Source organism: Delphinus delphis, chromosome 7 (assembly GCF_949987515.2).
Source record: "Delphinus delphis chromosome 7, mDelDel1.2, whole genome shotgun sequence".
Classification (NCBI taxonomy): Eukaryota; Metazoa; Chordata; class Mammalia; order Artiodactyla; family Delphinidae; genus Delphinus; species Delphinus delphis.
In genome coordinates, this window is record NC_082689.1 from 20,076,470 (window position 1) to 20,220,648 (window position 144,179).

The 144,179-nt window shown below is 40.6% G+C and overlaps 2 long non-coding RNA genes and 1 other non-coding gene across 3 annotated transcripts; 2 read left to right on the forward strand and 1 right to left on the reverse strand.

Annotated features, from left to right (window-relative positions):
- Window positions 1-11,064: 11,064 nt before the first annotated feature.
- On the forward strand, window positions 11,065-85,948 carry LOC132428014 (uncharacterized). Its single transcript, XR_009520052.1, has 3 exons — window positions 11,065-11,091; window positions 12,577-12,657; window positions 85,907-85,948. It is a non-coding gene; the product is annotated as an uncharacterized lncRNA (long non-coding RNA).
- Window positions 37,910-38,105, reverse strand: LOC132428823 (U2 spliceosomal RNA). Its single transcript, XR_009520216.1, has one exon. It is a non-coding gene; the product is annotated as a U2 spliceosomal RNA (small nuclear RNA).
- Window positions 85,949-88,101: 2,153 nt separating the features above from the next.
- LOC132428015 (uncharacterized) lies at window positions 88,102-119,022 on the forward strand. The gene is made up of 3 exons (XR_009520053.1): window positions 88,102-88,123; window positions 117,841-117,970; window positions 118,905-119,022. It is a non-coding gene; the product is annotated as an uncharacterized lncRNA (long non-coding RNA).
- The last annotated feature ends 25,157 nt before the right edge of the window (window positions 119,023-144,179 follow it).

Here is a 144,179-nt window from a genome sequence, read left to right on the forward strand (position 1 = left end):
AAAATAACAAAAAGTATTCAATCTTTGGCAGTAGTATGGTTAATGTATCTCCTCTAACCTCAGTCAGCTATTCTGAGAGCTTCATGTGGCCTCAAGTGTTTTCCTGCCAATGAAGGATTCTATGCACTAGAATTAAGATCAGATTCATGTTTGAATGTTGTTCTGTTTTCCTTTGCAAAGAGGCTGGCCAGAGAGTGAGATCAGAATAACCTTCTTGACCTCTGGAATGAAGCTGGATTAGTAGAGACGGTAAAATTAGATGAGATATTTGGATGCTCAGGGGGCTGTGTGGGTCTGTTCTTTCTCCCTCTGGTTTTCCAATCCTTTCTCCAAGGATATGTTCCATTTTAACATATTTTCCTCTTTTCTCTGACATTGTACCTAACTACACGGGCACACATGGGTGGGTGGATATCTGCATGTGTGCATGTGTGTATATGAGTGTGTGCACTCATGTGTGTCTGTGTGCGTGTGTGTGTGCTGGCCTGATATTGTTGTCACCATTGCAGCCAGTGTTCTGGATGCAGATGCAGAGAGATAGAAAGCCTACGAGTGACAGTTGGATACAGTTTTGGAATGAATAGGGCTGGATATTGGATGCTGATAAAGGAAGTCTATTTCTGCTTGGCTTCCTGAATGTCAAAGTGGTGGGAACCCGCGAGCAGGTGACTGAGGGGGTAGACGCATCTCCTGACCTTGACAGCTTTAAGAATAGGAGGCTCTCTCTATCCACTTAATACTCATATCTGTTTATAATGGGTGAGGGCCATTTCATAGTGAGGCAAGGGCATTGGCAAGATGACTTCTGGAGGGCACTACTGGGATGAATCATCTGTGATATTATCTCTTCAGCCACTATGAGTGGGGAGTATGTATCATTATTTTAGCCACATGAAAACTGAGAGCACTGCATAAATTCTCATTATTGAGCAAGAGTGGTTATGGTGACCTTGTATGTTTTCACATTTACCCTTGCAATTCCCCTGCTTCTTCCCGATTTTGGTTTATTTAAAATTATGGTCTCCTTTAGGAGTGGAGATATTTCATAGAGTGGGAGTTTGTTTAAGGGCAGGACCCCAAGCCCAGAAGAGCATGGAGAAAAGGGAAGGCACTTGTGGCAGTGGCTTCTCCCTGGTCTTGCTGGGGACTCTGTGTGTTTGAGAGGGAACATCCTGACCTTGTAAAAGAAATGCAACACAGACACGTGGCAGCTCCGAACTGAGCCTTCAGCCCTGGGAGGGCTACAAATTGAATTAACAGAGACCTCAATTCTCTTTAAACCAGCAGGGGAAGCAAGTTAATATTTGCATTTTGCCAAGACTCAGTTAACACTGGGCTAGTTTTCTTTGTGATGCTGACGCCTCTGAGTTGTAAGATGCAAGTTAATTCCATTTGTGTGCGTCATACGGGGAAGGGAGCCAAGACGGTAAGAGGGATGGAGGAGTCTAAAGCTTGTTGAATATCAATGGCAAGACACTTACAGATATTCTTCCACTGAAAGAAAACTGGCATCCAGGGAAGTTAAGTGACTTGTCCAAGGCCACATGGGGTGTTAGTGAGAAAACTGGTCTGGAAGCCAAGGGACCTGACTCTAATAAGGCTTCATTAGTAACCCTAAAACTTAGTTTTCTTATGGTCAAAATAGCTTTAGGAATTCCCTGAGTCAATAAAGACTTCCAGAGTCTCTCTCTCTTTGTCTGTCTGTCTCTCTAATAGGTATGCATATTTATATATTTATAATTATATGTATATGTGTAAATTATATATGTATAAATATATATGTATTATATATATACATATATACACACATACATATAAAATAACTAGGAGAGAGAGAATACTCCCAACTTCAAATTACACTAGTCCAACAGGGTCAACAACAGACCCCCTCATGCTGGAACAAAGAACCAGGTTGAAGACACAGGGAAAAGAGGAGATGGGTCTGGTCACTGATAAAATAACGCTCAGAAAGAGGAGTTCACAAGTGAGTGAAAAATAATGAGAACAGCGCTGAGCCCAGGTAGCTGGAAGTACAGGTTCTCTGGGAATTGAATGGAAGGGCTTGACAGTGCATGAGACAGGGGTTGGTAGTGTGGGAAAGGCATCACTTCTGGAGGAGAGAGGACCACTTGGTAGGGGTGCTTTTGGAAGCTCGTTAGAGAAGGGAAATAAGGAAGTGAGATTGTTCTGCTAAACGAAAGTGAATCTCAAAAATCAGAAGGGATACCAATCCCTCCTCCTTAAAGTGCCATCAGTGAAAGAAACTACACTTTTCTATACCAACAGAAGAGGGTGCTCTTGAACTAAGAAACACTGTCAGGCACCCAACCACCATAATTGTGCCTACATACAACTTTTTATGTAAACACTTAAATATAAACAGAAAATGGCAGACAACATATGTACGAGGCCACTAAGAAAACAAAATACGAGAATCCAAACATTTCAGCAGATGCAAATGTTACTATCTAAATCAAACAAGAAGCTGAAGAAAACTTTAAGATAACACCCAAATTGAATTAAATATCCTAAAACAAGCATTTGAAAGTATGAAAGAAATCTTAAAGAAATCTTTAAGAAATCTTAAATCAGAAGTTCTAAAGTTTAGAACAGAAATAGACAAAAAACCAGGGAAAATGTGAAATAAGAGTTGAATAAACTCAGGAAAGAAATGGAAGGAAAAGACAAAATCATCTAAAAAAATAGAGGCTAAATTATAAGGTATTCACGGGATGACAGATGATGAGACATTGAGGAACATAATAGAAAGAGGATGAAAATTAAATAAGGAATGAAGGAAAAAAGATCAGAGGGAAAATAATTGATAGACAATAGGCTCAGAAAAGTCTGAAAAAGAACAATACTACAATGGAAAATAACTAGTGTTTCAAACTACAAACTAAGACAAATTTTTAAAATTGAAAGAAGACTTGAATCTGCATCTTTAAAGGACCCATTGTGTTCTTGGGAAAATAAACCTGGAATGGTGAAAGACAAGGCATATACCAGGAAAATATTATACTTTAAAGGTAAAGAAAATGTTTGCCACGTCTCCAGGCAAAAAGACTAAATCACTTACATCGAAAAGAAAATCAAGTAAGCATCAGACTTTTCATACAAAAGAAGAGAACAATGGAGTCACACTTTCAGGAAATGAAAGGAAGTGTGACAGGAATATTCTCTTTCTAGATGAGCTCATCGCCTAGGACTAAGACTGTGAGAAGCAGTTTTCTATGTGCAAAAACTCAGAATACTTGCTGTTCCCCTGTAAGGAATCTGCCAGAGGGTGAACATGATTCAATCAAGATAGGACCAGGACAGGGAAACTCTGATGAATGGATTGAGCGTGAGGGTCAAATATATTTCAATGTACATCTGTACCTAAAACAAGGATGGGGACAAGAGTGGAAGCACAGTATGACTGCTATATGTTCTGACAAAAGTGAAATAATACACTGTTGCATAGACAATAGGTAAGAGTGAAGGATTCCATTTAAAGCAGACAGACAAAAATGTAGAAGGGCAAGCAAGAAAAAATGGACTAAAGGCATTACGAAATGGTATTAGTGAAAAGGCAGCCACTACAGTGAACATACTAAACTTCCTAAATACCAAAAGAAATATAAAATGGGCACAGAAAACCAACCACATAGAGAAAAGAATATATACACAGTCAATTTAACACAAAATATGAGTTGAGAACAAGCAGTCATATTAATAAATTATATTTGTTATATTATTACAATTAATTGAAACATTTATTAATAAATTGCATTACTCCCTCATTAAAAATACATTGAAATTGACTCACAGCAAGGCTCAATCCCACGAAATAAATGGAAAGGCACACCTATAACAAAAGAGACCTATAACAAAGTGGTTCAGAAAGGCTAAGAATAAAGAGATTAACAAAGATAGTACAGAAGAATGAAAACAATAAAATAAATAAGGGTATAAAGACCTAATCAACATAATCAATAAAGTAGGTATTATGGATTTATGTCAAATCTCAAACCTTGAAAATATAGAGTATATGCTTTCTTTTTAAAATACAAATAGAATGTTCACAAAAATTGACCACATGTTGGGTCATAAAGAAAGTCCTAGTAAGTGCCATAAAGTAGAAATTAATAAGAAAACTTTAAGAGGTCCTTCCATCTGGAAATTAAGCAACAACAACAATTCTCCATTAAACTACTATTGGGTGAAAGGGGATGTAAAACTGAAATTGCAGAATTTGTAAAAACAATAATTAGAATGAAAAATATGCCCTTCAGAATTTATGAGATACAATTAAAGCAATGATCTGATGAAAATCCATGTCTTAATTACTCAAATCAATAAAAAACTAATTAAACAAATCTAATTCCTAAGTCAAAAATATAGAAAAATCACAAAGCAAACAAAAAGGAAGCACAAGGAAGGAAATAATAAAGATAAAAGAATAAATTAATGTGATAGAAAACAGTAAAAAGAGTAGAACTAATAAATGAATCAAAATGCTGGTTGTTTTGGGAAAAAAAAAAAGTAAAATATACATACCAATAGCTAACCTAATCAAGAAAAAAGGCAAAACACAAACATGCAAACTAAGGAAAGACTAGAGGGAAATAACTATTATAAAGATAAAATCAATCATAAGTAGACTACTTTGCAAAACTCTATGCTAATACATTTGAAAACTATGAAAATGATTATTCTCTATGAAAATGTAATTTACCAAAACAGACCCCATTTTATACAAAAAGCTCAGACAGACCACTCTCCAGGGTGAAAAAAAGATGGAGAAAGTAATCAACAAATTATTCCATATAGAAACACCAGACACAGATGGTTGCACAGGGGAATTCTACAAACCTTCAAAGATCAGATAATCTCAATGTTTCATAAATTGTTCTAGAATATAGAAAATGAAGGAAAACTTCCAAATTCTTTTTAGGAAGTAAGTGTAATGTTGATACCTAAACCTAATAAAGATTATTAATAATAATTATAATAATAATATAGTTTATAGAGAACTACAGACAAGTTTTCTTTATAATTATAGTTGCAAAAACTAAATAAAACTCTAGCAAAAAGAATCCAAAGCTATCTTAATAAAATAAAACATCAAGACCAAATTTCAGGAAGGCAGGAGTTTCAATATGAAGAAATCTACTAATAAAATTCACCTTATCAATAGATTTAAGGAGAAAAATCATATGATTGTCTCCATGGATGCTGAAAGACCTTCAATAATATTTAACACCCATTCCTGAAAAATGTACTCAGTAAAATAGGAATAGATGGTTAATTTCTTTACACAATTTACATATATGTGCATGTATATATATATGATTTAATTATGTGTGTGTGTGCATATATCCTAAATGTAGCATCTTATTTAATTGAGAAGCATGGGAAACACTCCTGCCAAGACTAGAAATAAGGTGAAGATACCCTCTACTTTCATTCTATGTAACGTTGTGTTGCAGCTGTTAATCATTACCATTTGAGAAGAAGAAAAACCATCTCTATATATAGATGAAATTATAATGAAGCTTGAAAACCCAAGAATTAGTGATTAAACTAATGTAAATTAGTAAGGAACTCAGTCAGAGAGTAGGATATAAAATTGACTTACAAAAATCAGTAGACTGGGGCTTCCCTGGTGGCTCAGTGGTTGAGAATCTGTCTGCCAATGCAGGGGACATGGGCTCGATCCCTGATCCGAGAAGATGCCACATGCCACGGGGCAACTAAGCCCGTGCACCACAACTACTGAGTCTGTGCTCTAGAGCCTGTGAGCCACAACTACTGAGCCCGCATGACGTAACTACTGAAGCCTGTGCACCTAGAACCTGTGCTTCACAAGAGAAGCCACCGCAATGAGAAGCCCGTGCACCGCAATGAAGAGTAGCCCCTGCTCGACACAACTAGAGAAAGACTGCGCGCAGCAACGAAGACCCAACATAGCCAAAAATAAATAAAATAAATTAAAAGAAAAAAAATCAGTAGATTTCTGTAGAAAATAACCAATTATAAGATACAACATAAGGGGAAAAACTCATTTGTGATTGCAACAAAAAAGATAAAACTTAAAAAGAAACATGCAAAATCTAAATGAAGAAAATTTAGAAATCTTCCCAAAAAAGGTGAAAGCAGGCTTGAGAAAGTAAAAAGACATCTGTTCTTGGTGAGAACTACTCAACATTATTCAGATGGCAGTTCTTCTCAAGTTAGCATATAAATTTAATCCAGTTGAAAGAAAAATGCCAACAAGCTCCCCTGCCCCCCATGAGATAAATGAGTTGATTCTAAAGTCATGTCAAAAAATAAACATACAAAAATAGCTAGGAAATCTTGGGCAGGAGGAGGGGGAAGCAATGAGGGAGAAGAATCTTACCTGATATGAAAACACACTTTAAGTGCTCAGTGATGAATACAGTGTGGTACTAGCACATGGATGGAGAGACCAGAGAAACTGAATAAAGTCCAGAAATGGATTCAAGTATGCACAAAAGTGTATTGTTAAATAAACATGGCATTTCAAATCACTGGAGAAAGTGCAGGCTTTTTAAATAAATGGTGTTGGGACAGCTGAATAACCATTTGGAAAAAGATAAAACTGACTCCTACCTTACACCATATACCATAAACTATAAAAAGGTGAGAGACTTAAATGTAAAAATACAAAATAAACAAGTCATACAAGTACTAAAAGAAAACATGGATGAATGTTTTTGTAACTTTAGTGTGGGAAAATGTTTACTCAATGTGACTCAAAATGCATATGAACAACAACAAAAGATTGATAAATTCTGCTACATAAAATTAAGAAAGAATTGCATGGCAAAAAAATAAGCAAAATCAAAAGAAAAATGGCTCACTAGGGGAAAATATTTGCAACATGATGTGTCAGAAATAAATGGCTATCTCCTTAATATATAAAGTACTTTTAAAAATTGAGAAAAAAACCCAAATCACCAAGCTCCACAAAAATATAGGGAAATGATCCTTAAACACATGAAAAATGCTCAAAAATGTTGGTGCAGCTGTGGAGAAATTAGCTGTATTAGTTTGCTCAGCCTGCCATAACAAAATTCCACCGACTGGGTGGCTTCAACAACAGAAATTTATTTTTTCACAGTTCTGGAAGCTGGAGGTCCAAGATCAAATTGTTGGTGGGTTGTATTTCTTCTGAGGCCTCTCTCCTTTGCTTGCAGATGGCTGCCTTCTCACTGTACCCTCATGAGGACTTTCCTCTGTGCAGGCACATCCCTGGTATCTCATTGTGTGTCCAAATTTCCTCTTCTTATGACATCAGTCAGATTGGATTAGGATTTACCTTAATGACATTATTTTAACTTAACCACCTCTTTAAAAGCCCTATCTCCAAATATAATCACATTTTCTGGGATACTGTGGGTTAGGGCTTCAATATATAAATTTGGAGTGATAAAATTCAGCCTATAACACAGGCACATATGTTGCCGGTAGATATTTAAATGGTATAATCTATTTGGAGGGAAATACATCTAAGTATCTAAAAATTATCTGTGCAACATTTATCCTTTGACCAAGCAATAGGACCCTGAAGCTAACCCTCAAAAACAAACAAACAAACAAACAAAAACCATATGCACAAGGTTATTCATCATACTATGATTTATAGGAGTAAAGTAACAGAAACAACCTGAATACAATATATAAAATATTGGTTAAATAAGCTATGGTATATCCACACATCAGAGCAACTATTAAACTATAAAAAGAAAGGGGGAGATCTCTATTAATTGTTCAGAGTCACTTCTAGGATCTGTTTCAAGTAAAAAACACAAAGTGAAAAAGTTTACAAATAGTAGGCTACTTTTATGTAAGAAAGGGGAGTAAATAAGAAAGAAGAACACACACACACACACACTTACTGTTGTAAAAAGAAACATGGAGAGAATAAACCAGAAGCTACTGAAATGGTTGCCTGCATAACAGGTATAGGTCAGGAATGAGAAAAGGATAGAGAGGATGAGGAAGCCGTGACAACTTTTAATATAGTTTTGACTTTTAAATCATGAAAAAGTTATGCATATTTAAAAATAAAATTAAATAAACAAGGGCACACCACTAATTTGAACAAAAAGAGAAGCAAATGAACCCTACTGTACAACTAGTTGATAACAGAACCCCACAAAAAGAAAGAATTAACCCAACTAACTGAACACAGAAATCTGCTGTACATGCTCAGTGGGATATAGTCTAAGGGCAAAAATGAATGGGAAAGAAATGTACACTTTACTTGGTAGATTTGTTGTTGGTTGTGGTATTGTTGTACCAATTCCCACACTACTTTGTGCAAATTGTATGACAGAGCAAATGAGGCAATATTTGGTGTTTTTTATTATGAGAGAAAGGAGCTAGAAATAAGGAATGGGAGGAGATGAAAAGCTCTCTGTATTAGATTTGAAGGTATCAGAATGAGCTCATGATTTAAACACATGTTTATTAGCTCTGTTCAATGAGGTATGAGGAAAGAATAATTCAAATTGAATCTGGAGTATTTTAATGTCTCAGAAAGCAAGAAAATGGGAACATGTCAAATGAACACAAGAGACGCTTAAAGATGTTCCCACTGGCCAGATTAGGGAAAACTTAAGCATTGAAAGAATAATGAGGGCTTCCCTGGTGGTGCAGTGGTTAAGAGTCCACCTGCCGATGCAGGGGGCACAGGTTCGTGCCCCGGTCCGGGAAGATCCCACATGCCGCCGAGCGGCTGGGCCCGTGAGCCATGGCTGCTGAGCCTGCACGTCCGGAGCCTGTGCTCCGCAACGGGAGAGGCCACAACAGTGAGAGGCCCGTGTACCGAAAAAAAAAAATAATAATATTCAAAAACAAACAAAACAAAATGAGGTAGGAGGGTAAAGAAGAGGTTTTTTTTACAGAAGGATGCTAGTAGAGTGTGGAAGGAATAGTAGAATTAGAAAATAACCAGTTTGTCTCCATTGACATAATGGTTCATTCAGACAAGTAGCAACAGTAGATACTAAAATAATTTGGGGGAATGTTCTTGAGTAACAAGATATTTGTATAGTTTTAAAGTTTAACCTCACAAATTACTTACTAACTGCAAAAGAGAAAAAGCTATTTCTACTTTGGAAAAAAATCTGTTGGATGTTATCTTAACCAGTAATGGAATATCATTACCCATAATGAAATAATCTGACATTATATGCTTCCTGATGTGATGCACTGAGAAAGACCCAACGCCATTTGTGTTATATTCTTGCCAAATATGTCTAATCAGAATTTAAACATGAGTCATATTTATGATACTGGCTACAGAAGAACTTTCTTAGGTGTTGCAAAAATCTCACTGTCATGAAAGACCAAAAAATAAAGCAAGGAATTGTTAATGAAGAATAAAGGGACATGACAAATAACTGTAATCTATGACACTAGATTTGAACTTTGGTTGGAAAAATTAATCATTAAAGATATTATTAGGATAATTGGGAAAATTGACTATTATTGTATTTAGATAACATTATGGCATCAGTGTTAAGTTTCTTGAGATTGATCATGGTATTTTGGGTACGTTTGAAAATGTCCTACAAAGAAGAAACTGGTAGTAGAAAGGCTATTTAGTAGTAGGAACATAAGATGAGGAAATCAGGGGAATTGAAGACCTCCCCCTCATAAATATTTCTAAAGTATAAGTGGGATTTGAGGTCCGATTGGACAATGAGGAAGAGAGTAGACTTGAAGATAGTGTTGAAGTGTCTAATTTGAATGAGAGGACAGATGGTGGTACCATTCACTAAAACTGCCAAGTGCGCATACTGAGCTATATCTGTAAGACATTCATGGGGAGATTTTCATGTGCCGTTGGAAAGGTTTGTTTAAAACTCAGGAATCTAGTTAGAGACAGAAATCCCTAACTGAGTAGTATATGTAAAGAAGTGATAGCTAAAGCCATTGTGGGCGATGAAATCTCTCAAGGGAGTAGAGAATGGGATGACAATGGGAAAACAGGATATTGGAAAACATCAGTGTTCCTTGAGAATCCTACTGTCCTATCCATTCTCCATGGTAGCCCATTCCAGAGAATCAGAGCTTCAGAGAACATGGCTTCACAGTCAGCTCTCACCAGGAAACAGAAGTCACTGAGATGGTCTGTGCCTTTAATGAAGGGACTACTTCCAGTGGTGTCAGAAAGCTTAAGGAAACAAAGAAGTTGAGGCTCCCAGAGACTAGCAAGAATGGGGCACCATTACCACTTTTAGACCAAGGGGCAAGGAGAAGAAAAAGTGTTCCTGGAGCCTAGTGTGGGGTGGAGCTATGAAGAAGGGACTGTTTGGTGGGAAATATAGATGTAGAAGAACATGTCTGCTTCCAGAAAGGCTTAACTGAAAAGTAAGAAAGGGGAGAAGAAATATGCCAACCTCCCCACCTCCACATTTAAAAAATCTGAGCTATAATTCACATAAAATTTTACATAACATAAAATTCACCATTTTAAAATGTACAATTCAGTGGTTATAATATAGTCACAGGTTGTGCAACATCACCATTATCCAATTCCAGAATGTCTTCATCGCCCCAAAAAGTAATCCCATACCCATAGGCAGTCACTGCCCATTGTCTTCTTCCTCCACCCCCTGGCAAGTACTAGTCTATTTTCTATCTCTGTGGGTTTGTCAATTCTAGACATTTTTTCATAGGAATAGAATCATACAGTATATGGCCTTTTGTGTCTTTTTTCCTTCACTTAGCATAATGTTTCCAAGTTCATCCATATTATAGTATGTATCACTACTTCATTCCTTTTTTTCTTTTTTTTTTCTTTTGCAGTACACGGACCTCTCACTGTTGTGGCCTCTCCCATTGTGGAGCACAGGTTCCGGATGCGCAGGCTCAGAGGCCATGGCTCACGGGTCTAGCTGCTCCATGGCATATGGGATCTTCCCGGACTGGGGCACGAACCTGTGTCCCCTGCATCGGCAGGCGGACTCTCAACCACTGCGCCACCAGGGAAGCCCTACTTCATTCCTTTTTAAGGATGAATAATATTCCAATGTATGGGTATACCACATTTGTTTATCCATTCATCAATTGGTGAGTATTTGGGTTGTTTTCACTGATTTCCTGCTTGTACAGAGCCTCAAGGTCAGCCAGGGCCTTCTCAGGTCTTTTGTAAACATGGGCATAGCCCTGGGCTTAGGCTTGGCCTTCCAGATTTCCAGGACTAAGTTGAAGCCTTTACAAGCCCCTTTAGACAACTCATTGTCTAGCTTTTCTTTTTAATCCTTTTGATTGTCTGTTGCTTTCCCCACATTGCCTTGGACAGTATATTAAAACACTACCAGATACATGATTTAAAAAAAATGTCCCTATCCCCAGGGGCTTTCAGCACTATGCAAGTTCTGAGACAGGTGAAATAAAGACTTTTGAGTGAAAATGAAGCTTTCTGATTGGATCTACTAGAGAACCATGAGATAGGTCAAATGATTGCTCTTTGGGAATGAGTCTTTGAAAGAGCTCCAGCTTCATTCTGCTCTGTCAGGTGCCAGGAATGCAGGATGTTATTTTTCAAGGCTACCTCTAAGCTGGGGGAGTGGGGATGGGACCAGGGTCAAAGTTGCTGCTTTTACAGAGATTCAGCTGTTTTTCTTGAGTGAAAGCTACTGGATTGCTACAAGTCTTTGATTAATTTCTAGAATTCTGAAAAATTGATTCTGACAGTTGCAATTTTGGGGGCGGGTTGCTCTTATGGAGGGGAAATTTTTTGGAAGTCCTTACTCTACCATTTTGCTGCCATCACCTCTTGCCCTTACTTTTAAATAACTTGTCAGTGTCTTCCATTGGCTAAACCCAAAACATCTAAAACCAGCTGCCAAGGGAACATGGATAAAGAAATCTGTGGGGATCAGATGACCAGAGAGCAGGACAGGGCATAGATGGCAGAAAATGGAATGGAGCAGGGGTGAGTGGTCAATAATTGGCCCATCCTAGAAGAATAATCAGGCTTCAGTACAGTACCTTGTATTGAAGTGGTCCATGGGAAACTATCTAGGCCTCAATAGAAGAAATCAAGTTTTCTTTTTTGATACATATAAGTCAAACAGAAATAAAGAAATAATTTTGGCCAAGAAAACTTTGAGACTTTGGGAGAATAATATGGCCCTAGTTTCAGCATCTTCTTATAGCCTTTGGACCCACTGTTTAACCCAATATACTTACTATGCTCTAAGGAAAACTTTTTTCAAAAGAGCATTCTTTTCAGGAAGACTGGGTGAAGAGTTTCCTTCTCTTAGTCTTCCATCTCTCATATCATCAGATCTTGAAAGAAACACGAAAGAAAAACACACAACGAAAGTCTGCGTGATAGGCACATTTTCCTTCTCTTGCAGAGCTTTAAGATGGACATTTAAAATATGTTCATTTTGCAGTCATCTTAGAAAACTCCTTTTATCTTCAGCAGGCCTGAAGAATAGCTTGACACCATCTTATGTAAAGCAATTCCTAACAGAATTGAAGGCCATTATGAAATGTGTGGGTCTCCCATTAAATACTTTTCTCATAAAACCAATGTGCCCATAGGTGGAAAACGTCCCGCTTAGCAGGAGGGGAAACTTTGATGTGGTCTGCGAATTTATCAGTTTCCAGAAAATAATCACTAAGGTACCACTTATCCAAACCCTTTAATCTCCCTGTGCTGCTAGAATTCCATTGCCTCCTCTCTGCTTCCTGAGGCAGGTGCGTGTGACAACGCTCATCATTTAGGTAGTAAGGCTCAAGCAGTTATTTTATATTCTGTGACTTGTCAAAGGTTCCTGAGTGGAGACTATATCGCTCTGTATTTGTCGCAAAAGAGAAATACAAAGACCCTGTTTGATAAGGGCTGGGAATGCTGTCTGTTGATCCACAGGTGTCTAGAACTCCTACTGGAGTCCCTGGATCATCCAACCACATATGTTCTGTTCCTACTATATATGCTGCTGTAAGGGATCTTATGAAGAAACTAGGCTCCAGGCAGAGTTGCACAAGAAGGCAAATGATGACGTGGATGAGGTGGTATACTAGTGATGCAAGCACAGGTTGTGGCAGGATTTGATCCTGGGCTCCTAAGCAAAACTATGAAATTTCTCCTTATGCAGAGTTTCTCATCCTTTCTTCCATTTCCCTTTGCTCTGCCTCCCCACTCTCATTTGGCATCCTGACTTCCTGGAATTTCAACAATAAATGCCCACTTGAATTTGCTTTCATAGTGTTCATTTAAACAAGGAGGCCATTGGACTGAGGTGGCTTTATTGCCTTAGTAGCCTGTGTAAGCAAACTGAAGTCTGTAATGCCTCAAGATTATGAAATTGAAGCTTAAGGACAACCAATCACAAGTAGTCAACTAAGCTTTCCCAAATGATGCAACCACTTATGCTACAGCCAATCAAATAATTTCCTTGCTTTGCCACTGTGTCTTCTCTATGAAAGTCTTTCCCTAGCTCCTGCTTTTGGAGCATTTCTAATCACTTCTGGTTGCCCAAATTGAATCAGTTATTGCTCAAATAAACTCTTAAAAATGCAATGTCCTTCAATTTATCATTTAACACCAGCATAACTATGTTCCAAAATTTTCCCCTTTCCTTCTAGCCATTAAAATCTACCTATCTCATGTCCTTATAGCATCAGAAAGCTTGGCTGGCATACTAATATATGTCAAGGTGGCAATCACTGAAAGAGATTATTATTTCTTCTAGGTAACATATTTGATTTTTAATAATAACTTTCGATTTTTAACTTGAAAAGACAACTAATGAAATCTTCCAGAAAAACAGCAAGGTATGCGAGCTAGATATTTTATAACTACCATTCTACTACCTTCCACTCTGTACCAACTCTACACTAGACACTTTAAATAAATAGACCATTCAGTCTTCATGATAACACCGAGGAAGTTATTATTATTCCTAGTTTGTAGGTGATAAACCTTGTTGCTCATAAAGATGAGTGACATAGGTAGTAAAAGGTAGAGGTGTGATTTGGACCCAGGTCAATCTGGGTCCTTTAGTACCCCTCCTATGACAGCTCTCCTGGCTGAATTCAGACTAATCAACTCATGTGAGGACAATGTGTTGGGAATTTGTGTACTTGGTGTCATTTTATCTCATTTTCATTCTAGTCAAATGGGTAGTCTCTTCCAACTCAGGAACTTCCTTCTTTAATCTAATTTTTATTTATCTTTCTGGAGTTCAAATTATTATTATTTTTTTTTCCATTTTGGTACTGAATTAGCAAGAGAAACCTCAGCCCTTTCTCTTTTGATGGTGTAAGTTACTCAGAGACCAAGGAGGGATGATAAAAACTACTGTCCTTCTGGAAATTGTACTTTCACGAGTCTTGAAATTAGTGAATGTTTAATAACTTGGTAGCTCAGAGTAGGGTTCTGGATGAAATGAAGGGGCATAAATAACACAGTAGTCTCAGTGGAAAGGTGGAAAAACACCTTCAGGACCTTCTTTTCTCCTCCAAATGTTGTGAGTTGTGGGACTCACGGGAAAGACACGGTGTGCCTTGAGGGATGAGGGGGAAATGTGAGCTCCAGGAACGATGTTTATGAGCACTCTGATTTTAATGAAACACCATATTGGGAATGTCATAGGCACAGGTCAGGAAATTCTAAGGCCTGGCTTATAGTACAGGGAGGAAAGCTAACTCCTGACTACTTGTGAACAGGGTATCTGTGAACAGGTCAAGACCACCTGGCTTCTTCTCCTACCATGTATCCAGTTGGGCAAGAAAACAGGGAGAGGTGAGCTAGAAATAAATTGTTCTCTGTCTCTGTCTCTCACATATTAGTGAGATTCAGGCCCAGGCAAAGAAGAGATTACGTGTTTGAATTTACCTGTGATTGTTACAGAGGAATCAAAAGCCAAAGCTGGATAATAATTACTTGCATGTTAGTTACTATTCTTCCTTCATCTACTACCAACTGATGTAGATAATTAAGTTAGTCAAAAGTGATCTTAATTTCCACATTACATTTGAAGTAGTCTAAAGATAAAACTCTGGGTGAGCATATGGATTGTATGAACTTCAGTCATATTTCGCAAATGTCCCCATAATTTGTGTCAGTAGTGTATAGGTTATCATACTCTGTTTACCTTTACAGGATTTTATTTCCTGATATTATTCTCTTTTCCATCATTCTCCACTACTCTTTATAAATGAACAGTATCTCCTATACATTTAGACTATAACAGAGGGGAAGAGAACCACTTAGAGATCCAGAGCAGGGAGAGGCTGGCCACTGGTGAGGATATCAGGACCCAGTGCCAGAGACCCACACAGTGCTCAGCGCATAGCTGGAGTTGGCTCTCAGTCCATATTTGTTGACTTTTCAAAAATGGTGGTCCCTGGATTTCAGGTTATTGGCAAAAACTAAATACAAGGCGTGGCAATGTGTTGACCAAAGTTAGAATTTGTTGGCTGTGGCAAAATCTGAGAGCAAAATCGAAATCCCATCTTGCTCTCCCAACTAAAGCCACTGAAAATAGTTCCTCATTGTGGTTTCTGAGATTCAAAGAACAGACGGCTCCAAGTGGTTTATTACACAAGTTTCAGAAGGTTCATGGGCATCCAATGGTTCCCACTAAGCTGGATTTTGATGGGTTAAATGTAAGTGAATCAGGAGCATAAGGATTAAATTTCTTCTCCAATACACATGGGTTTTAAATGAAGGGAAAAAGGTGCTTGGGGCACAATGCATTTATTTGCCAAGCCCCAAACATTCAAAAAATAGTTCAAGATGTCTCAGTAAATCCAACCAGCTGCCCAATCCCCGTCTCCCTTGAGTGCTTGTCTACATATACATGCTGATAGGTACACAGAGAGCAATGCCCAATCCCCTGGAATGCAAGTTTTAGATCTTCTAGTCTCTGGTACGGATAACTCAAAATTTCCAGATGGCCTAGTGGTAGAGTTTTAGCATTCTTTTCCCCAAAATATGATACAAAACTTCCCCAATCCATTTCCCCTCATCCAATGTCTGCTCAAACACATGTAGTCAGAGGTGAAAAGAGTTTGTATTTACCAAGAACCAATGTCTTAAATATTTAGATCAAATGCATTTACTTTGTCTCCTGTTTACATGTGGTAGTATACTAATGATTATTTATTGGTCTGAGGTGAGACCAACAAATGGTGAAAACATGGCTCAATTTCCCTGGATCTAAACCTAAATCTAAATCAGTTTAATCACAGAGGTTAAAGCAAGAGGGAGACAGATGGATATAAGTTGGAGGCTACTTCAGGCATCTGGTAGTAAAGAAATGGGAGAGAGGATAAGAACTAGAGGGAAGATGAAGTCCAAGAAAACTGCTGACTCTACATGTCCTGTGACAACCAGATGGGAACAAATGGTTCCACCAATCTAATTTATTTTGGCCAGTTTACATGATGAAAAGTAAGGATGGGAATTTATTGTTCCTTTTCACAGATGGATTGGATTGTCTTAGGTTAAAATTGGTGTATTGCAACAACACACTGATCACTGATCACATTTGAATCTACTGTGGTCATGCCCGGTCACCCACTGTGGTGTTGGCACAGTTTAGCTATACAATGGATACGGGGCAGGGGATGAAGGAGTGAGAAGATGTTTCCAAGTTATAAGCCTGCTATTGGGCAGACTGAGGTGTCATTGCTGAAGAGATGGTGCCTTGAAGACAATATCAGCAGTGCATATTTATTTTGGACTTGTATGAACTCTGGTGCTAGTTTAAAAACTGTTGTAATTTAAATCTTATAAATAGATGATGTTGTCCTAAATCTCTATTCCGCTTTCTAAGAAAAGTGCAGCCTCCTTGTTATGGTTATGTTAGTACAGAGAAAACCCTAGCAAGTTAAAATTTTATGGTCACTTCCATTCCTAACTTCTTACTTCCCCTGTATTCTTATTCCTCTCTGTTCCTTGGGATTTCCTATACCTTTATCCATTCATTGAAACATGGAACTACACTTCTTTCTTTAATTTTAATAACAATGACAAAATATTCATATTAGGTCTTCATTGCTCCCCTCCCCCAAATCCAGAGATTTCCATAAAATCTTCTACATATACAGAGTGTTTGAAGATACTTCTGTGTTGTTAATGTTCAGGTCTAAGTTTTCCTTTACAAGTCAAAGACTCAGTCATCACTTTAAAATGACTACTCGAATAAGAAATGATTGACTTCCTTGATGAGATGCCATTTTATTCCTGAGTCTCTCTCCAAATAGGGAAAAAAGAGTGAGGTTACCATTGTTCCAGTTATAGAAATTAAAGCAGAGGGATATGTACTGAACCTGAGCAATGCTGTGGTTAATGGGTGAAGTTAAGAAGAGAAACTGGGGAAATTGAAGGATATCAGAGAAAGGAGAAGAGAAATAGGAAAAAGTAATATGAGAGGTTAGGATGGAATAACTTTCAAGTGAGAAACAGGACAGCAGGCATTTTGACTAAAAAACGGCATAAGAAAAAGAGGACTCAGGTCTTAGGTAGGTGTACAAATGGCTGCACAGCTGACAGCACACCTTGCTTTCCAATGAATAGAGGTGTACTTGGGAGAGGCCAAAGCTGGGGGGTGATAAGTGAGCTTCCAGAAAATTCATAGGTGAAAAGTGATTGTTAAAACATCCCTGCATTCCGGATGGTAAACTTGATAGTGAATTTGTTAGGTCAGAGAATGATACCAAACTAAGAGGTTGGAAAAAAGCAAAGGTAACAGGAATAGTTACCTGTTACCCTAATTTCTCCTCTTGCAATCAAAGTGCAATGACAAAGCATTCATGAGGCTGCAAAGCGTGGTGAACATGTGCTAGGACCAGAGGCTATGCCAGGTGCTTTCAAAAGTGGTATTTTATCTCATGCTCAAAACAAGTCAATGAGAAAGGTGTGATGATTTTTTTCAATTGACAGTTGAGGAAGCTGAGGTTTGAAAGGATGTGACTTGCCCAAGATAACACAGGTCATCGGAGCTGGACTTGGAATGTAGAGTTCCAAGTGTTCATTTCATGTTCCTCTACCATGCAGCACTCCCACTATTTCATGGGAAGGACATTTCTGTGGTGCTACTAGAGAAGAATGATCTTTTAAAGGACAGAGAAAGTCAGAGGACTGGTCGTCTGTCCCTTCCTTTAGCTGTTCAGGGCTGTTGATTCTCTCAGGACCATACTTCTGAGTTTTATTACTGGTTCTGATACTGTCCAGCTGTGCAACCATAGACAATCATGTAGCCATTGAGGTGTGAGTCTCCTGGTTTTTAAACTGAAAGAACTGGGTGGTATATTGAGCCCTGGACACTCTGACATTCATGTCTGCAAGGATCTTGGGATTTGCTGCTCATCCACCAGCTTTGAATCTATGGAGTTTCAGAGGCAACAAAAGAGAATGGGAAGGAAAAGAGCACAGACTTCTTCCTGGAATAACTGGGCCATAAATTGGGTCCTGTCTCTGACCTTATCACCATTCCTTGCTGGCTCTTTGTTTTTTGTCTTTAATTTATTTTATTTTTTAAAGTTTTTTTCTTTTTTTAAAAATGAAGTATAATTGATTTACAATTATATAATTGTAATATATAAATTACAATTATATATTTTGGGTGTATAGCAAAGTGATTCAGAATATATAAAAGAATATATTCTTTTTCAGATTCTTTTCCTTTATAGTTTATTACAAGATATTGAATATAGTTCTTTGTGCTATACAGTAGGTCCTTGTTGTTTCTCTACTTTATATCTAGTAGTGTGTATCTGTTAATCCCAAACTCCTAATTTATCCCTCCTCCTCCTTTCCCCTTTGGTAACCATAAGTTTGTTTTCTATATCTGTGAGTCTATTCCTGTTTTGTAAATAAGTTCATTTGTATCATTTTTTTAGATTCCACATATAAGTGATACCATAAGATGTTTGCCTTTATCTGACTTACTTCACTTAGTATGATAATCTCTAGGTCCATCCATGTTGCTGCAAATGGCCTTATTTCATTATTTTTTATGGCTGAGTAATATTCCATTGTATATATATATACCACATCTTCTTTATCCATTCATCTGTGGATGGACATTTAGGTTGTTTCCATGTCTTGGCTATTGTAAATAGTGCTGCTATGAACATTGGGGTGCATGTGTCTTTTCAAATTAGAGTTTTTGTTTTTTTCTGATATATGCCCAGGAGTGGGATTGCTGAATCATATGGTAACTCTATTTTCATTTTTTTAAAGTAATTCCATGCTGGTCCCCATAGTGGCTGCATCAATTTACATTCCTACCAACAGTATAGGAGGATTCCCTTTTCTCCACACCCTCTCCAGCATTTATTATTAGTAGATTTTCTGACAATGGTCATTCCAACTGGTGTGAGGTGATACTTCATTACAGTTTTGAGTTGCATTTCTCTATTAATTAAACTTACTGCCTCTTTGATTCTCCAAATGCCCACTGTGAGTCTATACCCAGAATTCCTCATTGTCAGTGACCACTCAACCAATTGTTTCAAAAGTTTGTCAACATGGGTTTAAAATGTTACCTTTTCCCTGGAGTGTTTACTGTTTAATAATTGACTCTAGTAAGTAGAAATTAAAGATTAAAAAAAAGCCAATGGATTTAAAAAGTGCTAGTTTAAAATGCTAGTACTTTCATTACTGTGTTTAATAATGGCATAGAAGAGATGGTTGCAAGAGATGTAGTAATTGGAAAGAGACTGCCATGATCACACCCAAGTCTGAATCAGAGGAGGAGAAAGGAGCTCAGGAACATGCCTGGAGAAGCTTCCAATGAGCAGTTGGATGGACTACAGCTTTGGGGCCCATGGACTGTTGCTCGTGCCTATCCTGTCTTGTGCATTTCTCTTCTGCTTCAGCACCGGGCAGGTATTTTGAACCAAAAGGTTCAGATCTTAATTGTATGACTTACTATTTGTATAATCTTTGCAAGTTACTTTGCCTCTTTCAGCTTTAGTGCTCTCAAATGTGTCAAATGGGAATTGTTTTGAGGAGTAAGTCAGATGACTTTTTAAAGCTCCCAGCATAGTGTCTGCCATGTTCAAGGCACGCAGGGGAGTGGTTAAGAGCATGAAACCTGGAACTAGACAGTCTGAGTGAGTCTGGGCTCCTTCATTTACTAGCTAAGTGAATGTGAGCAGGTTACTTAACTTTCCCATGCCTCAGTTTCCTAGTCTGCAAAGTGCTGCTGGTAAAGACATCCACCCCACGAAGCTGTCAAGAGTAAATGAGTTAAAATGTGGTTAGGACAGTGCCTGGTTCCTAGTGAGTGGTGGACAAGTGTTTGCTCTCATTGCTGTCCTTTTGCAGTTTTCATCTGCAATCAGAAAAACCACTGGTCAGTTAGTTCTCACTCGTGTCTAACCTACACTCAACCTCTTATAGGCAAAGCCCATTTCATTTGTTCCATTGGTACAACAGAGATGAACAATGACCGGATGACTTGAGGGCTCACGTCTTCACAGTTCCGAGTCAGGAAAAAGGCTCTAAGCTCTTTGCTGGAGTGACTGTGGGTGACTCACAGTGTGTAAGAGCTCAAGTAGTCCCCATCCCCCAGTGCGCCGCAGAGAGGGAAACTCCAGGGGTTCTGCCACACTCTGGGTTTGCAGTTTGCCTCCTCAGAAAGCCCTGTGGATTTAAATTACAGCTCTGCAGCTGGCACACATCTCCTAGGGCATCCTTCAGATACCCGCTGAGCAGTAGGGGGTCTGAGCTGGGAGAACATGGATAAAATCTGCCGGTTAGCAGCTTTGAGGAGCCAGACAACACCCAGAGGGGGGCCGGTCTGAAGCCCAGAGACCCTCCCCTCCCCCCCGCCCCCAGGACGCCAAATAGCCAAGTAGTGAATTACTCACAAATATGAGTAGGGGGTGGGAGGCAGAATAAACCACAGTTGAACCTGTAAACCTTCCCTGCCAACCTCCCATCATCACAGAGAACCAAGCAGCGCGGCTGGCTCTGTGCAAGGCGAGCGCGGCACGCGTGTGTGCAGGCATGCACACGCATGCCCACGCGTACGCGCGCACAGTCATCTGTGGTGACCTCCACGGAAAACTCCTTCGCCATCCTTCCCATCCACAGTGTCGGAGCAATTAGGTTGGACTCGGGCAGAATGATTCATGCTTCAACAAATTCAATTTCAACAAAACATAATTATGGTGAGTCACCTAATCGCAGCTGTAATCACGGCCGGCCCCTCCAGAAGTCAAAACAGTTGAGGGCATTCAGCAAGGGCGTCTGTTCCCTCATTACAGCTGAAGCCTCCAGCTTTTGCCAAGCAGCCATATTTGGGACTCCGGTTCCTTTATAATTTTTAAAATTACATTATATTTCAGACTTACGAAAAGGTGCAATGCATACCAGAGTGAATACCCTTATGTGCACCAATCAACCTGAAAAGAAAACGTTACAAATATGCTTGATCCCATCCCCCCGTTTCTCAGTAGAGACAACGGTATTTGGTTTTGGTATTTATCATTCCCATCTCCGCCTTTATATATCCACTCTCCATGTATCCTTAAAGTTATGTTGCATTGTTTTCATATATTAAGTGTTAAAAAAATGGCATCATTTGTGTATCCTTCTGCAACTTGGTTTCTTTGTTTAACTTTTTGATATTTATTTGTATTGAACATATATCTCCTGTACTGTCCTATTAACAGCTGTTTAGATTTCCATATATGTATATATCAAAACATGTTTTTTATCCATGCTCCTCTTGATGGACATTTAGCTTGTTTCCAACATTTTCTGTTACAAATGAAACTTGCATGAACATCCTTATACACATTTCCTGTGAACACACGTGAGTTTCTCTAAACAAATACCTACCAGTGGAGTTACTGGATATCTGCTTTGTCAACTTTACTAGATGCTGTCAAATTGCCTCTAAAGTGTTTGTACCAATTTGCAGATCCACTAGAAGTTTATAAGAATTTCTCTTTTTCATGTATTCTCACCAATATTTATTATTGTTAGGCTTTTAATTTTTGCCTCTTTGATAAATTTGGAATGTTTCCTCATGTAATTTTAATTTATATTTCCTAAAGATCAAGCATCCTAATCATAGGATTAGGAATTGTTCAGATTTTCTCTTTTGTGAATTGTCTGTTAGTGTATTTTGCCACTTGTTGATTGTTTTCCTTTTGGGGTGGTTTTGATGGTTCATCAAATCTATTTCAAACCTGGCAATTCATTAGTTCTGTTTCTGTACCAATTTTAATAAGTTATATTTTTCAAGAAATTATTTCTTTCATCTAAGTTGTAAACTATGATGATACAAAGTTGTTCCAAAATTCACTTATTATTCTTTTAATGTCATAGGATTAGTGGTGATAACCCTTGTTTTATTCCCGACATTGTATTCTCTCTCTCTCTCTCTCTCTCTCCCTTTCTGTCTGTTTTTTGGATAAGTTTAACTAGGAGTTTGTAATTCTTTTCCCAAAGAACCAGCTTTGACTTTGTTAATTTTATCTATAAACTATCTGTTTCCAATTTCATTGATTTCTGTTCTCATCTTTATTTCATTCCTTCTACTCACTGTGGGCTTCATTTTTCTTTTTAGAGCTTGTTAAGGTAGATTAGGTGATTGTTTTTGGACCTTCTTTTGCGCTTAAAATTGTGTTTCCCTTCTTTTTTTTAATTTTAAAATTTAGAAAATTTTTGACTGTATTGGGTCTTTGTTGCTGCGTGCGGGCTTTCTCTAGTTGCGGTGAACAGGGGCTACTCTTTGTTGCTGTGTGTAATTTTTTCATTGGGGTGGCTTCCCTTGTTGCGGAGCAGGGCTCTAGGCACGCAGGCTTCAGTACTTGTTCCGCGCAGGCTTAGTTGTGGCTCGCAGGCTCTAGAGTGCAGGCTCAGGAGTTGTGGCACATGAGCTTAGTTGCTCCATTGCATGTGGGATTTTTCCAGATGAGGGATCAAACCCGTGTCCCCTGAATTGGCGGGCGGATTCTTAACCACTGCAGTACCAGGGGAGTCCTAAAGCTGTGTTTCCCTTTAAGCACTACTTTAGTGCAATCTTACAAATTTTCATATTGTATTTTCTTTATCATTCAGTTCAAAAGTATTTTCTAATTTCCTTTGTGGTTTTGTCTTTGACCCATAAATTATTTAGAGTATGTCATTTAATTTCTGAATAATTGGATTTTCCTAGATACATTATTGATAAATTCTCTTGTGATTATAGGACACACTCTACATGATTTCAGTTCTTTTGAACTTATTGACACGTCTTATCGTATGGTATATGTTCTATCTTGGTGAATGTACTATGTGTGCTTAAAAAGAATGTGTATTTGGATAGAATTTTATCAATGTCTGTTAGATCAGAAGGGTTAATAGTAATGTTTAGATCTTCTGGTTGTTCTATCATTGATGACAGAGAGGTGTTAAAACCTACTATAATTGTGAAATTGTCCTTTTTTTCCCTCTATTTCTGTCAAGGATTGATTCACGTGCTTCTCCTATTAGGGGCAAACACATTTATAATTATTGTCTTCCTGGTGAGTTGTCCCTTCTAAAAATTATCTTTGGTTATACTCTTTGTCCTGAAGTCTATTTTTAAAATTTGATACTAATATAGTCACTCCAGTCTTATGCTTACTGTTTGCAGGGTATAACTTTTCCAACCATTTACTTTCAAACTACATGTATCTTTATATTTAAAGTGCATCTCTTGGAGGCAGTACACCTGAGTCTTGCTTTTTTAAGATCTATTCTGGCAATCTCTCCCTTTTAACGCTTAGACCACTAACATTTAATGTAATTAGTGATCGGGTGGAATTTAGGTCTACTATTTCTTTATATTACTGTTTGTTTTTTGCTGCTCTGTTATCATGTCCTGCCTTGTTTTTATTTATTTATTTAACATCTCCATGACATATTTATTTTATAACTGGAAGTTTGTACTTTTTGACTTCCTTTACCCATTTTGCCCATCCCCCACCCCCCACCTTTGGCAGCCACCAATCTGTTCTCTGTACTATGAGCTTGCTTTGTTTTTTTAAAACTTTCAGATATGAGTGAGACCATACAGTATTTGTCTTCCTCTGTCTGACTTATTTCACTTAGCAGAATGCCCTCTGGGTCCATCCGTGTTGTCGCAAATTCCTGCCTTGTTTAAGATTGAGTATTTTTAGTATTCTATTTTAATTTATATGTTGGCATAAAACTATACATTATTGTATTATTTTAGTGGTTGTTTAATATATTTGTAAATTATATAAATCCACAGTCTACTAAGAGTATTACCACTCATTTAAAACATAGATACCCACCATCCTTTATATTACAGTTGTCATATGTTTACAAACATTGAAAATTCCACCAATATAAAAATTTTTAGTTTAAGCAACTATATGTATTTTAAAGAGCTTAAGAGGAAAGAAAGTAATGTTTCCTATTTATCCAGATGTAGTGGCTTTTTGGTGTGTCAACTTGGGTGGGTTGATCTACAGTTCCAGCTATTCAGTCAAACACTGATCTAGGTGCTGCTGTGAAGAGATTTTGTAGATGTAACTAAAGTCCTCAATTATTACCAGTTGACTTTAATCAAAAGGAATATAATCCTAGGTTAGACCTTTAAAACAGGGCTTAGGCTTTCCCTGAGCTCAGAGACTCCAAACCTGTGAGGTTCTAACTTACTCATTATCTTCCCTTCTTGATCACCTGCCCTCACCAGACCCCGTAATTGTATAAGCCAATTCTTTGTAATAACCCTTTCTCTCCCTCTTCTCTCTCTCTTTCTTTTATTCTCTCTCTCCCTGTCTATCTCCATCTCCATCTCATCTCTATCTCTGTCTCTATTCTATCTCTCTATCTATATACGTCTCAGGTTGAACCACGAGTTATATACCAGATATTTACATTTACCATTCTGATACTCCATCCTTTCCTGAAGATGCAGTTTTACTCTAGTACCATGTTCTTGCAGCCTGAGGAACTTCCTTCAGCATTTTTTGTTGTGCAGGACTGTTAGCAGTGATTCTTTTAGATTTTCTTTATTTGAAATGTCTTTATTTTACCTTTACTTCTGAAGAATATTTTGCTGGATATAAAATTCTGGGTTGGTAGCTTTTTTTTTTCTTTCAGCACTTTAAAGAATGTTATTCCACTGTGGTCTCAACCTCCGTGGTTCTTGATGAGAAATCCATTGTCATTTGAATCATTGTTCTCTGGTATGTGATGTGTCATTTTTTTCTAACTGCTTTCAAGATTTGTTCTTTATTCATAGCTTTCAGCAGTTTGATTGCAATGTGTATAGTCAGGGATTTATTTGAGTTTATCAAATTTATGATTGGGGTTTGCTGAGCTGCTTTGTCTTTCACCAAATTTGGGAAGTTTTTGACGACTATTTCTTCGAATATTTATTTTGCCCTACTCTCTGTCTCCTTTCCGTCTGGGACTCTACATGGATGTTAGACATTTTGATGGTCATTTTTCTTTTGCCTAGTAATTTTTGGAGTTCTTTATACACCCTGGATGCTAATCTTCTGTTATATGTTTGCAAATATCTTCTGCCAGTCTATTGTGTATCTTTTTAATATATGTTTTGTATTTGTTTTAATATAGGTGAATTTATCAAGTCTCTTTAAAGTAGTTGCTTAAAATGTTTTTTCGTGTGTATATTATGGATTCAAAAAATTCTTTCCTATTACAGGTTTTAAATGTGCTATACTTTTTTCTAAAAGGTTTCAACTTTTCTTTTTCATATCTTTGTATTTAATCAACATTAAATACAATTTTGTTTAAGGTGAGATGTATGGATTCAATTGAAAGTTTTTTGTATATTAATAGCCAATTATCTCAGCACCTTTTATCCACTGATTTTATACTGTGTTTCTTAATATAGTATTCCTCTTGTTTCATTAGAAAAAACTTCACCATCATCACAGGAAAGAAATTCTCCATTCAAGAAGCATTTCTGGGGCTTCCCTGGTGGCGCAGTGGTTGAGAGTCCACCTGCCGATGCAGGGGATACAGGTTTGTGCCCCAGTCCGGGAAGATCCCACATGCCGCGGAGCGGCTGGGCCCATGAGCCATGGCCGCTGAGCCTGGGCATCTGGAGCCTGTGCTCCGCAACAGTGAGAGGCCCGCGTACTGCAAAAAAAAAGAAGCATTTCTGGCATGAAATTGATACCAAAAGGGAGGACAAATCAACTGTGTATGATTTTGTTAAGACCACCAGGCACTGAATTGGCCTTCCAGGATGCTCTTTTAATTTATTTCCGATTTTCTTAAGGAAGAAGTTAAGGGAAGGAGAGGACCTGGTCAACTGGTAAATACAGTGTCTCTAGTTGGTGAGCTCTGGGAGGGAATGGATATTAATCCGTTTGTTTTGTAACCCACAAAGACCACTAAGCTTATTAATCAGTTGACCTTGAGAAAGAACTCTTGGCTAAGTCTTTTCCCAACTAGCAAAAGCTATTCTCCACATGAATGCCAATTGTGTCTCAGTGGAAAAGGAGGGATTTAAACACCCTCAAACCTCAACTAAACTCAAATATCTCAAGCTCAAGTCATGTCTTTGCTCTTGGGAAGAAGGGCTACTTCTCCATCTCTTCTTGGTTATGATTGAAGAGCTACAAGAAGGAAATCTGAAAGCCTGTTTTGGCCATGTTTCTCTATGTTGAGCCACATTCACAGCCAGAAAGCATTTCAAAGGATTGGTTGATACTTGGTGGCTGTGATGATGCACTTAATCCTTCAGCTGTTTTGGCCACATGATAGCTAACCTATTCAGAGGCTGAACTGACTGCAATGATCAGGTACTTTGGGGCTCTACATGTTGCTTAATATTTAACCTAGTTTTTTCTTTCATGTTGCAAGAGAGGGTTAACACAAAATTCTTACTCTGCCCAGGGGTCACTCCCTCTTCAGAGGCTCAAAAGACCATTTTAGGTTCTATATACTTAGTATGAAAAGACTAGTTTGGGAAATCTCTTAAGCAATATACTATTCAACCTTTACTTTTGCTGAATTGACCTCTAAGTTGAACAGCCTCTTGTAAACATACACTTAGATTGGAATCTTTGTTTTTTATTTTCTTGATAGACAACACCCCCATCTTCATATTCTCTGTAAGTCCTGTCTTTGTCTTCTCCAGACCATACTTGAGTTGGAAATGGGCGTACCACCTTGCTTTTCTTTTTTTTTCCTGGATTAAAAGCACTAAGAACCACCCCTCAAACATACACACACACACACACACACACACACACACACACACCCCACTCCTCAACATAAAAATGAGCCTGGTTTTCTAAGCCTTCCCATTGGACCCTTCCTTTGCTATTCACTGGGTGTCAGCTGGTTATCTTCCTTAGTGATTCATAGGGCACATCTCTATCAGCATACTGCTGAGCTGACCCAAGGACTGTAAAAAGTGACAGGAAATATGAAAATGGTATTTTTTTGTCTTTTATTATGCCAACTCCTCATTTCCTATCATTTTTTTCTTTAGCTGCCCCAGGTCAGCATGGCTACATCCTGAAAGCAGTGCCCTACAGGAGAGGAGAATTGGACCAAGAGGCACGAGTCCTGGGTTCTAGTTCTTGCCACACCTATAGCTGATGACCTCAGTTAACCTGTTTCCGACTCTCAGTTTTCTTGTCAGCAAAAAAGCAGGGATCACAGACTTAAATGCCTATAGGGGCTAGTCATTTAGGGAAAATGAGACAAGCAGGCCTGGTTGGCTTTTTGATGTACTAGAGTTTATTTTCTCCCTATTACCCCAGTGTAAAGAGGAGTGCCCAGTTGTGATTGTTGCCATAGGAATGAGGGCCACAGTGTTTCCAGATCTTCTGATCTTTTTCTAGAGATGCAACTATATGGATTTTTAAAAAGGAAATATCTAAGCATTGGCAACTAATACAAAAATTCAAAAATTAAACTTTCTGTGACCCTAGTAAAATATGTCTCAATCCCTGGGTCACCAGTTGTAACCTCTAGACTAAGTGGTATTTAAAGTAACTTCCAGTTCTGAAATTTTATACTTTAATTATCCAAATGGTCTGAGTTGAAGAAAGAACAAGTGTTTGAATATGAGGAAGATTTTCCTGGCATGCAGTTCTTATATTTTGAAACAGGTGACCAAGGGGAATTGTGAAATGTCCTTCAAGTGATTTTGAAGAACAAGAGACACCTCCTTTAGTCTGGGATTAGTTAGGAGCAGTTGCTGGGAGGGGGATGGACGAGATGTACTCTTGCAATTCTTCTCAGTGGAGATGTTGTGAAAATGGTATTTTATGAGTTTTGTTTCAATGTCCTCAGGTCCTTTTAGGGGGGGAAGGTAGTTTGTTTTCTGATTCCCAGGACCTCTCCCGACTCAGTCCCTCCATCCTAGGGAACTCTGCAAACCGAAATTTAAAGTTATAGCTTGTAGCTTCCCGTCTAAGGTTCAGATTAGGTTTTATAACTTGGAACTGAAATCAGGGCAGTAGTTGGTGTGGGGATGAAAATGTCTGTAGCTCCGTTTGTCAGTATGTTAATTAAAACCAAAGAGTGAAATAAATAAAGGTGGAAATGAGTGATGGCAAAGATGAGCCTTTTAACCTCACTTCATTTTCACTCTACTTCTCTCCTTAAGAAAATTGATTATGATGACCTCGATCCATCTTCTCATGGATTAAAAACACCTAGGAGTCCCACAAACATCTTTTATACACTAAGTGTGCTCAAGCCGAGAGCCAGCAGTTCAACAAGCAGGTAGACTTCAGTGTACATACTGATTGTATCAGCATAAATACTAGGTCTCTTATTGCAAAGTAACCGCAGCAAAATAAACACTCCACCTCCCTTAGAAAGAGACAGAAGATAGAGGCAAGAAAGCAGGAGGAACATACATACATTAGGTTATTAATCAATTCTACTTCAATGGTGGCACAAGACATATTACAAGAGAGGAGGTTGATTGAAACCCAGGGAAGGCAAAAGATCTACTTTCACGTATAAATGAATAACATGGGTCACTGACAGTTCCAAGTGCTCTTGATGCCTAGATAGGAAGACAGGGCTGTCTGAGATGGTAATCTTCTCCATCACCAGTGTCATCATCAAAATTTAAGTGCTAATCTGCATAGTCTGATAAAATGGGTGAGGGGTAGAACGATCCAATTAGATACTGTACACGGTGGCCATGTGTTGTCTTGCTTCTCCCGTATCAATTCTCCTTTCTTATAACAGCAAGGTGAATTTCCTTTGGGGTACCACTCCTCCAGAATTGCACGTAGTCTTGGTGGGCCTGTCAGTTTACTGGCAACATGGTCAATGTTTGGTTCTCAATAGTGGCAACAAGATTTGATTCTGAGGAATTTGAATCTTAAGAGGAGTCACACAAAGGAAGTTCAGAGTTTATCCTGATGGAGCATATCCTGAAGAAACAGTCGATTTGTCCCCTAATGCTACTCTGGGCCCTGTCCTTTTCTGAGTCTTGGTAGTTCATTTTTTCCTGTGACTCACAGAACTAACCTGTAGCTTTAAGGTAAACAAATCCTGCTTTAAGTTGGCCAGAGTCACTTTTTCTACTTGCAGCCCAAAGAAATTTAACAAATATATCAAATATCTTCTCTGTGATCTCAGCAGGTGAGAGCTGACTGAGAATCTATAGGTAAATTGTTAGAATTAATAGATGATTTGGTGAAGTTACTGTGTTCAAATTCAATATACAGAAATCAATTGTATTTTTATATACTAACAACAAATAATTTTAAAATAAAATAACATACCACTTATAATAACATCAAAAATATCAAATCATTGGAGTAAATGGAATGAATCTATATGTATACAACATATATATATATATATATATATATATATATATATATATATAAAAAACATTATTGAAATAAAGAATTCCTACATAAGCAGATTGTTATGTAGCAGATTGCTATGCCCACATTAATTTGGGGGGCAGCAATAGGTTTCTGAAACAGAATCTCTGAGCTATGTAGTTGAAGTTCATCTTTTTGCAGATAAAGAAAATAAGACTAGAAGGGTCAAACAGCCTATTCAAGTTAGCCCAGGAAGACCTCTATTAGACCTCTTCTACCACCAGCTTGCTGGCCTTTGCTGCCAATCTGGGCACCTATACGGTTGGGGCTAGAACAGCACTCCTTTTCTCCCAGGGCCAGTGCTTCGTACTGACCTTTAGCTGGCTCTGTCACTTTTCTCAGAGCATTCTAGCAATGGGGACTCTGCCTTCTTTCTCTCTATCTTTCTTGAATATTCTAGTACCTATGAAAAATCAAGCTGAACTCACTGTCTATGAGATTCTCTGCCTGAACTGGGCATGTAATTCCATGTTGATTTCCAGGGTTGGTAATCTGTAGTTCTTCTGACTCTGAAAGTAGCAGGTCGTTGCTGGGAGACTCACTTGTTACTCATAGCTCAAGGGACCAAGTTCAAGCAAGAGGCATCTTTTCATCGCATTTTTCCAGTGTCTAGTCACAGACATTGTATAAACTCCATTTCTTCTATTCCTCTGGAATAACCAGACTTTAGTAACCAAACTCAGACTAAGAACTGCAGTTTACCCCCGACCCCCACCCTCAATTTTCCCTCTGCTGTTTTTTCCTCTCTTCCATGGGTTATTTTTTCCAACTTGGGAGACAAGGAGAATGTGTATCCCAGGTAAAGTGAGGAGGGAAGGGGAGGAGCTATGGCACAGACACATCAAAAGAGCCCTTTGTGCTCAGGGCACATTATTCCTGGAATCCAATCAAGTGCCCCAAAACCCAACCAAGCTTTTCAGACAGCACAGAAACCAGTCATGCAGGCATCTTGGGCTCTGCTTTTTTAAAGCTTTATAGGGTACACTGAATTATTTGGTTGGGTCTTTTCAACCGTGTGACATTTGGGTTTTCAATGGCCCAAATGGAGTTGATCATTAATTATTTGGACGCTTTAATTAAAAAAAAAAAAACTTCCCTGTGGATTTATGAGGGTCTGCTGGGGGACAAGGACAAGGGGGCCTTTAATGCTTCTCTCATTTGAATGAGAGGGAGGGTTGGGAAGGTCTAGAAGGGGAGGCTGTAGAATCATCTTCCAGGAAGGTCTTAAACCCAAGTTAGGGTTTATTTGAGGGAGGAGGGCCTTACAATGAAGAAAATGGAAAGGAACGCAAGAGAACAGAATTCTGGAATCTGTCAAATGCATTAGGGGACAGGATGTTTAATAAAAATCAATGCTTTAGCAGGGAGCCATCGGGAGTTTCTGAATCAATACCTTTCACATGAAAACTAGTAAGTCCTATGGGTTGGGAAGGGGGAAGGGCTAGTTTCTGGAACATTTGATTAACTGAACCAGAGAAGGTATCCAGGGAGGGGAGGGACTGGATTGATGCCTTCCGGTTTCAAAACAGCGAGGTAGTGAAGGTATAACATCTGCTCTCTTCCTTTCCAGGGCATGTTTTGCAATCTCAGCCTTCTTCTCTAACACGGATGGGTGTCATTCTTAAGTCATATACATTCTCCAGTTCCTGACATCCTGAAAAAGCTCCCATACTCCCAGAGAGTTCTGCTCCTATGTGCCTCTCCACAAAGGTTCATCTCAATGACAAGTGATCTTGGGTAGGGTTGGGGAGCATGGGAAATGAAATAAGCTCTTTTCCAGAGACACCCACAGCTTCTATCTATTCAGCCTCTTGCATCTGGGAGCCTCAGGAAAATAAGACTCAGCACATTTAAAAACTACTGATGAAAAGTGCCTATCTTTGACGTCACAATGCTTAGTGACACCATATGCCAAAAAGAAGGACAGTGATTTGTGTGCACATCTTCACTGATTTCCCCATTTGGATTTTTTAAATCCCCTGCCTCTAGTTGAAGTAATTTAATCTGAAAAAATTCACAAAAAATTGTGGATTCCCTGACATCTTTCCTTATACAATGCACAAAATTGTTTTAGGAATTGTTCCTATGGTACCCGTTGACTGGACTGTATTATTTACCCCATTTTGCAAAGGAGGGAAACTGAGTCTGAAAGAATTCAAGGAACATGCCAAAAGTCATGAAATATTAGTGGACTGGAATTCTGGCCTTCTGGAAAAAGGCATTTTTCACAAAAGACATCACAGTCTTATCCATGGGATTATAGAACTAAGCTCTCCAGATGGTGCTTCAGGAAGAAATCCAGAGCATTTACAAGTCGGTTATTTGTTTTTCCTTACAGCCAATTCCATGCAAAGGTTGGCCTGTATGCATCCTTTTTAGAGAAAAGGAAAAGGAAATTCGACCCAAATTTTGGTAGCAAGTCTATCTGAGATGCAGTGGTGGTGTTTGCTTTGTCTAAAGTTTAGGGCTGGAGGGGTCATGAAAAACTCTGAATATAAACTTAGTTCCAGTTGATATTTGAAAATAATGTAATGGAATTACTGACTAGGAAGCATATGATGGACTCGCTCTACACAAAAGCAAAAATGAGCTTTAATGTCTCCCCCAGCCTCAGAAGATGAAGTTGGGAGGCAAGTGGCTGGGGGGAGAGTCTAAGCTCATGAGAGAGGCAGGCATGACAGTTCTCACCCCCACAATGGAGTGGGGAGTGGTCCATTGTCCAAGGAAGTTGTGGGCTCCCAGGGGTGTGCTATCTACCCCAAGCAGTCAGGAAAGACACAGGGACATCACCAGTGGGTTTTAGCAGGTAAAAATACAAAGACATAGCCTGGACAATGTGTTCGTGTATCTCAATTTTCCTCATAGAGAGAATCAGAGGCTCTACTTTGGTGTGGGATTTGTGGGGTTCAGTGATTGAGAGAGGTTAAATATTCCGGGTGGTACTGCCCAGGCTCAAGGCACCCACCAGTTTTCATTCCAAAGTACATGGGTGAAAGTCACTCGTATATTTGCACCTAAATTCAACACACTACATTATGACAAAGTTTTATCATCTTGCTTGTAACTCAGGGCTTTAGGTTTTGAAACATTTCAGGGCTCTCTGGTGATGAAAGAGAAGACATGCTATATAAGTGGCATTTGTCTGGGGACTCATACCCTGAGCCAGAGTCACTGCATGTTATGTCCCTCTACCTGGAACCCTCTTTTCCCTCATCGTTACCTGATAGACCCCTGTTCTCCACTCCTATTTCAGCTCAGTGTCAGACTTCCTCAAAGATACCTCCCCACATCCCTTTGTCTAAACTGGGTCTTCATGGGAGGTCTGTCAAAAACATCTTATACTTTTCCTTCATGAAAAGATAGTGACAAACTGTGATAAGCTATTTAATCCTTCTGTCTTCCACTGGATAGGAAGGTTCTTGAAGATAAGGACCATGTCTGCAGTGCTTGCAACAGACTTCCACTGCCAAGTGATATTTGTTGAATGATATTTGATATTTGAATGAATGGTCTTGTGAGGAAACCTGAGCTTGAGTCTGGGTGCTACCACTATTCACTCGGGTGGTTGTGACTTTTCTGAGGCTTGGTTTCCTCATCTCTTAAATCATGCTGTTAGAATGGTTGATTCTGAGACCCCCTTCTACAAGGCTACTCTGTGACCTGTTGTAACCCCCCTGTGGCTGAGTCCTTCTTTGTCAGCTCCATCAGCTCTTCAGTTCACTCTCCCATCCCAAATAATCCCAACTCTCCAACACATTAATGAAAAAGAGAGCCTTTACTGTTGATTCCATAGTTTCCTTGGAGGAAACTACAGCTCCCAACTCTTAATACTTCACTCCCCAAATGCCCATTTGATATTTCTTCCTGATTCCCTTTTTGACTCTCTGCTGCTTCCTCTCCCCTCCAGGGCTTCTCTGAATTCTCTGCAGCCCCCAAAAGTTCTCTATTTGATTTAGAGGAATTTCACACTTGCCCAAATACCCTTTCCCTTAAGCTGCCTCAGGGACGTACGGTTGTTGATCCTTAGACTTCCAGCATACTGGCTGCACCAGCTCTACCTTGGCTGCACCAGCTCAACCTTACCGTGCATCTCTTTCCGATTCCATGTTCAGTGACATTGTATTAGTAGCTTAAATCCACCACGGTGGGAGTATTTAAACCAGGGAAATTGGTGAATCCTGTAAATTGGGATTTCTCTTTCAGAGAACCCATTATTACACATTTCCTGGCACATCACTGTCTAAGCTCCTCCAGCCAGGTTATCATCTAGTTTAGGAAGTTGGTTGAACCCAAAGATCCTTCATCATGAACCTATAACATACGTAGTTTTTAATTCCTCATGATTTAGGCTGAGTAGTAGGAGCTGAGAAAGTCTCATATAAAATGGTGGCTGTATTGGTCAAGGTTCAGCCAAGAAAACAGAACCTATCTACGCCAGGTAAGTCAAGGGAGGAAAATGGGAAATGTTAATATGTAAATAGCTACATTTTAAGTTTGATGTAACTAAAAGGGTAAATGGGTGAGCCAAGCGCTAGATGAGCAGGAAGCCATTTCCTGTCTCTAAGGCTGGTGTGAAAAAGAGGAGGTGTTACCAGAATTTAGGAATTAGAATTGCAGAGGGAGCAGCTTCCCAGTGGTTGTGGAGCCCCAGAAGAGACTAAGTTGCTGCTAGAATGCCTCCTACAACATGGAGTGAGGGGAGTACCTGGGCTTTTTCATTCCTCCGGTGTTCTGCTGAGATACTCCCATGGGCTGAACTTAATCAGAATCCCGTTGGAACAGGAGTTTGGGAAAATGTAGCTGGCAGGGGTCAGCTCCTATGATGCAGAACAGGACAGAGAAGGCCTGGCAATGAATCTGATAACAAATAGGCAAATCACCATCCTAGTAACTAATCATATTCCTGATAATAATATTCCTGAAGGGACATCCACTATCTTCAAGGCTATAGCCAGTCCCGTTGATTTCCTAGAGTCCCACAGTTCAGCCTCACTCTACAAACCCAAATAATTCTCTTGAGTTTGGCTCCCCAATCCATTCTACAGTGAAGAGGGATTAAGTTACAAAAACTCATTGTAAGATACTGACAATTCTGATATAGCTTCGTAAAGTTGATTACAAGAACCAGGGACCATCACATTTTGAAGAAAGGAAACTTTCCCATCCATAAATGGTAATGACTAGGGACATTCTTTCTTTGTTTTGTCTTTCATTTATTCATTTGTTTATTATTTTCCAAGACTTCAGGCACTGTGCTAGATGCTGAGGTTACAAAGATGCTTAGAATTTGTCCTCAAAGAGCTGACATTGTGAATGGGAAGTAGAGGGCATGGGCAATGCAGGATTCACAGACTAATCCTAAAGAAATAAGATCGCTGCTTCTTTCACTTGGGCGGGTTGCAGAGGCAGATCAGGACCGCTGGGGTTCTCCCAATCAGCTTCAGTGTCCCCCAACACTTGGACACTTTTGGGGGTTAATCTCTTTCTTACTTATGTAAGGCCCACCTTCCCCTAAGGATATCTCCATATTGACCTTTCAGGAAATACTCACCCTCCTCCCTTGGCTCTCTGCTCATCTTCCATTAAGGGGATAATGTCAGCATCTTGTCTCTTGAAATGCCAGAGACTATACTCTCGTGTCTCATCAGCTCAGCAAATGTTGGGAGATTTCTTCCCTGTCTTGTGAGTCTTCACTTCAGGCCTAGATAGGGCTGGTCCTAGTGATGTGCTGGAGAACTGTGTCCATGCCTTGGTGTGTTCCCGCCAATGACACACTCCCAGAATTGTGGCCCTGTGTTGTGTCTATCATTACTGCTTGTCAAGGGATACTAGAACTACCCCAGTACTTCCCACTCAACTCACACCTCCAGTCTGTGCCCTCCTAGAGAGTCGGATACAGGGAGCAAGAAGTGAAGGGGGGAGATGGTGAGAGAATGTGGATAGAGTGTAGTGAGGTGTCTGCAGAAGGCATGGTGAGGAGTAGGGGAGGGAGAGGGAGATGGGGAGGGGAGGAAGAGGGGGAGGGGAGGGAGAGGGGGAGGGGAGGGAGGGATAGAAGGAGGAGAGGGAGAAGGGGAGGAAGAGGGACAGAGATAGGGAGAGGGAGGGAAATGGAGGGGGAGATGGAGAAAGAGAGAGAGAGAGAGAGAGAGAGAGACTCTTTTTAGTTGCCACAAGTGGCACTGGCAATATGTTAAGAGTTTTCAGAGGAAGGTCTCTGTGTTTCTGGATTTTCTAAGGAAAACACTTGTGCTGTTTCTCTAAAGAAACTTAGAAAACAACCCATGTCATTCAATTCTGTGCTTTGGGGAAGCTTTGACTTGTGGAGGTGGGATTCCAAGACACCCACCTGTATTCAGGTTACAGAAGGCCTGTATTTCAGTAATTTTGTTGAATTGCCTGATGTTCAAATTATGATTAACCTTGAACCCCTACAGGAACAGAATGTATGCAGTGATGGACAGAAGCCTAGGTACAACCGGCAACAGGTGTGTTAGCAGCTTCCTTCCCACATGCACTTGAGCAAGTCACTCATTGACTTCTTGTCACAGTTTTCTCATCTGCACTGGGTGATGATTATCATCTTGCCCAATTTACCCAGAGGTCTGTTGTGAGGTTCACTTGAGCTCAGCCATGTAGAAGCACTTTATAAATTGGAATGTATTACAGTCATGCAAGGAAATATTATTTAAGTGGCCTTTCTTGGTAGGGTTCGGCTGCCTTTCACAAGTGAGGGTCAACTTACTAATGCCACCCTAGTAGATGAAATGGTCCCAACTCACATCTTTTATTTTTCCTTTTACTAAATTGGAAACAAAGCCCTCAGGGCTTATAATTGGAGATTGCTAAAAGGTGTGTCTAACATAGAAATGCCTACCAAAATTCCACTCAACTTGGTTTACATTGTCTACAGTGTGAAGGAGGAAGCCATAAAGATTTCTCCAGAAGGAAGTGTGTGATCCAGGCCTTGTGGAAGGGCTGCAGGCTCTAGCAGCCATGGCGCCCTCCAAAAAGCAATGACAGCCATACCATTTCTCAGGTTTTCAAGGGAGTGCTCTGCAGCCCAGTTGCTGAGCGTTTGTGTGTATGTGTGTCTCTGTGTGTGCTAGTGCATTTATTAAAGGCTGTAGTAGTGTCTTAGAGCAGGTAGGTTTCCAGGCTTCTCAGAAAGAGAAGAGTTTTCCTTGGCTCCACTGCCAGCTGCTTTATCTGTTTTCATTTGAAAGGTGTGTTTCCAAAACACCATTTCCTGAAATCTTTTGGCTGTAGCCAGGTATGAGATTCCCAGCTGCAAGTCCAGGGAAAAGGTGAGCTGCCAGGGAAAAGTTTACAGTAGGGCGGGTTGCCCGGAGCAGTGCCAGTTGACACCTCACCAGGAAATGGAGAGCGAGCCAGCCATAAGGACCTCCATGGGAAAAGTTTTCCCTCCAGATCCGACTGGAAATTTATGTCTAAGAATATTAGTTTGAATAACCAGTCTGAGTTCTTGTAACTGAGGAGGGGATATCGAACTTCAAATCTAACAGAGTAAGACAAGTTTAAGTGAGTCCTTTCGCATGAAGGCGTTTTGTTAACTCCCTTTATAACATCTCCCCGTATTTAGTGTCTACTGTGTCTTATCTTGATCACTTTTTAGTGTGCTACTGCCGCTTGGGAAAATACCTTCCTACCCTGCCAGAATTTGATCTCTGAGCTCATGTCAAATTTATCTATAAATTCTCCCATGTCTAACACAGTACCTAGTACACGGAAGGTGATGAATAAATGTTGGTTGTGTAAATGACTGAAAGATGCAAAACTAGAGCTATTAACAAGGTTTTTATTGAAGATTCATTCATTCCACATATATTTATTGAGCACTTGATAGAGGCCAGGCCCTGTTATAGGCAATGGGAAGGGACTGAGAACAAATCATACATGAAGATAATAGCAGTGACCATATAAGTGACTTTTTTTCCCCTGATTTTTTGTATCCTTAGCTGTTGAGAACTCCTTGGCTATGCTCAGGTCCGGGTCTTGTAATTCCCGTATTCCTGGCTGCTCTGCCCTGTCCAAAGCCTATCCCAGGTTTTGGGACTTATCTTCTTGGTCTCCAATAAGGACTTTAAATAGCCCCAGGCCAGTTAGTAAACTGAGTATATATTTCTCCCAGCACTCCTATCACTCAACACTATCTCCAGGATTTTTACCAAATTTCCTCGCTATTAAACTGGTAAGGACAAATACTACAGTTAATCTTAGCTAAAAGGCTGAGAAGCAATCCCAATTTCCTAGGTATCAAAGCTTAAATGCTTGCATTGTAGCCAAGTTCTGGAGATGAAATCCCCATGTTTCTCTCTGAACCAGATGAAACATAGATAATGGAAAGCTGCTGTAAAGGAGAACAGAAGTTGCTGAGGAACACTAGGGGGATGTATGTGAAGATAGGAGGGACAAAGGTAAAGTTCTTCTGTACAGAAAAGCATTGGAGAGGCTTACAGTACCACCAGCAGGATCCTCTGCTTCTCCCCCAATGACTGAAGTATTCTTCACATTTCACTGGTGGATAGCCCTCAAGAGTATGGGCTCAGCAGATGATGCCAGTTCTTACTTCCTCAGATTTGTAAAGGGTGGGAGGGTCCATGAAGTTCAAACTCCTCCAAGTTCAGAGAGAGGATACATCCTACCCAAGGTCACATGGCCTAGTGACATAGCAAAAATTTTATCTTTTAGAGTCAAAATGGGGAAAAATTATCCTTTGTCTCTGATTGAAATGATACCATCAATTCTCCACAGTCGTAAGAAGTACCATCCCAGGTTAGATTAGAAACCATGCTGGATGGAGAACAGCTGAAGGACCCAGGCATGCCTGGTCTATGGAAGACAGGATGGAGGGAGACATGAGAGATGACACCAAGGTTTAAAAACTGGCACAAGGAAGGGAGTTATGTATTTTTCCTGTGTGGCCTCAGAGGACTGAGCTGGGCTCTGTAGGTACAAGTTAGAGAGGTAACTTTTTCTCAGCTCAAGGAAACCTTTCTAATAGAGCTGTCTAACAGTGAAGCAGTCTCAAAACTAACAAGCTCCCAGCTACTGGAAGTTCTCAGGGAGAAACTAGATGGAAACCTGGTGGGATGTAGAGGTGGCTTCTATCTGGAATGGCAGGAAGAGTACCGCACTGCTCTGACCGCTTAGAATTTGAGATGAACCATGGTTCATGCACTTCTATCTCTGGCAATGGCTCTGGTAAGTAGGCGTCAGGGTAGCTCTTTGTTATCATCCTCAAGATGTCGGAGGAGCTCCACGGCTTCTTTCTAACTTCTGTCTGCCAGGGTCTAAAATTGCCGAGCGTAACCTAATGGATGGCAAGGAGGCTCAACATCCTCCACCAACAGATCAATGATGGCAGCTCCTGGAGGCTGCATTGAGAAGCAATTTGAGGCAGCAGGAACAGCTCTGATCATTTAGCCAAGTCTTCCAGGGCTGGCAGCCTGCTGGATACACACTTGCCATCCCTGATCATCTGAGTTCTTTTTCTCCTTGCATATCCTAAACAGTAGGCTTTTTGGTCTAATCTTTACTTTTGCTGTAATTCCCACCAGTCTTTTTTTTCTCCTTTTTTCTCTTATAACGATTCTAGACCATGACTGTCTCCCTCATCTATGAAATAGGACTTTCTAGGACCATTTGTTAATAAAAATGGCACATTGGGGCTTAAGGGATGAGCTGAAGGTCTCCAAGAAGTCTATACTTCCCTTTTCCCTTCCTTTCTTCAATTGGCTGTATGGATGTTGAAATCCCAGGGGCCTTGTTAAAATGCAAAGACCACCCCACTCCCAACCAGGAGATAGTCACCCAAATAATGGCTGGACTCTGATTTTTTAGTGCAGATTATTTATTCTGCCTCTTTTCCTCTGAGAGTATGGGGGCCTGGGTGGGGAAACCAAGAAGAAGTGCAGAGGACTCAGGGTCTTATCACAGGGTAGAGAAGGAGCTGTGAGGGCTGGGAGTCTGCAGACCTGAGGACTACCCCATTTGGAAGGGGCCTTGGAGGTCTAGTTTGACTTCCTCTCTGTGCATTTGGGGAACCAAGGACCCAGGGTGGGGGAACAGATTTGACCAAAGTCACAGGTGAGAAAAGCACACTCCCACCTTTTCCCAGTTTACCTTTAGGAGTCCTTGAAGCTTTTTGTCTAGGGGTGGTAGTGATTTCCTCAAATTGGAAAATTTGGATAGGTGATGGTCACTGCACTTTTGCAGAAATAAAGAGAACATCATAGAGATGTACCTCAACCACTGAAGCTGAGTCAAAGATAATCAGGACCCCTCTCTGGTTTGTCTGTGTTGGAAAACCAGGAATAGTGATTTCCTCTTTCATAAGAAGCATACAAAAGGATGCTGTTGCGTTTCTATTGCTGAATAGCAGATCTCATATTACACGTCTTCTCTGACCCTTATCTTCAACATTTTTGCCCATGGAATTCCTAGCACAAGGTAGGTACTCTCCAAATATTTGCAAAGTGGGATGAAAATATACCTTTCCCATGTGTGGGAAGTGTGGGGTGGGGAGAAGAGATAAAGAGAGTTAGTTCCAGAAGACATTGCCTAGTATTGTATGAATTCACTATACATCTCATAACAAGACTTATCAGACAAATTACAAACATTGGGACAATTTACTCCCCATTCCGAGGGCTCAGTGGAATAGTATTGAGGTGTCTTTGCTTGTCTAGGGCTCAGATTGTCCTGTATAACCGCATCACTACTGAGCGTTCTCATAATCCCTTTCTCCTTTGGGGGAGGTTGTCAATGTATTTTTTTTCAACACTTTCAAAATCACAGTTGTTTATAGTAACTGGAGATGGCAGAACCTGGCTGAATTGGGAAGGCTGAGATTTATCTAACCTCTAATTTAGTTCTCCTCTTAAGTTAGTCCAAGTTCCTGAGACGCCTTTCCCCTGTAAGTTAAACCATTGTTTGTCAAAGGAAATATAAATTAAGAGCTCTGTTTTCTGAGTTAAATGGAAACTTGGGCTAGGTAAACAGATTCTTGCTGTGCTCCTCAGACCTCCAGTATAATATAGAAATTGGAGTCAGTGTGGGACGTAGATTTGATGAATTCTAGAGGAAGCCCAAACTCAAAGAATGTGGGAGTTACATGGAGCCAGAAACCCAGCCTAAATTTGACTCATCAGAACTCTTAATAATCATGTTGGAAAATCCATGGCATTATGAAAAGAGAAAATCTCGTTTCTCTTTAGACAAAAAGGATTCTGAAACCATCCGTATTCGCTATGGACTCCTGAACGGACGAGCCAAATGCCATGTCCAGATCAAGAACAGTGATGCCATGGTCATCCCCACGTTTATTGTAGAAGGGAAGTTAAACTTCTAGTACTACACGAGTTGTCCAGCTATGGATCTCTAGGTTGTATGATTTGGAAGACACACAATTAAGGGAATAACTCTGGCCAAAACTGAGTTTGTAAAACTGGTATAGAGCCAATGAGAAGTAACACAAACCTCTTGCAATTTCTCTTTGCAGGGCTAGAAATCAAGATCGCAGGCCTTGAGTGTTTACTGTGAAAGACAGACAATTGGAAATCATGATACTTTAATGGAGGACACTCACAAGGCACTAAATTCAATCATTTAGTACCTCCCCGATCTGATGATCAAGCCATCAAGCCAATATTTCCCATGGTTACCTTCATAGACTTCAGAAAACGTGAAGGATAGATGATGAGCAAGCTAATACCAAATTGAACAACAGCTGTTTAGTTAAATTAGGAAGAGCTGATAATTATAAATTATCTGTCTACACAGTAGGTAGACAGATAATTCAAGGGTAAGTCCCCCTGGTATAGTATTTCTCAAGAGTGGTCAGGGAACGACCACCATTTAAAAAGCCCACTGAGCGTTAAAATCAGATTCCACGACTCTACTTCCAAAACCACTGAATTAGAGTTTCTGGGAGTGGGTCCAGGAATCTGCATTTTAAACAAAAAATTGTCATTGACTGAATGGGTGGTAAACTTTGCACGTATGTGTACTATGAGTTTTAATCGAGTAGCTGCATTTGTGATTAACAACGCAACTCATATTCAGAGGAGTGCTGAATTTATATAGCTTTGGGATCTGAGGTATTCTCAACCAATAGATATTAATGGTTTATGAAATTTCTTGGCTTTAAAAAATGATATTCACACTTATAAAAAGTTGGGAGCCACACTTTAGAACAAATAACGTGGTTGAGGTACGAGTTACTGATAACAGACTCTTTCTGAGATCCTGATGGATTCAGATGCACAGACATTTATCAGAGGTCTCGCATGTGCCAAGTACCGAGCTTCCCAGAATCATCCAGCTATTGACAGGGCCTGGGCTCCAGTGGAGGCCTTAAAACTTCAAGTTCAGCTTCTGCTTATCGACAGCTATCTTCTGGAAGTGATGCGAGCAGGAATGTTCTGACCTTGTGAGGAGGAGGGATGCCAAGAAGTGGAGTAGGGCAAGGATAATAGTAGAATAGAGCTGGAGACATTTCGATTTAAGGGGGCTCAGCCCTTTACAAAGGCTTGCTCTGCCTAGAGATATAAATTACGTGGTACCCAGGGCAGCCCTCACCCCACAGCTTTGGCCTGTTGTTCTGCACGTTATAGTAGGAGTCTTGGGTTGTGCTGGGACTAAGGGGGTGGGAGGAGGCCTGGGGCTGGCAGTAGTGGTTAGCTTGAGTGATCTGAGGCCTGGAGGATTATGACTGAGGGATGAGGTGGAAATTGGCACCTTGTGGCTTGGTGAGGCTAGTCTGACTCGTGCCTTTCCCTTTCCAGGTTCCAAGTTGGGAGATTAGCTCTATTGCTCTGGGATGGGACTTGGTGTTTGGAAAACTGGTGACTGCTGAGTGTCACGGTACCACCACACCCTCCTCCCGCTGCTCTTGATGTTGACCACCTGGCCCGTGCACACCACCACCTACTCCTGGGACAGTGATGTGGCCTGGCCTCCAGAGCAGAGGGCTGGGAAGTCCCGTGGGCGGCGCTCCGGAGGTCACTTCAGGACGTGTCTCTTCAATGCCCTCCTGGGGGCTTGCATGAGACAGTCAAGGGTCCTTCCAACGCCAGTTCTACTCCAGTTTACTAAACTCATGGATGAGTCAGAACTCCGCAGGAGCAATTTCAGAGAAATTAAGCATCTATATCACTCAGTTTATCTAATTGTTTTCTAAGAGCTGAAAATGACAATTTTCTACAGTTATTCTATTAATGCTAAGAGTATTGAGAGTTTATCAACTTTTGGGGATACAATTTATAAACATAGTAGGAACGTGTCAGGATATTAACTGACTTTTTCCCTCCAATAGTTTACTCCATCCATCCCCCTGCACCTACGTGCCACATGTGCTCGTGTGAGTGGGAACACACACACACACACACACACACACACCTTTTTCTACCTAGTAGAATGTTCTTGGGGCAAGGTAAGGCCTAGGTAGTGCCAGAGAACAGAAACAAACTATCTGTAGCTCCAGTTTTTTAAAAAAATTTGAGGTATAATTGACATGTAACATTATATCAATCATTATGCACATAATGATTTGATATTTGTATACACTGACAAATGATCACCATGATAAGTCTGGTTGTCCATCACCATACATAGTTATAAAGCTCACTATCTCAGGGAAATAGAGAGGACTCAAAGCACAGTAAAAATGCCTGGGGGAACCATTACTAGAAAATACCCCCCCACCCCAGGCAGAAGTAGAGAAGAAAATGGATGAGATAATGATGAGATTTTACCTTCGGTCGTACAGGAAAGAGAGGCCTTGCTTCCGAGACAGGACCTCAGGTTAGGAATGTCTATATTGTGAGTCTCAGCAGAAGGTGACTTCCTGCTTTTTCCGAGCCTCAGCATGGCACAGAGACAGCAGAATGGGACCTATGTTAGCAAATCTGCTTGGATTGAAAGGGTATGTCTGCAGACACCCATGTGGATAAATGGCCTGAGGTCTGGATGGGCTTTGGTCCTCTGTGAGCCCCTAAACTTTGTCTCTGCTTTGGGGAAGGTGCAGGATTCTTGGAAGGATTGAATGTAAGCACATCAGATAGCACCTCAAACTATACATTTTGTTATTATCCCCTCACGTGGGTCGATTTCCCGTGTACCCTGATGGCAGTTTGCAAGCTGGCACACAATGCATATGAAAGCCTACTAAGACTTGCAGGGCTGGTGGCCACTCAGTCAGTTCTCCTGTCTTTATTAAGCAGCTATGATGCTAAAAGGAGCTCCTTCTAGACTTGGGGCGGGGCTCCACGGTCACGTGACCGTGGAGCCCTAAGTCCTTTTTTATTGGCGCAGACTTCAGAGTTACGGCCAAGGAGAAAGTATATTAATACTCTCCTAGTCACAATATTTTCTCTCGAATCTACATGATTTGGGAAAATGTGAGCCAGGACAGATGAAAAAGACAGAAAGAAATATAACATCTGAATATCTCTAGGTTCACTCATTCTGCAGTAAAATACTCAGATCCACAAAGGAACATTTACTTTAATCCTTTGTCTTTCATTCGGTTCCTCAGATATGTTCTTTCTAAAAAGCAATTTCAAAGGTGGGGAGGGGTAATCAATTTCTGCTATTATAGGGTGGGCATCCTCCCCAGAAGTCTAGGAAATCTCTTGCAGATTTCAAAGGCTTCTTAACCTTTTCTGACATTTAAAAGCAAACAGAAACTCTGCCAGATAAAAGTGAGCTGAAAACAACGGTCAAGTTGACGTCCAACTGGAAGGAGTCTGGTTCCTCCAAATTCCTTCCCTTTTACACACTCTCCATTATGAAATGGGACCAAAGAACACTGATGTTTCTCTCCTAAAGCACACATGCACGTGCGCGCGCACACACACACAGACACACACATTAAAATTGCTTGTCGTGACTAAAGTGAGGCCAGGGCAAGCTGTCAACAGAGCGTGGTCCAGATAATATTTTACCCCTTTTGCTATCATTACGGTTTTAAGGGTGGGATTGAAAACTAGGAGGATTAGAGTTGAGCTGTTGGGAAATTTACAGCTGAGCACAGACGCTCACACTCACTCTCTCTCTCTCCTCCCTCCCCTTCTCTTTAAAAACTTAGCAGCATGTGGCTTGCCCTGGTTCCAGCAGCGATTATTAAAATAAAAAACACCTTTGGCCATAAACAAAAGTGAAAATTGAAACATACTCATGAAAGTTTATTATTTTTCGCTTCAATAACTTCACCCTACATGGAGAACTTTATTTGCCTCAAAGGTCTTTGGGTCGGGTAATGAAAAAGCACAGGGGGTTCGGGGATCCCAAGTCATCAGGGTTGGGAGGCAGCTGAGGGTGGCGTGCATCTTGGCCTCCAGCCTGCAGGGCTGCTCAAGCGTGTGGGCTTTCATGTGCAGGAGCCCCACTCCCTCTCTCTCTCTCTCCTTGGGGCTGCCCTGCCTCCAGGGTCATGTCCAGGATGCTGAGCACTGAGCTGGGTTGAATCCAGTCTGCCCCTCTGCTGGCTTGCTGGTCCCACATTCAAGTCATCTGTCTGATTCTATGGATTTCCTGGAGCTTTGCTTTGACTTAAGGCGCTTTTAGCCTCTGACTGGAATCTTCTACACTCCTAAACTCAAAAATGATATGGGAAGGAGTGGGAAGGCAGATATTGAGGGGACAATGCAGAGACCCAAGGGTGAAAGGAAGCCTACAGTTGAAGAGGAGTGATTGAATTGGGATAATTTACTTCTGAGAAAAGAGGTTTGACTATGTTACCTGTTAATGATCTTTATTTTTAGAGAAAGAAGAAAATGATTTAAAATACAGGAGGTGGACTTTGGTTTATGTGAGAGAGAAATAAACCGTTTACATGACAGTTAGTTTAGGTTTTTTGCCACTTGCAGCCAAAACCTGGTCCTAAATATACAGTCACCCATTTCAGGGTATAGGCTGTCTTGCTTGAAGAATAAACAAAAGGTTTGAAGGTAAGCCTTTTAGGACCAGTGTGATAATTCTGCTCCATAACATTCTTGAGGACTAAGCCTCCACTGGGCTCATCACTTCACTGTCCCTGGGATGTGGCTCTTGCCATCATGGCCAAGATGGTACCCTCTATATTTAGGGCAACACACGGAAAAAGGGAGGATAAAGAAGGGATTGAGGGGGCATGCCTGACTTCTAAGGGAGGTTCCCAGGGGCTGCTACATGACACTTGAGTTTATATCCCACCACCAAGAAGTTAGCCCCTTGGTCACACATTGCAAAAGAGTCTGGAAAATTAATCTTTATTATGAGTAGCATATTGCTAAAAATCTTGCTAAAAATCTTATTAAGAAAGAGAGAGAAGAGATATTGGAGAATAATGAGTAGTCTTTGCCACAGGATTAATAAAAACCCAATCCTTACCTGTCTCACTGGCCGGTGTTGGTTTAGTCATCATGTTCCTTCCATTGTTCCATGAATCTATGTTGTCACAGAGAATTTAAGCTCATCACTTCCTCTTTTATTTTATCTCTGTGACTTTTTGTCAGTGTCGCTCCTCCGTGCTTTCACATGGATTCTTGTTGTTTGTCCCAAGAAAATCTTCCTTGAGTCAACTTTGGATGAAATCTGTGAGCCTCATTCTATAGACACAGAACTCAGAACAAATAACATAAGAGAAAGATATCAACTCTATTGATCTCTTTGGTAGCTTTACCACAATTTTTTTCTAGGATTGGGACACAGGAGTACGTGCCATTTTACATGGCTTATTTTGCACTCATCCATGTGGTATAAACCCAACTAGCTTCTCAAAGCCTTCCTGGAGATGGATTGGGACCAGAATCTCCTTTAGATTCTGTTTGGCTCAAGGATTGCTATTTTGTTTCCTTGGGGTGCTGCCTGGTTTTAGCCCCTCATTCTGAGTAACATGACTCACATCCCATCAAATCTCCTTTTTGCTTGCTTGCTCTCTCCAGGCTGCTTCTCTCTTGCTCCATGTGAGATGTTTCTGGCTGCCTCGCTTTCCAGCATAATCAAATCCAGTAGGCCTTCCAGTTGACCTCATGAGTATGAGCTAAGCCCATTTATGAAATATGAAATGATCCCAAATGCTCATGATCCAGCTTTCCCAGGAGGCTGCGGAGGTGGATCATAAGCTAAGAGCTTCCTGCTGAGATGCTGCAGGAAGGCAGATGTGGCATCCCTAGAGATAAGCAGCGCCTTCCATGGACTGAGTTCTGGTCTCAAGCGGTAGTGATGATTCTCAGTGTTCCCTAAGACACTTCTAAAATCTCCCTGTCCTGCTTCTCTTTCCACTCAAGGGTATTTGCTCTTATTTTGAACAAGTGAGGAAAACCAAGATCATGTCATGTCATACTGGGTTGATGCTTTCTGCTGAACTCTCCATTTTGGTCAGAGGCAATGGAACAATATTGAGTTAAGTGATCTATATGTGCTCAAAGGCATTGCTTTCATGCCTGGGTCATAGGCTTGGGTTTATTCTATGATTCAAAGTTCCCTTGGTCACAGAAGGGAATGGAAGGGAGTATGAATGACTCAAGAAAAATCAGCTCCACTAGGGAAATAGAGTTCAAAGACCCTCTGCACTTGTGGGATAATTAGTACATAGACAGTCCTGCAGTAGATCAGAGACAAGGCCTGGGATTAGTAGACAACACCCATTATTTGACTCTGTGTACTTCTGTAGAGGAGGAGGGACTTCTGTTACATCACCCTAGAGGGAATAGAACTGGAGGAACACTGCTGGCTCCTCCCCCTATAACGCTTACCTACTGCCTGCTCCAGCTTCCAACAAGCAAGGAGGAAGAATGACTCATCTGATTGGTGAGATCATGTCCAAGGTCATTGGTTTTGGTGGCTCTTCTCTCTTAATAACTGGCTCAGAGTTTGCTCTGCCTTCTTTACTTTTTGCAAGATAGATCCTTGTATCTGGATTATGGGGGGTGGGGATGGTGGTGGAAAGGAAGTTTCCTGTAGAACTTTTGGAATCAAAGAAGGTTTGAGTCATGTCCTCCAACATAGTAAACAGAGTAAACTAGAGTAAATCAAGCATAGTAAACCAGAACCCCTCTATCTGGGGGCAGGGAAACAAAGTTATTGCTTACTTTGATCCTCATCTGAGTCCTGTTTTCAATTTTGTAGCACCTGGGGGAGGGGGAAAGAAGGCATGACAATAATTGGCTGTATGCCTGGCCCGCAGGCCCACTCCTAAAAGACCCTCCTGGCATAGGGTTCCTGTTGAGTGTTTCTCCTTCATCCCAGGATAGTGCTGCCATCCTCTGTGGCACCTATAAGCAGGTAGGGAGGGCAGTAAAGGGGGTAGTTGAGACCAAGAGATATTTTATAATTTATAATGATATTGTATGACCAAAAGGAGGGGTGCTAAAATGCATGTGAGAATGTGTTGAGGAAGTTGGTACTTCCTGTCTTCTGCCAGTCCTGAGCTTGAATCCCAGTCCTACCTTCTTCTACCTGTGTGGTCTTGCAAACCTTCCCTGATCTTTCTGTGCCTCAATTCTCCAAGCTGTAAAATGGGCAAATTATAGTGCTGACCTCATGGAATTGTTTTGAGGATTAAATAGATTATTCTACAGGGTCAAATACATAGTAAATATTGTGTAAGTATTAGCTAACATGATTGCTGCCATCATATCATCATCACCATCATTACGGCTATCACAAATGTGGCATACCTAGAGACAGGCTTAGGCCTGACATAGGTGGTGAACAAGATTCAGGTTTTACTCATGCTTTGAAGGAGCTTGCAGGTAGTATCAAGGTTCTGGACTGAGAAGTGATATACTTGCGTTCTAGTCCCAGATGTATGTGGCCTTTGTCAGTGACTTCCCTTTCTGAGTCTCAGTTTCCATGGTTATAATAAGGGATTTGGTGTTCAATGGCCCCCAAGTGCTTGTGTGGAGACTGGGGGCTGGGCTAACCATGTGAGGCTTATTTGGAAGCTTGTTACAAATGCAGATTTCCTGGTCCCACCACTCCCAGAGATTCTGATTAGGTGGGTCTGGGATGACTTGGGAGCCTGGGTTTTTATCAGCTTTATGCTGTGCTCTCCATGTACCTCCCTTGCATCTGGGGTACAGCTATCACTTGGGCATCACAGCCCCAGCTCATCTTTGAGGCTTAAGCTCTAAAATGCTCTAGTTGTGTTGCAAGATGTGTGAGAAGGGATGGAAGTACAGGGAGATCTGAAAACCAAGTGACGAAGTGCAAGTTAGTTGGCGGGAATTTATTGAAGGATTATCCTTTACCATTTTTCTCATTCAAAAGCCAAGGGTTTCAGCCCAGATGCATAACAGACCTCCACTCTGCAGTTTACCAGAGCCAGTCTGACCCATTCTTTTCTGTTCTGAGACACAGAGCCAGGAAGCGCCGTCACTGCCAACGCCAGGTCCCCGGAGAAAGAGAAACTGGCCCTGATAAGCAGGAGGAATCTTCTTCCCAAAGCCAGTTCCCAACATTTCCATTTCCCTTGGGCCAAATGCTCATTTGATTAACCAGGATCTTTGGCCACCAAGAGCAGAAAAGAGAATCCATCTTGTCACTCTAACATGGGGTGAGGCTGTTCTCAAACCATCCCATCTCTGAGACTCTTTCCTTGGCAAACAATATGGCTTTGCTGCAGTCCCACAGTGTTTCTCTCTTTAATCCAAAGAATGAAACAGGAAAACAAAAACAAAACAAAACAAATGGTTCCTTCCACCATATAAATTGGAGCCTCTTTCATCCATTGAATGACATGGTTTCTTTCTTCTTCCCTTCACCATGGGGACAGGGTGGAGCCCACATTCCCTCAAGGAACCCAAGGTCACAATATTCATGGTGAACAAACTGCATCCTCTAGAATGCATTTCCAATTAATACACACAAAACGTTTCCTACTGTCTCTTAAATTATGGTTCTATATTTATCGCTGCCAGCACACCCCTCCCTCCTTTCCCAGCTCCCCCTCCCCCCACCACGATCCCCGCTCTCCCTTTAATCATTTGCAGAAGTGTTTCCATTCTTCTTTTTTCCATTTTCAGAACCAATTTTGTTATAAGAAGAATGTAATTGTTGCTAACATTTTGATTTCCCTGTTCAGTGAGATTTACATGACACTGAGGTTTTGTGATATAATTCCTCATTTGCTTCCAAGTTTTCTGTCGGGCATTTAATCTGTACAGAATTTCATTATTGTCTGATTTACTGTGGCCTCAACATAAGGAAAGGCTTTTCAAGTGTCAACTTTTGTTCTTTTTCCCTTCCTCTTCTCTCTCTTTGTCATCCTTTTACACACACACACACACACACACACACACACACACGCACTCTTTCTCTTCTCTCATCTTTCTCTCTCCCTATCTCTTTTCTCTCCATCTCTCTCTCTCTCCCTGTATGTCATTCACCTACACACACACACACACTCATACATGCGTGTGCAGGCACACATGCACTCTTTCCCTCTCTCTCCTCTCTTTCTTTCTGTGTCCTCTTTCCTACTTCTTCTCCACAGTCTCTCTCTCTCTCTGTCTTGTATTCTCTCCATCTATCCCCGCTTGCCCCCATTTTCAGATTTCAGTGTTCACATCTGATGACTGACATGTCAGCTTTGTCCTCATTCCAATTCATTCCTCTATATTGGAGCCCGATTCCCCTTCCCTTGAAGATGGGCCAGACATTGTGACTGCAGTGACAATGAATATGGCATATGTTATGCTGTGTGACTTCTAGGCCTGGGCTATATAAAGTGATTTGCTTTGTGCCTGGGTCTCTCTCACCCTAGGAACCCAGACTCCATGCTCTGAGTAAGCCACAGGAGGAGGATACATGTAGGGTTCTAACTACAGCCCCATCTGATGTCCCAGCTGACGATCAGCCTCAACCGTTAGTCAAGTGAGTGAACAAGTCTTCAGATAATTCTAACCTTCCAGCTGCCCCACCTGATGTGCAGTGGAGCAGAGATGAGCTGTCCTCACTGAGACCTGTCCACATTTCAGATTCAGAGCAAAATAAGTGTTATTGTTATTATAAGCCACTAAGTTTTGGAGTGGTGTGTTACACATCAGTAGCTGGAACACCTATCCTCTTCATCTCATCCTTCCCAACAGGTAAAATACCTTCATATTTTCTGAAATCCCTGATTCTGTCCTAAGACCCTCCTTCCTGAGTGTTCCAGTGCTAAACTGGCTTGCTTAGGTGAATTGATCCTATGGAACACATCCTCATGTGGAAGGGAATTTACCTGTTCCCACTTGTAATTAGCTTTGCATTACAATGGTAGCCTTGGGAATCAGTTTCCTTAAATGTAAAATGAGGACATTGAGCTAAATAATCCCTAAGGCTTCTTCCAGTTTAGTTTGTCTCTCTTTTCCCATGGATCTGCTCTGGCATCAAGGGTGAGCCTGCTTTATAGAAGTTTAACTGCGAATGACTGATGATGGCTAAGCATCACGTAACCTCCTTTTGTAAGACTCACTGACCATTTAACAGCTGCCTACAGTGCCTTTCTCCAGTGGAAACGGGGGGGGGGGTGGTGGCTTAGACACTACAGTGGGCTCAGGGGATGGCTGCTCTGTACTGGATGTAGGGCTTTAGTCTTGATCTAACTACTTCTAGATACTTGGGCATTGGCTTAGTCACTGGTTTTCCTCTTCCTTAGATATAGCCTAAGATAAGTGAATCAAAGTGTTCCCTGTCTAGCCATGGAAGTTCAATGCTCCTGACTACTTCTGGGCCAGAAATGACCTATGAGGACCTGGAGGATGGATGATGTACCTCCATCTGGAGACAACGTAGATCCCTAAAATACCCCAGTGTTCTGGACCTGTTTCTGGTCCCATTCAAAATGGGGGCCTGAGTAGTGTTTCTCCCTTCCTGTAGAAGCAGGATAGAACTTGTAATCAAGTGAGGAAACCCCATGAGCAGTATTTATGTCCAGAGAGCAATCGATCCTTAGTTTCTCCTGAGAAACAATGAACTGGCTCAAAGAGATGGGGAGAAGGCCAAAGTATGTTGTGAAACCAAAAGCAAAAGGAGAATGAAAAAGAGGCTGGGAAAATAATAAAAAGGATTGGAACTCATAAAAGTCCAAACCAACAGTGGTAATTCTGAAAAGTGTAGGATTTGATTACACTGCCTCCTAAGGGGTTTAGTCCCTAACCACACCCTCTCCCCTTTATCGATTGCCCAGGCAGCGGGTCATGGGTGCTGACCAGGCACTTCTAGTCCTGCCTTGAATCTGGGGTCTTTCCCTCACAGTAATGATGCTGAAGGCTATGATTTGTCTGAATTTACTAGCCCTCAAGTGTCAAGAGTTTTAGTCTGAGCCTAGAGACTTCCCTTAGTGAGCAGCTGATCTCATGTTCTTATTACAGACACTCTTGCCAAATCCAGGCATACTTTGCCTCCTCTGTGGGGCCTTTTCTGATGTTTCAACCTGTGGAGGTGTCTGAAGTCCTCAAGTTCTTACAAGACTCCTTGGTTCTCTCAATGCTTGTTACCCATGGGTCATTTTTAAATGATCTCAATATTAATAGAAATAATAAAGAATAAATAAATAATAAGAAGAATAAATTCATGTCTATGGTTTAAAAAAGGATATAAAAGGATAAACGTGAGTGTGTGTGTGTGTGTGTGTGTGTGTGAATCCTTTCAGGTCTATTCTGTGACAGTATACATATGTACACACAGAGAATATGTCTGGAAGTGAGGTTGGGAGAAGTGAATGAGTATGAGTCTTCTTATACACAAATGGTAGCATACTATATTTACCATTTTGCACTTAGCCTATTTTTTATTTAACCATTTATTTTGGAGATCATTTGTTCTCAGCACACTTATAGCTATCTCAGTCTTACAATGGTTGGTTGCATTTTTCTTACTGCATAGAAATATCATTGTTTAGGATATTAGTCTCCATTGCTGGGCTTTTGGGCTCCAGTGACAGTAAATCATAAAGGTGAACCTTGCTCTAGTCCTAGTCTATGAATTTGTTGGAGGTCAGGCCCATGGTTTATTCTTCCTTTATATGGCTCCCAAGCCTGCAACAAAGGTCAGTAGGCATTATAAGACCACTAGTGTGGGCTCATCACTGAGTATCACTGGTAGTGGTTAAAGAGCTGAACGGTGTTTGCAAATATATACCTGATAAGGGGTTAATAGCCAAAGTGCATAAAGGACTCATGCAACTCAATAGAAAAAACAATCAAACCAGTTAGAAAATGGACAGAGGACCTGAATAGACATTTTCCCAAAGACAAAGAAATGGCCATGAAAAGTACTCACTAATCATCAGCAAAATGCAAATCAAAACCACAATGAGATATCACCTCATACCTGTCAGAATGGCTGTTACCAAAAAGACAACAAATAACAAGTGTTGGCAAGGGAGTGGAGAAAAGGGAACCCTCCTACACTGTTGGTGGGAATGTAAATTGGTGCAGCCACTATGGAAAACAGTATGGAGGTTCCTCAAGAAATTAAAAATAAAGCTACCATATGATCCAGCAATTCCATTTCTGGGTATTTATCTGAAGAAAACGATATCACTGTTTCAAAAAAGTGTCTACACCCCTATGTTTGTTACAGCATTATTTACAATAGCCATGGAAACAATCTAAGTGTCCATCAATGGTTGAATGGATAATGAAAATGTGGTGTATATATATATATACAAAATGGAATACTATTCAGTCATAAAAAGAAGGAAATCCTGCCATTTGTGACAACATGGATGGACCTTGAGGACATCATGCTAAGTGAAATAAGTCAGAGAAAGGCAAATACCATATGATCTCACTTATATGTGGAACCTAAAAAGAACCCCCCAAACAAACAAAAAAACCCTACTCTTAGATATAAGATTTGTGATTGCCAGAGGCAGGGGGTTGGGGTGGGGAAGATGAGTGAAGATGGTCAGAGGGTTAAAAAACCCTGCTCTATCCCTGATGCTGGTTAACCAAAAATCACAATTTGCTGCATATGCAAAATTTACAACACACACTAGGGTTCTCCTACATAATTTGTTGAAATGGAATTTTAAGGGAATTAAAACCTTTGCTAAAAGTAAAATTCCTAGTCTCCAGAGAGGAAAGGAATGGCCGCTCAACCTTTTGGTACTCAATGTGCAAGTGAAAACAAATGCTTTGGACGCATTTGGAAAGAAAGGACATAGCAAACACATATTATTTTACCTCTCTCTGTCTCAGCTCATGGAAATGTTTGCATGTTGAGTCTGGGTAAGTGGCTTGGGGATTTAGGTGAGTTTCTTTGTGTGGTTAGGAGACTTGAGGTGGAGGATAGTAAAAATAATTGAAGTGTAATGTTGTTGGGCAACAACTTTCCAAGAGCGTTTAGAACACTGCAGTGCACACTCCTCAAGACCAATCCTCTGGGTCTGAGGACAGCCTACCTCAGCCCCCATAGCACCCACTTCCTGTCTCCTATGGTTTCAATCTTTGGGACCTGTGTCAATTATTACCTCTCCATTAGGATGTTCTCAGTGGGGAATAAATCATTCAGAGAAATTGAAAAATGAAAAGTAAAACGAATTTTCCCCACAGTCCTACTCCTCAAAGGTAAGCATTTAGAGTGTTTTCTATTTTTAGAGCTTCTGCTGGTTATCTCCATAAATGTAAATTACATGCTTTTACCTCTATTTTTTTTTTATTTTTTAGCCTTAAATAGCATCTTCTGATACTGTCATAGATGAGAAATTTAGCTTATTTCTAGTAACGCCTCCATTAGGTATATTTATTACTTTAAACAATTTATGAAAACCTCTATTTCTTCATTGAAAAAATTAGGATGTATTTTCATATCCCCCAAATGTACAAGGAATTCAGCATGCAGTCACTTCCTTCCACCTTTCTCTGACCACCCTCTCTACTTTCAAGCATTTGTCAAGTACACCATCCTTCTAAAATTTGCAGATTTTTAGCATTTGCATGCCATTTTGTAGTCATACGACTTAAAAAAAACTTTTTTCAATGGTTATATGAATACTGAAAACCAATAAACCAGATTTGCAAAATATTATTTCCTCTAGACTTGATAATGTATTTGGACCTACAGAGAAAGAACAGAAGTTGTCTGTCACCACTTAAAAGAAAATGCTTCAAGGCTCGAGATCCAATAGATACAGTTTTTAGATTGCACTCGTTATTCAACCTTATGCCACAAATGATGATACAAAGGGAGGAACACAAGTAAAGAATCCTGTAAGATTCTAAGATAGGTAACTGGGATTGAAGGAATATATAGAATAGAAAATGACCACTTGTGTTTGCTCTTCAAGGGACTCTGGGAAAAAGAAATGAAGAAAAAGAGAGAAGAGAAGGGAGATGCTGAGCAGGAGATGGGATGGTAGGTGGGGCAAGGACTTAGGCATCCCAAGTATCTAGATATAATAAAGTTTGAAGGCAGCAAAACATCTCCCCTGTCTTTTGGAGAGGCTCACCTGAAAAGCACCAACCCAGGGGTGGCCACAACAAAATCAAACTGTTGATGCCCCTTAGTTTGGGAGAGAGAAAGCCTGGATTTTGTTCTCTCAAGGTGCCCTGGATTCCTGTGTAACATGAGCAGGATGTGAACCATCAGGCTTGCAAGTGGGAATGAGAAATTGGCTAAGAGGCTGAAAAGGAGCTTACTGAGGGAATGGAAGTGGATTTATGCAACAGGGCTAAAGAGACTTGTAGCTATGGAATGCGTCACCTGAGTCAAAACCAGAGGAAGTTCCAGCTAGACCTCAGCAATATATCCATAGAGACAGCAGGAGCCCAGGTAGGGCCAGGCCAACCAGGGAGGGATTGTGGGCTGAAAGATTAAACCATGAGCTCTACCAGCTAATGCCCTGAATAGCCAAAGTCAGCAGATCTCCCAGGATAGAAAATCTTCCTAAAAGGTCCTTTTCTATAGCAATGGTCAACAAGGATTCAGGGGACACCATGTGGATTCAAGAACCTCTTCTCTTCCCACTGATTTTTGGCATAATAAGCCATGCTCATATGCATAAAAACCATACTGGGAAAGGAAAGGACAGGGGAGTAACAAAGTCAAAGTCTGAGATGGACCTAGAGATTATCATACTAAGTGAAATAAGTCAGACAGAGAAAGACAAAGATATCACTTATATGTGAAATCTAAATTATAGTACAAATGAGCTTATTTATAAAACAGAAACAGACTTGCAGACATAGAAAACAAACTTATGGTTACTAAAAAGGAAGGGGGGTGGAGGGATAAATTGGGGGTATGGGATTAACAGATGCACACTACCATATGTAAAATAGATAAATAACAAGGATTTATTGTATAGCACTGGGAGCTATATTCAATATCTTATAATAAACTATAATGGAAAATAATAGAAAAAAGAATACAGATATATACATATATCTGTATAACTGAATCACTGTGCTGTACACCTGAAAATAACACAGTATTGTAAATCAACTACACTTCAATAAAAAAAGTCAAAGTTTGAGAACCTGAGCATTTTACTTAAAAGCATTGTTTAAATTATTGCATTTGACTGAAATGACCCAATTGGATTACATTTACTTTTTTCTTTTCTCAACACACGTGAGCATCTGGGGACGATCATATCAGTTATAGAAACATGAAGAAGCCACACTTTCTCTGCACATCTGGGTGTAGTATGAGCCTTTGACCCCAAGAGGTCTGAGTTGTTATTAGATGTTGATTTTGTAACCACCCAGAGTAGAAATATCTGGCAAACATCCTCTGGCTTAAGAAGGCCTGTATTGTCCTATAACCAATTTGGGATTATACACAGTCATGGGGAACAGGGAGAGGCTGAATCACTGAAGCTTCTAACAATAATTCAAAAATCTCATTTTTGCTGAGTGTTGATCATTGACCAAATTTTCCAGTTTCTCAGAGGTTGCCAAATGGACTGATTTAAACTGTATCTCTTTATTGCCTCTATCAGAGGAGTAAAGAATCTGTGAAATAATTCAACATGATAGTAACTCCCTCTGGTCGCTGGAACTGGGAGTGAGGGTGGGAATTGAGAATGGAGGTTGAGGGCTGGCACTGGGTTGGATATCTGAGTCACTCTAAGATGATACAGGGATTTCTCTCAAGGTACACATGACCTTCCTCAGAGCTCTTCAGTGATTTCTCAGTGCACCTAGAATAAAATCTAAGCTCCTCTCCAGGCTGCCTGCCTTCTGATCTCACTGTGTCACTGTCTACTGCCTCACTCACCAAGAACCAGATGCTCTGTTTTATGTCAACATAATTTTTTATTATACAATTCTTAGAAAACTCCAAACTCTTTTTGTTCCCTTAAAGTTGTTTCTCTGTATGTTTTCTTCTCAAAGTCCTCTTCACTTCTTTCTTTCCAACTATTTCTATCTGCATGTCATCTTCGATATCTCAGCTTAAATGTCTTCTCTACAGAAAAGCCTTATGTGACCTTCTTGGCCTTCCATGACCTCCCTTGACCTTCCGTGACTTTGACCCCATTATTATCTTTCACAAAACTCTAGTTATTGCCTAATTAAGCACTGACCACAGGTTATGATGACATTTATTTATGGGTTTACTCCTTCCCCTGTCCCCTGCACAGGGATATAATCTCCCAAAAGACTACGTCTATTCTGTTTGTCACTGTGTCTCCAGCTAGCACAGTGCTGGACATGTACTTTGCTTCCAGTGGACAACTGTTGAATGAATGAAGTGGGCAGACATTGTTTAATTCTCTGAGCTCAGTTCAGACACACGGTAGCCAAAGAGAGGAGGAGGGACAAGTCATCCCCAGTAGTCTGTAAACAAGGGAACACCCTTCAGGGAGACTACCTTGGTTATCCCCAGGGAGATGGATTAAGTGTGGAGGACACGATAGCTTCTCAATGGTAGAGGGAGGGTTAAAGCTGAGGAGAGAGAGAAAAGACAAATGAAGTCTACTCAAAGCAAAGCAGATGTTTCACCTCATATCCACTTTGTTTCCATGAGGGAAAGGGGGAGTGGGAGTGCTGGGAGGAGATGATGCTTATTTGCCTAGATTTCACTTTCTTCTGGGTTGCCCAGTCACTGGAGACCTGAGACCCTTGGCTCCCTCCTCCCTTGATCCCTTCCTGCCTCATAAAATAAGTCATGACCAAAGTGTTTGTGCAAAGCACAAGTGAGTGGCAGAAGGGAAGAGGCTGGAGAATAACTCAGGAGCTGGCTTCTGGAAGGCTCTGAAACCATTCTGACCTCCAGGGGGCAAGTGTGGCTGTCTTCCAGGCCCCAGAGGGAAGCATTGTGCTTGAATGCTGGATGCTGGGCCCCTGAGAACCTGTGGGGCTCTGGGAGAATCAGGACAACTTCTATAAATGGTAAGGTTCCTGGGACACTGGGGCCATGAAGAGCAAGAGATCTCCCCTTACCCTGAATGGATAGAAACTTCACCTGAGGCAGGAAAGGGTCAAGGTAACTGGCCTTTGGCAGGATGATTGATTATTGACAGGGAGGGATATTATGGGGTGTAACACTGGAGTGACACACAAATATACTCTGACACAGCTGCTCATATTCAACCAACAAGGACCTACTGTATAGCACAAGGGACTCTGCTCAATATTATGTTAACAACCTAAATGGGAAAAGAATTTGAAAAAGAATGGATACATGTATATTTATAACTGAATCACTTTGCTGTACACCTGAAACTAAAACAACATTGTTAATCAACTATACCCCAATATAAAACATTGTTAATCAACTATACCCCAATATAAAAAAAAAACACTCAAGAAATATTAACTAGGCACCTACTATGTGCCAGGCCTTGATCTTATTATTGAGAATCAGCAGTGAGCAAAGAGCAAAATCTGGCCCTTATGATGCTTTTGTTCCAGCGGGCTAATGATTTATGAAGGTTCATGGAATTTATATTCTATGTCCTCGTATTTTAGGGGTACTCTAATGCTGAGAGTAAGCTATCCTATCTGGAGCTCTCTAAAAAATTGTGATATTGGTGGCATTCAATAGTTGGAGTGACAGAGGCAGTGGCGGTTAAGATCTCCGAAGAGAGAAAAGCAGGAGAAATGGCCATTGAAGCCCATCATGGCATGGCAGTCATGACAAGTCATGACAGACGGGCACTGAAGAGCTTCTCATAGCCAGGATGAAACTGGTCCTTGGAGCACAGAGAAGCCCTCGGCAGGAAGGGAGCAGCTGGGTTTGCTTATTCGTTGTCCCTGCATACAGTGAGGTGAATTCTCCCTGATCCTCACTCTTGCTTCCAGACCAGTTATAATTTTGCCACCCTGAGAGGTACCAGCATTCAATTCTGCCAGCCTGCTTTCCTTCTCAGCTTTACATCTGCCAGCTGGGTACCCAACATTCAGGGCAGGCTGTTACTGGTGCCCTTGCTCCTTTATTCTCACCACTTCCCACTTCTTCTTTCTTATTGTTGTAGATGTGATTTGTTGGGTAAGGCAGAAAGAGGGTGTGCTGGGACCAGTCAGGAGGTGGGGTCTCCAGGGGGTGCTGAGAAAGGATCAAGGCCGAGAAGAGTAATCATTAGTGCCCTGTCCCTCTCACTGCACTTCAGCAACCTCTTCTCAAACCACCCTCTGAGTGTTCTTATCTCCCAGAACTCTTCCTCTGATATTGAAACCACTTACTCCCCTTATTGACCACAACTAGTTTTCCTTTGCTCTTGCTCTACTACTTGAGTGGAGTCTTGGATGGCATCACATATCTTTGTTCTCCACTAGTTGATAACCAATCCCCTCTGGCCCAACTTTACTTCTTTCCTACTCAGCATAGACCTTGTGTTAGAACAATTCAGCTCATTGTTATAAGAGAAAAAATAAACCCCTTTTAACTTAAGCTATTGTTGTTACATTATGTTACTTGCAGTCAAATACTTTCCTAACCAATGTATCTGATCTCCCTGCTTCTTTTGGTTTTTGATGTCGCTATGCTGTAGCTGCTAAGAGTTCCCATGTATCTTCTCTAATAATACACCTTCTATATTTTATGAGACTGCCAGAGCTGGAAGAGCCCTTAGAAATCAACTTCCAGTCTCCTAGCTTTACATACAGTAAACTAAAATGCACAGGGGGAGAGAAACATGGAGAGTTGGTGGGACAGCCAGGCCTGGAGCTCAGAAATCTTAGAAATGAGTTGTGTTCAGTGCCAGCCATCTTTCTATTTCCTTTATTTAAAATAATAACAGTGGTTGAGGGTGTGAAGAGAATCCCTGCTCTCTTCCTTATGGCCACAATGCTACATTGTGGACACACACTGAGTGTAGCCATGTGCCTTGAGGCTCTGACCATCTTGTGGAAAAACAGACCTTGAAAGCATGGGCGGTGATCACCACCTTGGAGAGGGGGAGGCCCCAGGCATTCGCTCACTGTGTTTTTCTCTCCGCTCCTCTAAACTGCTTTCCTGGAGACAGATTCAGCTGGTGCTCAGGGTCTTGGAATTCAGTACCCCAGAGCAGCATTCAAGCGTGAGCTCGGTGACCACAATCTTACAGGCCCCATGAGCCCAAGTTAATTAACTAGGAGAGTTACACACACAGGAAACATGCTGCTCACCGGCTGTCCTGTTCTTTTTGTCTCTCTCTCAATCTTGACTACTGTTAAGTCCCATTTAAGCATTCAATCTTACTTTTCTCTCCTCCATTTCCATCTGTATGTGTAACATCTTAGACACAGCCTTCACTCTTTGGACACTGAACACTTAGCAGTGACTATCATCTTATTAATTTGATTTCTATAAATCCCAGCCTCAGGTTAAGGCTTTGAGAAGCCTGCTTCTTCTTCCAGGAAGCCTCTCCTTATGTCTTTTGGCTGTTCAGTTAGTGCTATTCCAGTCTCTGCACAAACAGCACCTACTTGGGCAGGACTTTGCCCATGCCCCCAACCCCCATGCTGCCCGCCATTCCTAGCAAGGCCACTTCTTTCCCTGCTCAGTCTAGATGTTTTATTTCCTTCATAGTAATTGGCACCAGTGGAAAAGATCTTATTTTTGTATGTTTACTTGTTTAGTTTCCACTTTTCTTGTTAGAATGCAAGCATCTCTTCTAGGGCAGATGTATCCATCCTGGTGCTTCCCAGTACCCAAAACTGTGTCTGGCTTGACATAGACATCAAAAAGTTGCTTGTAGAACTAAAGCAGACTGGAGAAAATGGGATTTTGAAATGAGCTTGTTCCATATCATGGGTTGCCTGTGCTGTGGGTATAGGGCAGCCATCAAACACCAAGGACCAGCCCACACACTTGCTCTTAGTCTTAGGTGCCCAGTACAATAAAGGACGTCATGCAGTGACTTTTCTCTAACCCCCTTCCTTCCCAGTGTTCTCTTCCACACACTTGAGTTATCAGATGTAACTTACAGATGTTAAAGCAAGGCTTTTTATATCCATTCCCATCCAAAGAGTGGTGGTTTTTTTTTGGTTCCTTTTCTAGGATTGGGGAGATCTCTTTTAAAATCTTGATTAGAGGTGCATGCTCTCACTTGCTGGCGGCTAATCCCACCTCCGCCTGATTGAGCTCTTTAGAGAAAGCATTTCTCCTTCTCCCCTTGATCTGCCTGCCCTGTAAACCCTCAGACAGAGTCCCCATGATTCTCCTTGAGAAACCATAACTTCTTGCATGCCTCCACAGATGTCTGGGTGGATTTCCAACTTGGCTGCACATGTCTCCTTGTATTAAACCCAATCTCTTCAGTGTGAGCTCTAAGAGCTACCTCTCTCCACACCCTTACTTCCCCAGCCCAATTTCACCATGTACCCACCTCTCACCATTTGCAGCTCTCCTAAAATGCTTCCTGGTCCTTGTCTGCATGCCTCAGCCTCCATGCATTCCACTCACTGCCCATCATAACAACCTGCAGAGAACCATCTTGGCCTCTCCTTATTATGACTTTCCCCCTCATCCACAAATCTGTACTCAAAAATTCATCCTGTGGGAGAGCTTTCTCAATTCTCTCTCTCTGACTCTCCCTGCTTGACTAATTCCAGCGACCTCTCCAACGTATCTGTCTGTCTGCACAGAGCTACCTCAACAGGGTACCAACGTGCCCAGATGTGGGTGGGGACCAGATTTTGGGTCCCCACTTAACCTTCTTATTTGATGACATTTTCTTCTAGGTAAGAGATTTGATTTTCTGAGTCTGGGATGGCAAGATGTCTTTTTTTTTTTTTTAACTAATCCCCTTTCTCTTTAGTGGACATCAGAGTGGAATATAAATAGGAAGACCGTAAATGAGTAATCATCATAATCCCAGGCTTTATTCCTCGTCATCATTTTTGCCACTGCTGATCCGCTCATCCTCTCCATAGTCCTGTGGCTGACAAGCTGCAACTCAGAGAAATGAACTTGGGTCAGACAGTAACTCTTCTTCTTAAGGCAACCCAGCACAGCTTGGTGGGAGGGGGCAGAACGGGGAAAGAGCCTTTGCTCTCAGGGGTCTTACAGTTTATGAGAAGAGGAATCAGCAAGCAGACAAAGGAAAACACATAAGGGGGCTGTAGGGAATGGCTTGAAACCCGGAATCTTGGCTCTTGGATCTTTGTTTCACCAACCATTGACTCTCCTGGCAACTGTCTAGGAATATTTCAGCGTCACTTGGGTAGAGCCCGAGAATGAATCAAACGTCTCTTTTCATAGACCCACCGGGCTGGGCCGCGAGCTGTGAAGGTCATTCTGTCCATTCCCTTGCTCCTAGGCCAGACCACATCAATTCAGCCTGCCTAGTCAGGGGCATCTCCTGTTTCCAAACCTCACTGGAGACAGATCCTACCCAGCTCTCTCTGTCTGCTCTTCCTGCCCGGTGGTTTTGAGCCTTGGTAACGAATGACTGAGACAGTTGCATTCCTTGGACAGCCTCATAGATTTGTCAAGCACTCCCGGGGAGGGAACGCAAGGGGATCTAGAGGCAAAGGCCTGTGTGGGTCTGCTGAGCCATACTGAGCTTTTCCATTGGGCCTCTCAACTGTATTCTCTCTGTGCTCCAAAGTGGGGAGGTGGGTCCCATTTGCAAGGAGATGAATGCTTGTGTTTGACTTATTGCTCTATCAGGGCCTAAAAGCCCTGGCAGAGAATATGTCTCTTTAATTTGGAAAGAAAGAGGACTTTGAATTCCACCTGCTTGCTCAGTCTTCAGCACATCTTCTTCTACCTTACTTCTCTCTTCTCGCATCTCTCAGGTGTCAGAGGAATGAAGGGGCAACACGGGGTTGCAGGACTTACTGATTGCCCTGTCCTTGCTTAGGATGCCGCAGTTTTGATGTCCTACAGGACAGGGTGCTGTCAGCTGATACTGCTTCAGAGGCTCTGAAAGGAAGAAGTGGTCTGGGTGAAGAGGTGACATCAAATGAACAGAGTGTTGATGGAAGGCTAGGATTTATGTATTTTTAAAAACAGACACCTCTGTATAGCACAGGGAACTCTACTCAATACTCTGTAATGACCTATATGGGAAAAGAATCTGAAAAAGAGTGGATATATGTATAACTGATTCACTTTACTGTACACCTGAAAAAAACACAACATTGTAAACCAACGATAGTCTAATACAAAACAAAACAAAACAGATACCTCTGTTGGATACTATATGTCTTTGCTATGGAAAATTACATTCCTTCCAGATCACTTTAGCTTTTCCCATTCCGAAGAGGGACATTGTAGAGCTGGGTGGTCAACTGTATAGCTACTGATGGCAAAAAAGAAGTCATGGCCATCACACATGCTGTTTCTTCTGCTGGGACGTGTTCTTCACCCTCACCCCTCCACCACACCTCTAGCCATGGCTGGCCTCACTGCCTTGGAGCCTTCAGATCTTACAAAGATGCTTTTTCTTCAGCCCAGGTAGCTGCTTCTCCTACGTGCTGCCATTTCAGTCCCATAAAAGAAGGGCTGGGAGAAAGTAGTCACACAGAAACCGAGAGGGGAGGGGACTTTAGGAAAGAAGTGCCTCAATGAAGTCATTAAGAGTTGAGAAGTTTGGATTGAGTTTATAATTCAGCAGGAAATCAGTAATTTCTTTGAGAGAAATTTCAGGGTTTATAAAGTCATAAACTGGACTATAGAAGGTTGAGAGTGAATGTGAATAAATTGTAGACAGTGCATTCAGACAACTCCTTCAAGAAATGACTTGTGAAAGAAAAAGGGCACAAAGGCAGTAGCTAAAGAGGGATACGTGAAAAAGGAAGAAGACTTATTTAGGTATTTTTAAGATGGAGGTGACTTGAGAAACCTGTAGTCTTGGGATAGGCGATATTTTGTATATTCTCTATTTACCACATCCAGATCCACTCTTTACCCTTTTCTACCCTGCTGTGTGCCTTGAGAGGCTGACCTTTTGTGACTATGTTAAGGGGCCTCTTGTGATCTGGCTTCCAGTTGGGTTTGGCCAATGGGAAGCACCAACAAGAGATCAGAGACAGGGAGAAGGAGTTTGGGGTATCTGCTCCCTTGCCCCTGTCCTTGCCTGGCTAAGGTTTGGCAGTGCACCATGATTCTCTATTAAAGGACACAACTCTTGCCAAGTAGCTCTCTCCTGTAGCTACAGCTCTAACTTTCTACTAGTTCTGTTAACAGCTTCCTTTCTCTTTGCTTCTTCAAGCCTAGGGTGGTATTGGGTTCCTGTTCTTGCTAGTCTTGGGAGCTTCACCAAGCCCTTCTGATTTTCCTTAACTCTGACCACACCCATGAAAGTAGTCCCTTTATTAAACTCTCCTGAATTACCCCATTTGAGTATGTCATCTGTTTCTTACTGGGGACTTGACTGGAAAAGGTGGGGAGGTGATTAAAGGCTCTGTTTTCATTATAAGGCTCCAGAGAATGCTGAGAACATGGAGCAAACACACTAGAAAAACTGTAACAATAGAGCTTGAAAAACAATAGAAATGGGGGAATTTTATTCAGAATGGTATTGTTGGTTCACATCTTGAGGCCTTCACTCTGCTTGGATACATCACAGTGATCAATAAAATACCAGACATGTAGATGTGGCTGAATCTCCAGCCTGGTGAAGCCACAGGTCAAAAAACAGGCAGAGACAGCTGCATAGTCAATACGGCTAGTGGAATAATGAGTATAAAGAGCCTTATCTCTGCCTTGGTTATCAAGTCATAAAGAGGCTGGAGAAAATTCAGCAACCTGAGTCTATAGCTTATATAAAACTACATGCCTAGGGAAGCAGGAGAAGACAGAACTGAGTTAAGACCTGGGTCAAGACACCTACTGGATTGAAGATTAAATCTGTAATAACCCTAATTTCACACAAAGATGGAAATTCCAAGCTGCCCATATATAACCTGGTTCTGAAATGGGCTCATACAAGGTGAACCTGTAAACTAAAATTCTGAAATACATGAGGAATATTAAGATAAGTACCTAACAAAATAAAAAATAGAAAAATAACTTAACCTCAGGTTAAATTAAAATAATAGAACAATCTGAAATGCTTTAAAAGTAAGTCTGTTTAGGATTGTCAAAGAGATAAAGGAATAATAAAAACAATAAGAAAAAAACTGAAAGATCAAACAAAGAATGATGAAAGAAGCAAAAATTAGATGCATGTAAGATGATATTTAAACAATCGTAAACTGTGATACTAAAAATATAGCATTTTATAATATTGAAAAAAATTACTCAACAAATGGAATAAACTGTAAGCTAGGTACTGTCCAGAAGAGAGTATGTAAATGGGTGTGATGGTTCATTTTATGTGTCCACTTGACTGGGCCATGAGGTGTCCAGATATTTAGTCGAAAGTATTCTGTATGTTTCTGTGAGAGTGATTTTGAATGAGATTAACATTTTAATCAGTAGAAGAAAGCAAATTGTCCCCTCTAATATGGGTGGGCCTTATCTAGTCACTTGAAGGCTTGCATAGAAGAAAAAGTTCAACCCTCTCCCAAGTAAGAGGGAATTCTCCAGCAGACTGTCCCTTGGACTTCCTCTGCACCACTGGCTCTTCTGGGTCTCAAGCCTGCTGGCTCACACTGCAGGTTTGGATTTACCAGTCTCCATAATTGTGTGAACCAAATCCTTATGATCTCTCTTTATCTATCTATCTATCTACATGCTATTGATTCCGTTTCTCTGGAAAATTGACTAATACAATGGAAAAATAAAACTCAGAGAAAAAAACAAAATATAGATAGAATGAGAAATTATACATACATATACAAACATATGACAGACAGTTAAGAGGCATGGAAAATGGATTGAGAAGCTACAACATATGTCTGATTAGGAGTTCCAGGAAAAGAAAAATACAGAGAATGATACAAATTTTGAGAAATAAAGTCATGAATCCTTAGGTTAAAAGTTCACATAAAGTGCAAACAGAACATATAAAAGTGAAATCACATCTATTTATGCAGTAGTGAAACTGTAGAACATAAGAAATAAATACTAAAAGCTGACCTACAAAGGAATACCAATAAGATTGATGAAAGAATGGTCATCAGCCATGCCACATGAGACCTCTATACAAATGAGTTAATATCTTCAAAGCACTAAGGAAAAAAAGTAAACCTAGAATTCCATACCCACCTAAATAATTATTCAACTGTGAGGGCAAAACAAGGACACATTCAGCTACATAAAGAACAACTCATGGGCCCATGTATGTAGTTCAAAAAGAAGAAAAGTGAAATTAGAGAGAAGAATTGGAAACAAGATAGAAAGAGTTGTAAAGTATTTCAGTAAGTCCATTAATTACTAACAGTGTAAAAATAAAGTTTGCGTTAAAAACGTGGGGATGTAAGTCTAGATAATAAGTACCAAAGAAGGTTGGTGGTGGGAGTGCTGAGCAGTTAGAACACACTGACATCCTTGTCTTGTTTGAGAGGGTGCTAGAGATAATGAGCAAATTTAGATCTTAGAAAAAATGTGTATATTAAGTATGTGTATTAAAAGTGTATGAGTGACCATTAGAACAGAAGAAATACAACCTAACTTCTAAACCAGAAACCAAGTGGAGAAAAGGTGGTGGAGGAGGGAAGAATAGCTACCGCTATATTAATACAACTGAAGGCAGAGAAGGAGAAAAAAATGAGGATTTTAAAAAGAAGCATGAAAAGAGCAAATGCAAAATTAGTGAAAATAAACATTGATTTTGAAAAGAGCAAGCTCCAGAATCTTACATACATTATGACACCATTTACCTTTAAAGTTACCAAACACACAAAATAATAATAAATGTTTTCTACAAAAATGTACTAAAAATATAAAAACCTGTGCAGGTGGGATACGTATATTTAAGAGAGTGGTTACCAAAAAGGAGAAGGTAAGGAGGGAAGGGGGGTTTCAGCTGTACCTTTAATGTTTTATTTATTTTTTAAAAGGCCTGAAATACACAATGATATTAACGTTTAAAAAGTACATGTGATGGTACAAGTGTGTGTATGTTTTATCATTCTTTATGATTTTCTCTATCATGAAATATCTCATGATTTTTTTTTAAGTTGGTTTTTTTTTTTTTTTTTTGCTGCACTGTGTGGCATGTGGGATCTTGGCATGCGGGATATTAGTTCCCTGACCAGGGATAGAACCTGTGCCCCCTGCGGTGGAAGCGCAGAGTCTTAACCATTGGAATGACAGGGAAGTCCCAATATCTCATGATTTTTAAGGAGAAACAAATGAAATGTAGAACTATATGGCTGCAGAAACAGGTTTAAGACCAGTATGGTTTGATGGCAATGGGGGATTTCCTTACACCCGAGAAAAGACTTGCAAAGGATTCCCAAGGTCACAGCCAGGTTGATACGGGCTGAGTCTGTAGATCAAGTAACTTTGTACTCACTGAGGTTTTGCCTCAGTCTGTTAAGAGCTAGGAAAGTATAAGAAGTGAGTTACAGGTAATCTAAGGGTCAGTTTAGAACAAGAAGTAGCACAGGGAGTGGTTTGGTCTAAGGGAAAACCAGTAAGGGGTTATTTAACTCTCTCAACCATACACTTGAGGTGACTGTAGACGTTTTACCTAGTGTTCACTGAGTACTTGTTATGCTCATGTCACTCTGTTAAAGGCTTGACTTGTATTACCTTATTTAATCATGTTCAGTCCATGAACAGGTAAACAGTATTTTTATTGACTGCTTCATTAAGAGGCAGTCAAATGCATAGTTAGGTCATGAACTCTAAAGACTTAGATCACAGCTCTGCTCCTATGAGCTGTGTGGCTGTGGCAGCTCACTTAACTTTCCTGTGCCTTAGTTTCCTCATTTTAAAGTGAGAAAAATAATAGTACCTACCTCACTGCATTGTGTGTAGATTAAGTGTAGAGACATATGTGAAGGCTTAGAAGACTGGTTGGCATATAATCACTATATAGGGGGTTGTTATTAATTATTGCTATTTTGGATGAGAAAATAAAGGTCCAGAGAGACAAAGTCACCTGCAAAAATTCACAGCTAGTTAGACATCGTGGTATCTGGGTAAGACTGCAGTAGAATCCAGTAGCTTAGTTAGCCCAAGGATGAGAGCATACAGTGAGGGCTGTAGACCAGAAAGAAGGTAAGAACCAGAACCTTGTTGATGTCACTGAGCTCTGACTTAGCCAATCTTGGAATTTCTCTGCCCAGGGACTTTTATTATGGGAGATAACATGTTTTTTTTTAATTGTTCAAACCAGTTGAGATGTATTCTTGCAGCTCAAAGCACCCAAATCAATTCAACTACCATATTAAAGTCTTTCTATTTAACATGGGGGAGAGAAAGACATTGTGCCATTGGATCTTTGACCATTGAAGGGCAGCCCCAGATCTATGTTTCTGCCCCTGAGAGTAGGAAGTGGGGTGTGGGAGCACAGGATGACAGTGGAACTTCCTTTCTCACACACTAAACTAGAAAAGGCCATTCCATGAACTGGGTCATGAGCTGCAGGAGAAGCAGAGTCCCCCCAGCTCTTTAAACTGAACAGCTCCTGTAATAACTAAACAAGCAGGAATATGGGGGTTCAGGGGGGATGACAATGCTTCCTACTTAGATTAAGATGCATGAAAGTAATAAAAACCACCCCAAAGGAACTGTGAAAAGAGGCCTTGGGAAGCACATCCAAGAGAGTGAAAAGGAGGGAGAACAGAAGGAACCCGTGGCAAGAAAATCTTCCAGACCAAATGATCGTCCAAAAATAATGAGAGCAAAGTTCAAAGAAGTAACTTAAACCAAATATTGCAGGGGAAGGCTGAGCCAGCAAGGGGCGGGCTCACTCTGCAGGGAGCAGGGAGCAGCAAGGATGGAGCTGAGCAGAGTTCAGCTTAGGACAGCCCATGGGTCAGAACTGAGAAAGGCGCTCATCTGATGGCCTGGAGATCCCACAGCGCAGGTCAGTGAAAGGGGCGGGGGTAGATGGTATGCTAGAACATCCCCTGCAGCCAGGGGATTGGGTCACGGTCTCCACACCCACCACGGGCAAGGCTGCTTGAGTTTGCAAAGCTTGTCCCATCTGGGTGGGCTTGCTGTCCTTGCAAGAGAGCCCCTGAGACCAGGCAAATGATGAAACCTTACCTGCTTAGAGCCAAGCTTCTTTTAGGCCCTATTTTACATTTCATTTCAGCAAAGAATTACAGCGATGCCAGGGATGATGGAAGCTGAACTCATTAACTGCCTGCTTAATTTTGGACTCAGCCTCCTGCTGATGCTAGATTCCAGGTAATTTCCCAGCAGCTTAGTGGCAGAGCATACGTCTGGTCCATTTGTGTATTCTGCATGTGGATATGTGTGTGCATGTACACAGTGGAAAACATATTTCTATTTATATCTATTAACCATAGTCCCTATTCCAAATTTAAACTCCATATCTTCTACCACAGCCTTTTTTTTTTTTTTTTTTTGCGGTACGCGGGGCTATCACTGTTGTGGCCTCTCCCGTTGCAGAGCGCAGGCTCCGGACGCGCAGGCTCAGTGGCCATGGCTCACGGGCCCAGCCGCTCCGCGGCATGTGGGATCTTCCCGGACCGGGGCACGAACCCGTGTTCCCTGTATCAGCAGGCGGACTCTCAACCACTGCGCCACCAGGGAAGCCCTACCACAGCCTTTTGAGCCATAACATTGAGTTAACACAAACAAACAAAATTAATGTTTTCACAATTATTGAGGATTTAAAGAGGTAATGAAACAAACACGGAGAATTTAAATTCCGAAATAGCCCTATAAGGTCTCCTTTCTATGTGCCTCCCTTGATTAAGATCTCTGATATTTATTCTGTGATAGAGGACAAAACTGAACTATGTATCATGGTTACCAATTGATGCACACTGCGCTCACATATACAAAGGAAATGTGGCTCATGTAGTTTTTCAAATTCTTCTGTGACTGATCTTATATGAGTCCCTATGGCACAGGCTAATGGGAACGCAACCTTGCCACCTAGTGATAGCTCGGTCTCCTCCAGTTAAGTAACACTCATCCCAGAGAGACTCAGAGCTGTTTGGAATTCTCCTCCTTCCACTGCGCCTCTCCAGGGTGGCACCTGGTGGTTAAGGGGAAGTTAAGGAGACTTCATGGGAGAAGAAAAGGAGGGCGTTCTGAGCCAAAATGATATCATGGATTCCCACTACTCTCCACTGTGGTGTAGATGGTCTGGACTTGTTCCTGGATTGGTGACCCTTGGTCTCAAGTGGCCTATGGGGCCAATGTGGCACCTTCTCAACCCTCTTAGCCTTCTCAGCACCTCCTTGGCCTCTCTCTGGAGCATTTGTGAATTTCTGGGTACACTGCTCACCACCAGGGTTCTGGGTAGTGGGAGAAAAAGAATGCTATGGGCTTTCCTACCTAGGCACTTCCCTGCTGCACTGCTAAGCTATTGCCCAGGACACACTGACTCTGGTTTTGTGAGCGGCTCTGCCAAGAGGCTCACATGCTCCCCCAGGCTGTGCTTGGACAGTGGTGGTCCTGGTCCCCTACCCCTACAGGTTCCTTCCATACCTACCTAAAAGTTTCCACCGTGTCTCCTCTGGCCTTGGGGTTCATCCCAGGAGTGGAAAATAAGGACATGCGAGTCTGATCTCTTTGCCCTACTTCTGTCTTTCTTTTCTCCCACTTGGGACATGCAGGTAATTTCCCTTCCACTCTGTTCTGCAGGGTACAGTGTGTTTGGAACATTCCTCTACTCTCTTCCCACCTCAGATGTTCTTTGCCCTTTCTTATTTTCTGAGACATAAAGGCAAACACGGTGCAAAGAATGAGAACTTGTTTTCGCGGATAAGTGTACATTACTTTTGAAATATTTAGAAAAATGTAGCAATTACATTAACATATATAGACCCTTGAGGTTGGCTGGATCCCTGTACAGACAAGGAGCTTAATAAAGGCTGCTTTCTGACTGAGAAGGGAAGGGAAGGGGGAGGAGATCAGACTGCATTTAGTAACATCTTTAAGATTTCTTCCAGTTTCTTTTCTCTCTGAAATACAGGACTCTTGACTGCTGGTACTTTCTTTTAATTCCAAAATAGCACACACATCTTCATCTCTTACTCTCCCTCATGGTACTATAGGAGGTTCCCAGGATCAATCACCCCATGGATTAATTTCTAGGCATCACATGTGCAGGGTGGCATGAATGAAGATGCCTGCAGGAAAGACTCTGCTTTTTTTTTTTTTTTAAATTCAGAAAAGTTAAGAGGTAATATAATATACACATACATCTACCCACTCATATTTGAAATGTTTACTTGCTGTCACTTTGCCTTCAGATAGTTTTTAAATATGTGTGTGTATAAATGATCTTACAGTTAAAGTTGAAAACTACTGGACTTTATTCTTCTTTCCCATCCCAGTCCCCTCCCTTTCTCTCCAGAGACAGTCGCTATCAAGAATTTGATGTGTATAAATCAACTATACTCCAATAAAAAAAAGGAATCTGATGTGTATCATTCTGGTCCATGTTTGTATTAGCTTATTACAGGTTTACATATCAGACAATAGACAGCATTGCTTTATATGTTTAAAAATTTTCCCTAAATGATTCAGATCATGTGCATTGTTGTACAACTCATTTTTTTTCAGTTAACAATGTTTTTGAAATTTATTCTTTTTATGCATGTATGCCCAGTTCATTCTTTTTAAACTTGCAAGTATTTAATTTGTGAATCTATCACATATTATTTATTAATTTTCCACTGAAAATATGAGGTTTTATCCATCTTTTCTCCTGGTATTTTATTTAAATAATAGGAACTACTGGCTCATCCTAATGCTTTCATTTCAGGCCAAAATCGGCCAGAAGACTTTGTTATCTAATCGTCCACCGAGCTACTGTCAGCCAGCAGGTATTTGAGCATCCACATGGGCTCCACACAGTTATAGACTGCATATCCCCGGACCTCCCTCTGACTCAGTTCTCTCATCTGGAAAATGGGATAATTGTTTCTATCTACTTGAGCTGTTGTGAATCTTGTGTTAATGATAGAGTATACAGTAATTAATACCTGGTGTAGAACTAGAAGTCAGGCACCTCCTGACACCCTGGCCGATTTTCTTTCAGAGACATTCTCTGCCTGTGTTATCATGGTAGGTAAAACCCTGTCTCAAATAGTTTATGGTCTGTGAGGACACAAGTCCAACCCATGGGAGGCAGGGGCAACAGGCAGAGGCAGTAGGCTGCCGTGGTAAGTGCTGGGCTAACAACGCCAAATGCTATGAGGACTCACAACTGCTGTCAGCCAACCCCTGTACTCTGGATCGCTCTGAAGCACAGCCTCGCAGGGCCTCCTTGGACCTGCTCCAGTTCAGCTGCCTGCAGGAGCGAGGACTCACAGCCCTTGCTCAGGGCCTATTTGCACAGCTCTAGCCAATCAGAGCTCTGTTGCTACGCGGCCCCTGCAGGCAGCGCCTTCTCTCCAGCTCTGCTCACAGGCATCCTACTGGCCACAGACATCCCTTTGCTGTTTTTGTTCGCACTGATTTTTTTAAAAGCACCTGATACATACTTTTCATTGTTTTCCTCTTTTTCTTATTCCATTCAACCCCCACTGAAAGCCCTACTACACACACACACACACACACACACACACACACACAGAGACACACACACACACACACACACACACAGACACACACACACACACACACACAGGAATCAAACTCAGAATCATTAACAAAGAAACCTTGGTCTAACACAGAAAACAATCTCTAAATAGACTCTTACTCCAAGCTTGTCAATGCGGGGAAAATCTACTCTTTCTGTTATTTGGGGACACTAATTAAAAGGTTACCCCATTACCACATATTTAACTTCCCACTCTTTCTGCCCCCAGGAGTAGAGAAGTCAACAAAAGAGAGATGATAAGGTTTCAGACAGCCCACCTCCCACCCTTTATTACCACCTCTCCCAAGAGTCCAGCCACAAAGCTAGTGCGACTAGATACAACTCACCAGCATGGCGGGGTTTAGGACTCTGCCTCTCTCCTCTTGTGAGAGGACATTTAGATGTTGTCTGCTCTTCTCCCCTCCCTTCTCTCTCTGATAAGAGAAAGGGCAAGCACATTCTTGAGAAAGAAGGGGCTGCATGCAGCAGGGGTCATGACAACACCTGAGCCCCCTGGTAAGGGAGAAATGGCGGAGAGAGGATTGAGAGACAAAGATGGTGGGATCAAGTGGTGTGGATGAAAGGGAAAGTTCTCCTGAGGTTGGAAAGCACGAGGGTCAGGGAGTTTGAGATGGTAAAGAACAGGAGAAGATGAGGACTTTAAAAACAATCTTCCTTTATATTCTTAAACCTCCTGAAATATTAAGAGAGAGAGAGATGTGAGTAAAGGTTGGAAGACCTGTGTAGCTGTGGTGTTTTGAACTCAGTACTGCTCTGGCACTGAACGCTTTTTAGCTTACTTACTCTGACACCTACCTACTCCAGTTTTTAGGTAATTTTATACAAACATACATACATAAATAAATGTCAATAAAATAAGGGTTCATATTTTAATATTAACATGCCTATACGTGGTACAGGGCAGGTTTTTTGTGAGGAGACTAATTTTCTAGAAACCTGGCTAAAGCAAGTTATTAGACTGTTATTACTAAAAGAAAAGGGGAATTAGGCAGAAAGCCAGACTACCTTCCTTCCATTGGGTTTTCTCCAGAGATCTAATCCTTCTAGTCTCTTCCTTACACTTTTCTCTTACTGGGTAGCTCTCTGCCAGGGGAGTTTTAGTGCTGCTTACACAGCAAGCACAATGCAAAAGCTTCAAAGCAGAAATGTAAATAATAGTTAAAACACTTGGTGAGTTCTGATTTTATTTTTAAAGAACATAGCTTAAAGACACATGTAAAATACAAGCTGTAGCCTGAAAAGCCACAGTCTAAAATAAATAAAAGTTTTAAAAGATACTAATTCTCATATCATAAAGTTTAGCAACTCCTTTCTCCCACCCCTCTAAACAAAGAGGGTTCTTTTAGGAATTAATGTCTTATGTGGAAAAGAAACATTCTTCTGCTATTCAGCAATTCCTTAAGTTTCATAATAGCCTTTTTCTTCTTCTACATTCAAGCAAAATTAATCCTTTTGATTTTTTAAAAGTAAAAAGTAATAAGATCTCATTTTTAAAAAATTATACTTATCTCCATACACTGAGAGGAATGATTCTTACCTAATATTGATAAGGGCTATTTTAATGATGAAATACTAAGGAGGCTTTTTTTTTTTTACTTCTTTTGTACTTTTCAGTGTTGTGTGATTTTAAAAATAAAGACTGTGTATTCTTTTCTATAATAGTAACATAATTTTCTTAAAAAGGAAGAAGAAATTAGTGTCTTGAGAAGTAATTGAAAGTCAATGACTTTTCCCTGTAGATTTCATAAGGGTTTTTGTGAGTGTGTGTGTGTGTGTGTGTGTGTGTGTGTGTGTGTGTGTGTGTGGTGGGGAGAGCAGTGTTTCAGTGCATTTGTTCCCAGGAGACACTGTGGTGTCAGAGTTCAATGGAATGAGGGCCTGACAAAGGGGGCAGAAGTACTGAAAGTGAGGAAAAATGGGGACCAGGAAGGTTAGCCATGACTAGCAAAGACACACAATGAAATTTTCAGAAAGGTCAAGGCCTCAGAAATTACAAAGTTATCCATCCCCTTGTTTCTGAATTGAATGATCCTGGCCCTGGCAAATTTAGGTGGGCACTCCAGCCTAGGCTGAGCAAGCTTTGAGAGGGGGTGGGAGAGGAGACTGGAGAAGCAGGTGAGTGGGTTCCCTACTGTCAAGGTGCAAACAGGGAACAAACAGCCTTCCTATACCTAGGTTGAACCAGAGGAGGACCAGAGGCCTGGAGGTGCTTCTCAATAGCCAGCATTTCTCAGAAACACAGCGGAAGTCTCCCAGACAGGACAGACAAGCTGGCATCCCTTTCTGAGAATCAGAAGGAGGGGAAAGAGTGAGGCAGGCCTAGCCAACATACCAGGGACAGTGGTGAAATCTTGGGAATCTGGGGGGTCTGCCAGCCATGCTTTCCACAGCCACTTGGACAGCAGCTCTCAATGTCCTCACCTGGAGAACCAACATGAACTTGGCTGCCAGACCATAAAGGGAAGTCTCTGGACTGAAGGACCAACTGCCCCTTGTAAATTCCCTTACTGGTGCCAGCTCCTAATTGTAGGGATCTATGCAGGTCTGGACCCCTCTGCAGGGGTCCTAGGACCCTTAGGAGGGTCCATTCTTTTCCCTGTCATCCTATGTTACCCTCTCTTCTTTGTCTGTTCCTCCTTTCTTGCCAGACACACTCTTCCTCACCCATCAATACCCAAATCACACTTGTATCTGGTGTAACTAAGTGCTCAGACTCATAACTGAAATCCAGTTCCCTCAAGGTCTCTAGATCACCAGTCTTCCTCTTTTACCCCAACTCCTCATAACCTACAAAGAAGAAAACAAACAACACATGCAAACAAAAAATCAACAAAGAACAGAAGGGAGATTTCCTGGCCTTGGGCTGGAGGCACAGCAGGAAGTTGTAGCCACACAAACTATGCTCTGTGGCCAGAGTCATGCGTCATGACCTTTAGGCTGAGCAACCCAAATGTAGCATGGGGGTGTTGAGGTGCTGAAATACACTCTCTTGCCCTCTAGTAGGTCAGTCCTTGGCTATAATATAATTTAGTATAGTTTTATAGATAGAAAATTCCAGAGAGTAGCAATCTTCTCTGTGTTATGCAGCCAGGAGTAAGTAAAACAAGGAGAAGTGACGTATGCCTAGACCCAATTATTTGACATCTCAAGACTTTTCCTTTATGGTTTGTGGTGGCTTAGCTGGGATGAAGGTCCAGCAATGGGAAACTAGACTGAAAGACCCTATTCTCTTCAACTGTCTTATTAAGTTACATTAAATTTTCCTAGCTCATTACCTGAGTTTGGGATGTAAAGTAGAAAAAACACATTTTCTTGGAATTATACCTGAAACAGAAAGTAGAAATCCATGTTATGTTTGTGTTTCCCTGGTCTCAGGGTATCTGACCTGATTTCTTCTGCACCTAGTCTCTAATTCAGGACCATTTCCCTTTTCCTAGGCATGAAGTAACAACCCAGCCTATTTGTGTATCTTACTGGTAATTTAATGGACACTCCAGTTGATTCATTTTGCTCTATCACAAAATGAGCTTCCCACCAAGACAGAAGAGGAGATCATATAAATGTATATAAATTTACAAAAATAAAAAGAATACGTAAGGGTGATATAGTAGCATCTTCGAAGTAGCAGGACTTGCCATGACGTCATGGCAGCTTCTACCCACAGCCCAGACACAGAAAGGCCACTCATAAGGTGTGAAAGCAAAGTAGCACCCAGTCTCTTGGTCACCACCTAAGTGATCCACTAATGGGTGTTCTCTCTTCACTACAGGTGAATGTAGCTCAGGACAAGAAGCTTCAAAGACTTACCCAAATTCCTTATTGGTACTACTACATTTCACTCTGTAGTGTTATATTAAAATATTTAGCCAAACTCTTGCTTCATACATTCCAAGTGCCTAGCCAAGGACTCAAAGTTTGATTAGATGCCATGTACCCCCAAATAAATTTTATTTGATGTGCAGTTATATACTGAAATATGTTGTGTTCTATAGAAGTGAGAAATGTGAGAGAAAGAAGATGCAGAAGGATTGTGCTGTATACCTTGGATCAAATCAGTTAGGAGTCATTTAGATGGATCAGAGTGCCCTAAACTAGATAAACAAATCAACCTATAAAACTCAGTCAAGAGTCTGTTAATAGAGAACTCTATTGATCATGATTTCCACATCAGTGCTGCTTAAACTTTCACTATTCCTCTCCTGGCCTCATCAAACTGGGGTGATATATGTGGGTCTTACTCTAAATTTACCCATGTGGAAGGAAAGACCTTAGAGGCTGGTGTATAAGGAAGTCTCCAATCTGGTGACGAGTGGAAACAGACCAACATCCTACTTTCCCATCCTCTTTTTCCCTTGACCTTGCTGCCCTACAATGAGATATCCCAAGAACCCATTGTCATCTCCTCTTTGTGGGACAAGCGTGAGTCTATCTTGGCCCAGTACTCCCAAGGAAAGCAGAATATAAAAAAAACATTTCCTCTGTCTCGCCAGATGGCTTCAGGATAAAATTCTTCCCCGAACTAAATGTTAGAGTTCAGTTGAATGTTTCAGGGAGGGCAAGAAGAAACAAGGAGAAGTATTTAATCCTCCTCTTCCCCTAACACACCACTGCATCCAAGCTTGATGTGAGCAGGTCCTGCCAGGGCAGGCAAGATTGTTGAGCTGAAATCAAGAGGATGGGTCCTTGACAGAGTAGACCCTTTTAAGGATGAAGATTGGATGTGGGGGAAATACACAGTCCACAGACCTGAGGTTCCAGGCTGGATGTTCTCATTTTCCGTACTTGCTGAGGAGGTGGCAGGGCAAAATATGGAATAAACTGAAGAATACTGAGCCCCATCCAACCCATCTGGGAACCCACAGTGTAAAGTAATGGGGAAAATTACATTGGGACAGTCCAGACTTTTTGAGATCAATGCATACCTCTGCGCTTGCCTGCATACTTTGTACAACTTTTCATTTTGAAATAATGAACAGTTAGCATCAAGAATGGCTACTCATTCTTAAAATGTGTTGGAGAAACCAGAACTTGAAGCAGCCAATGCAGGTGAGGGTGTGGATAATCAAGGAGAATAGCCTCCCAAGAGAAGCATGAAGGAACCGGATGTTTGGTCTCAAACTTTGTTATACCAAACACTTGGGTATTTATGCTTGGTTTTTGTAGTAGAGTTAACATTAAGTCCCTTGAGTTTGTTCATTCATAGGACATGCATTATGCTCCTATTTGACACCAAACACTGGGAAGGTCAAAAACGAATAAGACATGACTTTTGCACTTAAGGAATGTTAAAAATATTAACTTAGTCTCTGATCAAATGAGACTGAATTGCTGAATAATATTGAGAAACATTCAAGTACTTAAAAAGTAACAACACATACACGCAATTAGCGGCAAAATCTCCTTTTAGCACCTTTATCCAATGCAGCACTTACCTCTCCTGAGAATTTCCTGTTAGTTCTTGATTTACCTACATCTAGTTAAGTTTATAAGTAGGATGTTAGAACAGACTGGAGACCTAGGATACTAGGTGCTACAATCCTCCCTTAGGTGATTCATGTAGTTGACAGAAGAGAGGCTCATAGAAAAGTGGATGAAACAGCTTCCTGAATGGCCTTTCAGATTCAGTGTCTCGCACTTCATGGGTTAACAGTATCTCCCACTTCATGGGTTAGCGGTTTCTAGGATAACTTGATTTTCATAAGGCAAAACTTCAATTGTAAAAATCTCACAAGTAACAGAAGACCTTCAATGGATCCCCAGTCCTATCTTGATCAAATGAAAATTGTCTAGTGAAAATGGATCCTTAGGGTTTCCTCACACGTCTTTATGCTTTCTCTGCTCTGTGCTTTCTCTCCTGAAATTGTTGTTGCCTAAAATAGTTATATTAACTACCCACTCTGAAGATCATATTTACTTTTCAAAACCTAATTTTCTTTTCCTGGGATTCAAATCTTTACTCCCTTTTCTTGATTCCCAATAGTATTATGTGCTTGCTTTGACATCAAAGAGCTTCATCTCAATAGGGATGATGTCTTATGTGTCATTGCTTGTTGTGGCATCTGACATAGAGCTTTGATCATCTATTTGCTCAGGAAATATTTCTTGAACAGAGATATCCATAGGCCCACAGCTCATTGGTGGCAGGACCAAATTTAGAACTTAGGTATCTTTACTCTTACCCTTGTGCTTTCTCCTACATCCATTGACTCCTAGTTCATCGATTTGTAGGGCTCATTTGAAGTCCTGACCTATTCATCCCATTGTCTATATTTCTTGATTTGAGAAACCTACTAGTTTAAGATTCTTTGGAAATAAGTATTTCCTGTTTCAAACTGAGTTGAGGGGACATAGTGGAAGCTTACTGCCTATTTGCTAATGACACTTTGCAGAATTCAGAGAGAAACTGAGTCCTTGAAAGCACAGACTTCTATTTAAATGTTGGTTTTAACTGTTGTTTTCTTGCTCTTTTTATCCATTTTCCCTACTCTTTCTCTTCTCCCTTTTTCCTCTCATCTTTTCTGCAAATCTCTTTCTATGTCTGCTAAACAGGAGACAGTCTAGGTGGTTGCGATTTCACAGATATTGATGGAGCATCTACCTGGCCTGAAGATACACATCTGCACACCAGACCCTCCGTGTAGGACACCTAAAGTGGGGTCAGTGGGGCATTCAGGGAAACCTCTGTGTGGAGGCTGAGTCTAGAGGCACCCACCCTGAGTTACATCTAGGAACTGTGGATTGCATCAGGATTCTCACAACTTCATCATACCAGGAAGTCTAGGAGGACAAAACACAGCAAATGGATCGAAGATTTTCCTGCCTCATTCTGACCAGGAAAGGACAGACGGACTAGGAAAGAACAAAAGTTCCCAGAGCCTGGCCATGCACACATGGGCCCAACAATCCTTGGATGCTGGAGTGAGCTGCTTTCAGCTCTCCCACTCCCACTCCAGGTTCTCCCCTACCCCTCTGGCATCTCCTGTTTTCTCATTTCTTTTCTTCTCTCTCTGCCTCCCAAGCACCAGTGCTCTTCAAGTGCTGTGTTCTGCTCCCCCTTTCACAAATTTGTTCTCAAAGAACTCATCCACTCCTGTGACTTCCATTACATGCTATTGTCCCTCAAATCTGAACCTCTCCAGAGCTCTAAGCCTAACTGACTAATGGACATTGCAACTGAATTTCCCTCTCAAATAGGAAACAGAGTCTCATATTCCTGACCTGTTCCCTCTCCTGTGTCTCCCATCTTATTAAGTCACACAGTTGATGCACTCAGTCTCTAAGCCAGCAATCTACCAACATCCTAGATTCCAACCTTACTGTACTCCCCCTTAATAGTTACTAAATACGGTTGCTCACTGTTTGTAGAAACCAGTTGAAGCCAGCACCTTGACTTGGTTCTCACTTGTTTCTTGTATTCTTCAGACCCTTGCAGTCCTGTCTGCAACTCTAACAATAGCTTCCTTACCTGATCTTCCCACTACCATGACTATGAATGAATCCTTTAACCTCTTTGCCATTTCTTCATCTAAAACACGAGGGCATTGGATTACATCTCTGAGAGCTTTCTTAGTGCTGATATTCATTTATTTGTCAGCTTGAAAATATCACAGGCCCCAAAGTAAAAATCTGAATTTTCTGCCCTTTCACTCATTCCCCACCTCCCAATAACCTTTTTCTTCTTCTTCCTCCTCCATCCTGCTAAAGGAGATTTTGATTGCGGTGTGGCAGCCCTAGGACTCAAACCTTTAGCCAGGATGTGATTTCCCAGACATTCCCAAGGGAGATGGTCTCGTGTCCTTTCCTTCTGCTGTCACAGCAGGGAAGGGAGTTGCCTGGAGCCAAGGCTTACAAAGAGTGGCCATTGTTTTTATTTTATCGACACATTGTTTTGGGGTGCCACTCTTCCACTCAGCAGAGGCAGATAACATTGACAGGAGATTTTAAAACACTTTTTTTTTCCTGCTGCAGATTAACTAGATGGTGAATATCAATTTCTTGTTCTCATCCCACGTTCATCACCATCTCTTCAACCAGAATGCCAGGCTCAATGAGGTGACTCCTGAGGCTTGGTATTGCCCCAAGGACCAGGGTTCCTTTTGTCTTAATTTAGAAGCTTCACTAAAGGGACACCAAGGGGAATGGTGTGATGGTACACCTGCTGAATTCACCATCAGTTTTGAAATAACACCCTCCTCTCAACCTGTGAGTAGTTGCATTCTTCTTGCCTCCACTCAGGCTGGGCAGTGATAGGGAATATCTAGGACTTTCATTCTTCAGCGTCCCAATGTTGGCATTTGCCTCATATTGCCTAGTGTCATACAATATGAATGGATGGAGTTTGTCTTCAACATCTCCCATCACCTTTCTCTGTTCTACAAAAATTACGATGAAATGACTTTTTTCCTTTCATAGACTTTGCGTGTTTGTGTGTGTGTGTATGTGTGCATGTGTGTGTGGTCCCATCTTCCTACAGTCTAGAGGCTGCTAGGGAAGGGAGAGAGAAATGCAAGGGCGTCCTGTGCTGATCCTTGTTGAAATTTCTGGTAAGAAGCTGAAAAATACTATTCAAGGGATATTAAGACATCTCTGAACTTTATATGAATTTTAGAACGTGAATAGGAATTTAAACTTATCTATGCTCTCTCCAATTGCACCTGCCATTTTACAGGTATGGAAAATAAGACTTCCAGCAAATTAGCAGTGCAGTACCAATTCTGTGTACTTTCCATTACAATCTGCTTCCTAATTGCATGTGGATTTCCTTATTCCTCAGAGCCAGGCAGCATCAACATTTGGCTTCAGAAATGCTGTTAAATCCTGAATAAACCAAAATGAATATGCAAGGTAGTGTTCAAGATCTCTTACTCCTAAAGCCAGACGCAATGCTTGTGTTCAACCCTAGGCTCTAGGCTTGCTTCAGTGCTTCCCCAACTTTCTCTTTATAAGTAGGGGAGGAAATGTGGGGCTAACAGAGACATTTTCATGGTCCCTGTCCCCCACCAAGCCCCCTCACTGACGCTTAAAAAATGGGAATGTTTTTGTGTGTATGGAGCAGAGAAAGTCTTTCCTCAATTTTGGTCAGCAGGGTTTGTCTTGGATCTAGAAAGAGTGGACGAGGCCTCAGTTGGAGTGAATTCATAGAGGACTGGGAGGGTTTTTCTTTTTCTTCCCACAAACCACAGTTTAAGTTACATTTCATCAGTAGAATTCCTCTAAGATAAAATATTGGGAAACATACCAGGTTAGGAGTCATAACACCTAGTTTCCAAGCCTGATTTTCCTCCTGTAACTTAAAACCTCATCCACACTTTCATTTATTTAGGAAACAAAATAGTCATTGAGCTGCTATACGTCTAGTGCTATTCTAGGTGCTGAGTTTTCAGTGTAGTATAGTGCAAATTTCCTGTTCCCACAGGTCTTACATTGTAGTGGGTAAGTCAGTAATTGCCACATAAACATGTAATCATATCAAATGTTATGAAGAAAACAAAAATGAATAAGGCAATAGAGAGTACCATACAAGAGGGTATATTTGTGTAAGAGTGTGTTAGGGTGCTTTAAGATATGTCCACAAATTCTTTTATACTCTCTTCTATAGGTGAAGCCTAATTTCCCTCCTCTTGAGTAGGGGCTGGACTTAATGACTCACTTCTAAAAGGTAGAATGAAGTTGAAGTGAGAGGGTATGACTTTGAATAATAAAGTCATTGTGTCTTCCACTGGTTTTTCTTGGATTATTTGCTCTGCGGGGAGTTAGTTGTCATGTTGTGAGGACACTCAAGCAGCTTAAGAAGCTCATGTGGCAAAGACCTGAGGCCTCCTGCCAACAGCCATGTAAAGGAGCCATCTTGGAAACCAATTCTCCAGCCTCAGTCAAACCTTTGGATGACTGCCGTCCCTGCCGACATCCTGACTGCCACTGAATGAGAGACCATAAGCCAGACCACCCAGATAAGCTGCTCCTGGAGTCCTGACTGAGAAAAACTGTGAGATACTAAATATTTGTTGCTTGAAGCCAGAGCTTTTGGGGATGATTTGTTAAATAGCAGTAAATAACTAATGTATGTACTCTAGGGAAGCTCTCTCTGGAAGGTAATAATTGAGTAGAGACCAGAAGGAGAAGAGGAAATAAGCCAGGTAATAATATGTATGAAGAGAGATTGAAGCTGAGGGAATAAAACTGGAAAGGCCTTGTGGTAGGAACACGCTTGGAGTTTTCAAGGGCGTGTCAGGAAAAAATTGTCCAAGATTTGGAAATGGGCAAGATAATACTGAGTATCCTTTCAGCGGAGACCTGGGAATTGTCTAAGGTATTTTCTGGAGATTATCTGATTATACTGAGATATTCCCCTCTGACTGAATTCCTATTGCCCAAGTTATTTTATAATTCTGTAGAGGCAGAATTCAATTTGTAGAAAACTGAGAGTGATGCAAGTGATTCTTTCCAAAGTATAACGATTTTTGTCCAGTACAGATACAACTGAATTCTACCCTATAGAAAAGATGGCCCCAAACAAGCAGCTTTATTGAGATACAATGTTTTATACCATACAACTCACTCTTTTAAAGTTTACTATTCAATTTTTTTTTTAGTATATTTACAGGGTTGTACAAATATCACTACAATCTAATTTTTGTCCACCTTCTAAAGAAACCCCATTAATAGATATTCTGTATTCCCTTCCGTCATTCCCTTTCCCCCTAGGAGCCCTAAGCAATGACTCACCTACTTTCTGTCTTTATAGATTTGCCTATTCTGCAAATTTCATATAAATGTAATCATACAACTTATGGTTTTTGCAACTACACGTTAGCATAATGTTTTCAAGGTTTATCCATGTTGTAGCGTGTATTAATACTTCATTGTTTATCGATAAACAATACTCAACTGTATGGATATAACACATTTTGTTGATCTCTTCATTCGTTGATGGGTATTTGGGTTTTTTTCTACTTTTTGGATAGTATAAGTAATATTTCTATAAACATTCACAAATAAGTTTTTGTGTGAGTGTATGTTTTAATTTCTTTTGGGTGTATACTTAGCAGTGGAATTGCTGGGTCATATGGTAGGTCCATGCTTAATATTTTGAGGCACTATCAAACTGTTTTCAGGATGGTTGTATCATTTTATATTTCCTCAGTGTATGAGGATTCTAATATATCCACATTCTTGTCAACACTTATTATCATCCATCATTTTAAATATAGCCATTTTAGCTGCTGTGAGGTGATATGTCATTGTGATTTTAATTTGTATTTCCCTAAGGATTAATGATGTTGAACATCATTCCATGCACTTAGCCATTTTAATATTTTTACTTGGAGCAATGTCTGTTTAAATCTTTTGCCCATTAAAAATTTTGTCTTTTACTATTGAATTTTAAGAATATATATTCTGACGATCAATTAATCTATGACAAAGAAGGCAATAATATACAATGGAGAAAAGACATGCTCTCCAATAAGTGGTGCTGGGATAACTGGACAGCTACATGTAAAATAATGAAATTAAAACATCAGAGAAATGCAAATTAAAACCACAATGAGATATCACCTTACACCTCTCAGAATGGCTATCATCTGTAATCAAATAACAAATGTTGGCCAGGATATGGAGAAAAGGGAACTCTTGTGCTGTTGGTGGGAATGTAAATTTGTGTGGCCACTGTGGAAAACAATATGGAGGTTGCCTAAAAAACTAAAAATAGAACTAACATATGACCCAGAAATTCTACTCCTGGGTATATGCCCCCAAAAAACAAAAACACTAATTAAAAAAGTTACATGCACGCCAATGTTCAGAGCAGCATTATTTATAATTGCCAAGATATGGAAGCCACCTAAGTGTCCAAGATAAAGAAGATGTGGTATATATATATATATATATATATATATATATATATATATATATATATATACACACACACAATGGAATAATACTCAGCCATAGAAAAGAATGAAAATTTTGCCATTTGGAACAACATGGACAATCTACTATGTATAAAATAAATAAGCTACAAAGGTATATTGTACAATGTAGAGACTATAGCCAACATTTTAAATTGAAATATAGCCTTTAAAATTGTGGATCATTATATTGTACACCTGAAACTTATAATATTGTACATCAACTATACTTCAATTTAAAAGAAGAATGTATGTGTATATATTCTGGAAAAAAAGTCCCTTATCAAATATATGAGTTACAACTATGTTCTCCCATTATGAGAATTATCTTTCACTTTCTTGATGGTATTTTTTGCAGAATAAAACTTTTTAATTTTAAGTTTAATTTATCTATTTTTTTTTGTTCTTTGTGTTTTGGGTGTTATTTCAAAGAAACCATTGTCTGACCCAAGACCATGAAGGTTTACTCTTATGGTTTCTTCTAAGAGTTTTAGTATTTTAGCTCTTACCTTTAGATATAAGATCCATTTTGAGTTAATTTTGTGTATGTTGTGTGGTAAAGGTCCAAATTCATTGTTTTGCTTATAGATATTCAGCGGGCCCTCCACCAATTGTTAAAAAGACTGTTCTTTCACCACAGAATTGTTTTTCCATCATTGTTGAGCATCAATTGATCATAAATTTATGGGTTTATTTATGGAACTCAGGCCTATTTCATGGATCAATATGTCTATTCTTGTTCCATTCTCATACTTTCTTGGTTACTATAGCTTTAGAGTATGTTTTGAAATTGGAAAATGAGTTATCTAATTTTGTCATTCTTTTTCAAGATTGTTTTAACTTTTTTGGGTTCCTTGCATTTCTATATGAATTTGAGGATTAGCTTGTCAATTTTTGTAAAAAGGCATCTGGTATCTTGATAGTAATAATTTCAAATATGTAGATCAAACTGGGGAGTAAAGTCATCTTAACAATAGTACATTGTCTGATGGGTGACCAAGGAATATCTTCCCACTTATTTACATGTTCCTCAATCTCTTTCAATGATATTTTGTAATTTTCCATGTATGTCTTTTGTTTTTGTTTTTTGTGGTATGCGGGCCTCTCACTGTTGTGGCCTCTCCGTTTGCAGAGCACAGGCTCCGGACAGGCAGGCTCAGCGGCCATGGCTCACGGGCCCAGCCACTCTGCAGCATGTGGGATCTTCCCAGACCACGGCACAAACCCGTGTCCCCTGCATCGGCAGGCCGACTCTCAACCACTGCGCCACCAGGGAAGCCCGTCTTGTTTTTATTAAATGTATTACTAAGTATTTTTATTATTTTTGATACTATTGTAAATAGAATTGAATTCTTAATTTCATTTTCAAAATTTTCACTGTTACTGTATAGAAATACAAGAGAATTTTGTATATTGATCTTGTACCCTGCAACCTACTGAACTCATTTATCAGTTTTAATAGTTTTTAGTGGATTTCTTAAGAGTTTCTCTACACAATATCATGCTATATGCAAGGAGAGAGACTTTTACATCTTCCTTTCCAATCTGGGTGCCTTCCCCCAGCCCCGCCCTGTTTTTCTTGTCTAATTTCCCTGGCTAGAACTTTCATTATGATGTTGGAGAAGTTGCAGGATTGGATCTTCTTGTCTTGTTCCTGATTTTATGGTGAAAGCATTCAGTCTTTTAATATTAAATATGATAGCTGTGGGTTTTCCATAGGTGGTCATTATCACATTGAGAGAGTTCCTTTCTTTATGGTTTGCTGAGTATTTTTAATCATGTAGAGTGTTAAATTTTCATCAGATATTTTTTTCTGTGTCCACTGAGATGAACATATGGCTTTGTCCTTTATTCTATTAATATGGTATGCATTACAATAAGTGATTTTCAGATGTTAAACTAATCTTGCATTTCTGAGATAAGTCCCTCTTGGTCTTGGTGTATGTTTTTTATGTTACTGTCAGAAATATTGAAGTAAATTTATTAATAGATGCAAAACTGGCTAATATTGTATGAGACAAAAAAGTATAATGTTTGAATCAATAAAGTTGACATGCATTTATGGAGAGTACTCAGATTGCTAAAATCAGGAATGAAAGAAGAGACATCACTACAAATCTTATATAAATAAAAAGATTTATAAGGGAATATTTTTTATGTTACTTGATTTGATTTGCCAGTGTTTTGTTGAGTTGCTGTTGTTGTTATTTTTGGTGTCAATATTCATAAGGGATATTTGGCTGTTGTTTTATTTTCTTATGGTGTCTTCATGTGTGAAGACCTAGTAATAATGGACTCAAATGTTGAATTGAGAAATGTTCTCTATTTTAGTATTTTTTGGAAGGGTTCTGAAGGATTGCTATTAATTCTTTGAATATTTGGTAAGTTTTAAAATTACTATTTCAATTGTTTTTCTTGTTATAGATCTATTCATATTTTCTGTATCTCTTGAGGAAGTTTCTTTAACTTGTGTATTTCTAGGGATTTATCCATTCCCTGTAAGTTATCTAGTTTGTTGGTATACAGTTGTTCATAGTATTTCCTTATAAATCTTTTTATTTCTATAGGATTTGTAGTGATGTCTCTTATTTCATTCCTGATTTTAGCAATCTGAGTACTCTCCTGGATAAATGCATGTCAACTTTATTGATTCAAACATTACACTTTATTGTCTCATACAATATTAGCCAGTTTTGCATCCATTAACAAATTCACTTCAATATTTCTGACAGTATATGTATACATATATCTCTGTTCTTAAAATTCTCTTTTGAACCAATCCTAAGAGCTTACTGATTCTCTCATTAATTAGTGAGTTGAATAAAATATTTGATATCTTGATATTATATATTTATTAGAATGACATTTTTAGACTTTGGAAAATTATGTGTTAACAGAAAGTATAAAAAATCAATGAAGAGTCAGAGAGTGGTGGGAAATGAGGTTGGAGAGAAAGATATAGGACAGATCACATAGGCCCTTGAAGGCCATGCTGAGGACATTGGTTTTTACTCTGAGATGAAAAGCTATTGACATCACCTTAGACAATTCCTTTTTCACCTGGGGCCACAGCTATCTGTAATATGTCTCTATGCTACCTCATAGTATGACTGTGAGAACTGTATGAGATTACAGAGTTGAAAACTGCATTGTTATTCTTAGAACTCTGTCAAGTTATGAGGTTACTTTTCAGGCACTCATGACTAGGTCTAAATTTTTTTTCAAATTCTTACCTATTGACAGATTCCTGAGGAAGAAAAACATAGGGACTTCCGCAGAACTGGACCCTGCATCCTGGGAAAGGAAGTCTTGTCCATGAAGATGCTGGGGATTCATACATTAATATAAGGTAGGTCATTAAATCCCCAAAACAACAGGAGATTAGGGCTGGGGAAATTTGAGGGCTCAGAAAGCAGGCTTGGCTTACCTCATCATCTCTGTTTGGGGCTGGTTCTAGGTGATTGAGGGCTAAGATGGTGGAGAGGCAAGTCTGAGACATGGACAGACAGGTCAAAAGAGAGAAGCTGAGTGTATTAAATAAGGATGACAGAAAGCCTCAGATTTCAAAGGTCAGAAGTTGAGCTTGAAAAGGAAAGCAAATGTTAGAAAGTGACTAATCTACAAAACATGTTTAGGACATGAAGGTAGTTCTTCGGACTGAAAGACAAAATCCAAAAGGAAGGACAGCATAGAGAACCAGAGGGAAAAAACATCCCTTCAGAATATTTGCCTTGCACAAACTCTCTCCTTAGCCTGCATGCCAGGTTATTCATAGATGGGAAAATGAATTAGATGAGTATCTCTGTCATTTGATTTATTTTTATTTTTATTTTATTCTATCCCTGGCTTGACCTGAATCTTAAACTATTCATGGAGATTTAAAACTCTATTCTAGCACTCAAAATCTTCCTTGGCAAACTTTGGCCAATTGTATAACTTAAATTGCTGTTGTCATGCTAATTCCTGTTTTCTCTTGTCTTTTCCTCAATAGTTCTGCAGCCTACCTATTCAGAATCCAGCTAACATCCTGAGAACTAGATGAATTTCAGAGCAGGTCTAGCAGGCTGAAACAAGTGAGCCTTCAGGAGAGGAGAATACTCTCTGGAAATAATCTGACCACACAATCCTGGTTGCTTGAGGTGGTGGATACCTGGGTACAGGGAGCTATAAAATGTGTTCTTCAAAGATTTTCTTTTCTTCCTCTTTCTCTATTTTCAATTAAAAGTAGAAATCCCCAGGAAAAAAAATCATATAAACATAAGGGTAGAATTAAGATAACTGCATTCCTTTTGCCTAGGAAATTTTCCATGACGAATGAAGAGCTCTCTAGGCCTTAGTGAGCAAGGTCAAGAGCTGAGTCTTTAAGGAAGACCTGCTTTTCCAGAGCTGAGATTGGGGTTTAGAGCTAAGAACCTTGAGATAGAAAACCTGTTTCTAGAAAAGGGAAACCACTGGTCAGTGCTGATTTCTCCCAAGAGGTTTGCTGCTCCTTGGAGGTTTCAGAGCTGCTAGTGGATGTTGTATGATTGATTTGGGGCCTCTCTCCCAGTGGCCCTCTAAGGGTGACCTGACCATTCGTAGCTGCAGCTTTGAGGACTGAGAACACTTTGAATAAAGGGTACAATGCTCATCCCAGATGGAAACAAAGCTTGTATTTCTCCATTTGCATTCAAGAGTGAGCAAGCATCTAAGTAATGTAATTTGGAAGTCTTCATGGAAGAAAGGTATCAGAAAGCTTGGGTCCCAGATCTGGCTCTGTCACTCTCACTTAGAGAGTGCAAATGGTGTCCAGGCTTACCTGGCTAGCTCCACAACCAGTGAAACTGGCAGGAGTCAAACCATAATTTCAAGTTCTTTCCAAATTCTAATATTCTGTGTCTGAGGGTCATGGAGATCCCTGGAATGTTCCTGAATATTCACTTGCTTTCTCTAATTTACCTTTTATGTTCCTTCCCCTGTAGCAAGCTCTTTAGAGGGCTTGTTCTAACAAAGTTAGGAAGCCACTGATTAGCAGATAAAATAAACATTACCTGAGGAATCTTACTCCATTTTATTTATGGCATACTCTTAGTTTTGAAATAAAGTAGGGATAGAAAAACCTAAAACACAGGATGTTTGATACCTAGGTATGTCAGGTCCAAAGGGCATACTAGAATGAAATCTTACACAGTAGAAAAACCATGTGTCTGGAGATGAGATAAGTAGAGGAAAAGTGGTGAAGTCCATCTTTATAGCTGTGCTCATTGCATGCTAATGCAGAGATTCTAGTCATCAAGGAAAGAGATACAAATGGAAGCATAGCTGGTTTGTATGGTTTCTGTATGGTTTTTCAGGACCTTTGGCCATCACTCTAAGAGGTGAACCTCCATTTGGGCTACACTGCTGCCAAGAAGCAAATGGAATCCTGAACCCATAGTTGAGATGTTTGACCACTGCAGTCTGGAAAGTTAATGGGAGTGGATTACAGTGCCATATACATTATTAAAATGAAAATAAAAAAGAGAAAGAAGAGGAAAAAGAGAATCATTCTATCAAAATGGGGTAGTTCTTTATCAACCCTTCAGAAACTTTGTTTCATCTTTTAAATAAACAACTTTATACCCCTTGGTATTTTTCTCACCAATTCTTAAATGCTGTTAATCATTCTTGAATATAGCCAAGGTCTTAGTACCATATTTGTTTAAAATATTCCTTTCTACTCACACTGAACCCTTTCTTGAAGTCCAACTTCTTAGAAACTTGTCTGTTTCCCTGAAACTTTTGGCTATATTTCCATAAAAATAATTTCAAAAATATTCAAATATTTGGCAGTGGTAACCCAGAAGGAGTCCAGCGATGGGCAAAGCTGGAGAGTCATGACTAAACTTTTTTAGGACTCTTGGTTTCCAAACAGTCCAGGAAGGCAGAAAAAGAGAAGCTAGCATCCTGCCTTCCCCACTTATTTCTTTGTTTTCTTTTCTTTGCTCCTCTTCACTCACTTCCTTCTTCAATAAGTATGTGGCACTAATACAAATTGCTATGTTGGCATTACTGAAATGTCATAAGACTATCTAGTATTTCTGATTCCTCAGGGGTTAATTGACTCTCTCTGAGATGCCAACAGGATGCATTCAAATCCTTCTCCCATTCACTTAGGCTATGGCTCCTGGCCCAGAAATTCCCACTGTCACTTTCCCTAAGGCAACGATGCCAGTGAGTTGAATTAGATGGAGGTGATAGGGACTGGAGACTGCTAGGAGAGGAGTTTGGAGACAGATGACCTAGCCGATGATAATAACCCTTTTAAGAATATGTACTTTACATGCAGCTGTTTGGACTGGAAGAAGTATAAAGAATTCCTGTGTGTAAGCTGGTTCTAAGAATTCTCCAATCCCTATGGGTGTGCAACTCCTGCAACTCAGGTAGACCTGAGAGAGAGGTTGCAGAGCAGCATGGAAGACTCAGGACCACTGATGGGTGGCTGGATCCCCTCATTAGAATGTGACAGATGGAACAGGAGATGTTGACCGTAAAGGCAGACCACAGAATAGATTCCCCTGGGATGGATTTAATTGGGGGTTTTAACCAGAAAATTAGTCATAAAATTAAGTAGAAGATTAAAAAATATAATTATAAGTCAATCCTTGTTTTAGAAGCTATGAGGAAAACAACCCATAGGCCAAACTGTAGGGGTAAGGCAGAAGCATAATGTAGAGCATAAGGTGAACATGTGTTTCACCTGTCATATACCTACCCCATTTGTCCACACTGGGCAAGAGCAGCTCTCCATGATTCAAATTCTCAGGAAAGAGTAAGGGAGATGAATGAGTCAGGATATAGGACAAGGCTATGTTTCTGGAGAATTTGACCTTCGAGGTTTCTGGCATGAGTACTCTCTTGGGGATCATCTTATATGATTAAGTTTTTCCCACTTCCAGCTAGAAACATCATTGTTGCAACTCAAGGGTAGTATCACAGAATGTCTAATCTTCCCAGAGCATGGGTCTAGCAGCTCCCAAGTTCTGAGTTACAACTCTGGAGATTGCCTTGTGATGGCAGTGGTAGAAGGGGTGGGAGGTGTCCAAAGAAATGTCAGTTACCCAAGTGATGGCAAATAAAAGGATGTGATCTCAAAATGCACACCAGAAAATAAGCTAGTGTCTGCAGGCATAATCAAGTGGTATGGGTTCTGACATCTTCTACGTGTTTCATACAATAGGTATAACTGACAAACAAAAATTATTTCTGAATCCTATTGGCTGGTTGGGGTAGAACACTGGATATTCTTCGACCTTATTGTTGCATCTTTTTTGAGGAGTTTGGTTTCTTTCACTCAGAACAATTATTTTGAGATTCATCTATGTCATGGATTATATTGATAATTAATTCTTTTTTATTACCATTATATGTACAAGACATATCACATTTTGTTTAACCATTAACCCAATGAAGGACATCTGGATCATTTCCAGTTTGGGACAATTATAAAACAAGCTGCCATGTATAGGTTTTTTGTGTAAAGATTGCTGGGTTTTATGATAAGTGTATATTTAACCTTTTAAGAAACTCTTAAATTGTTTTCCAAAGTGGATATACCATTTTGCATTACTACCGACAATATATGAAAGTTACATTGCCTCAGATCCTATCCACTACTTGGTATGAGTCAATGTATTAAATGTTAGTGATTCCAGTAAATGTGCAATAGTATCTCATTGTCACTCAACTTGCATGGCCCTAATAAACAATGATGTAAGCATCTTTTCATGTGCTTATTTGCCAGTCATACATTTTCTGTAGTGAGTGTCTGTTTAAACCTTTTGCCTGTTTTTATTGTTGTTGTTGGGGTTTTTTTTGTTTGTTTTTTTGCTTTCTTATTATTGAATTTTGAGAGTTCATTATAAATTCTGGACACAACTTCTTTATCAGATATATTTTTCGCAAATATTTCCTCCCAGGCTATGTTTGTCTTTTCATTCTCTTAACAGTGATGTTTGAAGAGCAGTTTTTGATGAAGTTCAATGTATTAATATTTTTCTTTTATGTATTGTGATTTAGGTGTAGTAACAGAGACATTTTTGCCTAATCCAAGTTCACAGAAATTTTCTCCTATGTTGTCTTCTAAAGGTTTTATGGTATAAGTTCTACATTCTACAGTCCATTTTAAGTTAATACTTGCATATGGTGTGAGATATGAATTGAAGATCATCCTTTGGCATATCGATATCTTTGGTTATTCCAGCATATTTTTTTGATGCTTACCCTTTCTATATTAAATCAGCTCTGCACCTTGGTAAAGAAAAGAAAATCAAATGTGCATGTCTCTCTGGGTCTATTTTTGAACTCTTTCTTCTTTTCCCTTGATTTGTTTATTGATCTAGATGCCAGTATTATGTTGTCTTTATTACTGTAGTTCTTATAATAAGTTTTAAAGTCTAGTAGTGACAGACACCCAACTTTGCTTTTATTTTTCAAACTTGCTTTTATTGTTCTAGGTTTTTTGAATTTTCATATGAATTTTAGAATCAGCTTGTCATATTGTCAAATAAAAAATCTGCTGAAATTTTGATCAGTATTGCATTGAATCTATAGATCAGTCTGAGGAAAATTGATATCTTAACAATATACGTTCCAATCCATGAACAAAATATATCTCTCCATTTCTTTAGGTCTTCTTTAATTTTTCTCAGCAATGTTTTGTTGTTTTCAGGGCATAGGTATTTCACATCTTTTGTCAGAATTATGCATAACTATTTGATTTTTCAAAATTGTGAGTAATATTGTTTTTAATATCAATTTCCAATTGTTCCTTGCTAGGATATAGAAATACAATGGATTTTTTTGTAGATTTCATCTGATTTTATACCCAGACAATCATGGAATCTGTAAGTGAAGTAAGTTTTACTTCTTTTTAATATAGAAATTTTTTTCTTGTTTTTGCCAAATTTTCCTGACTGGAAGCTGCAGTACAACATTAAATAGAAATGGTGAGAGCAGATACAATTTGCTTGTACCTGATCTTTGGGGGAAAATATTTATTCTTCCACCATTAAGTATGATTGAGGCCGTTCTCTTCTATTCTTAGCTTGCCAAAAGGTGTGTGGGTGTTTTAATTTTAAGTTTTGGGCAGAACCGGATATTGGATTTTGTCAAATGCTTTATTGTATCTATTAGGATGATCATTTTTTTTCTTTTGGCTTTCTAATATAGAGAATTACATTGATTTATTATCAAATGTTTATCAAAACTTGTATTCCTGGAATAAACCCTGTTTGGTCATGTGCCATATTCTTTATATATATTGTTGGACTTGGTTTACTAAAATGTTGTCTAGAAGCTTTGCATCTATGTTCATGATGGCTGTTAGTCTGGCATTTTCTTCTCCTATAATGTCTTTGTATGGTTTTTGTATCAGGGTAATTCCGGCTACATAGAAAGAGTTGGAAAACAGTCTCTCCTGTTTAAGTTTCTGGGATTGTTTGTATAGAATTGGTAACTTTTTTTTTTAGCTGAGGTGCGAGGCATGTGGGATCTTAGTTCCCCAACCAGAGATCTAACCTACTCCCCCTGCAGTGGAAGCGCAGAGTCTTAACCACTGGACCGCCAGGGAAGTCCCTAGAATTGGTATTATTTCTTCCTAAAATTAATTCACCAATGATGGCATCTAAACCTGGAGTTTTCTTTGTGGGAAGATTTTTAACTACAAATTCAATTTCTTTATTAGATATAGGGCTATACCTGTTAATGTGACCTGTTTTCTCTTGAGTGAACATTGATAGTTTGTGTCTTTCAAGAAATTTATCCATGTCATTTAGGTTGTCAAATTATTGGCATAAAGTTGTACATAATATTTCCCTATTATTCTTTTCATTTTTGTAGAATCTGTAATAATGCCATCTCTCATTCCTGATATTGATAATTCATACCTTCTCTCTCTCTTTCTCTCTCTGATTTTTCCTGATCTGGTTAGAGAATGATCAATTCTATTGATGTTTTTAAAGAACTACCTGTTATTTCATCAGTTCATTTATTTTTCTAATAATTTACTCCTTTCCATTTCATTGATTTCTTCTTTGATCTTTATTATTTCCACTCTTTTACTTATTTTGGGTTTAATTTGCTCTTCTTTTTACAATTTCTTATGGTGGAAACTGAAGTAATTTATTTGAGATTTTATTTTATTTCTCTAATGTAGGTGTTTGGCACTATATATTTCCTCCTAAGAACTACTTTAGTGACATAACACAAATTTTGATTTTCATGCAGTTCAAAATACTTTCTAATTTCCCTTTTAAGTTCCTATTTAATGATCTGTTAATTATAAAAATGTGATAATTTGATAATTATTATGATGTAAATAAACAGAGCAATGGGATAGAAAATAATAGGAGATCATCTTTACTTTAGATGAGGCCATAAGGGGAGACTTCCTGGAGAAGGTGACATTCTACCCAAGACCAGAAGGGTAAGAAGGTAACAGCCAAATAAAGTTGAAGCAAGAGCACTGTAGGCATAGAGACAACAAGTACAAAAGCTGTGAAGCAGGAGAGAAGAAAAAAGAATCTGAGAAGAGGCAAGAGATGAAAGAAAAACTGGCCTAAATTTTATCATTGAAGCATGCTATTCCAAATACTACAAAGTCCAGGAACAAGTAATAGCCATAAGGACTGGGGACTTCCATATTTGGCTTGACTATTGCTCTTCTTAGAGTCAGGGTAAAGGGCAAAATAACCTCTGGAGAAAGCTTGCTTTCCCAGTAATTCTATCCCTATTAAGTTGTTGAGATATTGCTCCATCCTTAGAATGTGCTGCTGTACATCCTTAATAAATTAAATTCTTTATTCTTGAAAGTTTGGCATGAGAGATCACCAGATTATTATTCTTTATTTCTTTGAAATGTTGGGTTTTTATTTACTCTAAAGAAACTTTCCAGATTGACCTCAGATAACTGATTCATATCAAATGAAATATTTCTTTGCCTTTTCCTTTGCTCTAGCGTCCCTGAATGGGGCTCTTTGATTCTTGGTGACAAGACTAAAATGATAAATCATGGACAGTCTGGTGCCATCCATTTTCAACTTTATTCTTTTTCACCACAAAGGATCTGTGATGGAAAATGTTCCCTATTCAGCCACAGCTGGCTCCAGGACCACAGTGAGTTAGTAAACATCTGTTAAAGACAGACTGAAGATGTGCTTCCTTTAAATTGTTTTTTCCAAGCTGGCTCACTGAGAAATTGTTCTCTGTATCTCTGGAAATCTTTTCCTGTAAGTTTTTCTCCCCCCTGCATTCTCTGAGCTTTCATCGGTTCTTCCAATGCTGTCCTCAAGTGAATGATTCACATTTTGTATATTTCTCTCATGTCAGTCTTGGGAAAGTCTAGATAACATTCTATCTTTTCCCCTAACGGTGAGGACCCTGCTCTCAGGCTCTATATCACAGGTGCCTTAGACCAACACTTCACCTTCGAGAAGAAGATCAGGGAGAACTCGGCTTTCATAATTTTTGTCCATCTCTCAGGACCAACCAAGAAGACTGTAAGATGGGATCAATCAGAGAAATCTCACCATGAATGCATTTCAAGAGGGGAAATTAGGAATTTTGTTCCACTTGATATGTCTCTGTTCTCAAGTGCAGAATGATATGGTTCTCTCCTAGTCTTTAAATATTCTGAGGAAAGTGCTTTCTAAAGTTTCTTTTTCTGGTTGTTTCTGTTTTCTCCATTCCTTCCGTTAGAAAATCCTTCTGATAGCTGAGAGAAGAAATTATTTTATTCCTCTCCCCACGTTTGCTCTTTGTCTCTTAGAGAAGGAATATAATACTTCTGTCTTATCCCTCCAACTGCCTATTTGCTCTTCCCTAAAGGGGATGGGGGTGGATAGTGAAGTTGACTGGTGAGGGCTTGACCTTTACTGAACCACATTTACTAGTGGGTGGAGTGACTGTGTTAAATGTTGCCCACAGTTTACACATGGTATTGTTTCTGTGTTTTCTCATGGGAATTGAGGGCTCATGGTCTTGGGTCTTCTCCTTGTGGTAAACTCCATGTGGTAAATTCCCCTGAGCAAAGTGCCCCAGTAAGGTGGGGGAAAAGAGGGTCTCCATCCTTTCTCTGTTTTCTAGTTGTGCCAGGGTGTAGAGACAAGCCTGTTGTCCTTGAAACTAGCTGGAAGGTGGATTCAGGTCAGACTCACAGATCAGCTCTTTAAACAGATGGCTCCTAGGACCAAGATTTGGGTAGCTGGAATAAGAAGCCCCACTAAGCTTAAGGTCTAAGTTCTATTCTCCAAACTTGTCTACAAATCCTACTTTCAGAGAGTGATTGGGTACATCCTTCTTCACCAATAAACAGTCTGGTCCTTTGATACTCATTTGGGTCTCATGAACCTTGTATCTTTTCCCTCAATGGGGCGGAAGAGGAAGAGTCTGTAGCCCCTATTCCAGCCTCCATCTAAATGTTTTATGTTAAATGTAGCCTTTTAAAATGAAAATGGTTTTTAAAGTTGTGCCAATTGATTGTCTCTCAGAGCTCCAAATATTCTTGTTGTGTATATATGTGTGTTTTACTACCTTTGGTGCTCGTGACTGAAAAACTCAGAAGCAAAAGGTTCATGCATCCAAAGAAATGGAGACCCAGAGAGGTCAGCTGCCTTGTGTAGAGTCATAGACACATTGTGAAGCCCTTTCTCTTCACATCATTCTTATGGTATCTTAGTTGGCACAATGTATTGATATTTTGTCTCCTTAATGCCAATAAATAAAGATGCCATAATAAAGAGGTCAAAATTGCCTCAATTCCTTCTTTATGCTTATAAACCACGCTCTTGACTTTCCTTAGAGTTCCATGCCCCAAATCTTGGATAATAGTCCCAGGAACAAAATAAGCTCCGCAGGTCCTAGAGAAAATAGATTAAACCACTAGCTACATCATCAGCCAGTGTTGATGATCCAGTGTCTTTTCTCTCTGTGGTTATCACCATTGATGTATACTCTGCAGATGGAATGGTGATTCCAGTCACAGGGGAAAAGACTTGGATGTGCTTAATTTCCTGCCACTCTCTGTGACAAAGAGCTAATTTCATGCCTTGTGATCAAATAACTGTAACTTTGCAAAAGCAAAATGTATTGGAATAGAGATACTCAGGGTCTTTGTGTGGCTTGGAATATTGCCAGGGCAGCTATGGGGTCTGAGTGAGTGTTTTTATTTTATTCCTGTTTTATTGCCCTGCCTAATTCTCCCATTTCAAAATGTTGTGGAGTAGGCTGGTGTCATTTGTTTTCATAAATTAATGTCGATTGCAATTTATAGCCAGATGGGCCCTGAAAAATAAGAGGCTTGTGTGTCTTTTGGAAGGTTTAAAGAAAAGCAGTGGGCATGCTTGGGGTAAACTTTTGCACTTCAATGCTTCATTCTGCAGAGAGAGTAAATACTTGTGAAAAACCCTGTTTTATAACAGCTGGGCACAAAGGACTCCTTATTAGGATTAGCTTTTGTTACTGCTTCTAATTCCTGTAACCACTACAAAAAGTATAAATATTATAATTCTTCTTACTGGGAAGCCATGTGTATGTTGGGGAACAACTACACTTTGCCTGGAAATCAGAGGTCTAGCGTTTGAATCCCCCAGATATTTCCACAGCCATCTGATGTGGGGTGGCAGGAAGTGGGGTACATATTGTATCATAGCACATGAAAGCTCTGACCCAGTATGTGTATCTCTTTTTGCTACTTCTTCATAGGTCAGTGGGAAGAACTGGATCAGTAAGAGGCACAGAGGAAAGAAAAAAAAAAAAACACTAGAGAATTTGATGAGTCTATGATTCTAAGAAATAATGGCTTGTGGGAAGCTGGAATCCAAGGTCGGCTTGGCAGCAGCCAAAGAGGAAGCTGCCTGACTGCTGTAAGCATTCAGAGACCACGTGCAGCTGGATGGTGCTTCCTCTCACAAGGGCACATGTCTGGGGATATGTGAGAGACAGCTCTAGAAGACCCCTTTTCTTAGCCTTGTTGGTATAGAGCTAAGTGACAAGTCATAGATTCTCAGTTAATTTACTTTCCACTAAAACAAAGTATCTAGACAAGACAAGCTCCAGGGTCCCCTTGTTTCATGAAATGATAGTGAGATCAGAGTATTAATTCTCTTACTCAAGTAATTGGCACTTACGTTCCTCTTAATAAACATAACATTATCTAATGATCTTTACCCATCCAGTGTCCTTGCCATATTTTTGTAGACCTTTACAATGTGAAAAATCTTTTCGTACATAAAGCTTTGTGAGGTAGATAATACAGGAACAACAATTTGTCCCAGACCTGATAACTGAACTGGGATCTAAACCCAGTCCCTGGAAATATTGTTGCTCTATCATTCAACAAAATCACCCAAATATATTTTTGAACACATACTAGATGCAAAGTACTTTTTTTAAGCAAAAGAAATGCATCAATGAACAGGGCAGGTACAATCCATATCCTCAGGTTGCTCATATCTTGTAGGGTAAAACAACACTGAATTATAATAAAACGTGATGTGTGTGATGGAAGGGGATGGGGACATCCAGCAGAAAAATTTAGTCCAGAGTGAAGGTCAGTAAAGATCTTTTTGGAGAAGTGAAATTTAATTCTGCTCAAGAATGGAGTTGCTTTAGCCAGGCCAAAAGGAGAGTTAGGGAAAAATGTTCCAGGCAGTGGGAATAATATGTCCTTTGGATTAAGACAGGATTTCTCTAATAACATGTGTATGGGTTGGAAGAAGGAATGTAAGGAGAAGAAAAAGAGAGACCCAAGATAAACAAGGGGCAACTAGAAGATTATTTCCCACTGTGTTTACATATAAAATAACCTTCGAGATTTGTGATCTACCTGAATAATTGCAGCTACCTCACATCAAAATTGGTAAATTTTGAACAATTTAATAAGATATCAAATCAATATGTGTACAGGGCAGTCCATGAAACTCTGAACGCCTGCCATACCCATAGCCCTCATCGATGGAAAGAGTCTGCAATGGATATTCCCTTTCCTAGAGGTCAATAAGGTATATACCAGGTGACCCTCAGAACAATGGAGACATCCGATTGGACCAGGGGTGGATGTCTGAGCCAATGATAGTCAGAGAGGTGGCCCAGGGGCAGAACTCTGCTACACAGAAGTGCACCAGACTGGATAATGACTGAGGGACCCAGTCAGTGTATTTGAAGGTAAAACAGAAAGACAAGGAGGCCGAGAGACACTATTGCTCCTGAAAGCTATAGAAGCCATGAGTAAGAAGAAACCATGCAGAGTGTGCAGGAGATTAGAGAAAGAACAAGAGCAGGTAGCTGCAGTGCAAGGGAGCAGGGTTGGGGCAGGTGGAGGATTAAAGCAGAAGCAGCACCTGAAAGAAGCAGAATTGTGGAAATTGGAGAATGACTGAGAAGCCATTTATTCAAAGTTAGAAAGCTGCAAGATGCCAATGATTTGGAGTGGATTTATGCACTGCTGTTGAGGGTGCTGCCAGAAACAGAGCAAATCTGACAAAACTTAGTCAAATTAAAATGAATGCTACTCATATTTCCCAAGAGTTCACATAGGCCCATAAGGGGATGTGTGCAGAGATATTCATTACAGTGTTGTTTGTAGTGATTGGCAGTTGGCAGCAATCTGGGAATGCACCAGCGGAGATTAGATAGGCAACGTATGGTCGGTATATATCGGAGAGATAAGCAACGTGAGATGAACAGCCCAGAGGAACTTCTAATAATATGGATGAACTTATAAATAGTGAAGGGTGAAAAAAATAAGAAATGGAAAGAGATATATAACAAAGTAGCATTTTTCAAGATGAAAAGTACATGCATTAAAAAAATGCATGTTTTACAAGAACAGGTACAAACCAAAAGATACATGCTAAATGCAAATCAGAGTGGTTGCTTAAGGGGTGGAGGAAAAAAGACAAGGATGCAGGAAAGGGGATAAAGTAAATAAATAATATAGAGAATAACCATGGCCTGATGAACACACTTTATTCAACTGACAAAAAAGGAGGAAAAAATGGAAAGGAGAAAAAGTGAGGAGCATGCAGTAAAGTTGGCGACAAGCAGACAAACAGTGTTTGGTCATATGACCCGTTATGGCTGCAATAGCCTAAAAGGTGAAGACTGATTTCCCAGATCTCTGAGGCCTGATCATGCAGCTGTGGAGTTTCCTGGTCTTAGTTTATGCCACATATCTTTATAATAAACACCAGTTCTCTGAGGTCATCTGAACAGGTCTCCATTCTTTGAAACCTTAAAGTGCCTAACGAAAGTTGTAAAATGGGATATAAATGACACATCAAGTTACTTTTGTAGGACAATTATTATGTACCTAGTCCCTCTCCTAGGCTTTTTTATACGTAAAACAGCATTTAATCCTAACAACAGCTGCACGTGTAGGTACAATTATTATCTTCATCATACAAATGAGGAAACTGAAGCGCAGAGAGGTGAAGTCATTACGCAAGGTCACACAGCCAGTAGGTAGTAAGATGGGATTCAAAACCAGGCAATTTACTTTCAGAGCCTGCACTTGTAACCACAAAGCATTATCACAAGGTGTTCTTGAGTAAACTCCATTTGAGTGGCTAGTTTTGCCCAATGTCAGGCTTGACTAACTTCTCGAAATTCTTAGATTTTTTTTTACTCTATAACCCCAGTAGTGGCAGTTAATAACACAGACTGACTGTGAAGTACTCAGATTTGGAGAAAGGAAGTTATCTCTGGCATGCCATAACCATTTCCAAAACCATGATCTTCCTATTCCGTCCTGAGAGTTAACTCCTAGAACACTGGATTTGGAGTCAATGGTTTGTCTCTCCCGGTCATCTGACCTTGGGTGAGTCATCAGGTTTTCTTAGCCTCAGTTTTCTCATTTGAAAAGCTGGGACTAACAACAGCTCTCACATCTTGTTATGGGCATCAAATGAAGTGATATATAGTAAAGAACTTTGAACATTGCACGGTCCATGTTTGGTGCCTGGGACATAACATTTGAGGTGGTCCTTCAGGATCTTCTCTTCCCACACTGTGCCTTTTGTTGCATCTCAATAGCAGGTAGGATCCTGGGCAACCTGCTGCATGAGCTTCTACCTGAAAGTCAGGTTTGTGGTCACCACTACGTCCATGGTACTGCTGTACTTGGTAATAAACATACGTGGTGATTGAGTTTGGCCTCAGTGTTGCCTGTTTTCCAACCCTGCATGGGATAACTTGGCCTTCCTGGGTCTGTTTTCAACTTGATTGGCAATTGGAGCATCACAGGACTGTATTTCCCACTCTTACTCTCTCGTTTCTGCCATGCTTCTGCTTGTTGAAAACTGTGCCCATCCCAAATGACAAAATTTCTTGATCAGGTCTTCCCCGAGTCTCCTCCCCATGCTGGGATCTGATTTGTCCTTCCTTGGAAGTCCTTTAAAACTAGACTTGTCTCTTTCTTAGGAAGTACCCAATCATAGCCTTTGTTCTAGTGGTGAGTGTTCTTGTCTTTACTGTGCCCTGCTTAGAGTAGGAACTCTAAAGTAATTCTTTGCATGTTTTACCTTTATGTCTTCCCCAGCATGTAGCCTGGTGTCCTCCATGTATGGGACACATAAAAGATGCCCAGTGAATCAAAGAGCACAGATGTGTGCTCCAGCCTGGGCAAGCAAGAGCACTTGTATTGTCTAGGCTACCAACCCAACCTTCAGGTCACCCAGACTGCATTAAGTGGGGAGCCTTTGATGAGTTGCAGGTTCTACTGGTATAAAGAAAGCTTCAGGGGACCAGCAGAAGCATCTGAATCAGCTTTCAAGATTTCCATTGCTTTTTCTAGACTGGTCATGAACTTAGCAATACTTCACTGGTTCTGACACATGGGGCTTTCAGTTACTACTATTCATTGTTATGAATCCATTCAGGAAACATTTACAAAGTACCTATTTGTATCAGACTGAGGACCTGAGACTAAGAAGACTAAAATGTGACTCTTTCCTGTGAGAGGCCATGGTCTGATACAAAACATAAATGGAGGCAAAAAACTAAAATGCAGTAGGAAAAAGAGATGTGACAGTAGGATGTGAGCAGATGGGAGCAAGTGGAGCATAGTGGAGTCAGAATGATTCAAACCCAGGTTCTAACGCTTAATAGGTTGCAGAACATTAGTCTCCAACTCTCAGTTTCCTCATCTGGAATAATATTTACCTTATATGGTTGTTGTAAGGATTAAATTAGGTAATGGATGACAAGCACTTGGCATGGCCCATGGTCCATAGAAAGCATTAAATAAATGTTGGCTGCAGCCATTGTTCTCTATAATTCAGTTCCTCTCATCTGTAAAATGAGTGTGGTAATTGCACCTGCCTCGTATGATTACCAATAGAATCAAATTATGTAATGCACAGAAGGTGCTTGGCACAGTGCCTGACAGAGTAAATACTCAATAATTGTTAACTGTGATTCTTATTTTGCATAAAGTAAAAAGGAGGGGAACACGGAAGTGTTACAGGCGTAATGTGATAATGGTTACAACTTACTTTGAAGTGCACCAAAAAACTAGATAGATCAGGTAGATGAATAAAGGTATGAAGAGATAGATATGATTAAAAAAAACAGCAAAATCTTCATTGTAGAATCTAGATGGTGGGTACATACATGGGTGTATGTACATGGGTGTTTCATGCTTGAAATTTTCCATAATAAAGTGTTGAGAGAGAAAAGGGAGTGATTGAATGTTTGGATGATCTTTGAAGTAGAATTTGAGTAAGGAAAGGCATGGAAGGAACTAGAGATCTGGAATGACCTGTTCTTTGCTCCACTTCTCTGCCTTTTGAGAGAACTGCAAACGCTAAGTCTCAGGAACATGAGAGAGAAGGTATTCTTTGGGAGATGATGAGTACTTCCGTGCGGAGATGAGAGCGCTTGAAAGAGGGGCAGAAGTTGTAGGCTAAGAGCACAAACATCCTAGATTCGAATTCCAGCTCTGCACTCACTAGCTCTGTTACCTGGGAGAAGTTGCTTAAGTTCTTTTTGCTTTGATTCTTTATAAGAATAGAGATAACATTATCTACCTTATAAGACTGCTTTCAATGTTAGATGAGCTAATATCATCATCTTCTTCTTAGGAAAGAGTCTCCTCTCAACTCCTCAAAGCTTAGAGTCTTCTCCATGGTTCCACCTCACCTCTTGTTGAATAAGAAGTTTCTAGAAAGACTCAGCTGGAGGAGGGAGGGAAGGGTGAGACGAAGGATCATAGTGGGTGAAGTTTGGGTAAGAAACTGAATGAGAGTCTGGGGCCCAAGAAACAAAGATGAAAACTCAGGTGCTGGTTAGATAGATGAACACAAGAGGCCCCGGAGGTGTGGCTTTCCTCAGTGTCATGCACGTGGCTTCTCATGATATATTTCAAATGTTGGTGAAATTATAATCCTGTTATAGTTCCTTTGGAGGCTCGTCCATCAACCTGGGCAGTGTGTGTGGCTGGCAGGTAGCCAGCATCATCCCCTGACTCCCGCCCCATATGATTCAGCACAAATCAGACACTTTAATAGCTTCTGATTCCAAGTTTGAACTTGCTCCCAAAGGAAAGCCTGCCTCCCCCATCCACTTTCCTCCCACCTTCACAACCCACACCCCACTTCTAATTTATCAGCTAGTAAATTCTGAGTTGAACTTGGAGCCAGAGTTTCATTTAGTTTTGGCAAAGAATCAACTTCTTCCAAGAAAAGCCAAAAAAAAAAAAAAAAAAAAAAAGAGGAGGAGGAGAGGTGGAAGGGAAGGTTTAAAAAAAGCCCAGCTAAACAAAAAGGGCTCATGGAAACAGCTCCACAACATTAACTCAGTGCAGAGAGAGCAGTGCTTTTTGATGCATTAAGTGTGAATGAATTTGAAACAGTGTTGGAAATGTTCTGAACATGCAGCTGAGGTTACCAACCAAGCACAGATGGGTTCCTGGTTTGGAAAGATTTGGGGGTCACCAGTCATTAGCCGGTGACTTAAAAGCTGGAGAGAGGGTTTGGAGGTGACCATGGCACCCACACTCAGTTTCATTCTGGATTGTGTGGTCATTGGCCATGTGACATTCTTGTAGATAGCAGAAGACCTGTTGATCTAAGACGCTGTCCTGTTAGGTCTGTCAACCCCCTGAGGATCAAAAGACATATCCTGAGTTACAGAAAAAGACAAAGGAATAGCTCAACCCCACTCATCACGGAAAAATGTAACCCCAAGTATCAGACTGGAAACAAATTTAGGTTTAATAATAACCATCAGCTTGGAAAAATTACTCTAAAATTCAATAACATCCACTACTGGAAATGGTATGGAAAAATGGCCACTCTCTTATACTGTGGGTTTTAACATAAACGCTATTACTTTTAGGAAGGGATTTTGACAATATTTTTCTTTACATCCCGCTATGTCCCTACCTTCATTCATTCATTCCTCTCTCTGCCCGCACACCAAATTTCCATAGGCAATCATTTCTCATGTGTTTAATGTGTATTATTTGTATATATTCTTGCAAAATGTGAAACATTGTTTTTTTCACCCTCTACTTTTATTTTATTTTTTTAATTGAAGTATGGTTGATTTACAATATTATATTAGTTTCAAGTATATAGCATAGTGATTCAGTATTTTTACAGATTGTACTCCATTAACATTTATTAGGAGATAATGGCTATGATTTCCTGTGCTATACAGTATATCCCTGTTGCTTATCTGTTTTGTATGCACCAATTTGTATCACTTAATCCCATACCCATAACTTGTCCCTTCCCCCTCCCGTCTCCCCTCTGGTAACCACTAGTTTCTTTTCTGTGAGACTGTTTCTGCTTTGCTATGTACATTCGTGTGTATTATTTTATAGATTCCACATATAGTGATATCATACAGTATTTATCTTTCTTTGCCTGACTTATTTCACTAAGCATAATATTCTCTAGGTCCACCCAGTCCATCCATGTTGCTGCAAATGGAAGAATTTCATTCTTTTTAGGGCTGAGTAATTTTCCATTTTATATATATATATATATATATATATATATATATACACACACACACACATATATAATGTATATATACATATACACACCACATCTATTTTATACATTCATCTCTTGATGGACACAGGAACTTGGGAGGGTTAAATGAGATGAGCAGAGCCTGGCACCTCAGTAATCACTCAATATATGGTAGCAGTTATTTACTGTTAAAAGTGACAGTCCAAGCCAGCTTTTCCTAGTGAAGAATTTTGTTTTATTCCAACCCAGGATTTGTTTTATTCTCTCTAACTTGTCTATCAGGAATTTCCCCTGAATGGGTGGAAGTGGACATATTTAGACGTGCATCCCTATAGAATGCCATGCTCTCTTCTAACTTCAGTCTTTCCATTAGACCAATAAGAAACACAATGTCCATGGAAATTCAGTGACTTGTCCTAGTTCATAAGGCTGGGACTATAAAGCCAGGTTTCTTGACTTCAGCAAGCTACCCTTAAAGTATTTAGAGCCCCATCCATGCATAACCATCTGTGACTATTGGTAAAGGAGGGGCAGAATGGTACCCATGAGAAATTCTCTGGGTGGAAGAGCTATAAAATGTCACCTGATCTGTTGCCCTTCCCCCACGCCTCGTCTCCTTCAGTGGCACTCCCTCAAGGGCCAGTGGCCAGGATCAGGGCCAGCTTTCAGCATGTAGGATGGAGCAGACCTGAGCAGGCCATAGCTATGCCCTGGGTGCCCCCTTACATTCTCCTCACAAATAAGCTAATGTTTCTCCTTATGGCAGAATCCCACTCTTCAACTCAACACACTTTGCAGATTCTTTGAAATTGAAATCACTACTCCTCGTTACTCTTTTTGTCTTGTTTCCCAAAAGACTGGACATTTTTAGTGTCCTCTGTGCTAGCTGGGCACCAAGTCCTACCACCACCCTGAAGGGAGTTCTCCCAATAGAAGGGAGGTGTCATCTGAACCATTGTGACCATTGCAGAGACTTTGGCAGACCAAAAGCCCTGGGCATCAGCTCAAGCTAAGTAACTTAAAAAAAAAAAGTCTCTGCCTTCTTGATCTGGGCATGTTTTTGGTTCACTTTTAAGGAATTTCTCATCATTAGAGCTGTTTGAAATGAAATAGTAAGTTTCTCATCTCTGAAAGTGTTTAATCAGAGATTAGCAAACCACTTGATAAAAATATTGTAGAGGTGTTAGATGACCTCAGAGTCCCTCATTCTAGGGCAAGGCCTTATCTTTTTCCTTAATCACCAAAAAGGGAGTAAATAAAGGGAATCCTATACAGGGTAAGGGAGAACTTAATCAGATTTCCCATACTAAAAAGTATTTCTGTGAAGGAAAACCAATGTGATGTATAGGATGTAACCTTGGACTTGGAGTTAGGACATCGGCCAGGGTCTATCAACCTGCTGAATTGCTTTCTCTTTTTCTGCTCTCTGGGTCCCTGTATCCTTACCTAGAAAATGAAATGGTGGGATTAGAGCATCTCTAAGTTTTCTTGTGCTGGGAGCTTTGTTTGGGAGCTCATAATTGATCAGAAAATAAAGTTCCAACATCTGTATGCAGATAAACATATGACAGATCCATGGTGAAAGAGTAAAACCCACAGAACTTTCCACAGTATACATGTCATTATTCATTTGTGTTCTTGGCTAAGAAAAGTGCATATTGGGGAAGGAAGTAGGAGGAGTCTTAATACCTTCTGCATCAATAGTGCTCAACCTGGTCATGGAAGCCTGTCCACCAGATGTGGCTCTTTTATAGCAGCTTGTGCTTCAGGTCATAATAAAGAGAGGGTCTGTGTTTTAAGTTCCCAGAAACCCTGGTTTCTGTGGGCTAGGAAGATACTCCTGCTTCCTTTCATGCTAGGGCTGCCATAACAGAGTACTACAGATTGAGTTCCTTAAACAACAGAAATTGATTTTCTCACAGTTCTAAAGGCTAGAAATCCAAGATCAAGGTGTCTGCAGGATCGGTTCCTTCTGAGGGCTGTATGGGAAGAATCTGTTCCCAATTTCTCTCCTTGGCTTGTAGATGGCCATCTTTTTTCTGTGTCTCTTCACACTGTCTTCCCTTTATGTGTGTTTCTGTGTCCAAATTTCCCCTTTTTGTAAAGGACACCTGTCATATCGGATTGGGGCCCACCCTAATAACCACATTTTAACTTGATTGCTTTTGTAAAGACCCTATCCTCAAATAAGGTCACATACTGGGGTGTTTCAGCTTCATGCAGTGAAGCTTTATAATTATACATGAGTGAAGCAGAAGCAGGTTGTTTTGAAGAGGCAAGAACTCATGCAGGAAAGGCTTCAGTGACTCAGTAGAGAAAGATGAAGCCTTTAAATTCTGACTCCTAGATCCCAGGTGAGAGCTCATTCCAGCAGAATACCCCATTGTCCAACCTGACCCAATGCTATAAAGCTGCTGGTTGAACATTCCAAAGGCCATCATGAGCAACAGAGCCCAATGTCAACTTCTCAGATCTGTCAGCCATGAAAACACTGGACCTTCCCCAGTTTTCGGACTGGAGAGAAATTTCTTATCCTAATGTGATGCAAGTCTGACTAGAGAATGCTAGTACATAACAACATGAGTTTTACCTTCACCTGGAAACAAGCAAAGAAAATAAGCAAATTGAAGGGCAAGGAGAGGTCAAGAAAACTCAGGATTCTCCATCCTCTGAAGATCCTTGAGAGTGTGATAGAAAATGGACCACATTGCCTACCAATTTCAAAGTGTTAACAGTAATAAAAGGTGAAATTTATCAAGCATGTGTTATACACCAGGCATTATGCTAGGTGCTTATACATTTTCCCATTGAATCCTTATAAAACTCTTCAAGTTTGTTCCTACACAATTTCTAGAGTGGTGAGGATCAAATGAACTAATGCACGTAAAAGTGCTTAGAAATGGTGAAGTGTTATAAAGCCTCAAAGATTCAATGCGTGATAGTATTTTATTAAATGACCCCTGAAATTCCTTTTAGCCTAAGACTTACGTAGTGAAATAATAGATGCCTAAAAGTTATGTGATATAGCCCTCTCATATACCACAAAGCATCACTCAGAGAAGTGACATCAGCTTGTTAGAAAGGGACAGAAATGCTGTGCAACCTGCTTAGGGAACTACAGTCATGTAGAAACTTCCTTCAGTAACCAGGAGGGCACTCAGGGCAAATAGGTTGGCCATCGACCAAGACACACATGTTGTCAACACCCAGACCAGGTGGAAAAGAAGCCAGGTTTTTCATTGCCTTCTGCATCTTGGTTAGTGGCTCTGATCAGGGATATAGAATATACAAGGTTGGATCTTTACTGGACTCAGTTTTCATATCAACAGAATGGGGGTAATATTTTGCATGTCTCTACTAATGTGTTAAATGAGCTTATGTGTTTGAAAACATCCATCGAAATGCTGACACACAGGAAGTAATAAAAATAATAATTAAACACCCACTGTTTCAGCCTGGTTGGGAAATAAAGTCTCAGAATTTGTGGGGCTCATGCAGGGCGACACATTTTATATAATGGGTGGTGTTTGAAAGGAACTGAGTCTGCAGGCCTTGGAACTAGTGGAGTATAAATGCCCTTTGGGCAAGAGCTTTGTTCCTTCTTATTCACACAACGCCACCCACCTTGTCATTGAATCACTCCCTCCTCGTTGGCAGTTGTCTTTTCTGGGAGTGTGGAGGCATGTGAAGGAGTTTGCGTTGGGACACTGTGGAGTTGTTTTTAATCTCATTTAGACATGTTAAACTAGAGAGCCAGAACTAAAGCTGAGGGCATTAGATCGGCTGTCAGGGTGAGCTAACCAGGTACATAGCTTGGGGGATATATAGCTGCACTGGTGAAACAGAGGCTTTGGAATCTGATAGATGTATGTGTTTGTGGGCAAATTTCTGAACTTATCTGAGCCTCAGCTTCAAGAATTAGATATGATAATTCATATAAAGCATTTGATCAGTATGTAATAGATGTTCCATATTTTTATTGTTAAGGCACTTTTATATACACCATCCTAAATGATTTCATTTTTAAGTGAGGTAAACAGGATAGGGACTAGAGACAGAGACTTCCAGATGAATGAGTTTCTTAATACTTCCAGCTCTGTGTTCTAGTTCTTGTTCTGAAAACTGCACAGTCAAGCAGCTGTTGGTCTGCCCTTTGCTCTCTGATGGAATTAGACTAAATCATTTTCAAGTGATGTAGTTTAAAGATGACTGTACACCCACATGTGTTCCAGAAGTGTCACATGAACTCTGTCCATATTTGGAAATTGAGGGTGTGAGGGCAGAGGGAGTGGAGGGGTGAAGGTCAAACCACGTGGTTGCCATTAAGTCATAGGTTCTTTTTAAAGATTGGCTGATGAGTTCTGAAAGGCAGATCATCTCTAGCACTTAGTTCTCAGAGTTGTGGAGGCAGAGCCCCAGATGAAGGAATTTTTGGCTCTTTCCCATAGACTGACCGTCCTGCACAAGGTCTGTGGGAGTGTTGGCAGCAGTGAGATGAAGGGAATAAATGGAGTCATAACTCTGGATAGATCTGGTAACCGCTGGTGACTGAGCTCTTGTTGGCTACAGCTCATCACATCTAAGACCCCAGATTGGATACTCACAGGCTGGTTCTGGTCTGAGACCCCTGGAAGTCTCCTTACAGACAGTTTCCCCCATTTAAACTTGGTGGAAGGTGAGTCTGATCTACAATGCCACTGCGTTCTGAGGGCTTCTGGTGCCAGTCCCAAAGCCTGTCTCAGCAATTTAACTGTATATCAGAGGGTGAGTGGGCAGGTTACACAGTGATGAAGGGTCACATCAGGAGAAGCACCTGGGACGAGCTTGTCTGTTGATCTGATCAAACCTTCTCATTACACTCATTCTCAGAAAATATTGCTTGTCTTGTCCCCTATGTGCTCAGTGGGAAAACACAGAAGATTTAGCTGCAGGTAGCCAAACATAGCCATTGGTGATGGCAGGTCACAGTGAGCCAGGGTGGGAAAGTCAAAGTGGTCTTCTGAAAGCCCAGCGTCTTCTGTCCCAGAGGGGTGGCAATGGAAAGTTGATGCTGCCATCCAGCCATTCTCCACATTCATACCCAATATATGGTCATGGTGAATTATGTAATAGAAGATATTTTTTCACTTTGTGTACTTAACGTGTGTATTCTGTGCGTCTGTTACTTGATTGTTTAAGATAGTGTTATACCTCAAATAAAATTCTTCTAGCAGCAAGGACCCTATCCTTCAGAATTATTCTCCATAACTTGCCATTGTTCCATAGGTAAACAGCCCATCTCAAGGTTATTACTCAAAATATATTCCTTTTTGGCAGGGGGTAGAGGAGGGCGTAGGCAGAGTGACAAATTCTAATTTCAGGGCCTCTGAAAAGCTTTTATTCTTTTCCACAGAATGGTCTGAGATTTTCTCCTAGAAATCTCAACCTCTAGAAATTATTTTCTTAAACTTCAGGCTTTGTCTCCTAGCAACATGCTAGAAAAGTTCTGTAGGAAAGGACACTCGTTAATGCTTATCTCTCAGTTACACTTGATTAGGGACAAGTATGAGATTTTACATAAAACCAATTTTTCCAGGGAAGGGATGAGGGTTGTTTGAATGGGTTAGCAGGGAGAGGAATGAGGAGAATGAGAGGGCTAGGAATCAGGCTCACCTTAAGAGGATAAGGGTGCAGAAAATACTATGTAATGATGCAGAAGCAAAGCTTTTATTTTTTTCAAAAGTTTGAGAAAAATCTGCCTTGATGGTATCTTGTAACACAGATGCATTGTGTCCTGTGCTTTCTCTTTAGCCAAGTCATTGTTAAAGAGTAAAGTTACAATTCCCGGACATTATAAAAGGAACACATATCAAAGATCTTATATCCCTCAATAATTAATGAGGGAACCAGCAAGAAGTTATAACTGGTTTGAAGGAGAATTCAAAGAACCACACAAATACAGGCTATGCGGAATACCAAAATCAATAATAAATGGTGGTATTTCCTGAACTTGCCCAAACTTGAATGAAACACCCTATTGATAAAACCTTTAGTGCCCTCTTTATTAATTGTGGGGTTCGATATTATCTCCATCAGTACAACTTTTAGTTTTTGAAAACAATAACAAAAACTTGATTCTGTTGTAGTTAATTGTAGAGAATTGTTATAAACTGGGTTCCCCGTTGTTGACATGTAAGCTACCATGTTGATTACTGGAGAGGAGAAGGTCCTGCCTTGGGAATGACGGCATAGATGCAAAGATCTTTCTTCCTCTGCACTGATGTCCTGTGTGATCTAAGGGGATCCACATCTGTTTCCTGTTCCCCTAATTATGATACTAGTTTTGACTTATTTTTCCAAAAAGCGGTGCAAGAAAATCAGAAAAAATATTGTCAAGTGAATTAAAATGCCCACCAAGCCCAGCACCCCAATACAGAAGTCGCTTAATTAAGGCACTGGCTAACACAGCAGAAATCCAAGTAAAGAAGGGGGAGATCTTCAGTGGCCCTGCCCAGCCTGGTCGGTGCAAACCTCCTGAACTCACAAACACCCTTGTCATTTCTCCTGGCAGCCTTCCCCATGCTGTTTGTTTGCAGCGACTTGACACGCTGGCGCCCAGAGACAGGGCAGGGCAGGGAAGGCTTTGGAATCTGCACAGCTCATTGCCCTCCCCCACCCCCAAAAGCTCTCTCCTCAAGCTCTGTCTCTGGGGCCCTCGGATCAGATTGCTTGCTTCCAGGTGCCAGAGAGACACTTTTCTGTTTGCTCTCCCACCCAGACTGCCCTCAGTTTGTCTTTCCCCCAGGTGGTGATGGCAAGTGACAGGGGCTGTTTTGAAAAGAATCTTTCTTCTTCCCCCTCTCTCTTTCTTCCTCCTCTCAAACTGCAAGAACATATTGGCTTCTTTCCATCACTTGGGGCTTGTGTTGGAGATTTGAGTCTGCTCTTTTCCCCTGTAGATAGCCCAGAAGTTAAGGTAGGGGTACAGTCTTTGGAGGTGAAGTGTTTTTTGGAGGACAAGCAGGAATGCTCAGAACTGATTACACTGGTGATGGTAACACACTTTTGATCGCAGCCCATGAAGCCTATAGTCCTAGGCTATGTGGTCTTTCACTGGCTTATTTTCTACTACCCCCAGGCATAAGGTATTACCCAATCTGAGTACATTTCATGTCCTAAACAGCTGGCAAAAATTTCTTGTCCTGCTGTTAATCTCTCTGGTCTATGACTCTTTCCTAAGAATATTTTCTTTTTGAAAAGGACACCTATGGGTCTTTAAAATAGCAGAACTTTTACATTAGTGAGGAAAATTTATGTTGCAACCCAGCTCGAACTAATTTAAGCAAAAACAAGAACGTAATGCTTCACATAGCTGAGAAGTTCAGAGGTGTAGAGTAATGGAGAGGTTCAAAATTGGTCACCAAGATCCAGGCTTCCTGCCGCTCGGGTTGTCATATTTAGTAAATAAAAATACAGGACACCTAGTTAGATTTGATTTTAGAGACAGAAAAAAAGCCACAATTTTTTTAATATAAGTTTGTCCCATATTGCTTCCTATATTTTATCTCTACCTGACACCCTATGTCAGCTTTCTTCTGCTTCTCATGTTAGGATTACTCTCTGGCAGGCTCTAGCCATGAGGTGACGGAATGACTATTGGAGGCCCTAGGCTCACATCTCAGAGCCAAAAACCATGGAAGAAGAGCCCTTTTGTCTCAAGAGTTCTAGCAATAGTCCCAGGGCTGCATATCAATGACCTCGCTTGGGTCTTGTGGGCAACTCACAAGTAAACACTCTGCCCAAGGGGATGAAATGCTGGCTAGATCTGGGCCATGTTTCTACCTCTACAACTGAGTTGTGGAGTTAGCACCATCTAAACCACGTGGATTAAGTGTGGGTAGGCATGTTCCCAAAGGCAAACCAGAGTGCTGTTACCAGAAGAAAGATGAATGCTAGCCAGACATCAACTCCGTGGTCTAGTAGTAGACATTCTCTAGGGCAGGGCTCTCTGGAACTCCTCACATCACACAGTGGCTTCTTGGAGTCTGACATGGATCACAGAGAAGTGGACCATTGTTTTGCTCCTAAAGGATAAGTTTGGAGAATGGATGGCAATCTAGGTAGCCCCTAAATCAATAGCAATAACAGTATCAAATGTTTATTTTATTCTCTGTGTGGCCTTTGGTACCTAGATTGAGTCCTACATAAACATAGAAAGGAAGACGTTGTTGATGTTCATGAACTTACATTTTAGTGAGAGATAGCACATTGTACCTTGTTCTAAAGTCTCATCATACTTCCTTTGTTTCTGCATACAAGTAATTATGAGTATACAAAGAAGGGATGAATTAATTCCAGATAAGACCTGCTGGGGGAGATGCATTTGAGCTGGATCTTAAAGGATAGATAGAGTTTAGACAGGCAGATATGGAGGCCAGAAAGAGAAGAGTTCCAAATGGAGGAAGTAGAAGAAGCAAACCTTTGACTTCAGGTTGCTGCCACCTGCATGGGAAGGCCTTGTCTTTCAAGGAGATGGATCTTGATGTGGAACCTTGACTTCATTCAGGATTGAAAAGACATTAAGGAATCCTGGGAAAATGGATAAATTGATTAGGTCCTCTGAGTGAGATAATAATTTGGTACTCCTTCCAATGCTGTTCACAGTTCATTTAAAGAAAAGACTGAGTGCTGTGCGGGTAGGGGGGAGTTGGAGAAGAGGGACCCCAGGTGGGGGCATACAAACCCTTTCTCTTGTCCATGGTAATTCCACTCTAGACCCAGACTTTCATATTCCACTCAACAAATCAAAGACCTGAAGTTAAATGGACTCATCTTCCTTACTTAGCAAGTATCTAGGGTTCCTTAAGCCTAACCCTTGGAGGAAGGAAGATCTCACCTCCTTGCCCCTAAGTGCCTTAATATACCTTCTAAGCACATACAGTATTCTTCCTGAGGTGAGCCCTGATAAATTCTGTTTCCTCACACTGCCAGGATATTTGATTTCACTGATGATGTTTGGTGTGATGGCCTGCCTCTTCCTCCAAATTTGACACTACTCTGAAGGGGTGAAGGTTGGAAACATTTTGCCCCTTTAGTCCATGGCTTCCTGAGCATGTTGTTCAGAGGAGATCTGAGTGTGTGTCACTGGCTCATTTAGGCAAAGACCCTTTGGAGAGTGAGATTTTTTCCTGGAGTGACCATCAAAGACTGTAGTAGAGGTTGAGGGCATGAGTGGTGGTGCTACCAGTTGGGTCAGATTCCTGGATCTTCCATTTAACTGACACTGAGTGACCCAGAAGTTCAGAAGAATAGTTATTAGTTCGTGGTTAACCGATGGCCTTTTCTTGAGGACTGCTGTCTTCAAGGATGGACAGTAGTTTGGTGGTAGGACAGGTGTCCACAGCTCTTCTTATTCACAGGCTGTACTAATCTCCAGCCCAAAGGTCTCCTTCACCTATGTCTTCTATCAACATTGGCCTGATCAGGATTCTCTGACATGAAAAACCCCAAATTAAATTTTGCTTAAGAAAATGTTACTATTATTTCAGGTTTGTGTCTTTAGGATACATTTAAGACAGATCCCTCTGTGTTACAGTGAGCATCCTCTAATGAAATGAGCTACAGTATGTTATTCTAGAAAAAGATATCAATGGACAAAAAAACTGTCTAGAAAAGTAAATAAATCAGTTTGACTCATGGTAGAGCCAAGTTATCCTTCTGAGTCAACGATTGAAAAGTGAATTAAACTAGACAAGAAAAAAACAACATAATAGAGTAATAACTCTAAATGGTATCGTCTCATATTCCTGCCCCCAGGAGAAATTGTACCTAACATCTTGTTGGACAACTGGGTTATATTCTTTGTGGACAAACTCAAGGTTCCCCTGCTCTCCAGCCCTTTTTTCCCATGGTGTGTACTGTGTTTATTTGTGCTCATACCCTTCACCTCATGCCAACGTTACTCCTTTTATCCTAGGATCTCCTCTTCCAGAGTGAGTTTGTCCTGTATGTCTCTCAGATACTGGGAGCCAAAAACAATAGCACAGCCTAAAATTTTCCTTTTATTTATTCTCATGCTCCTCATCTCTCTTGAAAGGTACTATTTTCTTGATCTTTTAAAAAAGAGACCTCCTGGAGGAACCGTTAAGTACTTATGGTTAAGTGAAAGAAGCCAGTCTGAAAAGGCTACAAACTGTACGATTCCAACTATATGACATTTCAGAAAAGGCAAAACTGTAGAGATAGTAAAAAGATCAGTGGTTTTGGAGTAGAGGAAGAGGAGAAGAATGAATAGGTGGCTCACAGGGAATGTTTAAGACAGTGAAACTATTCTGTATCCTATTGTATTAGAGGAAAAGGACATGTGCATTTGTCAAAACACATAGAACTGTACAGCACAGGATGAACCTTAATGTAAGCTATGGACTTTAGTTACAAATAGTGTACTAATATTTTCAAATGTACCACACTAATGCAAAGGTGTTAAAACTAGAGGGAGGGCAGGAATATATGGGAACTCTGTACTTTCTGTTCAACTTTTTATAAACTTAAAACTTTTCTGAAAACTAAAGTTTATTAATTAAAAAAGGAAAGCTCTTTTTACCCCAAGTATTTTTCCCTATTTCCTCTATCTCCTTTCAGGAATGTTTGAGTTAAAATGACTTAGACTTGCTGAGGGTCAAATTTAGATCACCAAATATTCCTGCATCATCAGTATTTCAAATTATTTTAAAAAAAACATATAAATTTATGTTTCTGTGCTAATCGTAAGTAATTGGCACATGTTCACTCAAACCATGAAGCAGAGCCACAGGCCGACTTCAGGTTAACAAGATGTTCTCGTTTCCTCCAATTCTGTCCTTTCAGATCATACGTCTTGTCTTTCTCCTCCTCCTTGTGCCTTCTCACTGACCTGAACACTGTCTGTCAGAAATTTATGCAAGGAACTGGTGGGTAGGAATCTTGCATGTAACTCTACAAGGGTCCCTTTCTCTTGGTCTCGTTGGGAAGAACTTCATTGCATCCCTTGCCGACCCCTCTTGACCATCCTTCAGTGACTCATAAAAGCTGAATTGGGAATCCACTGAGTTTGACTCAAGAGTGTGGTTCATTATCTTAAAAACCCCGGTCACACATATCTGAGATGATCCCTAAAGACTCTCCAGATATTTATTTAATGAGAACAGCAAACCCAAACAGAGAACTGTGTGGTTACAAAAAGAATTTTAAACAAAGTCCCTGAGTAGTGTTCTAGCCCTCTCTTCTATAAACAGGCCCTCTCTGTCATCATGCTGGCTATTCTGCAGGGACCAGAGTTATCTGTCTTGAGACACTGAAATCACAGAGTACTGCACTGCCTCAAGGCAGAGAAAATAGCCCCAGGCCTCGGGGAAGGAGGTTTACAGGCAGATCTTTTAGCAGGACTATTGCTATTTAGAAGCCAGAATATTGTCATTTTCCCACTTTCGGCCCCAAAGGTAGGCTTCTGGGCTGAGAAGTAGGGAAGGAAGACTCTGTGTCCTCCTACAACATGTCAGTCAACACGTTAGGCACTTTATACAAGCCAGTCCACTTAACCCTTGGAAATGGGTATCAGGATTCCTCAGTTTACAGTTAAGGAAAAAGATGGGCGGGGAGAGAAAGCAACACATCCAAGTAAAGTGGCGAGATCATCCCTCTAGCTTGGCACTTTCCACTGGTATTAATACAATGCAAGGCACAAATTTGAGACAATTTTATGATTTCAAAATTTCTAGTAGCAATATTTTTAAAAAAGTAAAATAAGCAGGTAAAATTAATTTTAATCATATATTTTATTTAACCCAATACATCCAAAATATCTTTTCAACACATAGTTAATATTAAAAATGTTGAGATCTTTTTTCCCTTATTTGCTGTATAAAGGCTTCAGAATTTGGTGTGTATTTTATGCTTATGGCCCATTTCAATTCAGACCAGTCACATTTCAAATCACGTATGGATCATAGCCTCTGTATCAGACATTCTAGTTCTTTTGTTTTTATCCTTGGGTTCAGTGGCACCACCCAAGGTCTGTTTTGCCCTAACCCTTCAATGAATTGTGTTTTAACAGGCTGCCCTTGACTTTTGGTGAAGAACACAGCCATACGAAGTGTCACAGCCAGCAGAGGCAAGAGTGAGAAGGTTACTGACTATTGCCGAATCGTTCACTGCTCCTCGCAGCCTCGCACTATTTAAAGGAGGTATTTACTGTCGTTCCAAAATGATATGCCTCCTTCTTTGTCATAATTAATATTTTGTAGCCAATTCTGTGTTTGTTTTGCATTGGCTATCAGGAGGCTTGGGACCAAATTGGACTCAGTTTTAACTATGGATAGAGTAGTGATTTAATGGAGGAATATGATAACATATTTTGTTAGATGGTCTGGACTACATGAATATGCATAATCTGCTCAGGGTAAAGTTTTCTTTCTGGTAAAGGGCTATATCTATTTCCCTTCCTAGGCAAAAGGTGCTATATATAATTTAATATGGTGAACAGCTCTGGGAAATCTGCTGTTATGAGACTAGCGTGGATAAATTTTTTACTTTAATTTACTTTTGAGGCTTTCAGTAGGTTTTTCTTTCTTGAAAACTCTTAAACTGTGCTTCAGAATTAAGTAAACCATAGAGTACTATTCTCTCTTTTCTTTGGTGAACTATAAAGAAATACAGAAAAGAGTGTAATATTTTCCCAAATGAAAGCAAGAATAAGAGTTTCCTCCATCTGCAGAAATGATATATAAATATAGATCCTTTTACTTAATTGGGTTGTGTGTTTATTTATTTATTTATTTTTAATTTATTTTTGGCTGTGTTCGGTCTTCGTTGCTGCACGCGAGCTTTATCTAGTTGCAGCTTACGAGGGCTACACTTCGTTGTGGTGCACGGGCTTCTCCTTGTGGTGTCTTCTCTTGTTGCTGAGCATGGGCTCTAGGTGCACGGGCTTTAGTAGTTGTGGCATGTAGGCTCAGTAGTCGTGGCGCACGGGCTTTGTTGCGCTGCGGTATGTGGGATCTTCCCGGGCCAGGTATCAAACCCTTGTCCCCTGAATTGGCAGGCAGCTGCTTCTTCCCACAAGGGAAGTCCAATATAGACCCTTTTCTGCTTCTCCCTAACTTCTGTTATTTTTTACAGAAAGGTCTGGTGCTATTCAGTCTACTGCATGAAACCTTACCAGAGAAGTCTCCAGAGCTGGTGCTGTTGTATTACTGGTTCTCTGGAAGACATTTGCAAATAAAGGTAGATGTGATGGATCTGAGAGGAGCCTTTCAAGTCTTTGGGATTATCCAACCCCTTCATTTTACAGTTGAGGAAACCATCATCACATCCACCCACAGGGATGGTAACATTTGTGATGGTCTCATCTATCAGAGTTGCAAAAAGCTGGTGGAAACTTCAAGTGCAACGGGAGGCCATCTCAGAGACAAGGGAATTCGTGGTCTACATCTTTTTATCCAGACTCCATACTTGATCATTGAGCTCATTTCCTTTTAATTCCTTATTGGTATCACCCTGCCAACTCAAGCCAAGTCCTCATGATTTAGAGAATCTTTATTTCTATCTAAAGTGTATTATGTTATTGATTCATCTTGTCTTTGATTATTTGGGCCACCTTCTAGAATTCGAGAGAGAGAGAGAGAGAGTAGAAGAAGGAGGAGAAGGAGAAGAAGAAGGGGGGGTGGGGAGTAAGATAAAGGGGAAGGGGGTGAGTGAGAGGTTAAACACTGAGATAAATGACAAAAATAGTAGCATATCTGTGCTTTTCAATTCCTCAGGCATGCACTAAGCACCCACCAAGGTCATGCTGGTGAACATACAGATAAATAAGACCAGCTCATATTCCCTGTTTTTAAGTACACAGTGGAATCCCTCTTTTACCTTATTTTTTTCACTCTATTACCAAATCTTTTCCTCTTAGTCTCCTCCATCTTAGTAAAAGATACCATTCTATAATTAGGTACATTAGCTAAAACTCAGAATCATCCTTGATTCCAAACTCTCCCTCACTCCCATTCCAGACTCTCATCCAGTCATCATTCTTGTGTCTCTATCTCCAAAATACAGCTTACTTTTCTCCATCCACACTGCCATCAAGCAGGGTGGATGCTATTACTTCTATCTGAACCTCTAGAATGTTCTGGTTCTACTCTCCCTCCTCTATGGCCCATTCTACCCAAAGCACCAGCATGAGCTCTTAAAAACCAAATCAGATTATGTTACCTCTTTGTTTAAAATCCTTCAGTGCAGTTTGAAATAAATGCAAATTATTTAAGGTAGCTTATGAGGTTTAGCCCCTTCCCACTCCAGCAGCCTGATCTCGATCTACTCCCCTCTTTGCTAGCAAAACTTGAGCCATACTGGGTGCCTGTCATGCCATCTGTTTCGTTGTCTCTAGTTAACTTTCCGTATAAACTGTGTGATGTACATGTTAACTGACCGTGCAGCTTAGCTTCCATCTACACTCTAGGGGGCAGTTAGGCAATATTTAAATCACCCTAATAAAAATGCCATGCTCTAGAAATGGCCTCAACAATTGCTTTAAATATCAATTTCTAAATCTGCATTAAAGGATATATTAATTATTATAAACAATGTTGCAAATAACTTTTCAGTGATGAAATGAGTGGTGTTCAAGATATGTGATTGGCTGGAAGGTTGTATAGCACCTCCACCTTTGCATAAATTATAAGAACCTAGCAAGCCTAGTAACCAGCACTTTCTAAATGACCTCCTTGTTCTAGAACTCCATTTAGCCTGTGTGCCTCCACTTAGGGGAAGACCTCGACAGAAAATTCTTGCTGTCAGAATATGCCTCTACCTCAGGGTTCACATTTCAGACAAGGTATTTGTGGGGTGCCCCGAAGGACAGAGCAAGTTGTGTGGCTATCTTTCAGTGTTCTCAATAATAAATGTTTGGGCATCTGGCGGAATTTGGTTTGAGGCTTGTTTCCTTTGCAATATGCCACCTGGCACATGGTTGTGGAAGAGCAGCCATATGGCTAACCTCCTACTCTGATTGTCTAGAGAATGCTATAGCAGTGAACAGCCAGATTGGCCTTAGGTGAGGCTCCACTACCCACAAAAAGGCAGAGTTCTTTACCACTTCAGGAACTTTCCATTGCAGTTCCCTTTGCTGGGAATGCTCTCCTCCCTTGGTAGTCATCTTCTGATTTAGCTTGTTTCAACTTAAATTTTGGCTTCTCCAAGTAGCTTACTTGACTTCTCTTTCTAGTATGAGAGAGAGGGAGAAGCCAGGGTACTTTTCTCTCTCGTGCTCTATCTTGGTTGGCATCTCTAATAGATAAGCCCTCATTTCAAGTCCTGATTCCCATGGGCAGCACCCCTTCTATGCTTCTAACTTGCAGGTAGTCCTGGCTTCCAGGCTCTGGTATTACCACCACTTCCCCTTGCCCCTCCAGCCCTGGGGGTGGCAGTGAACTTCCTATGTTGCTAATGTCTGATGACTTTCATTGTCCTCTCTTCTTTCCATCATGTGTACAACAACTCCTTGTATTAAATCCCCTCTGTTTATGATACCTGGATGACTTCTGTTTCCTGATTAAACGCTGTTCTACTATACCCTATAGTAGCATATTACACCCCCTTGCTTTTTTCCCCCGATAGTTTCTCTCAAAAGTTGTAATTATTTACTTGTTTATTTGCTTACTAGCATCTTGTCTATTTCCCACATCAAACTGTGATCTCCATAAAAAGGGATACCACCTATGTTTGGTCACCATCAGATCATCAATGTCTTCAGAGTCCCAGGTACTCAATAATAATTAATTAAAAGAATAAATTAACCTAGTACCTGGGTTTTCAAATCCTGGATCCATGAACAACTCAGGAACACATGGATGAGCTTCAGGACATAAATAAACCTTTTGAAATTAAATACAAATGTTTGTATGAATTTGTGTATGTATGTTTTTCCCCTCACGGGCAAAAGTCCATAACTTTCATTAGAGTTTCAGCATATTAAGACCTGAAAATTAAGAGTCAGTGCACCTAGTGGGAGAGATACACACATGAACAACTGTTATTAGAGTTTTATAATATTGATGTTAATAAAAGTACTTGGGACGCAGAGGAAGGATGAGTCTCTCCAGTTGTTCAAGCCAAAAACTGAGAAGTTATCCTTGACATCTCATTTTTTCATATTCTTCACATCTAAATCCATCAGCAATTATATCAGTTGGCCCTACCTTCAAAACATATCCAGAATTCAATCTCTACCATCATCACCCTGGTCTAAGCCAACATTATCTTTTCTGGATGAATGAAAAAAGACTCTTGTCCTGCTGCTTCAGCTCTTCCCCTTAAATAGTCTATTCTCAACAGAGCAGCTCAAAGTCTGACAGGAGTCAGATCGTGTCACTTATTTGCTAAAAACTCTCCAGTGGTTCCCGTCTCACCCAGAGTTAAAGTCAAAGGCCTCCCAGGGCCCTCTGTCAGCCAGCTTTTTGCTGTCTTCTCTCTCCTCATTTCCTACCTCTCTCCACCATGGCCCAACCAATCTGCCTTGCTGCTGTTTCCTCTTCTACCACAGGGCCTTTGCTCTGGCAGGTTCCTCTGCTGGAAGGCTCCTCTCTCATTACAGCCTCTTTGTTCCTTCATCTCTTTCAGGTCTCTGCTCACACAACAAATAATGCCCCTGCTCCACACTCTCTCTATCCTGCTCATCTTGCTTTATTTTTATCCATAGCATGGTTCACCACCTGACCTACTATTTATTATATTTATGCGTTTATTCTTTATCCCTTCCATCCGAACATGAACTCCAACAGGGCAAGGACATTGTTTAATTCAAGCCTGGAACAGTGCCTGACACATGGTAGATTTTCAATATATATTTGTTGAGTGAGTGTGGTGGTGGTGACCTTCAGAGAATCTTAAAAGATGAGTAGGGTTTGGAGGGACAAAGATGGATGGGTGATAGCAAGGGAGAAAGGTAAGTGAGAAGTATCCGTCAAGGCTGGATTGGGATAGAGTTTTTTCCTCCTGAGTATGTTTTAGTTTCAGAATTTTATATTCACCCATCACCTATTTCCCCTGCACAAAGGTCTATCCTAGATAAGTTCATAACTGGATAGAGATTCTGCCTCACACACAGAATTGGCTCTATATTATTATTTGCTTAGTCCATGGGTGTACTTGGCAGAATTCAACTACTGGGCTAAAGGGATTTAGAGTTTAGTTAGCTATTGCTGTTTCAGGGTGAGTTCTTGACATACCTGATGAATAACGCAACAGGTGATTGGCTTGGGGGGACAGGAATTGATAGTGGAAATAGAGCAATGTTAGTGAGAGGGAAGGGGAGAGAGGAGAGAGAGAAAGAGAGAGACAGAGACAGACAGACAGACTGAGGCATAACAGAAACTTACTGAGGAATTTGAGGAGTTCCAGGTCATCCAATAAGTCTTTTCCAGACTCTCCCATCTGTCATCCTGAAATGCTGGTGAGATTGACTTCAAGGAACACAGTCATCTTTTGTTTTTGGAGACTGCAGGGTAAATATTACAGATCTGGAACTGTTGGCTCAAGACTTCAAAGCCTTGAATAAAGCTGCTGTATGATTTGGAAGCCACCTGGCAGGAAATCTAACTTTTGCAGTTTTTTTCCTTCCCATTCCTTAATTCCAACCTGCCTTCCCTTTCTTCCTCAACACGAAATTAGCTATTTGGATGCCATAGATGCAGTTTAGACTTGGGTACCAGCCAAGGTCATGGGGCTCAGTGTATAAGAAGTGAATGCCAGCTGTATTTCAGACAGAATTTCCAAGGCCAGAGAGGTGGAAGGAGGGGGGTATGGGCTTCCTGATCCTGGATTTTCTTCTCTCTTCTACACACACACACACACACACACACACACACACACACACGCACACAATCCCTTTCTACTTCTAATTTTCTGCTTCCAGAAAGAATGATGTGAAAACTTTCTGTCCCTTTTCTGTCTGGATTCAGTCCTGTCTTGGTCCCCTTCCCCATGGATGCACTAACTCTGCACATGAAAGTGTAAAAATAGAGAATAGTCAGTAAGGAATCAAAGAAAAAAAATAATAGCTAGACCAGAGAAGTCTCCAAAAGTTAACAAGAGCTTTTGAAACCTAAATCCATACTCTGGAGGGGGGCAGTAAGTGTAATAATCTGTGAGAACCCCATTCAAACAAATATGTGATTATAATGGTCAGGAATTATATAAACATGTTTCTGATTCATGAGTTTGCTAATTATTGTCACTGTTTCCAATGTTAAAACTAAGTTCAAGGCTTTCCTCTGTATTATATGTAACAATAAACTGTATCTACCTACCTATCTATATCTATATAATAGATACAGATATAGTCTATTTATATAATGGCTCAGTGTTTGCACTCTTTGTCAATGTACATTCGACATGCCTGCACCTTGGTGTGACCTACAATCAGTCTTAATTTCTGCCTTCTAAATGCTTAAATTTCATTCTGTTCTTTATGGTGTTGAACATTATACCACGGTACTCCAAAACATGATCCCAATAAAAATATGCCTAGTAAGAAAAACTAAAATGAAAACAAAGAATAGACTTAATATATTCATCCTAATTAGTTTAATGGAGGCCCTCCTTGTGAATCATTGTAAATATCATATTTGACCTAGGGTGCCTGGTCCATGTATCTTAGTCCCTTTAAAGCCTTAAAAACATTTAAGTAGTGGATTTATAAACATGAATCATTCACTCACCAAGTACTTTCTGAGTATCTGCTATGTACCAGGAACGATGTCAGACTCTGAAGATACAGAGTAAAAGAAATGCAGTCTTTGCCTCAAGGAAGTCAAACTGCTAAGAGGAATCTAGCAACAGCAGTCTGAGGAGATGGGTGCTGTGAGTAGCAGGCTCAGGATATGGCGGGAGCCTCCAGGAAGTGTTCCTGACCTCCAAGACATTCTCTGGGGAAGGTATCCTGGAGGAGGTGATGAAGTTTTTAAAGATTAGCAGGACTTAGCTGGGTAGAGGGGATGGAGTGGGAGGTCTGAGAAAGTGTATTCAGAGTGGTTTTCAGTCTCCCCAGGAAGACTTGTGCTACTGAGATTCTGTGCTTGGAATCTCCAGGGTGAGGGTGCATAGAGTAGCAAGATGGTAAAAAACAAGATCTTAAAAGGTTAAAAAAAAACAAAAAAACAGGTATGTTGTAAGCTAGAGGTTACTATGATCAAGACTGCATTTTGGAAAGATCTTTTCTTCTTTAACTCCAACTCATCATCATCTCAAGAACTGGGCTCACGTTTTACCAGTTAACATTCATAGCTCCTGAAGAAATGACTTTAATAAGTCATTAATTTAATAGATTCTTTAGAATAATGAGCACCAATGTAAAAAAGAACCCAGACCAAATAGAACTGTTGGGCACAACTCATCTTAATCTTCAGAGGTAGAACCAATGTTATCACTACCAGATGTCAATTGACTCATTAGAGTTGGTGAACATTTTTTAAAAATTAATTTTTATTGGAGTGTAGTTGATTTACAATGTTGCCTCAGTTTCTGCTGTACAGCAAAGTGGATCAGCTACACATATGGGTTGGTGAACTTTTAAGGGCTGACAGGGTTTTAAAGTCCTTGGTAATGTAATGCTAAGAGATGGTGGTCCGCAGGGATTTTGACAAGCTCTAGAGTAGATGGTCATCTTTGGCTCGCCCCTTGGAGGGGGGATAGCAGATGGAAGAAGAAGAGGAAGAAACCTTACCAGAATGACCTCAGGAAGAGGCCATGTGCCATGTTGGGGTGGAGAACCTTGTTTGGATCCAGGCTGGAGGCTTGGCTTTGTGTTAAGTGGAGGCCTCTGGAGTGAAGGGCAGTAACCCAGTTCCTTTACTTGCTAGCCAAGAGTCTTTCTCTGTGCCTCTGTCTCCTCATCTGTAAAATGATGATATTTACCCAGCCTGCCACTTGGGTCTATGTGAGAATTAAATATAAGTTAGTATGTATCCAACACTTAGACCCATGCCTGCACCTAGTAGGCTTTCCATAAATGTTAGCTATTGTCATGCTGTGTTTTTCCCATCATAAGTTAAGTGAAACACCTGGCATATAATTAAATGTAGTAAGCATTCATTTCCTGTCTCATTCAATATGAAGAACATAGATACAGAGTGAGAGGTATGATGGAAAGAAAGTGGTCCAGGAGGTAGGGGGTTGGGCTGGACAGCCTATTGATGACCCGCTCAGTTCTGAATCTGTGACTCTCTAAGCAGAAATAGAGGCTTGTCCGTGGTATGTGAGTCTTCATTTATTACTCTGTGGGACCCCAGCCCAGCCTGTGGGAGACACACGAGTTGAAACTCTGCCTCCTGGAAAATTGCACCCTTGCCAAGGCTGAGAAATTGCTCTGTGCCACCCTGTTTCCCGTTGGCCTGAGACCTTCTTCTTCAATCCAAATGCATTTGCATTTTTCTCCAAGGCTTACTGAGGCTAGAGGGGATTCTGTGTAATCCCTGAGCTGGTTTCCTCTGATTTGAAACACACGCACACATGCACACGCATGCATGCACTTCATTCTCACCAGAGTCCCAGGAGGTGAAAAGTCCATTTTAGTACGTGCCAGGTTTAGGCTCCAAGGAGCCCTGAGATTTCTCCGTTAACACAATGGCCTGATTGTGCAGGCTTGTTTCAGTCCAGTGGCAGGTCGGCAGGCCAGCTGAAAGCTCATCTTGAACAACCACCTCAAACCTTAAACCCAAACACCATGGCTGCCCTCCTGGAACCAGGTCTGTTTTCCTAGAATATCTGGTTACAGTATTGTAGAAATGAGCAAACTTATTATCAATAGTGTTTCTGAGAACCCGGCATTCTTTCAGAAAATGCTACCTCTCCAGGGCTGGCAAGAGCTGCAAAGCAGACACATTCTCTCACCTGCCACTCTCTCCCTCAGGCATCACCCAGCTGAATCCAAAAGCCCAGCTTAACAGAAATGAACACCAAGACTCGATATCTCCTAAGGAGCTGGGATCCTGGGTGATGGAAGGAGGGAGTGGCATCTCTTTCCCTGAAAGTCTTGAAGAATAAGGGAGTTTTTACTAGTGCTGAGTTAGCATCACAGTATTAATGAGAACATTAGATGACACCCTAGGTTTTATTTCTCAGTTTTAGCCTTGTGCTCATTGTGTAATCTTCAACAAAGTATTAAAAATTTCCAAGCCTCAGTTTCTTCACCTGTAAAATAGTGTTAATTATTGTGAGGGTCAAATGAAATAATGTATGGGGAAATGTCTTGCAAATCAGAAAGTCTTCAACGTTTAAAAAGAATTGTCTATTCCTCTTAATATGATCTTTCTTAATGTCTATGTATGGGAATACTTGGAACTTCCTTATCCCTCTTCAACTAGATTACAAACACTTGAGAGTTTTTGAGGACAAAATTTAATTTGAAATAAATTAAAAACACTGCTCTTGACACAATGTTGAGCACAGAATGGGCATAAAATACACGTATGAAGGAAAGTTTAAACTATGTTGTTCATTATCTATTTAAGAAGGTAGGGAACTATGTACTGAGTTTTAAAAAATTCCAGGGCTTCCCTGGCGGAGCGGTGGTTGAGAGTCCGCCTGCCGATGCAGGGGACACGGGTTCGTGCCCCGGTCTGGGAAGATCCCACATGCCGCGGAGCAGCTGGGCCTGTGAGCCATGGCTGCTGAGCCTGCGCGTCCGGAGCCTGTGCTCCGCAACGGAAGAGGCCACAACAGTGAGAGGCCCGCGTAGCGCAAAAAAAAAAAAAAAAAAAAACAAAGAAAACTAAATATTTCTATATATCTCTATTCTCATGTATCTATATGCCATCTATCTATCTATCTATCCATCTATCTATCATCTATCTTTCATGCATGTTTCTTTATCTGCAAAGTACCAGTATCAGCTCCCAAGTATCAGCTCCTTTCTTGTTGTAAGGCAGCTCAGTGGTTTGTAAAGAGATGGGGACGCTTCACTAAAGTACCATTCAAGAGTCCAGCTCCTTTCTAGCTGTGATGTAGTCACATTACCTAACTTCTCTGAGCTTCAGCTATGACATCAGTAAGTTTGGGTCAATGTTTACCTTACCAGTTTGTGGTGAGGATGGAATGAGATAGCATATGCAAAGCATACATTATCATTCCTGACACTTATTACACATTCAATACAAGTTTGCCCTTCTACCAACATGATAAATGGGAGAGGAGGAGGGAAGGAAGTGACAGACATATGTGGGGATGACACATGCAGCAGGAATCCAAGGGTGAAGGGAATGTCCTTTAATGGTCCTTCTAGAATATAGACCAGCCCAATGCTGAGGTAAGCCTAAGGGTACAAAGAGGATGAAATCTGAGCTTTGAGACTGAGTATATACTCCCATTTCAATGAGATACCTGTGGTCACTCAAGATTGACTTCTTGAGTGAAGAAGACCCATTCAAGAGATACCAATCAGCCTGTCCAAGGAAACAGTTGAAGTTCTGACTTCAGGCAGGTTAGGAACTGAGATAAGCAATGGGAAACATGATAAAAATCTTTTCTTTCTCCACTTTCTCCCTAGGTGGTATCACCAAGTCTCAGAGCTTTAAATATCATCTGTATGCTGATGACCCCCAAATTTGTATCTCCACCCCAGACATGGTTCCCAAACTTTAAGCTTATAAATTCATTTGTCTACTCTATATTTATCCTTGTATATGTATTTTATATCTATACCTACACCTATATCTATATCTGGATCTGGATCTAGATCTAGATAACGACTTTAAAAAGTGCAAAGCTCAATTTCTGGTCTTCCTCCCTCTCTTCGTGTATCGCTTTCTCCTAACATCTTTTGAATCTTATAATTGGTTCCATGTATTATTATATAATTTTTTAAAGGAAGCATTAATATAGAAATAAATGAAATCTCAAGGACTATGCTAAGTACTGGGAAAATAGAATAAAATAAAGGATAGTCCCTGCCCTCAAAGGGCTCACTAAGTAGTAGGGGAGACAGTACATTGTCCTGAAGGTATTTTTTCACACATCTAATGTATGCTGTAGGACAGAGAGGACTGGGAGATGTCCTCAGAGTGATACTGAGGAGATGACATTTTGAGCTGCTTCCTGAAGGATGATGAAGAGGTTGCTCGTTATTGTAGTGTTGCTGTTCTCCATTAGTTAATGTCAACCTATTTGAGAGGGTTACGCATACCCACCCCACAGATTAACTTTGGCCATGTGACTTGCATTTGCCACGTGGAATGTGAGCAGAAATGTAGGCTACCTTTGAGCAGAAGCCTTAAAAGGCATCACCAGGGTCTGTTGCTCTTTTCCTTCTTTTGCAAGAATAATACGTTCCAGGGAGGGGCTTCTCCTTCAGTCAGGATCTCAGAATTAAAAAGATCCATGGAAAAGAGCTACAGCTGCCACGAAGGTCAGTGAGAAATAAGACTTTGTTGTTGTAAGCTACTGAGATTTTTGGGTAGTTTATTGCTGCAACATAAAGGACTAAAGCTGGCTAATAAAAATATTGGTACCAGAACCGGAGTGCAACAGCAAACCTACAATGTACACCTTTGGCTTCCAGGTTAAGTGTTACACAGCTAGGAAACTTCTTGGTGACTCTCTTATTCAGTGGAGAAACATTCGGTAAAACTGTTGCTTGCAGTATCTTGGAGGGTGGCAGATTATGTTCCTGTATAAGATACCTGTATCTATATCTCTGTATCTCTCTCTCTATCTCTCTATCTTATACAAAAATGTGTGTGTGGATATGTATATACACACACATGCATATGTATATATATTCTGTGTGACAAACCACCCCGAGGCTCAGTGGTATACAAAAGTAAGCATTTATTTCTTATTCATGTGTCTGCAAGTTGTCTGGGGATCATTTGATCTAAACTGGGCTTGGCGCCAGCTATATGTTAATTTTGTCTACTCTGTGTTTCTCCAGATCCTCAGAACAGTGGCTAAGTGAGGCATGTTCTTCTTGGGATGAAAAGTAGGAGCAGAGAGATATACTCCTCCCATGGAATGGGTAGGGGAGGCAGTAGGTATAAGCTAAACCATGCTACGATCTACCTGTGTACCTAGTGAACTTGTGGCTTTGGGTGAAAAAGAGCATGGAAATTATAGTCAAATATGCTGTTTTATTTGTGGCCCAACACTTAGTAGATGCATGCCTCGGGCAGGTCACAATTTTTCTAAATTTCAGTTTCCCCATTTGAAAAAATAGTGAAAAACAAACCAGTATTTTTTGCAAAGAATGGAAATTCCAGCTAGCTCAAATAAAGGTAGTGAATGGGTGATGGTGTTTCTCATCAGAAACATTTTGTGGTGTCCAACGGAAACTCAACTCTAACTAGGACTTAGAACTGAGGAATCGGAGCCCCGGGGACCCTCTGTGCCCTGCAGACCTTTAGTCATTTATTCTGTCATTAATGTGCCTCAGCTGACCCCCGTGTGTCTGTTTTGCTTCTATTGAAATTTAGTTACATGTGTATTTGTGTATAGACACACATGTATTACAATCTCATTACACACACTCTCTCTCAACCCTTTTTCTGATGATAAGAATAGAATTCATTTTGTTCCTTGGAAAGAGGAGGAAGCAGAGATAAAAAGAGAACAGTTCAACACCCAAGTCTTCAGTAGGATTGACTAAAAATAAGATGTTTGGGCTTCCCTGGTGGCGCAGTGGTTGGGAGTCCGCCTGCCGATGCAGGGGACGGGGGTTCGTGCCCCGGTCCGCGAAGATCCCACATGCCGTGGAGCAGCTGGGCCCGTGAGCCATGGCCGCTGAGCCTGCGCGTCCGGAGCCTGTGCTCCGCAACGGGAGAGGCCACAACAGTGAGAGGCCCGCGTACGGCAAAAAAAAAAAAAAAAAAAAGATGTTTGACATGAGAATATTTTTTCCTAAAAATGTGTCAAGTGGTGGCATTTCAAATTTGGGTTAGTGTGAGGCGAAACAGAAGTAGTACTTGCCAGGAGATGAGGCAGAGCAGGGGACCACGAATACATAAACCCGGAGAAAATGACATGTTATGCTGGGAGCTTTGGGCTTTGGGGGAGTTTAAGTGAAGTGTTCCTAAATTTGATTAGCACTAGCCCAGATGGAGGCAGCCAGGTTCCCTCTCTGGGCTCTGCAGTTCAGAGGCCCCCCTTCTGGCTCTCCTCCAGCGGTGCCCCTCCCTGTGGAGTAAGCAGTTTGCAGAGTTGGGGATATGCACATCTGGAACCCATACCTTTCTGGATTCGTGGGACCTGGAATCCCCTATCCTACTCGTCCCAAGCTGGCTTCCTAACCAGCTTGCCCAGGTCCCTCTGGAGAGTAGATCACCTCACCAGTGTGTATATTTCTGGGCCAGAGGAGTGGCCAAGGAATTTGGTTTGCAAGGATGTGGATGGAAGTTGGGTGTTAGACCCTAGGATGTCCATATTCACACGTGTGAGCCCCTCCTGGTGCTGGATGGAGCTTGGGATGAAAGAGAAAAGGATTAGTCCAGGAGCCTCCATTGGGACTCTTACCCTAGTTCCTGAAAATCTGAGAAGAAAGCTTATCTCTGCAGGACAGGGTGCCCCAAGCTGACATTCCATGTATCATAAGGTATGCCTTGGGTAACCCTGTCCTGAGGATTAACCACAAACCTCCTCCCTAACTGATATAGTCATGAAGCAGCAAGAAAAATTCACCTACAGTTTTAATTTTCAAAACTCATTATGCATTACGATCTTGTAAGAAAAATATTTCATACGCAGCCACCTGTAAAGTGAAATAGGCTCAAGGCTTGGTTCTCACACAGGCAATAATTTCTCCATTTGGAATGTTAGCAACGTCCTCTCCTCAGAAAGTTTATAGAGCTTATATCCTGCCTGTTCTCCTTTAATAAAGAAATGTTAAATATTTGAAAATAAACTTTCTTTAATGAGCCAGAAATACATGTCCTCCAGGTCTTTTGCTTCTCTAAACATCCTGGGCTATAAAATCCTCTGGGTTGGACTGAATGCCATGTCAGGAGTGTGCCCGACTTGCTTGGTTTGGGGGGTTCTCTCTGGTTTGCAGGGCATAGCTGGGGTGGGGAGAAGATTCCAGGTATCGCTGTTCCTTTATTTGTGTCTGTTGTCTATCTACATTTTTTCCTGATGCTTGACGGAATAAACTGAATGATTTCTGACTTCTGTGCTTACTTTTCTTTGCCTTGAGAGCCTTAAACTCCCCACCATGTGTCCACTGTTCACGTAGGACTCTTTAAGTACAAAGTAGTTTTAAACCTCATGTCCCCACTATCCCTCGCCCCTCAGGAGGAATGCACTCCTAGCCTGCAGAGAGGAAAGGGCACTGAATCCAGATGGCTGGATTGCAAGTCCACAGCCCTTCATCTACTAACTGGGTAATGCTGAGAAAGTCAGTCAAAAATGCTCCTATTAAAAAGAAGCCAGACATTTACTTAATCCTTCAAAAATTACTTACCCGAGACAATTATGTGTTAGGCAGCATGAGAGGCACCAGGAAACAAAGATGAAATGCCCAGGTAAACAGAGAGTGAGCAATTACTTTGTGATTTCTATACTTGAATAGATTAGTAACACCTGCCTTTTCTCCCTCCCAGGCAAGTTGTGAGGGTCAAATGTGCAGATGTTCTAGCTGTGCCCTATAGACAGAAGCAATCAATTGTTGGGGAATAGGAGAGTGCTGGAAAAAGACCTTATTTCAGAGGTTGACACATAGTTGGTATGCAATAATGCTCTGAGTTGAGTGTATCTGCCTTTTCAGTATTTATGATTGCTTATTTTTTGCAATCACTTCACAACTTCCTTTAAAAATATATGCAGGAGAAAACCAAGGTTGAAGTGAATTTCAACAAAGTTGGTTCTGCTAATTTGAAAATGGGATCCCCCTGGGGTATTGCAAAACTGGGCTTGGGACCTCGGTCTTGGAATAAGTGGATGATCTTTCACATTCAGAGGAGAGGAAAGCAACAGGAGATCTCCAGTCTAACAACAGAGATCATTGTACACTGGTGGAGCAACTGGGTCAAGAGTTAAAATCAGAATAATCTGAATACACATCATAAACTAGAAAAAGGAAATCTTCCATCGCTCCAAACTCCTTGAGCCATTGATTGGAATTACAGATACTGCTGTTCTCGCAGCAGAAATGTATTAAGACCATATGTAAAGATAAATATTCTGGTTGGAGCAAAGGTAGGAAACCAGAAAGCAAAGAGCAAATCCGTGGGATACCTCATGCACTGCTGTGTTTTCACCCACACTAAAGAATACTCAGAACCATAGGAGGTTTAGATCCTGTTCACCCTTTCATTTGCTCATTTATTCAATAAATATTTATTGAGTGCCTGGTGTGGGCTGGGACTTCAGAAGGAAGCAAAATCTGGCATAGTTCCTGCCTTCATGTGTGCTAATAAATGACACAGACATTAATCAAATAGTCACACAAACTCATCCACAGTTGTGATGGTGATTGCTGTGAAGAAGAAGTGTATGGTACAAAGGGAGGCTGTATGAAAAGATTTGACCTCGTAAAGGAAGACACAGCAAGGTCCCCAGAGGAAATAATGCTTGACCTCCGCTTCCATCATCATATCTCCTTCTCTGTCTCTTCTGCCCTTCTCTCCCATCTTTAAGGGTCCCTTGTGATTACATTAGACCCACCCGAATCACCCATGATAATCTTACCATCTCAAGGTCCTTAATTGAATCACATTGGCAAAGTCTCTTTTGATACGTAAGGTCATGTATTCACAGGTTTTGGGGGATGTGGACATCTTTGGGGAGTCATTATTCTACTGGTAATACCAGAGCATCTGTATTTAAACCTGAGGAGGAATTAGAGAAAGAGTGGTGTATGAAAAGACATTGGCAGCCTCGGGCAACTGGAGATTTGTAGCTTAACTGTATCAGACTCGACCAAAGAGAGTGGATGGAAGGTAAGCTCTCAGCAGGAGCAGTGCTGAGGAAATGAGAGGCAGTGCCCAAAACTTTATGCCTGAATGAAATGTTTATGGTGTATAAGGCTGGTCCACTCCAAAGGCAAATAAAATTCCTGATAATCCAAGGGAGTTGCGAATTTGAAAGTACATGGGTTCCGGCACTATGCCTTGCTGTGTCTGTAGCAGGGCTGCCTATGACAATCCCGGGGTGTTGTTTCTCTAAATGCATCACCCCTGTCCTTGGAAAGAGTCTGGTTTCCTGCTCTTTTGGAGGCTCCAAGTATGTGCTGTTTATTAGCATCACCATCCACTCCCTCACACTCACCTCTTCCCCAAAGAATCTAAAGTGCTTTAATCATATTGTACGTTTCCCTAGTAGAATTTTTCCAATTCCAGTTTTTCCACTTTGCTTTTATGGTCATATATTTTTTTCTTCCCTCTTCACTTTCCTTAGGCATAAAACATAACCACCCCACCTCTGGTACTGGATACATACTAGGAAAACTCAGGGGCCTTTAGTAACAGAAATCAAGGGAGAGTAGAGAGAAGAGATACCGCCCCCACCTCTCAGGCCTGTTAGGCTAAGTGGACAGCTGCTGTTGGCAGTACTCTGCACATGTAGGCACAAGACCACCTCTCTGCCACTCTACCGCCCACAGAGTTCAAATTCTCTCCAGTTCCATGCATAATACCTTCCCAAGGATTCAGAGTCATGAGAAGATGGGGTAAATGTAGAAGATTCCATGAATCGCCTGGGGCTTTTCCTGGAAGTCTTCCTAAACCAAACAGAGACATCGCAGTAAAGAAGCACGGAGAGGGATTCAAACCATCATCATCAAGATCTTCCCAAATTCATTGTGGAACCATAGGTCTAATTTTTTTTTTCTTCTAAAAGTCATGGTTTTTTTTCTTTCCCTTTGGAGCTTCTATACTTTAGCATGAACTGATTTATCCTTTGGGAAGAAGGGAAAATCTGAACACCTGAATAGGAGCTGAAATCCTCTGAGAGTCTGTTTTCTCACTTGTAGAGACTGAGTTTAGACCTTGGAAGAGGTTGAGGTTTCTTCTCTTTGCCACCCCTTTGCAGGGCATGAGAGAGAGAGAGACCCCTCCCATTCTCATGGTCTGTAAGAGTCAGATAATCATGCCCTATCTCAAGAGAGATGATGTATGATAATGTATTAAAGCACTTATAAGATACTTGGCATCCAAAAAGCTTTTAATAAATGTCCAGTAAGAGGCAGGAAAATGATGATCATGATGATGACAACGATGACTCTTCAGTTGTTCTAACCTGTCCTTCTCATTGGGTTCTCAAGCTTTAAAAAGATGAGGACACTTAGAAAAGCTCCTAGTCTTTTTCCCAAACTTGGCTCTACTAATAAATAAAATCCTAGCAACTTACACTGTCCCTTACTAAACTGGCCTACATACAACATTTTTCTCAAGTTCAACTTCAGTTCTCTGTTACATCTTTGCTGGTCTCTATCAGTCATCATCTCTAAGTGACTATCTGGCTGCTCTGGGGGTTGTTACTTGTAGAGTATGATACCCTGGGTAGTAACTCTAGAGACTTAGAGAATTCTCTAACTTATACTTCTTTAGATCCCACCACATTCCTCCCAAAGCACTCCTTTCAAAATGTGAGCTGTTAAATATGTTGAGAAGTTCTGGCTTAAATCATCAGGTCACACATTTCCCTTCCCCTCATAGGCTGGACAGTTCAGAGTGGGCTGTGAAGATGATCTGCTAAATGTTCTCCTGCTCCCTGAATAACCAAGTTGATTAGAGACAGACCAGTGTCTCAGATTTCCCTGAAGGCCTCTTCATGACCCTTCTGCTTTTTCATGGCTTGTCCTCAAAGAGGCCTTTCCCATCTTTCCCAGAGGGTCTAAATGCTCATTTACAAGACTCACAGAGGGAAGGAAGAAAAAGAACACCGAGAAGACGGTTCATTGCTCAATGCATCCCCTGACAACAGATCCCCAGCTTCCCCCTCTGTGTAGCCCATAAACTGCTCTGTAAAAATTAAAAAGCGTGAATTTACAGGGGCCAAAAAGAGCCAGAAGGTGAAGACCCATCTCCAACCAACAGGTCAGGCATACTGATGAAGCAGGAATATAAGGCCTTGCCAATTTCTGACCAATAAAATATCTTCTTTGCCTTTCCAGATCCTTGACCATCTCTTTCCCACACAAAACTAAGTTGGGGCACAAATGAGGGGGAAGTTCAACAAAAAAGAAGCAACACAAAGTAAAATACCCAGTGTGCACTGGCCTTTTAGGGGAACATTTGGGTGACAACGGCCTCCCTCCTGGGCCCTTTATTTCTCTGTGGATCCCTTGACCATCTTGTGTGCTTAAGCTTAACCTCCTGATTTTTCATTTCAGGGAAGCTTGAGCTGGTTACTAGCAAAGACTGTTGCCAAAATAGTTTCAGCTGGAAATGGAAGCCCAAGGCCCTGCAGAAACTGGGATGACTGGGTGAATCCTGTGGGTAGTAGAAAAGATACAGGAGGGGGTTTGGGAGACAAAGCTGGGGTATGCTGGCTTTGTGACTTTGACAGGTCACTTTAACCTCTCTGAATCTCAGCTGCCTCATCCCTAAGAGGAAGAGACTGAGGCTGAAATGGATCTTGAGATTTTTTTGTCTGATATTCTCTAGTTCTTAAGTAGGACTGAGACTCAGGGAAGAAAAGGATGGATTGGTAGGACAAGCATCATGGGACAATAGGGGACTGAAGTTATCTAGGCTCGACCTTCTGAATGACCAAATGTTACCTGAATTTTGTTCATTTATCTAACTCTGGCCAAGAGATAGATAAATGGACAAATTTATCCTTCTAATTTTTTAGAAGGATAATTCTAAAAAATTGGAAATCCTTCTAATTTTTTGAGTTTGAGACAGAAAGTGAGAACAAGAGCCAGAGAGAGATGAGAGAGAGAGAGAGAGAGAGAGAGAGAGAGAGAGAGAGAGATTGATTTTAAGAATGAATACATCTCGGTTGGGTAAGAAGAATAACTATGGTGGAGATATCAAATACTGGGGCAGACAGAATTATGATAACATTCCTTGGTTTCTTGTTTGAGGATAAAAAGTGTCTTCTCTATACCTTAAGGATGTAGCCACACAAACCTCCCAAAGAGGCAATGTATTTGATTTACCATCAATCATTGTGTGGCATGTCGCATCTATGGGGCTGAGAGGTAGAGGGAGTTCAGATGAGTAATTGTTTGGGTAGTGAGTTGCTGCAGAGTCATCCGCCAGTAACCTGGATTTGGCAAAAACAGGTATGTCATCCCCTAGGTTAGAGCCCCTGAAACCAGAGAAAGTTGGACTAGATAATCTCTGAGGCCCAGAAAATAGAAGTAATTTTTCTAAGGTCACACAACTTGTTAGTTGGTGGTCTGGAATTCATACCCAAGTTACTTCGCTCGTTTTCCAATAGATGTCAAATGTACCATATTCTGGGCTGAATGCTGTGTGCTTTGGTCTCTTGACACCCTGCCTAATTGTCTTCCCAACAGGTCATGACAACTTGATTCCTACTGAATGCACAAAATCGGCAAAGCCATACATTTCCTTCATTGCCAAACTTTCCCTCCTTTTGTTAAGATAATAGGATGGAGGAAAAAGCATAGATGATAGATCTTTTCTATTTGGAATGAGAGTAGAGATCGTGGGTTTGGATGCAATCTCTATAAATATTCTATAAATACTCCCAAGTAGCCTGAGTTGCTTCATCTAAGCCCACTTTACCAACAAAGCAGCCTGACGTGCTTGGCAGACAAGTTGTGGGGTGTGGTCTTAGAGCCTGGGGAACATATTCAGAGGGGATATGCTAGTCTGAGCCTTGGAGAAGTGATTCAGAAAGAGTAAACCTTTGCACTAATGCCCAGTAAGTCAAAGATGTTCTATATATAATATTTATTTCACCATCGTGCAGTCTTGAGTTTAGAGCTTATATATTTTCTTGCTCTTATTCAGTTTCTTCCTTGGTTATATATGACTTCTCCACCCAGAAAGGGCTTTTGAGATTCCAATATATACATCTGGAGGGTGGTTGGGTATATGTATGTGAGTCTGTTGAGGGGAGGGTGTCCTAGCCTTGTTATTTAGGGTAGATGGGGCTGGATGAGGTCAGCTGGGTTTTTGAGAGTTCAGGTCAAGGCTCCAGCTGGCAGGGAGCAGTCACATCCTCCAAGCTTACCAGCCAAGTTCATGCTCTTCTGCAAGTCACTGAGCTGAAGATAAACATGGAACCCATAAGAGCTTTTTCACTTGATGTCCTTTATTACATGTTCCACACTTTAAATTCCTTTGCTTCACTTCTGTATTCTTCTGGATCACTCAGAACAAACATGGAAGTAGAAAAAATAAAAGCAAACTGCCCTCTTCTATCCTTCCCATCCTTTCTGAGTGACTCACTTCTATTGGAATAATTAATCTTAATCATGATGGTATGATAGCAGAAAAAAGACATCCACAGTGAAGTCCTTTGGTGCCAAAGACGTGGTGAGGTAAACAGCTCCTTCCTCTGGGCTGCAGTGAGAGCAATGTGGAACAATTTGGTTGTTTTAAAAATAGCATTTTGCAAAATTAGAGCTGCCTTTATCTGCAGGATAGGCAGCAGGTCAGGGGTTGTGAAATGACTGTGCTAACCACCAAGTGTTAGAAGGCACTTTTAACAGTGTTGGCTGGAAGGTGATACAGGCCACCAGGCCCAAACAATCAATGCTACCTTCTCCAGCGGAGATTGAGGACAAACAATTCCTCATGTTTGCCCTGGTGTCTTTCTCCGTAGAACTCAAAGCTTCCGCTGATGTATGCTTAACTGTTACCCTCGCTTTTTGACAGGTGCAGTTATTCAGCTCCTCTCCTCTGCCCATCTCCTGTTTTGTTTTTCTCTGCATGGGCCACACTTTCCAGCAAGAAACAGCTACACCTGGTACAGTAGAAAGGCTGTGGTCAACAGAGTGTACTTCTTGGAGATGGCTTAGCAAGTCGTGCAATGACCAGGAGGAACCACTTCATCACCTAAAGAATGTGGTCACATCTTTTAATTTGCAATTAACTGGTTGAGTCCTCATTAGCAGGAAGACTTCTCTCTTGAGATACAAGAACTCCAGGGACATAGTCCAAAGTGCACAGTCCTGTTTCCAGATACAGGTCTGAGAGAGAACTTGAGTGTACAGTCCGTTCAATTGTGGATGCATGTTGTTTCAGCTCCTTCCATGAGTGCTTTTGTTAAAAGCTTCCCTGATACAGACTACTAAGGCTGTGGCCATACCCTTGTGGACCCAGATATGAACACTGCCAGTAATTTCAAGACCACACATGGACACCCAGGTTCTAGCCACAATGATCCACAATGTGAGGTGGTGAGGTCATTGTGGTGGTGGTGTTGGGGGAGGGGTTGGTAGAAAGGCTTCCAGTTCATTCAGGGTGAATTCTGTCTTTTGGGGTTATGATCTCCTTTCATTCTAGAAGATCTTAGTTGGGACCATCCCAATCCTCCTGATGTTCTGTGTTGGTCTGTTCAGGCCATTATAACAGAATACCGTGTCCGTGTGGCTTAAACAACAGATATTTATTTCTTGCAGTTCTGGAGGTAGAGAAGTCCAAGATCAAGACACTGGCAGGTCCAGTGTCTGATGAGGGCTGTCTTTGCATTGTATCCTCACGGGTGGAGAGCTGAGATAGATGAAGCTGTCTGTGTCTCTTCTAAAGGCACTAATCCCATTTATGATGGCATCACCTAATAAGCTAATTACTTCCCCAAAGCCCCACCTCCTAATACCATCACTTTGGGGGTTAGAATTTCAATACATGAATTTGGGGGGCATACAACATTCAGTCCATAATATGTTGTAATAAGGTCTCTCTCCCAAGGAGCTCTTCAGCTCTTTGTGAATTTGCCTTTCTCCTCTGCACATACTGTGAAATGTATTAGACTGTCTTTTTCTTTTTTTTTTTTAACATCTTTATTGGAGTATAATTGCTTTGCAATGTTGTGTTAGTTTCTGCTGTATAACAAAGTGAATCAGCTATATGTATACATATATCCCCATATCCCGTCCCTCTTGTGCCTCCCTCCCACCCTCCCTATCCCACCCCTCTAGGTGGTCACAAAACACAGAGTTGATCTCCCTGTGCTATGCACCTGCTTCCCACTAGCTAACTATTTTACATTCGGTAGCATATATATGTCAGTGCTACTCATTGGGAGGAAGTGAGAAAGTATTAGACTGTTTTTACATTCTTTCCCCAAAGCCATGGGTGCCTGCTGGCCTTACATTGACAAAACTAAGGGAAGTCACTCCAGTTGCTCTCCCTATGTGCCTTGCTACCTTATCTTCCAGAAAAAGAATCTAATTATTTTCTGTGTTCTATCTCATTGGGCACACTCTTCTACTGGGATAAGAAAGAAAATATTCCTTGATCAAATGTGCTCCAGTGCATCCAACAGCCCTTGATTGTATTAACGAGTCATTGGCATGAGAACAGAAGTCATAATATAAGAACAAACATCCCTCCGTAATGGGTGTGCCATTCAGGGTCTTCATGTTTCTGTTGACAATACATTTCCCGAAGTCTGTTGTCATTCATAACTCAGACATGTTTTTTAAACCATTTTAAAAAATTGAAGAATAGTTAATTTACAATATTGTGTTAATTTCAGGTGTACGGCAAAGTGATTCTGTTCCATTAAATATATACATATATACAATGGAACTGAATCACTTATATATTATAAAATTACATAATATATAACTTTTCAGATTCTATTCCATTATAGGTTGTTACAAGATATTGAATATAGTTCCCTGTGCTCTACAGTAGGTCTTTGTTGTTTATCTATTTTGTATATAGCAGTATGTTTATGTTAATCTCAAACTCCTAATTTATGCCCCCTCATCCCCTTTGGGATAAGTCTGTTTTCTATGTCTGTGAGGCTATTTCTGTTTTGTAAATAAGTTCATTTGTCTCATTTATTTAGATTCCACATATAAGTGATATCATATAACATTTGTCTTTGTCTGACTTACTTCACTTAATATGATAATCTCTAGGTCTGTCTTTGTCTGACTTACTTCACTTAATATGATAATCTCTAGGTCTGTCTTTGTCTGACTTACTTCACTTAATATGATAAGCTCTAGGTCTGTCTTTGTCTGACTTACTTCACTTAATATGATAAGCTCTAGGTTTATCCATGTTGCTATGTTGCTGCAAATGGAAGTATTTCATTATTTCATTCTTTTTATGGTTGAGTAATAGTCCATTGTGTGTGTATGTATGTGTGTGTGTGTGTGTGTGTGTGTGTGTGTGTGTGTATATATATATATATATATATCTTCTTTATCCATTCATCTGTCGACAATTAGGTTGCTTCCATGTCTTGGCTACTGTAAATAGTGCTGCTGTGAACATTGGGGTGCATGTATCTTTTCGAATTAGAGTTTTCTCCAGATATATGCCCAGGAGCAGGATTACTGGATCATATGGCTGAACTAATTCACATTCTCACCAACAGTGTAAGAGGGTTCCTTTTTCTCCACACCCTCTCCAAGATTTATGATCTGTAGACTTTTTAATGATGGTCATTCTGACTGGTGTGAGGTGATACCTCATTGTATTGATAGTTTTGATTTGCATTTCTCTAATAATTAGTGATCTTGAGCATCTTTTCATTTGCCTGTTGGCCATCTGTATATCTTCTTTGGAGAAATGTCTATTTAGTACAACACTGACATTTCTTGAGCACCAATACTATTCCAGGCACTTATCTGAGATACTGTAGTACATGGATGGACAATACATAATCTACCTACAATAATTATGTCATCAAGTAAGGGAGGGCCAAGGTGCATGCATAAGGATCTGTATTATAAAGTAAAAAGTGATAGGTTTGTGTATCCTAGAAAACAGAACCAGAAACCACAAAAAGTATTATGCTACCTTTTTACCAGAGAGTGAGAACCTAGGAAAGGAGGAATGAGGATGGGGAAGGAAAGGATAACAATTACAAGGGAATGTTTACCAAGCTGGACACTACTGGGTAATAAGTGTCTCTAATTTCTCAGTCTCATAGGACTGTCTTCCTAGATACCTATGAACTATTGGGTCTCAGGGAAGTGCATGGTAGATGGGGAAGTTATTCACTTGCTCCTGTTTCCCATTGGTCAAAGCTTCATGTATATCCCACTGGGTTTAATGCTTCAGAAGCGACAAGGATATGTCAAAATGGAAAGCAAGAGGTTCAGAACACGGACCTGAAAAAAGTCACTGTCATTTTGTACTCATATGCATTTGACCCAAGACCACACAGAGCTGCTTGCTTCAGTGGCAGCTGGGTCAACAAGGGCCCATGAAGCACCTCAGTGTTGTGTGTGTGTGTGTGTGTCAGTGGGGGGAAGCGGGGATGGAGAGTGGGGGACAATCTCAGGTGATGCATAAGGGGAACTTAATCTAGTAACATAAGTCAGGTCCAAATTAAGTGCTTTGGGGATTCAGAGAAGGAGTTGTTCCTCAAAAGTGGTGTTGGGGACAGGAAGTTGAGGGATGACTTTTGGAGAAGCTGGAGCTTATGTGAGACTTTGCAGATGGGTGGGATTGTGGGGTATATAGATATGGGGTGGGGCTGGATGTAAAGGGCATCCCACAGAAAGGAGATCCTGATTGTAGGGACCTAGAAGGACAGTACTGAGGATACATGGAGAAAAGTGCAGGGCTCGGTCTGGCCAGGGGGATAGAAAATGTGAAGGGATGTTGAGGGATAAGGCTGAAAATGTAGATGGGCCGCCGGTAGAGCCAGGTGGAGGAGTTTTGATTGGAATCCTTTGACAATTGGAGCCATTGCAATAAAGTTTTAATTCAGGAATTTGTTTCTCTTCTTCACTAATTCTGTTCTATATAATCATCTGCTGTGCACATAATGGCATTTTGAGCAAGAGTATGGTGGACATATCTTCTGGGATTTCAGACATCCATGGAATGTTTTTACAAGCTCAGTATACTGAGCTTTTAAATTTTTCGGATGAAGATGTTAAAACTTGAAACACACAGTAGTTGAGATTCTTATTTTTACTGGTTTATTTACTGAGCCCAGGTGGGGACCTGGCTCAGGCATGGGCTGAAGTTGGAGCTCAGATGATGTGCTCAGGACTCTGCACTCTGCCTCAGGACTGTCCATTCTCCCATTTGGGATTCAGTTTCAGAAAAGTGCCCCAATGGTGGTGATAAGAGTCATCAGTGGCTCCTGGGGAAATAGAATGTTCCATAAAAAAAGAGGGACTCTGGCTAGAAGATGTGAAAATGGAAAAAGGACAGATCCATCCCTTGTATCAGAAATATATTGTCTCTTTTGTAATTAGAGCTTGGTTCTTGGAGTTTGTGATGTAGAGCACAGGGGTAGAAAATAGCCATTATTACTTGTTTTTTTAAGCTGCCTGGGACAAGAGAGCTTAGATTTAATGTCTGAACTCACTGAAAGAAGTCCTTTGATTCTTGTCAAAAAAGGGAATCATAGCCTCACCCTACATTCAGTGATGAGCTGTCAACATGTTTCAGCTCTTCATCTTCTACAGAATTGAAGTGGGAAGCTTTCCCCCTCAGTATTCCACGATGAGTACCCAGGACTGGAACATGGCCTTGATTACCCAGGGTTCTGAAAGGGATCTTAAGCTCTTGTATCAAAACAGTAGACTTAAAAAAAGAATTCTCCTAGAGAATGAAAGATGGCATCTCAGCATTTTGGGTTTTTGTTTCTCTTTTTCTCTCTCCTACTTGAATTAACATGAATTCAAAACCAGATCTCAGAGTGGAATTGGCTGCCACATAATTTAGACATGTTTGCATAACATTCAGAAAATAATTCAATAAGAATAGGTTTTTCTTGGAATTTATCACTGCCTGGTAAATTAGAGCCCAAACACAACAACTTCATGTTAAAAAGGCATGAGACCCAGCAAATGGAAATGACAGAGGCAGAGAGAAAGGAAACCCAAGCAGCCAGTCGCCTTTCATTATCATGATGGTGTGAAGAAGAAATAGAAAACACGAGGCAGAAGCAGGGACAAACACAGCTTGCGTTTCAGACTCCCCATTTTCTCCAGGACTCAGCAACAGCTGACAGGCCAAGGTGGCAAGAGAAGGGCATCTTAGGTCTCAAGAAAGGTTCTGAGAAATTCTCTCATGCTGTATTTTTCCATGTCTTCAGCTGAAGGTTTTTTCTTTTTCTCTTATGGGTTCTAATGGAGAGGACCCACAGGTTCAGAAAATAATAAACTAACATAAACATATAAGAGCAATAAATAGTAACTTACAAGGACAGGGTTAGAGCAGTAAGCCTAAATCACAAGACCCAGAATGACTTCAGTCTCTACCATTTTCACTGGGACAAACCAAGTAATTTCTGTGAATGTAATTTCTCTACTTTTAAGACGGGGGAGAATAGTAGTTAGCCTGAATCAGTGAA